Raw genomic sequence first — 138395 nt, 5'->3', positions numbered from 1 at the left:
ACGGGGTTGGCGAAGACTTGTATTCCGGCAGACTTAAACTTCATAACTAAAAATCGACAAGAAGTCTTAGACATAACTCTTGTCTCAGATAGTATACACCATATGATCTTGGACTGGAAAGTATCCAAAGAACACTCGTTCTCTGATCATAGATTATATATCCAGTTCAATATAAATGTGGATGATAACCCGAGTCCATTGACTTTTTGAAAGTATCGGAAAACTGACTGGGCTTCATACAAGAACTCATTACAGAGTTTACTAGAACCTGGACTATCTAGCCCTTCCTCTAACGCTAATGAACTTGACAACAAAGTCAATGACCTTACCTCAGCTATGAACAGATCGCTAGAAATTGCTTGTCCACTTATACACATAAGAGGAAAGAGGAAACTACAATGGTGGGCCTCAGAGCTTGATTCGCTCAGGACTAGCCTCTTATTGGGACTCCTACAAAGAATCCCTAAGAATCTACAAGAAGGGAAATCCAAGCGATCTTCTTAGCGATCCTTCTGTGGCATGATAGAAGAAACTTCTGAAGCCTCTAGGTTACGGAAAATTCTTTCAACTAATCCAGCTATGCCAAGCTGCTTGAAAAATACAGATGGCTCCTGGACAAATTCAAGTAATGAATCGCTGAACTTACTATTGGACACTCACTTTCCTGGTAGTTCTCTTACCGGAACTTGCAACAGTTTTATACGTTCAAGTTCAAATACAACATATCCACAAGGTCTGATCACAAAGAATAAGCTAAAATGGGCTCTCAACAGCTTCAAACCATTTAAAGCTGCAGGACCAGATGGAATAATACCAGCCGAATTACAAAAGACTTCTGATATAATTGCACCAATCCTTGATGCAATTTTTACCAGCTGTCTTTACCTTCTTAAGACCCTGGAAAGATTGATTGATATCCATTTAAGGGCACGTATCGATACAAGACTTCTGTCTTAGTCTCAACATGCCTATTGTAAAGGTAAATCGGTGGAAACAGCGTTACACACTTTAGTACGCACCATCGAATATTCCCTCCATCATAAAGATCGAAGGTGCCTTTAGCAACGTGGAGACATCTGCAATCACATCTGCACTGACATCTCTAAATGTAGAGAGTTCGCTTCGGGAGTTAATTCATTTAATGCTTACTAGCAGAATAATTAACTTAAAACTGGGCAACTCTTCTAGCAGACGATTCGTTAGTAGAGGGACACCGCAAGGTGGTGTTCTATCCCCTCTCCTCTGGAACCTAGTGGTGAATGAAATCCTAACTAGTCTGGATGCGGAGTGTTTCAGAGTGATAGCCTATGCGGACGAACGTTACTATAGCAGTTTCAAGAAAGCATCTAAATATCCTAAAAGAACTCTTATAAAATGCCTTAGACAGACTAATACTTTGGGCTGATCGGTGTGGACTGGGTGTTAACCCACACAAAACCGATCTGGTCTTATTTTCGAGGAGATACAAAATTCCATTTGTCAACCCTCCTTATATTTAAGGAAGCCAATTGAAATTCTCAGACGAGGCTAAATACCTGAGTCTTGTATTAGACAAAAAACTAGATTGGAAACGCAACGTACAGGAAAGAGTCAAAAAAGCTACTGTAGCTCTCTTTTCTTGCAAAAAAACTATTGGTAATAAAAGGAGTTTACAACCCAGAATCACGCCTTGGCTGTACACATCGGTAATCAGACCGATTTTAACGTACGGTGTGGCAGTATGGTGAACTGCTTTAGAGAAAGGTATAAACAGGGATAAGTTAAATAAAGTCCAACGTTCAGCCTGCCTATGTATAAGCGCTGGACACCTTGCTCTACCTTGCACCTCTTGACATATTTAGCAAACAAATAGATGCAAGCTCTGCTATTCGCCTCAATGCTTCGTCTCGTAGCAGTGGACTAACAACAACATTCGCCACTCCGTTATTCTAAGGTACTTTGAATCAATTCCAAAGCACACAGACTACATCAGTCTCTCACGTTTCGTAAGGGACTCAAGCTGGTTCCATTGAGCTTAGGAGGAAGCCTCAAGATTCATGTGGTATCACAATGGGCCATTAAACTGGCCTAAGTGTGTCCGTTTCCATCTTGGACAGCCACAAAACCTAACCTAACCTAACCATAGCCTTAGCTTCTTGTAAGATTTTGCTTAAGCATGATACCATAAAGAAAGCGATCCACAAATGACATCTGTGAACTAAACTACTTTGGCCAATGCTTAATGCTAAACACTCAAAACATATAATTTTTGTTGGTAGATTGCACATAAGCTTCTATATAGGTTTCTTTATTGGACACCGCCTAATGGATAGATATGGTTTTCGAGTTGGGGCTCCTGCAAACGTTTTTTGCAGAAACTGCATGGATAAAGAAAACGGAGAGACTTTTATTTTCTACCCTATCACAATGATACGAGTTCATTTGAAAAATTCAGACATTTATTGCATAAAACGCGTCATAGATACCACCAATTGGTTTTAACGAAAAAGGCATATTTTTAGATCCATGTTGTATCACAACAGACAACAATAGTAACAAATACATTCATAACGGGTTATTCATTTGGGGATTTTAAAGTACAGGGCTGGAATTCGATATCTGTCAAACTAAGTTGTTAAATCATTTTTTTTCTTTTGATAGTCTGACATTTACGAAAATGGATCACTTAACTATCGTACAACGCATACAAATTGTTCAAACCTACCACAAAAATGGTGGTTCTGATGCAGCCACATATCGTGCTTTGAGAGGAGACTGGATTGGTTACAAATATCGTTCCGCTGGTACCACTGAAAGAATCGCTGCAGTAAGTAAATGTGTTGCGGAAGACCTGAATGCATCGATTCCTCGTCAGAAACTAGGGCTGTCTACAACACATTATGGGTGTTTTGCATTTGGAGCTACACCTACATCCATATAAAGTCCAGCTCACACAACAACTGAAACCAGCTGACCTTTCACAACATCGTAGATACCTACATACGTCGAATGAGTGCTTGAACAACAGGAGGTGGACGGCGATATTTCGAACAGAATTTTCTTAGCGAAGGAGCACAATTCTCATTCGGCAGGTATCTTAATAAACAAAATTTGGGGTTATGCGAATCTTCAAGTAATTGAACAGAGGCCATTCACAAAAAGTCACTGTTTATTGCGCTTTTTGGTCCGCAGGTTTGATTGGACCTTACTTCTTCGAAAACGATGATGGAACGATTGTCACCGTGAATATCGGAGCGTTATGGTCATATGATAACCAATTTTGTATTGCCTGCTTGAAGAATATGACTTGAAGAATATGTGGTTTTAACAAAACGGTGCCACATGCCACACACCTCGAGCGAATATAGCTTTATTGAAGAAGACATTTCCTGGCAGCGTAATTTCTCGTCGTGTCGATATCAACTGGCCCCCATGATCATGCGATTTGACAACGCTGTTTTTTTTGTGAAACTATGCGAAAGACCGTGTTTCTTACAGATAAACCTTTGACTCTTGAGCACTTAAAAAACCAACATTCGACAATTACCTCAAAAGAATCGGTGCTTTCATCAATTCGGTGCTTTTATCAACAATGACTGTTAAAGACAGTGTTTTAGAGCATTCCACATTCGCGTAGTACGGCTAAGGTACAAATATCTTTACTTGACTCCGAAGGAGCGAGTATCTTGGTTGAATTGCTTGAGGGCAGCTATCAAAGACCCAAATTAAAAAAGAAGCTGGGATGCGACCCACACTGTTAACTTCCAATCCTGTCAGTCGATTTGTCTTGCTTAAAAGTTTGTCTATATGTAGGTAGGTCTAGGTAGGTAGAAATGGCGATCTCAAGGCAACCTAGCCTGAGATGCAATTAGCGCTGTAATGCTCCGTTTTTAATACCAAAAACTGTTTGACCTTTGATTGAAAGGGATAGATTGATAGAGAAGCTTCATAGCGATTATGTTAGAGCCATTTTGTCGCATTGAAAAAAAAGATTAGGTCTCTAATCTAATAGCTCATCAAGTTCTTGAAAGAATTCTTTTCCAAAGTATTTCATTCTAGTGTTTCCCAAAGCAGGACATTTGCAGAGGAAATGAACTATCGTTTCACTTTCTCTTTGGTCACTACAGCTACGGCAAAAGGTGTTGTAAGAGATACCCAACTTCTCTGCGTGAACTCCTATAGGCCAATGTCCGGTACAAACCGCAACAATCCTGGCTAAGTCTTGCCTGGGCCTGCATAGAAGATCGTTTGTACGGGTTTTGTTATAGGTGGGCCATAGCTTCCTAGATATAATGCAGTTGGGTAAATTGCTCCACCTTCGGTTTGATTCAGTTTGGTAGATAGAAAAGATTTTACCCTTCAAAGCGCTAAGAGGAATGTTAACCATTGTCTATAATGTACTCGTATCAATTTTCACCAAATAGAATGTAGATTTTTTTTTATGAAAAAACGGACTGTTGTATTTTTATTACTGAATATCGAAAACAATATTTTCTGTGAAATAAAATAAGTTTGAAGCCAATATTTTGAATTTTTGAAAAGCTATTTAAGTCGAAAGTAAATTTTTACCAAGTTTTAGTATTGTTTTTTTTTAGAGTTTTATTTTTTGTAAAAAAAAACTGTCGATTCTATTTTTTTTCAAAATTTAATCGAATGTTGAAAACAATATTTCATGTAAGATAAAATTAGTTTGAAGCCTAAATTGCAAGTTTTTGAAAAGATATTTGAATCGATATTCAATTTTTACCAAACGTTGAGTAGTTTTTTTTTCAGATTCTTATTTTTTATAAAAAAAAACTGTCAATTCGATTTTTCTCAAAATTTGATCAGATGTCAAAAACATTATTCTTCGTTGCGCAAAATTGTTTTGGAGATGAAATCATATTTTAGTTGTAAAATTTTGGAGGTGACAATTTTTGTTTTCAGTTTTTTTTTTTTTGATTTATAAACCGTTAAATGGATTTTTTCAAAAAATATACTTCTTTGATATCACGTTACAATATATTATATAAAATTTAATTCCAGTCTCTAGCGTTTTTGGTTCGTAAGATATTTAGGGTTAACCAAAATGTTCACCTTTTTTTCAAACTGCTGTGGTAAAAAAAACCACGAACGCAATTTTCTTGAGAGCCCTTTCTGCCTTATTATCTGTACAACAAAATTTATTTGAAGTTGATATTTCTTCTGGTTCTTGAGCTATGGACGACGAAAAAAACGTCGCGAACGTACGTACACACGCACTCACAGACATCTTCCAAAAATCTTTTATTTCGACTCTAGGGACCTTGAAACGTCGAGAAATGTCAAAATTTTTAATTTGACAAATCGGACCTATTACAATAACTTCCTATGGGAGGTTAATAAGTTTAATTATGCACGAACCCAAAATCGATAAAAATGTTAGTCTATCTATCTATTGGATCCTTAAAATTCGTGATTTGGAAAATAATCTCAAAGTTAAGATAAATGAGAACCTTTCAGACATCTATATATGTATGTATGTCCCATACCCTACTATAATTTATTTACAATTTATAAGTAATACAAATATACTTACGCTTAATAAATATCCAAAACAGTATTTTTATAAAAGAAAAGTCAAATTGTTTTGTTTGCATATTTTTTATAATTTGATTTATTTTTCTTAATAATATTTTGTTTTTTGTTCTTTTTTCATATTTTTTTTTGGGTTTTTTCTCTTTTAATATTTTCATCGTCATCGTCAATCAGTTTTTTTGTTTTTTAATATTTGAATACATACAATAGCATTTTTGTAGTTGTTTTTAAACTAATTTTTCATTTGCTTCCTCTTTTGTTATTGTTAATAGTAATAATTAATAATAATAATCATAATAATAATCAACATATTTTTTGTTTTATTTCGCAGTTTCTTTTCTCTTAATGTTCTTCCTTTTATTTTTCTTTGCAGCATAACGCAAATATATAAATTTTCCCTTCTTCCATAATTTGTTTGAATATTATAATAATAATTTTCGCAAACGACAATACATAATTCTTTTATTTTATTCTATTCATTTTCGTCAATTTCTTCTTCTCAAGTTTCGATCAAGTTTTTATATGTTTTTGTTTTGTTAAATATTTAAGTTTTTTGTTTTTGTTTAATGATGAAAAATTTCCAAGCAACATTTTTTTTTAGTTTTTCTTTGTTAATCAAGCAGCAATTTTTTAAAATTTGTTTTTGTTTAATAATAATATAATTAGAAAAAGAAAACACATTTCATTTTATTTTGGAATTTCATCCATATAAATAAATGTTTTAAAAAATGTATGTTTGGTGTGTATACAGAGTAATTTTGTTTTTATTATTTCTTGAAGTGTCATCATAATAATAGTGTATAATATATTTAATTTTTTTTTTAAATTTTTGTTGTGTGTGTTAAAAATTTGAATAATAAGATTATTTGTTATTTATTATGATGAACTGGTTGTGTTTATATTTTTTTTTTATTAATTCTGTAACATATTGTATAATTATTTTGATAAAATTTACAGTGATGGGGTAGAAAAATGCCCTTTTACGACATATTTAATATTTTTCTTCTACTATTTTGTTTTGGGGTTCGGTTTGGAGTGTATTTCTGGTGTTTTGTAGGGTATTGATTTGGTATAATTTAATTGTTAAATAGAATTAGGAGAGTTTTTCTTCTTATTTTTATTTAAAGTACAAGGTTTTTTGTTTTTGAAATTTGCTAACATGAATCTATAACTTAAATTATAATAAAATTTCGATCAATTTTAAAATATATGTTATTCTTCAAAAGGTTTCTTTTTTCAATATATGTATGACATGCATATTTTAAAATTAAGCAAAATTTTATTTTTAAAATAAATCATCATAAGAATATAAAAACATTACAAAATACAAGTAAAATATTTTACAAAATGTTGGGATCAATTGTAAAATATTGTAGATGTGTTTTATCTTTCATTTTAGTTTGGGCAATTAATAAAAATAAACTTTTGAGGGAGGCAATTTTGTTTTGATTTATTTTAATATAGTAAATTTTCAAGTGCATTATGACTATTATTTTCTTGTATCTTTAAATAAAATCGAATTGTTAATCGATAATTAGTAATTTGGTTCAATTAATTTCATACAAGTGAAATGCACACCGCCCAGGCTACATTAAAGACTTGCAATTAGTTTTGATTGGATAATTTTTAACCAAAAAATTATATTTTTTATTAGATACTTAATCTTCTATCTTTTACTAACTTCATTCTTTATAAAGGCAATAAAGAAACACACCAAAATGAAGATAAAGAACTTTAAAGGTGAATTTCTAAGTTAAAGATTAAGGCATTTGGAAAAATTAACTGTTTGATTGCACATAAAGTTATTTATGATTCCTGAACCTAAACGGAGATGATTAAAAACATTGCTTATTGTTGCACCTTCTCTAATAACGTGCCAATGACATGTTCACCACATACATATGTTTGCAGATCATTGAGACTAATATGCCTCGATTTTATCAATTTGAGCTGGGTGGTGTATTATTGCAATGATTGACGATATTTCTTTTAAGTTACAAACAAAATACATTTTCGGAATTATTTTAAAACAAACAGCCGATATATTTGTTTTATTACAATATTTTGTTTAAACTTTGTATATTTTGTTTCCACTTTAATCTTCATAGAGCTTAAAATATTTCTGTATTTTATCATTTTACTAAAGTTCATTACAGTAAAATGCTTTAAGCTCTGTAAAGATTTGGAAATATTAATCATATTTTTAGAGACTTATCTATTTTCAAAACTAATAAAAAGAAAAACTGAAAGAGGAATTTTATCTACATATATACGTTTTCCATTGGGAAATCATTTTAATTTACGATCAACAAATATTTTGACAGTAACAATCGAAATTCAGCCCTATTGAAATATCCGTTCCGTTTTTGAGAAACATAATGTGCATCTTCATATACAAGACAATGGGCAGCTCGAGACGACATAAGGGACTTGACATAAGGTATCACGTGAAGTCTACTTATGTAAAAATGTTATTTGACCATGTTTTTGCATTGAACTGTTTTATTTAACGTTTTGTTTAAAAGTATTCCTTGTCATATTGTAAGAGAAATAAGGACTTTAACGTTTCAATACAAAACACAACTTTTTATGGACTTCTAGATTTTGTAAAGGTTTTTTGTGCATAATGTTTGTTGGTACGTTCTGCACGATCAACTGAAGGTAAGAGATAGTGAATTAAAGGCTCAAACTTGGGATTGATGACAGCTGAAAAAATAACTAGCTTACTTGGTCTAATTTTGCTTATAAAGAATGCAGTTGATTGCAAATGATGTCCCAAAATGTCAATTAAAACCGACAATTCAACCAAAAGACTACAAATGAAATTCTCCCAAACGCATACCTCCATAAGGCTGATGAAATGATAATAGACCATCTCAGCGACCTGATACTAAAAGAAGGACCAGGTATTTTCGACAATAATTAACATTCTAGTAAGAAATCTGTTATAGTTATCATTGGTTTTCATCATTGAACTTTTTGTTTCGAGGTTTAAAAGCGAGTAAAAACGTCAAACTTGTCATTATTGGTGTCGGATTGAAACTGATTAGTTTTAGATTTGTTCTACTAAAAAGAATTTTCCTCCAGAACTTTTCTTTTAGTTTATTTTCAATGATGAAATTGTTTTAAATAGAAAGCTCATTACTGACTTTACATCTCGAAACATAATCGTTCCACTGAAAGCGTTCTATTTTCTTTGTATTTTCACCTGGCAGTTTTACTAGCAACTCTAACTTCAAATGCTTGATTCTAATCAGAAAATTCTTGATTTCAATCACAAAATTTGCTTCCACCGAGAGAAATTTTCAAAGAATCTACAACCAATCTGTCAAAAAAAATTCAATAATGGCTTTCAATTATTAAAACCAACTCATTTCTTATAATCAAAAGAATTTATTAAGTAATTTCAATGCCTAATAATACAGGTACCTATTTGTATAAAACAAAAAATACTTTATACCATATGTACATGATTTACTCAACCAACCAAAGCTATTTTCTTTTTTAATAAATAAATTGTTTATCAATAATAGTAGTCTGAGCGAAAAAAATATAAACAAGCATTTAAACACAAGACATACAAAATATATAAATAAAAAACTAGATAACATAACATAATAATTTTTGTTTTTTCATTATTTGTTTGTTTGACTTTTTTCGACGAAAAAGACAAAAATAATATATTTTTATTATAATTTTTACAACATTATTTTTGTTTTGATTTAATTTTGTTTAAGTTTCTTCTTCTATAGTTTTTAAAAACTCTCCTTCTTCTATTTTTGTTTGCTATTTCCTTGTGATTTGGGTGATTTGTTTATTTAAAAAAAAAAGAAAAATGAATGTATATTCAAATATTTAACATTTCTCTCTTTCTATTATTTTCATTTTCTTGTATTTTCTATTTTCAAATCAAATTTATTTATATTGTTTTTAATATATTTATATTTTTTATTATTTTATTTATTTAAATTTGAATTTTTAATTAATACATTCAGTTGTTTGCTGTTGTGTATTTAAATTATTTGAAAGCAAACCTGGAGGCATTGAAATAGTGAATTTATCATTGTAACCGTTCAATGGATTATTACTATTGCTATTAGTTACAAATCCATTTGCTAAACTATTCATGAATAGATTTTGCTCGTTACTAAGCCAATTAGCAATTTGTGGATAATTTACCTAAAAAAATTTTAATGATTGAAAAATATTTTTTTTGGTAGGTGGTTTTTAAAAAAAACTAAAATTAATTCAATTTAAAAAATTATAAATAAATGCAACAAATGGGTAGACACATAAATAAAAACTAAATTTGGGAAACAGAAAGAAACGTACATATTTTGTTTTAAATTTACAATAAAGCAACAAACACCGATTTATTTTTTTTTTGTTTTTGTATAAAATATTTTTAAGATGAAAATGTATTGTTGTTTTTATAACTATATAAATTGTTGGTCACAGAAAGCACATAATTTACCCATAACAATAAAATTTTGTATACTTAAAAGCAGAGAGAGAAGTGTTAGAGAAGAAAAGGAACTCAAAAGCAAAACATAGTATACATAAATTGTTTTTACTTTTTTTTTCAAAAACAAAATATCTTGTCACATGCCAGGCAATATTTCAATGATTTTCAACTGTTTAATTGATTTTTCTTTTCTTTTTAAAAAAACGTTAATAGGAAAAAATACAAAAACAAAAAATAAAATAAACAAATGAAATTCCCATAAACAAAATAAAATGTAAACAAAAGAAAACCACAAAAACTTGTTTGTCCTCTCTTGAAAAATTACTGTTTTCTATGAATGCCGATGCGTTCGTTTTTTAAAACCATACGAGGATGGCCCATTTTCGAATACAAGAGACAAACTTAAGATCTCAAGTATGAATGAATGGATAGGAAATGGTTGGTAGGTGGAGGTTTGGTGGATGAGGGATGTGTGTTTATTTAAAGGTAGGGTATTAATTTGAATTAATATATATAAAAAAAAAACAGAAAATATTTAAACAATAACAATTCACATACAAATATCTACACAAACTGCCTATTTTTAAGATATTCTAACATTCCTTGAACGTTGGCATTTACCTGTGCTTGAGAATTCTGTTGAGGATTGAGAAGATTATTTGGTAAATTGACACCAAGGTGTTGGGGTGGTTGTGGTCCAAAACCTGAAAACAGAAAACAAAATATGTAATATATTAAACAAAATACAAACTCTACAAAAAACAGTAAAAGAATAATTTTTGTTTTATTTTCTTTTTAAACAAAATTTTAAAATAAATAAATAGAATTGAGTAAAATAAAGGAAACATGGAAATCAATCAAGTGGCAACAAGATTGACAACATTGCGATCGACGAATGACAGTATACATTTCGAGGGGCCAACATTGACTCGGACAACTACCTCGTTGTAGCCAAGGTGCAACTACGAATATCCCGATCTAGCTCAAAAAAAGGAAGTACTGAGAAAAGATTCAACGTTGGACGGCTACAGGTTGACAAATCCTTTTCCGATCGAGTTTCTAAAAATCACTTACGAAGTTCATTGTCTTATCTGCAGTCATAATAGATACAGCTTTGAAGTGCTACGTTTCGCACGGTTACCACAGCAAAACACCCTCGTTTGACAAAGAGTACCAGCAAGTGCAATCAGCTAAACAACAGGCATACAAAACGGCGCCTTACAGAACGAACAAAACTGCTCGAGAGAGGAACAACTGATTCTCTGAAGTAAAAAAGAGAGCATCGCGGCGATTAAGCAGAAAGAGATGTCACAGCAGAAATAAGGTTCGTAAATTTTACAAAAAAGGAAAACAAATGGATACTAGCCGCGAAACGAGACTTATAACAACCATTAGTAGGACATCTTAATAGAAGCGCAGTCTATGTTTAGAGTCTGGAAAAATAACTTTTACAAAATGATGACGAATCAAGATCCGCTGCCAGGATGAACTTTTCAACTTAAGCGATGTAGAACAATAATCTGAAGTCCAATAAAACTGCTGGAGCTGACGATAGTCGATTACTTGGTAAGGAATATGCACCAATTCATCTTGTTGAAAGAAAGCATGCCGGCATTGTTTGCCTAATCCTCAAGAAAGAAGACCGTCTGAACTGCGCTAACTACGAGGCACCAGTCTCATGAACATCGCCTGTCAGATCTTTTCTGACGTATTATGGGAAAGCCTGAAGCTGTTGGTCAATATATCCATGTGGCATCAGAGCAGGAAAGTCTACTATTTGCCAAATATTCCCATGACTGCAGATCTTCAAATCTATAAACTGCTATCTATATATCGATTTTAAGGCCGCTTATGAGATTGCTTATGGAGAAGAACTTTACAGAACAATGTCTAGTTTTGGCATCCCTGCCAAATTTGTCAGTTTGTGCAGAATGGACGATTGAGAATGCACGGTGCCCTATCAAAATAGGATAAGACCTAACCGATGCTTGTGATGACATAAAAGGTTTTAGACAATGCGATGTATTGTCAACATCGTTCTAAATCGAATTGTACAAAACTCAATCGTAAACACCAGAGGCGATCCCTCTACCTTCCCAAAATCATCATCCATTGCCACATGAACAAGGCATACCAGCCTACGTTTATGTCACCAACCTCCCACGTTGTAATGGCGAAAAAGCTAGGAGCGCTCCTATCTCCTATGCTCCTTCTCACTCTTGGTAACCTAACTGAATTACTGTTACCGAATCCCAATCTTCTCCTTACACATCAGAATGATGAATTAACATCAACTGACTCCTCACCCTTTCTCTTCCTCCCCAACCACCTCTCAAATTTATTGGGCTGGATCTAAGGTGTTAACCGACCCGTACCGATGATCAGCCTGGCTGGGGCCCAATTCAAAAATAGCCCAGTCTCTAACGGAGCACCTCCGGATTAACTAGCCTTATCTGTACATACGGATTTCTGTGCAAATGGGCCTTTTTTCTTCGCATCTCGTGGGACCAAAATTAATAAAACTAACAACAAAAACAAAAATAAAAACACAATGGAGACCGGTATCTCTTCAGGACCGGGCGGCAACTTGGCGTCAAAGCCTGCTGACGTATCTCTTGCGGCCAACACAGAGAAGGGAGTAGTGGCTAACCATGGACCCTCCACTGCTGTTGGTAGCAACGAGAATACAAAGGTAGCGATACCTAATTTCAGTAGTGAAAAATGGCCTATTAATGAGAATACTTCCAGAAATGGAAAACTCTCAAAAGGCCTTTATAGACAAAGGCGGCAAGCGGCGAAAATCTTAAAGGCCTCTGGTGCATCATCGGGGGCTGAAAGGACACCGCAGCAAACCGCTAGCGTCGAATGGGCTAAAAGCATACTTGCTACAACAAGGTCCAATAAGGACTCTACGTCCAAAAGAGAAAGGTCTCTTGAGGGGGCCGCATCGACACCAAAACGGCCTCGGGTGCACGTGGCTGTCCATGATGGAAACGGACACACTTAAGCCAGTTTAATGGCCCATTGTGCCACCACATGAATCTTGAGGCTTCCTCCTAAGCTCAATGGAACCAGTTTGAGTCCCTTACGAAACGGGAGATTATGCTGATATGATTTAGGTCGTTTTTGAGCTAGAGCAGGGCATGTACAGAGAAGGTGAAGAACTGTTTCCTTCTCTTCCTCGTCCATACAGTTTCTGCAAAAGTCATTTGACAATACGCCGAGCCGCGTGGTGTGCTTTCCTATAAGACAGTGTCCGGTTATGACACCTAATATCGAGCTTATGCGATCTAGAGATAGCAAGCACCTTGAACGCTTTAAATCTATTGTTAGCCAGATGGTTTTTGTGACCTGACAAGTGTTGATTTTGTTCCATCTGGTGTTTGCCTTCTTCACAGCGTCTTGCATTAGCAACAGTATACAAGTAGCGATTAGTTTGCCAGTATGTGCCAAAAGTGGTAGGATGGGCTGCACTGTACCGTTTCTGCCGAGTGCATCTGCCTTACCGTTCCTGGAATGTCTAAACTGTTGTGCCATCTCCATTAGAGATTCGACAATTATGGACTGTTATAGAGTCTGTAGAGACAGAGTTCAGAGATTTTATAGCGGCCTGACTATCTGAGAAAATACGGATATCAGATGTTGATATCACGTTTTCTTTAAGCCAGGACTAGACTTCTTTTACCGCCAAAAGATCACCTGGAACACGCTAAAATGATTGGGAAGGCGGAATGAGAGACTTAATTTCAGTCGTTAAGTACACACCTCCACCAACCCGATCTTTGTTTTTGAACCATCTGCATCTCGTGTGCATAGATGAAGAGAAATATAGACCAACCAACTCTCCGGGATGTACAGCGGCAATGTTTTTGGCTGTAGTTCTTATTTACCATTCTAATCTGGCTCCTCTCGAGGGCAGTTCACACTCGGTATTAACCTCGAACCTCGAAAATAGGAAGATTTGATGATTCTGAGGAAGTGGAAGCAGAAGCGGCGCTGCAAGAAGTGTGTGCCAGCCAAGAAGTGTGCCAACCAAGGAGTGTACTTTGAAGGGAATACTAGTCGAATTTGAACAGATATTTCAGTTTCTTCAATGTAATTTGAAACACAACCCTTAAAACTAAACATCACACTTAAGCTACTACAAGAAAACACTTCATAAATTTTTTTAACTTAATTCCTTTGCTAACTCACCTTGATTATTTTGTTGTGTCAAATGCTGCATGAACATATCTGGCCCAGTATGTTGCTGCTGCTGTTGCTGGGGATGATGTTGAAGGGGTTGTTGCTGCTGTGGTTGTTGTTGTTGTTGCTGTTGTGGAAATGAAGAGAATTGACGGAATGATAGTATTGCTGGATCCATAGCTGTCCAATCTGACATATTGCTGTAACCTATTTTAATACATAAACTCAATATTTAAATTTGCTACTAGATTTATGTTCGTTAAAGTACACTCACCCTTATTGAGATTGCCACCATTCTGGTTTTGTTGGCTCATATGCATTTGTGGATCTAGGGGAAGCTGTTGTTGCTGAAAAGGTCCCAAATGTGCATTCCAGTTGTTTGGTTGTTGCTGATTGGACATTGATGGTTGCTGCTGCTGTGGCGGCTGTTGTTGTTGTTGTCCACCACCATTCATATTCATGAAAGGTAAAATTTTACTACTTTGTGCACGAGGTACACCGAATCCAAATGCATTCATGTGATTAAAACCAGGTGGTGGCATTCGTGCTCGGTGCACACTTTCCAACAGGTGCTTTTGGTGGCCAGCAGTTTGTTGCTGAACCATTTCATTCTCCATTAATTCAGCTAAAGCTTTCTGTGTCTCAATGAATGGGTCAAAGCCTATTTTTATATATATTTTTGTTTGTTTAAATTTATGAATATTTCAAATGATTTTAGTTTGTTTTCTTTTTTACCTAAATCATCATCCACAGATGAATTAAGCGTGCTGAATTGATTAAGGAGACGAGATGGCGTCTGTTGGGGCTGCTGTTGCGTTAACGACGGGGCTGGTTGTGTAGCATTCGCGGCCTGTTGTGTGGGTACTTGCGATTGACTTACACTATTTGCCAAGCCTGTGCCAAGTAGATTGTGTGCAGCCATTGGATCGTATTTCCCAGCTAACCTCTGTTTCTGAACGGGCTGTTGTCCTATAAGGCCTTTCGAGAGAAAATGCAAACTTGTATTAAAATAATTTTTTCAAAACATAACAAACATTACCATTTGTGTGATCTAAGAACTGCGAGTTAATTCGGTTATTTTCCAACAACGAAGCCATTCTGGCATGGTCATTTATTTGGCTATTATTTCCATGACCATTTACCACAAACTAAAGAAGAATAAAATTGAAACAAATTTTACTTAAAATATTAATTGGATGTTTTTTACCTGATGAAGTTGTTGTTGTTGCTGTTGATTCTTATGGAAATCAAAGAATCTCGACATATTTGTACCGAATAAATTGTTGCTTAACAAATGATCGGTCTGTTGACGTTCTTGTTGTAGCTGTTGTTGCAACAATTGCTGTGTTTGATGTTGAATAAGGGCGCTTTGGGAAAGTCGACTTAGATCAGTTGCGCTATGTAAGTTATTACTTATGCTGGGGAAATCTGCAAATAAGAAAAAAATTAAAACAGATTAACAAATTGTTGAAAATGACACGGTGATATCTCAGTCTTGTTTAGTAAAATAATAAAATGTTTTATTAGATTTATGTTTATTTTAAATATTTCATTCCAGATTAAGGGACTGATTTTTAAATGTTGAGTTAAGTATTAGGAAAGCGTTTGTATGCATATATTATAATAATAAGGATGCAGATTTGGATGAAAAAACCGGGGAGTGGAATTTCAATCTTAAACGAAACGACAAATTAAGTGTTGGCATCTATTTTCTGATATTAACAGTGTGTACAACTTTCTTCCCGCTGTTTTTCCGAAAGGTGGCTTAAACGGTAAGTAACGGTCGAAGTAAAAAGAACGAAGATGCGAAGCAGTTATTTTTGACCTCCGGTAACATAGCCCATTCAAACATTCTCCGATTTGTGTGTACATCGTTAAATTTTATTTGCTTTAAAATGTCAGTTTACGAGCCGAATTCTCGCCATTTGCGGAAGGTTTTCAAACTTAGCTTGTTCTCAAATACGAATGAATAGGACGCTATTAGTGCGAAAAAGTGTTGTGAGTGATTTCAATGGCATAATGGCGGTGAAAGTTTTCTATGATGCAGAATTAGAGACATTACATGTTTTTTGGGAGTGATAGAGAAAGGGATTCCAACACTTCTCAAAGCCATGGGTATGATTCAGAAGGAAAAAACTTGTGTTCCGTATGAGTTGAAACCAAGAGATTTTGAAGGTAGTTTAGGTGTTTGTGAACAGTTGCTTCAGGCATAAAACGAAGAGATTTCTGCATTGATTTTTATTGGAGACAAAAATTGGGTTCACTAAGATAACTCTATATGCCAATTAATGCAACAAACGCCCGCTTTACAGCGAGAGGCACGATAAAGTGATTTTGCAACATGGCAACGCTTGACCCCATGTGGCAAAATGTGTACAAACATACTAAGTAACGTTAAGACATTGCTCCCTCTAGTTATCACTTCTTTCGATTAATGTCACATGACCTGGCTAACTAACTCTTCCGATCTTATGAAAAAGTCAAAAAATAGATTGATTCGTGGAACGCCTTCAAAGATGAAGAATTTTTTCTACGCGGAATTCGTACGATATTAGTGACCAGCGATGGACAATATTTTGCATAATACCAGTGTAAACATGTTTTCGTCATATTATGGGGAAAAACAGCGGAAGCAAAGTTGTATGTATTAAGCTATTTAATTTATTAAGGGGTTGAATAAGCTGGAAGTGCCAAATTTGGTTCCTACTTATTCCCGTAAATGGAAGACGATAAAACCTGAATTAATTATGCCAAATAAAACAATTTCTCTCATCATAAATAAATAAATATCAAATAAAACCAGACTATTAGGTATATATTTATAATTGAAATATATATTTTGACTGTATGCCATCGCTAGTTAACATTAAGGAGCACGATAAAAACTAATAATTTCAAATTATTCAATTTAAATTTATAAAATTAAAGTGTTTATAGGGTTTGTACCCTACGAAGGGACTGATCGTTCTTAATTTTGTACTAAGAACTAAGTGTTACACACTATATTGCACTGCGCTAACTCGCCAAGCGACCTTACAGTTCAGATACGAAAAGCGAACTCAACTCAATGCGTCTGCCTCACTGCTGCTTTGTGCAGTCCTACTCTAAACTGTTATACCTTTGAGCAAGAGGGATTTAACTGCTCAATAAGTTATACTGATCCTAAGGATGATTTGCACTATGGGTTACATAAGTAAGAACCATGTATCGTTAGGGCTCGGAATGACCTAGCACAAGCCACACAGCATACCTTAAAGTTGGTTTATTGAAGAGTGTGTTTGATGACCGTGTTATGTTCAGAAATGGGCAAGCCGACGGGCCGCCTCCTTGTGCTATTTAATGCATATTTCTTTGGGGCTATGTTACTCGTTTATGCCAACAAGAGCATAGAACCGAAATAGCAAATAGCGGCGGTGGCTACATCATCGAATTTGAGTGGCCATATCATCGAATTTGAGTGCCATACATAAATTGTTTGATTGTTCTTCAAATCGATATTAATATTCTTTAAATATCTCAAATGGTTTGCGTTATATTTTAATAAAAAGTTGTCATTTATTTATTGGAAAGCCCTTTACCTACAAAACCCTAGGCCTGTCAAATTTGTACTGGTTCTTGTGTATGGTCTATCTAGGCTAAATATTAGTAAATTTTGGAACTTTTATGAAGGTATATGTATACACAAAAATGTAAAGATATTATTTTTACTTTCTCTTTTGCCCGATAGATGGAATTATTTAGCTGTGCGAGCATTTATCTTAATTCAATGATTCAACCCAATTTTATTTCAATCTATAGATCAAGGATTGATAGAGTTGAAATAATTTACTATCTTTGAAGTTTTTGTTATAAAAAGACGGATTGACTTTAAGTCGACTATCTGATCATTTTTATGTCTAACCCTACGCTTGCTGTCCAAATGTGAACTGGTACTCTTATCAAGGAATTGAAACTTTATTTCAAAAATATAATTTTCGGGTATAATTAAATTAAATTAAAGATATTGAAGGAAAAATTTTAACGTCCAAAGGTTATTTTTCTAAATATTATTAAATCTAAGATATCGTTCGTTAAACGATAAACGTCAAAACAGTGATCAATGACGAAACCCCTGTGATTTGTTTACGTAGCAGTGTATTGAAGATAGTCCTAAATTTTGTTGTTATTTTATACAATAGGAATTGATAAATTTATCCTTTGAGTGCATCTCGAGAATGCTTTTTTAAGGGTTTAACAAAACTTAATAGTCACCGCTTTGACTTTCTTGCATTTGTATCTTCGATTAAGGAATAAAGAAAATAACAGTTGGTACTCGTACTCTGTCATTCAACTGCAAACTTAAGACCTAAACCAAGGCGATACCCATTAGCCATTGTCAAAACATTATGGTTATATGCTTCAATTTTAAGAAATATAATAATCTTTGTAAGCCTCTTCATTGAAAGTTTTTTTTTTGAAGACTGCCGTTGATATGGCATAAGTTAGAAATGTTGGAGGGATGTGAAGGACGAGCGGAAGAGCGATGAGCGCTGATCTTTATAAGGGGTAAGTTAGGGGAGAGATATGGTATGGCCCGCCGGAATCAACATCCACCAGATAAGCTATAGGGTACATCAAGAGATAACGAAGTCGGCATAAAGTTAGTTTTTGTGGTGAGGTGTGGTCTGGTGGAGTAGCAATATCCCTTCTATTCCGCTGCTCCCCACACGATTCTTGCTTTTCCTATTTCCAATCCTACTTTAGGTTTACCTCTAATTTCCGCCTTGTCAGTCTACATCCCTTTCATGATACCTTTACCATTCCTTTCTATTCTTTACTCCTTGTTTCCCTCCTATTTATCTTATTACAAATAGCACCAAACAGAATTTCAATCAACTTGGTTTGCGAAAATGATTGGTTGAGGCCTACACCTTGATGTTTTGTAAACCAAATCATCTAACTAACTCTTTTTCGAACAATTAAAGTCTTACAATATTAAAAAACAAATTTACTCACAAAAATAATAATTAAACTGTCCGGAAAAATGTGTATTGAGTGTACTAAGTGTTCGATTTTGAATTTCCTGCTGTTACACTTGCTATTAAGCGAGTATTTTTGTTGCATTTGTTTAAATGTTTGGTGCTTTTTGGGGACAAAAGGAAAACGTTGTTTTCGCTAGGATTGAAAATGAGCTATGAAAGTCAAAATATCCCTGGCGTGATGGTTAGTATTGGGTTCAATTCTTGACTGTGCCACTAACACTAAGTCCTCTAAGAGTAATTCTTGTCATTAAAAGTGGTTTCTAAAATTAGGAGTTCGAATTCGATACAAAAACTGTAATGCCCCTCCTATTTCTTACATTACTCGCACACACAAATGGTTGAGAGTTGTAAGTCAGTACCCCTGGTATTTAAAATAAACAAAAAAAAACTTATATAAATTAACTCTTACCTACTATTCCACATAACTAGGTCTTGACATTTTAGAATAAGTCATGTGGTTTTTAAAACTGAATAAATATGTAAATTAATAAATTAAACCAAAAATCAGTCAAATAACTCGATTACATCATCACATTAGGCATTTTGTTTTAAATATTCACTTAAATGCTAATTTTATTTTCTACTTTCACAATAAAAGTTATAATAATATAAGAAAATATGCAAATAGTATTATTTTGGGTTTTTAAAGCATAACACGATATATTATTGCAGCAAAAATTCCTTGAAGCTGGTTCCTACATTCTCTAAGCTTATATAAAACGCAATTCACGAAAAACGTAACCAAAAATAAAATAAATAATTTAAATAATTCAAACACAAAGTAAAAAAAAAGTAATACAAAAACAACAAACAAAACCAAACTTAAAAACAAACTAAAAACAAAAAACATACCGTGTGGTCCGTTCATTTGTGACAATCCAATATTATTGAGTAAATTGCGTTTTTGCATTTCTTGAATTCGAAGGAACTCTTCCTGCTGTTGTTGTTGTAGTGGAAAAGGTAGCTGCGTCTGCGATTGCTGCTGCGATTGTTGTTGTGATTGTGGTTGCTGTACTTGTTGCTGTTGCTGATTAAGTGGCAATTGTTGATCGTCTAATGGTTTCATATTTCTCATCATAACATATTTGAATGCGTCCTCCCAATCTTCTGCGATTTTATTCAATTGATGAGAATAGGTAATAGTGTTGGTGGTAGGTGGTACCGAAGAGGAAAAGTTGGAAGAGGAGGATAATAAATGTTTTTCGGGATTTTCAAAAATATTAATACCATTTGTTGTTGCAGTGCCATTGATTGTGCTGTTTTGATATCCATCGATGCCTGAGTTTTTGCAATTGTTTTATATTTGGTATCAAGAATGTATAAATTTTGACACAAAGCAATTTTGGTCATTTCGTATTTATAAATATTTTTTTAGTTTTCGGAGAATGCAGGAGGAGTTGCCGGAAACAAGAAGAGAATAGTTTTTGTTTTGATCGAATTAGTTTTTTTTGTAATGCTTCTGAGTTTTTGCGTCAGTTTTTGATATTTTTAAATTTTGATAAAATTTGAATTTCCATTTTCTTTTTTTATTATTTTTAGCAAACAAACGAACACACACATATTGATAGAAATTACACATATATAATATAAATAATCTACTTTGAAAATGATCTATAGTTACGTTTTGAATATTGTAAGAACTGAAATTATGTAATGTTGATCTCTAAATAGTTTGATACGAGTATAATTTTTGTTTGTTTCAATAAAATTGCGTCTGTTAGTTTAAAGAAATAAAACTAAGAAAAAGCAGTAAGATAGTAAAAAAAAAACTAGCAAAGATTTAAAAAAAAAGGATAAACAAATACATATTTATATTATAGCTAAATCCACAATGATGAGAAACACATAATATTTATAAATGAAAAATCCAACTGTTTTTTGTTTAAATTTTTTTTTTTTAAGAGAGAGACGCTTGTTATTTACAGACACAGCTTTAGGGTAAAATTGATTAAGGATTCATCCGATTTGAGCTCCCAATCGGGCAGAATTTGAAATTTCTATTTGTAAAATTCTTTTTGCCACAAGATAAATTTATTAAGTGCAAATAATAAGTTAAGCTACTTCGTCTTTATTAAGAGATATAATAATTATAAAAAAAACAACCATACACAAGTCTAACATCTGACAAAAGTAACAAGCTTTAAAAAAGGAGGAAGGCAAACCTTCACCATTAATAAAAATGTGTTTCTCTTTTTCAACTTTTAACTTTTAGTATCCTTTTCATGAAGAAGTTCTGAACAGTTCTCTTTCTTAACCCTTAACCCCTCAAACTTCTGCAAAAGTAGTTTGAGAATACGCCTAGGTAATTTATCTATCTATCATTCACTTTTGTAAAAAAAATGAATAGTTTTATTTTTAATATTTAAATGAAACTTCTTTATTACAATAGAAGCTTTGGACATTTTTCATTTTCGAAAAGTGAAATCTTTGTTATAGCCCTAAAAGGTATATGTACCTTTCAAATTTGAAAACATTTTCGTAAAATACTCATTGCATGTTTATTGACTTAATTTTATATTATATATGAACACCAGCTTCAAAGACTTAGACGTATTTAACAGCTTTCAAAGTGACGAAAGAAGAAACTATCTTGTTTTGAACTAACGAAGATAATGTCAAATAACTGCTATAAAAGTGGTATGAGAAAACTTAAATTGGAAAATTTACCAACAGTCAATCGACAAGAACAAAACTTGTCGCATTTGTTGTTGCAAATTAATTTTATCCGAAGCAACAATAAATGGTCTGATTGCTCAATTTCGAAAACATGGTTTTGCAAGCTTTTAGTTTGGTCTTATCGCCCAAAACCATTACACATAATTCTTAAATGTCATAAATCCTAAAATTGGTCACAGAGCACAAAAAGTTATAAAAAAACCCAAAGCGGATGTCGTAATACCCAAAAATATATTAAGTAAAAGCACGCCCAAATTGTTAGTTTTCATTTTGTCCAAAAAAAATTTGAATTTTTGTTTTATGACATAGGAGAAGGGCTTTGTCACATTTATTTTGTGCATTACCACGATTATGATTTCTATCGTTTCCTATGTCTTATCAACCAACGACATCCCACCCAAGAAAAGAAACGTCGTAAAAAATATCACTTAGAAAACGTCACAAAGTCCTAACAAAATGTCATATCACTCAAGCCAATTTTCAATGTCCCAATGCCCAAGTTTAGAAATGTCATAGTTCCCAAAATATTTCTTGTTTCGTATAAATAGTGAAATATATTTGCAACCACCCTGATGGGACTACTTGGGGTATGTGCGAAATTGGGTGTTGACAAAGTTTGGATTTAAAAGCGCACCTACCCTAAATCCTATAGTGAGTGCAAGCAGAGGGTTGCAGGAGGACAGCTTATATCTGGGTGCTATCGCTGTAAGCAGGCAAAATTTGTCTTTAGTAATATGTGTTAAGCTTTCTCGACGTTCCGAAATTTTTGACGATCTGACATTGTTTTCGTTTAATGTTTACATTTTTCAGAATGACTATTTTAATATCTTGGCGTTATTTTACTGGGTAATAAAACCGAACGCTTCTTTTATTTGGAATTTTATGGAACCCAAATAAGTTTTAACGCTTAAAGGTTCGGTGATATTGCTCAAATCGGCCAACAACAAAATGATAACTAAATTGTTTTAGGTGCTAACGCCGATTCTTCATCGAATCTTTTTAAGACAAAAAGAAGAGTGAGAAAACAAAAATTTAATAAGTTCTCCAGATTTTAAGTTAAACTCTAGGCAGGATGTTTAAAGATCTTTTCCTGTGCGTTTTTCTATACCTTAATAAAGGCTTAACCAACTGGATGTTCCAAGAATCACATCTGACTCAAAACTATATTTGTTTTGTGGTGATTTATATATTTTTTCCAAGAAAAGTCAACCTGTTAATGCAGCAAAACCGAATTTTTCTCAACCACATGCGAACTTTTTAAAGGTCTAAAGGCCTTTTAAAATTAAATAATTATCCCTAAAATATACCACAATTAACTCATGAGATTGCATTTGAATGCAATCTAGCTCATGTATAAATTTGGACCTGTTCTAACGATTGTAACATTAAAATTCCTAACCTAAAGTTACTTTTATGAAATGCGAACAAGTAGAAAGTAGACTGTTTTTATTTTTTTTGGAACAAGTAGAATGAAAAAATTTTAATTTGGTGATGTTATTCAAAACACAAATTAATTGGAATTAACTACTAAAAAAAGATTCAGTTTCCTTTGTACCTTTCAAGAAAAAAAAAAAAAAACTATCTACAGAGATGTAATTTCCCAATTAAAACATTTAATTTCGGTTCAAAATTTATAAAAACAAAAATAGAACAACAAATTCTTAACATTGCTTACGAACACACAATACGATAGCCACAATGGCAAATAAGAAATGATATGGAAGTGTATTTTTTATATGACTTGATGATAAGAGGCAAATGATTTTTCATATTCAAGATGCATAGCCAACCGTTTATAACTATATTTTTTGACAACAAATGTTTAAGTAAATCTACTCAAAAGCAAACCACAAGCTTTTTATTCTATCTGATTTTTTTATACATCAAAAGTAAATAGGTAGTAATAATTAATTGACCCACAAACAGAACAAACACTTACCATTGAGTAGATCCGGTAGATGTGATGTGATGGCACTGCTCAAATGATGATTATTTTGAATGTTGCGCATATCTGTATCCAATTTGCCTTTGAGAAACGGTTGAAACGATGACGACGAAGAAAAGAAGCTATTGTTATCATCGAATAGATTCAATTTCGAGAGACAAGCTACGAAAAAATAAACAATCACAAATTACAAAATATCCTTTCAACACACATTGATGATATGAAGATGGATCATATGGATCCAATTTATGTAATAACAAACCTGTTGTATCAATTATATTACTACTATTATCAATATTTGTTAGTTTCTGTGCTGTCATGGCGGCGGCGACGGCAGCGGCCGGTGACGACATAGCCACTGATGTTGGCGTTGGTGAAACAATACCATCTGCCACACTTGTTGTTGTTGATGTTGTTGTTTGATTCAATTCGGCGGCCGGACTGGCTGGTGTCGACGCTGATGACGATGACGATGAAAGCTTGCTGTTTGTGTCTTGATTGCTGCCACTGCTGGTACTGCTACTGCTGCTGCTACTACTACTGCTAATATTGTTGCTAATAATATGCGGTTCTAAATGTTGATCTGTATTCGGTATGGTTGTGTGATGATCTGGGAAGCTGCCTGGGGAGCTATTACCACTAGATGTTAAACTTTCACTTAAGAATGGTGATACACGTTGATCGCTACTATTGCTGCTTGATGAACTACACACATTTTCAAAGCAAAAACAAAAAAAAAAAAAAAACATTTAAAAAACAATCTAATAAAACAAATTCTATAATAATTAATTTCTTACCTCATTGATCTAGCATAGGCATCCTCTCCATTGACATCCTCCTCAACATCTTCATCACCATTATCCTTTTCGAAGTCTTCGATTAATTTCATCTCATCTTCTACACTTAGATGATTCGATTTGGTGTCGTTTTGTAATAATTTCCCTCCTGCCATTTGTTGGTTATTTTGCTGTTGTTGTTGCTGCATCGAAGATTTCTCTGATGATTTTTTATTATTATCACTGATCAAAGATTTCGTTGTCTCTGCAAGCAGCAGACCACCAGAATCTTTCGTTCCATTGATTTGTTGTTGGTTTTGTTGTTGTTGTTGTGTCGTATTACTATTACTACTATTATTATTTGTTTGCTGTTCTTTATTGCTGCTAGAATTATTATTTTTCTTTGCTTTTTCTCCTTTTGATTTTTTGCCACGACCCTTTTCTTTTTTACCACCACTACTACCACCACCACCACCACTGCCAGAGCCATTTGTTAGCTCTTTAGTATTGGTTGGCGATACAGACAGACTAGGCCAGGCGTCTTTAACAGGAACACCTCCAGTACCAATAGCTTTACATACGACATAATTTAATTAATATTTTTGGGGTTTTGTTTATAAAATTTTTTATTATATACCATTTGTTGTCGCTCCTGTTCCTGGATTTCCACCTGTTGACGATCCTCCTTCGCCTGGCACACCATTTGGCCCAGAAGAGGCTATCAGTTGGTCGTGAAGCCTCTTCTCGTACTCCTGGTGCTTTCCTTGGTGCATTTCCTATAAAGCAAATTCAATTTTGTTTTAATAATCATTTTACATTATAAAAATTTTGTGTGAAAAAAAGTTGGCCTAGTACACCAGATGGTCTGTGTGCCACCGATTTTAGGCAATTCGAATATAATTTTTGTGATACTGTTTTGAAAGGATTGAAAGCTACTACAAAATAAGATTATACATCAATTTCACGGAAAAGAAAAGAGTATCATTTTAAGCAGTGATCTTCAACCGGGAGTAGGTAAAAACTCAACCAATTGATATCAATTATTTTAATGAAGGTCCTAAGAAAAAATATAAGTATTGGGACCCTTAACAGGGTTTCTGAACAATTTGTCAGTTGAAGCATACTATTCCATCGAGTTTCTACATCCAGGAATTTGACCATTGCTATTTGGTTGCAGTTGTATTTTACCATGATCCAATACTTGCTTGTTTAAGTTCACTACAAAGTTTCAGCCTCGTTTCGTGCAAGAGAAAATACCTTTGCCGACTTGTTGATCTCTTGATGGAAGCACGATTACAGAGACTCACAATCAAGGTAGGTCACATAGTTTTGAACTTTGAAAATTTTTCTTTTAATGATTGTGAATATTGATATAACAAAAATGGGGCTACGTAAATTGTGATTTGTTTGATATTTTCTTCGTGCTTTGTGTCACAATCAAACATCTTCAATTTGGTCTATAATTTAAGCATGAATCGTTTTTAAAACGAACAACGCTTGCAAAATTATTAAATTTTATTATCAAATTGAGTGCTTTGCTAAGAAAGTTCATCGCGCAACTATATCGGCTATTGTGACTTATTTTCACCTCAAATTTACATTGTTGAATATTAAACCACCAACACGATTACGTAGAGACCGACCTGAGGAAAATATCGCAGCTTTATCAGCCAGTGAAAGTGATGACCATGATGGTGAAGCGTTTAAAAATACACCTGTTGCAAGAATTGAAGCAAGATTCAATAAACGAAGATCGAAAAATTGTGTTCAGTGACAAATCTTATTTTTGGTTGTATGGATACGTGAAACAGCAAAACTTTCGTATTTGAAGTGAAGAGCTTCCATACATCTAGAAAAAGTCACTGTTTAATGTGGATTAGAGACTGGCGGAATCATTGGGACTTATTAATTCAGAGATGATACGAATTGCAGCATTACTATGAATGGAGATCGATACCATGCGATGATAACAAACCATTTTTTTTTTTTGGAGAAAGTGGAAGAGCTTTACTTGCATGGTATGTGGCTTCAAGAAGATGGTGTCACATGCAACACAGCACGAGTAACAATGGAAAAATTAAGAGTTAGGTAAACAGTTAATTTAACGTTTGTGGCCGGTCCACTGGCGGCCTAGATCGTGCGTTCATTTCTAGAATATTTTTGTGTGTGGGGCTATGTGAGGGTCCATGTCTAAAACGACAAGTCACTTCAATTGACGCACTGAAAGCTAAAATTGTAGCATGTAGCTGAGATTCCAGCTGAAAAATTAGAAAGATTATGCAAAACTTGGACTAAGCTAAGTGACCACTCGAAATAATCTTCGAACATAAAATAATAAGAATTAAAATAAAAATTCAATGCATTTTTTTAGTTTTTCATTATTTGTGTCCACTCGTTATAACAAAAGGACGGGTAGCTTTTTTGTTCACCTTAAGGCAAGAATAGATGTCAGGATATCTGTCAATGAGAACAGTTAACCTCATGACGATACATACAAGAAGAATAACCATCATAAGGTAATAAGGTTGTTTATTGTTATAACTTATATTATAGTGCAAATAAAATCATAAAACTTACCTCCTTGGTAAAGCTAGCCTCTGGATCGCCCAATTCATGCAAATACATACAATCACCCTTGGGGCATTGTTGATTTTTCATAAAATGACTACAATACTTGGTTGTACCTAAGCTAGTCTTAATCAGTCGTCCATCTATTGATATATTATTAACACTTTGTATTGCTCTTAGAGCGTCACAGTTATGTACATACGTGACGTACGCTGACGCCGAAGGTCCCTTAAAATAATAAAATAAACATTTTTTTAAAAATATTTGTCCAAAAGAATAAACAATTATTTGTTTAACTTACTTGCACACCTGCATATGTCGTACTTGGATTTATCACAACTTTATGAATTTTACCATATTTCCCAAAATACTCATGTCTCTTGAGAATCTGTACACATAAATGTTTTGAAAAATAAAATTGTTAAAAAATAGATAAAATAAAAATACCAACAAAAGATTTACATATATAAAAACATTTGTTTTTAAATAATAAATATATGTATGTCAAGATATTTAACTAATTATTATTTTTGTTTTCTCACTTTTGCACTTACATCGGCATCTGCCAGTCTGGGTGGTAGACCAACAACAAATACCAAATTCTTTTGCACTACACGCACATTGGCTAAGTGCTTACGATTTTCGGTAATTTTTTGCTTTCGTTGCTGGTCCCGTTGTCGTTTTTTCGACTTAAGGGCAACCATCTGTAAGGAATTACAAAAAAATGTATGTAATGTATGCACATTTTAACATAACCAGCTTTATAAAAATTCGAGACTGTTCGTACTACATGCAAAAATTATCTTAAGTTTCGAATTCGGTGACAATTTTTTAAGGTCCTTGTTTACCTTTTTTAGTACGAACCTTTCTCGAATGGGCCTGTGATAAGACTTAATTAAATTGTATACTTACTTCCTCTTGAGTCAAAGGAGTAAAGTCCGCTGGATTCTCCGGATATGCCTTCCGACATGCTGGACACAATTCATTTTCATCCGTGCGAATTCTGTGCCAGCAGAATCTACAAATCTATTTTAAAAAAAAAATAGGTTAGAGTAACTTCTTATGTTTGAAGTATGTTGAAAATATTTACCTGATATCCACAAGTGCACGGATAAAAATTCAAATCATCAACTTCCAGTGGTTCCATACATAATGGACATTCAGCCACATCATCGTTGCTATTGTTCATACCGTTCATGGTTATTGTTGTTCTTGTTATTATTATTTTTTCAAGTACTTGATCTCGAAGTATAAGACTACTTTTATAAATTTGTCAATTAATTTCCCAACTAAACTAATTGAGGTTCTTTTATGTTATAGTTTTATACAAGACACACGTACGTATTTTTGAACAGTATTGCAATCGATTGATTATTTTGTTGTTGTTTTTTAGTTACTTCAATATACACACATGTACACACAACGTCTTTGAAGACTTTGGAATTGAAAGCACTTTGCTGCTCGTGCTTCTTCCCTCCGTAAACAATATGACGAAATGAGTAATATTCAAAGAAGAAGTAGTTGTTTAAAAACGACAAGCACGTCCCGAACAAAAAACAAAATCAAAGATTTGTTGTGTTTTATTTTTTTGTTAGGCGTAGATCAAGATAAGGCGGCAAGGAGATATCCAATGCACGTAATAAACACACAAGCTTCTAGGCTCTGCTGCTGATGGCTTGCAATGCAAATCACTTTTGTATTTATATCTTTCTAGAAAGAAATTTTCTTTATTGTACAAATGGCTGAAATGAAAAAAACAAAAATATAAATCTTTTTTAATACATATTTACATATGGAATAAATTCATTATTTAAATATAGTTTAACTAATTAATTGAGCAACCATGTTTTTAAATAAATATTTCTGCAAAATTGTATTTCCGATTTAAAATAAAATTTACTTGAAAATGTTTGTTATTGAAATAAAAGGAAGGACTTGGATTGTATAATCAACTTTCCAACTGAGTTAAATTCTTCAACAATGTTACTGCAAAAGATTGTATAGAGAAGGTCATAGCCGGACGCTTTGACGTATTCGGCTCAACAACCAAGATCGGGTCCTGATTTTCTTCAACAAGTCTCTACACTTATTCCGATTGAGATCTGACGTCATAAAGTTGGGCACTATTAGGCTTCAGTCGTCTTCATTCACCCATCATTTCAGTGCTATAATGTTATGACCTGAAGTCTTTTATCGGTTGTTTCTATATTATTTAAACTATGTGTTTATAGACTATTGAAGAGTCGATTAGATTTGAGCAGCCGTCTGATCCTTACAATTTTCTATGTTGTTATCGGAAACAAGGTTTTTAAAGGGCTTCACTACTTCAAATTCATGCTTTGCTAATGTGCATTTTGTTCTCTCTTAAAGTCGACGCTACAATTAATTTCGTATCTCTTTCTTATTTGTAGCAGCCTGCTTAATCTGGATGAAGTAATCGTATATAGCTGGACTTATTGACAATGGTTCTTTTCGTTGGCGTGTTGGCAGAGTCAATGATCGCTCTCAAATTCATGCAGCGAGGTTTATGTAAAGCAGGCCTGGCCATCCTCTTATTGGAGTTCGATAAGATTTCGATTAGGGTGTATAGCTAACTGGATTTTTTAACATAGTTTGTTATGTTAGTCATGTTCAATATGTCTTTGAGATGCTTATTTCTCTCATGGCTTTGAAAAGTTACACTTTGATAATGCTTTAGTGGTATCTTTATATTTTTCATCGCCCATCTAAGAGTACATATCGAGCGTTTTTCTTTTTTAGTTCAGAGCAGAGCTCGAACTGTCAAAAAAATAATTGTGTTTCTTTTTGAGCTCTGATCGCTCAGAGCTTCAAATTCGTGTTTCTTTGAACATGTTCAGAGCGCGCTCTGTGAGCTCAGAATAAAATAACAGAGTAAACGGAGTAAAATGCTGAACACAAATAATTTGATATTTGAAAGCAGCGATATCGAAGAAAAACATTGTCAAAACAATAAAAATGACGGAAGAGGCTAGTCGCTTTAGTGCAGAAGGAAAGATAATTTAGAAAAAACTAATTGCATATAGCATTTTTATGAATCAATTTTTATTTTAGGAGTCAAATGGACTAATTTCATTAAAGAAAATTTTTTACGCCTTCAAACAGACGACATTTGAGATCATGACAGTTTAGAGCTCAAGTTGTTTCATTATTAAATCAGAGAGCTCTGAACATACTCTGCTCAGAACTCTACTCTACTCTGCTCGCTCAGACTCTGCTCAGAGCTCAGCTCTGAACTAAAAAAGAAAAACGCCAATCATTGTAAACAAAAAAGGAAGACTCAATTAAGTTATTTTGGAACTAAAAAAGGAAAAAAGTGACACTTATTTTCGCTTTCGATCTTTATTTACTATAGATTTTTGAGAAATGCTTTTGTTGTAGATAGATAAATAGGTACTTAAATTTCCCCCAAATAATATTTTGGTCAAAAATACAGACATCACAAAATTTGGCATCTGCAGGATATGAGGAGAAATTACTAAATTATTTTCTGATTTACAATTTTGATGATTTCCAATATAAAATCTATTAATTTTTGATGATTAAAACATAAAAGGTTAAAATTTTAGATGATTCGAAACATTTTGAATATTATTTAAAATTGAAAGTTAACTAGGTATATCTATTATTTATAAAGCATAATGATTTATCAAAAATGTTAAAATATTTAGTTAAATATTCCAAAGGGAAGCGAGGACTCTTACAATTTTAATGATTTGCAACATAAGATCTTGTAATTCTAAAGGCTATCAATTTCAAATCATGCAATAATACTTGAAAACTCAGACGTTTTATGATAGGTCATAGCATGATTGCAAAAACTGAACACAATAAACCAACATCCAAAGTAATTTTATATATCGTAGAGATTGTTTAATGTTAGAAAACTTTCGTGGCACTACCTTCGCATTTCTTGAAAAATAGGACAATCTGCCATAAAATGGAAAATATTTTCAGGTTCTCTTCTGTTGCATGCATTACAGGTTTTCTTAAGATCTGCTTTGTAAGGTATAACATTCAGATTAAATAACTCGACCCTTGCTTTAAAAATGGTGCTTATCACCTCAAATGAGTGGTTACTATTAAAATAACTTTCTCTAGTAGGAAATTCATAGTTGAGGATTTTGTTAAAAAGTTTAGAGGTTGCTGATGATGCTTTATTTAAATACTGGTTTTACATTTCGCGTCCACTCTAGCTATGATTATTGAAAATATGTAATGTCAATAGCGAACGTTATTCTCAGATTGCGATATGTCATTATCCATTCCTTGAACGGAGTAAAATTGGATCTCATTGATCTTAAAGTGATTGATTTATGAAAATTATTTTCATTTCTTTTCATCACTTTTATTAATTATTGTGAATGTGCTTTCAGGTTTTGCAGATAAATGGGAGGTAAGCCAGTTTCTCCATGCATGGCATATGTTGGAGTAAGTTTTGACATAAGCGTCAAAGACTTGATATTTAGAGGCAAGATCAATTTTATGATTTGCGAAAAATTTTGACCACCAATTTTGCTTGAATGATTTTTTACTTTGCCATAGTTCAAGTTTGTTGTAAACAATATATCAAGTTATTTGAATTCGGTCCTCACATCTATTCGCACATTATTGAGTTGCCAAGTTTCTTCCCGTAGTCTTCCTCTCTGTCGATTCTGGAAGATCATGATTTTCGTTTTTAATATGTTAATATGAAGATCCTATGTCTTGCAGTACGTTTTTAATCGATTTATTTGAATTGAAATTGATTATCTGATATCAGTATCAAGTCATCTGCATAAGGATCTCCCACAAAGTTTACGCCTCCAGTATATTATCAGCTACATCATCAATATACAAGGCGAACAAGATTTTTGGTGTATTTGTTCCTTTGAATTATTACCTGAATAATGCAATGAACTCCACTTATGCGAGTTTATATATTTTAACTGTTTTATAAATTCCTTCCAAAAAAGGAGTTTCTTGGCACGAAAACTATGATCATAAAAAGACTGGAATTCGAAGCAAAAAAAAACCTGAATCCTTAGCGATCATCACGTCCGCGTCACCGAACCTACAATAAGAACCAACTGCAATTTATCGAATTTTCATCCATATAATAAATTTGTCGGTTGAAAAAAAACTGAATCATTTCACTGGAATTTTGTAATCTGTTTTAGCCGAAAAAGTATTTCTTATCAAACAAAATTGATAAGTTAACAAATTGTGCCGGAAATACAAATAATTGCATCACATACCCACGCATACTTTTTGTGTCATCACAGTAATTAATTCACTGCACCCTCAACATTCAAAAGAAAAACCTTGTGGGTGAAGAAATTCAACGTAGGTCGATATAAATCAATCAAATGTCTAAAAACTGTTTAAGTAGTATCATTCGATTTTAATTTAATATCATTTTTCAAATCATTGATATCTAACTTCGATTTGGACAAAATGGCCATGGAATAGTTTAGTTTGGAGTGAACAAGGCATAAATATTTTCCTCACCATTACGTATTTTGAAACAAATGTTTGAAAAAAAGTTACAGAAAATACACCTACCTACTTTTTAATCTTGTGTAATTGTTTGAACTATTATAATAATAATAACTAAATTTTTTTTAACGACCTTGATGCATTTGAGAAGATTTGTTAAGATTAGTTTGTCTTTAGTTCTTTTTAATCAGAATTTATACAATTAAATAACAGCTTTGAATGTACATACCCACTATCTCCTCTATATATAGAAAATAGAGGAATTAGAAGTTCGTTATCAAATTGGGAAGGGGGAAAATAAACCTAGACACAGAAAATACGTGAACTCTTTATTTTGTTATTTTGTTTGCAATTTTTTTTTCACTCTACTCGCAATGTTACAAGTGAAAAATAAACTCAAAAGATACACAAACAAGTCTTCAAGTCGTTGACCTAATTGTTGTTTAGTTGTTATAGTTTGTATACTTTTTTCTGCTGCTGCTGCCTGATTTTTAAGTTAGTGTGACCAACATCTATGAATGAAAGCATAAGTGGTGTTGCGCGTAATTGAGGTTGTTGTTCAAATTAGAAAACATCCATAGGGATGCAATAATGAAGATGCAAAAAACTTCTTTTTAAGATTCAGTAAATGTCAATGAGTGTAAAACACAATGTGTTGTTTATGTGAGAATGAAAAATAAAGAGTTTATCGTTAGGGCAATATTCTTAGACATTATCATCCTAGGGTGAAATCGGCTAACGTGGATAAATGATTGTCACACTTCAAGAAGAAGGACAAGAGCTATGCACGAGCCCTATGAGCATAAATGGGGAGAGGAACACATACTTCTAAGAAGGAAAAAGAGAAAGCATGAGAAGCCAACAAAAACTAAGAAGAATCCTGCTTCCAGACTTAGAATAAGTAAAGATCGCCATATCTAAGCTGGAGTCTAACAAAGCCGCTGGAGCAGATGGCTTGAATGCAGAAAAGCAGCTTAGTAAGGAGCATGCACTACCTTATCTGTAAAATATAGTCGGAAGAAATCATGCCCCATCAATGGAACCTCAATGTTGTTTGTCCGATACTGAAAAGTAGATACTCTCTAAACTGCACCAACTATAAAGGAATCAGTCTCTTTAACATTGGTCAATAATACTTCCCTGTCGTAATATGTGAACGTATTAAGATCATCGTCAACAACGTGATAGGTTCTTTTTAGTGTGGTTTAAGATTAAGAAAGTCTATAGTAGATCGAATATTTACTTTGCGGCAGATCCTTAAAAAAAACCAAGAACATCAAATCGACACGCACCATCTTTTCATCGATTTCAAGGACATACATTGACGAACTGTTTAAAGCCATATCTAGTTTAAGTATGCCTGTCAAACTCGTCCGTTTGTACAGAATGACTATGAAGAATTTGCGCTGCTCCATAAAAATTGTAAACAGCTTAACCGAACCTTTTGATGTCAATAAAGTCTTTAGAGCTCCCACGTCATAACTATCTTTCAGAAGTCTGTTCAATTACTTGCATATGCTGATGATATCGACATTTTCGGAAGAACTCAGTGTGATATCAATGGGATTTTTGTGAGTATTGAGACACCGAGGCGGCAAAAAATGGCTTTCATGGTTAATGAGGGCAAAACAAAGTACGTGCTGTCATCAAGAAATGACACCGACGACGTTTCGGCTAAAACGTTACCTTCGAGAAGGTAGTTAAGGGCTTGTCTAACTAGGCTCCTCTTTAAAACAGAACGGAGAAAGGCAGAATAGCATTAATTGAAAGAATCACTGTTTCGTGTTAAATGTCACCCACAAGCAACCTCCTTTCAAGACTCCGGAAATTTAAACCCTGAACTTGTTTTTGACAACTTTGGCTCCCTAAAATACAAACAACTAACTCTTTGTCATTAAGAGATATCTAAAAAATTGCAAAAAGGTCACATTGAACCTGTTGTAGGTAAGTTTTAGTTTGCAGCTTACTTTGTGCAAATTCATAAGACGGAATCTTGGTTGCTTCTTGGAAATATTGTTCTCGTTTTCCTTTGTTTTCTTTTTCTTTTAATTTTGTGTTTAGTTGAGTTTAGTTTATATCTAGTCTCTAAATTTTTCCTCATTCTTCTTTGATGTTTGTATCTATTTCGTATTGCATTCCGAGAGAAGGCTGAAAATGTTTTTAATTCCATGTTATGATTTTGTTTTGTTTATTATCTTTTGGATGAAAATACTATGCATATCTTCTTTAAACACTTTGCCCCTACCTATAGAGTATATAGATATAGACTTATAGAATAAAAGTTGCACTTCTTTTGTGCACTTTTTGTGTGTTTAAAATCTCTGGTCTACATCATAGATGCCACACTATTTTTTGTGTTATGTTTTATATTACGTTAACTTTCGAAAAAAAATTTGCATTCCCTGATGAAATAAAAAGATGAAGAAAAAGGTAAAATAAAAGAAGCCAATGTCATCTTTGTTGCATTTGTAGCACTTTTTGTTGTTCTTGTTGTTAGGTATGTTCAATTATTTGAAACAACAACAGCAACAACAAAAAAACAGGAATAGTACATAATAACATTCAAGTTGTTCTGTTTAAAGTCTCATATTATGTTGTTTCTTTTTTTTTCCTCCGAAGGACGTCCAGTGCCAGAGGGAGGTAAAAATGGGTGTAGAAAGATGAGGTAAGGATTTCTTTTAGATTTTTATTTTTAGATAGAAATCTACAAAGTTGAAAGATTAAAACATTTAACTTCTCTATCTACGTCCCCTAGATGGCCGATGGCAATGTCTTGAACTAAGAAATGTTGGTCGAGAATAATTACTATTTTCTAAGGCTTGTTGATGGAAGAGTAGACAATACTGAGGTGATTGATTGACTAGAAATATGTTTTGCTTTAAGCTGCAAATTGTTTGTTGCATAAAATTGTGGGGCATTCAAAATTTAAATTTTTTTTGGGGACGAGTTTTCAAATTTTGTAGAAAAACGTATCGAAGCCTAAAATTGTACCAAACTTGCGTAGTGACCTCTTAGGATTAAACTTAACCCTCATATCAAATACTGCAAGCCAAAAAATGCTTTTCGAATGTTCAGTGTTAGACATCTGCATTCAAGAGGACACAAGCGTCCGCAGATTTTTCCCAAAACCCAGCTCTCTCTATCAACTCCTACTCTCCCCTCCCCGTGGTGAACATTAGGTGCCTAGTACCTCAACTGCACATTGGGTTCCAACCCCAGTAAAAAGTTGTTGGTGGTAAGAAACGAGAAATTGGGGGAGAGGTGTTTCCATTAAGGCACCTCTACTTTTATCCAGACGGCAACGAAGGAATTCTCAAGATGGAATAAACGGTTGCGTTTATAGTTTCAGTTAGGTTGAACTACTTAGTGAACACCTTAAAGGGCTACTACGACATATTCGAAGCCCAGGCCTATAAGGAGCGGTTATGCCTGCTCTCGCCTTTGGAGTTAAATTAAGGACCCTGTTCTTCAGGTTGAAATCATGCGTCAGAGTGACAACCTGACCACATAAAGAAAACCCAGTTGAGAAGCACCAACAGGCCTCGAATATGGACGAATTTACTGTTGACAACCTGCGCAAACGAATTAGGGACAAAGAACTTCGGATATGTACATGGATAGTTAGGTCCCTTAACAGACCACTTGCAGCCGAAGAATTATCAGAGGTCCAAGACTGAATGCCGAGCTCTTCAAAGCAGCTGGAGATAATTTGGATAGGAGCATGCACCAACTTATCTGTAAGATATGGTCGGAAGAAATCATGCCCGATGAATGGAACCTCAGTATTGTTTGTCCGATTCTGAAAAAAGGAGACCCTTTTAACTGCAGTAACTATAGAGGCATCAGTCTTCTTTACATCGTTTACAATATCTTCTCTGCCGTAATATGTGAACATCTCCAGCCCATCGTCAACGACCTGATAGGTCCTCAGTGTGGTTTTAGACCAGGAAAGTCCACAGTCGAACAAATATTCATATTACGGCAGATCCTGGAAAAAACCCAAGAACATCAAAACGACACCCACCATCTTTTCATCAATTTCAAGGCGGCATATGACAGCATCTACAGGGACGACCTGTATAGAGCCATGCCACTCGTCCGTTTGTGCAGGGTGACCATGGAGAATTCACGGTGCCCCAAGAATGTTGGAAACAACTTTACAGAACCTTTTGATGTCAAAAAAGGTTTTAGACAAAGTAATGCGCTGTCATGCGATTTTTTTAAGATCGTCCTTGAAAGAATAGTGAGTTTCCTGACCGTGGTACAGGTTTCCAGGCATTTCCATCTTTTATTGGTTTCTTATTGTTTCCAATGATGTGATTTAATTCACAGAATAGGGTATCTATAGGTGAGCCTACACTTGATTGGCTTAGTTTTGTACTTATCTTCTCAGCTATTAGCATCATAAATGTAGTATTTGACTAAGAGATCTAAACTTTTGTGACATGATTCTGTCCATTGACAATGGGGATTTCTTAGTGATCCCATTGGTGAACGCTCTTTGGGTAGAATTTTCCTTAGTCTCGCTAACAAATTAGTACATTCTATTTCGTCAAAGAATTTGATGCAAGAGTTTCTTTCGGCTCGTTGAGATTCTGCTGCAATGAATGTTGCGTTTAGAAACATTAAAAAGTCTTCTTGTTTTTTTCCGAATGCAGTCAAGCATCACGGTTTTGTGACTGACCTAAACAGTGCTTTAAGAGGAATTACTTTGTTCAAAATCTACCTAACAAATTAATTCGAGTGAAACCCTGTTCTATTTTTCCGTAATCTATTCTAACGAACTTAATTAACAAGAAACTCTTGTATTAAGGCACTATTCGCCTTTCAATTTAGGTACTCAAATTTGCAACGACGACCAGCCGTGGGAATATCATTTGATCCAGAGATAAGATAATTTGTAATTTGAAGTAGAATTTTTACACAAAAATTGAATTGTTCTTCACAAAAAATAAGAAATAATAACATCAAACAAAAAGGAAAAACGATTATACAACAGTTCAGAACTTATATTTCTAAATAAAAAATTAAAGAAAGTCATAAGGGCAACGTTAAGCATTTAAAAGTGCAATACTTCTCCCCATAATAGAACATTTTTAAAAGAGGATGCAGTTTTTTAAAAATAAATACAAGATGAGATGACGTTGACGTTGAAAACTTGAAACAATGAAATTCTTAAATTTTTGAATAAATTCCCTTATTTTTTAATTTCTATCTAATCATTGAACAAACAAAATAAAAAATACTACACAAGTCAGAAATATGAAGGCTCAAATGTCTAAATTATTATCAGCTGTGACCTTGATATGAATTTCACTAACAACGTACAGTGCTGCCCAAAATGTTTGCCACACAACGATTTTGTAAACTTAAATTCTTTCTTTTTACCCTTTAAAAACATGTTTTCAATGGTGGTGGCATTTAATAATTCACAAATAATTAATTTTTTTTGGAAATCACAAGCCTTTTCACGAGTTTTTGAACTTCTTAACAAAAATTTTCGATTGAATTTAGTTCCGCAAATTGTGGTGGGTGTGGAAGCTTGTGTGGAATGTTATTCTTATCATATACAAACGTACTCCTTAACTGTATTTTTGGGGTTGTTCTTGTACCAACATTTGGACGATCGTGAAAGACTTAGCTTTTTGAAATTTTGATGTCAATGAATTCATTGACGTACTCGTATTGCTTGTTTGGGCTGGTATCTTGTAACTAGATTGTTGTTACCGCCAGAAATATCCTTACCAACATGGGATGACCTTTTTCTTTTCTTGGTCTACTTCAGCTGCAAATTGCTTTGTATACTTGGAACTTTTAAAGCTAGAAACATCCTTAAAACGATGGACGATGCTCCGAATGGTGTATCGGCATATATCCATTATTTTATCAACCGTTGCATACGCACTCTTATTTTTAAACAATTTAGATGACAAAAAAGGGATGATTCAATTGACAAGCAAGACAAACTGTTAGATTTAAGGACGTTTTTTTTATTTTAATCTTGATGCGCTTTTAGTTTTCTGCGAGAAAATAAGTATTTAGTAAAGGTGGCGATGCAGTCTTGTGTGAACTAGGGTCAACAAGCTTCTGCATCCACCTTGGTCCCTAGTTAGATGTCTCCATATTGGGTGAGGCCACTTGTTGTTTTCTGTGTTCATAGCAGAGCCAACATCATGCTGAGTTTTGTCGATTATGTCAATGTCATCAGTATAGACCTTTTACTTTTTTGACATCAAAAAGTTCGTTTATGGAATAGCACGAATTCTCCATGGTCATCCTGCACAAACAAATAAGTTTGGCAGAGATACCAAAAGTAGGATATGGCTTTATATGTATATTTCCTCCTTGTAAATGCTGTCTTTTACGGCCCTGAAGTCGATGAAAAGATGGTTGGTGTGTATTTGATGTTCTTGGGGTTTTCCATGATCTGTCTGTGAATATTTCATGGACTGTTGACTTTCCTGGTCTAAAGCCACACTGATAAAAACCTTTAATTGACGATTGACGTTCACATATAATGGCAGAGAAGGTTTTGTAAGCGAAGTTAAGGAAACTGATTCCTCTATAGTTTGTGCAGTTTATGGTTTTTTTTTCTTAGCGAGAAAATAATTAGTTTTGTGTTAATTAATTAATTTAAGTGAATATACTCAAAACGTTGTATCAGAATCAATAAATAGAACCACCAAAGGATAAATAATTTAAAACTTAAAATTGGGTTAAAAGTCCAGATATATAGTGGTGTGCCAATAATTAAATGCTGCACTGTATAAATATGTATACTACGACCTGCTCGTTTTAAGTCATACATTTAACCAAAAAATATAAACAATAACAACGTAATAAAAATAAAACTCCAACAAACTGTATGTATACAAACGTTTTGATGTTTATAAATAAGCTCCATGAAGTTCTATTCTTTTATTATAATTGTTTCCTCTGTTTTTATTTAGTGTGTAATCTTATCAAACATTATACGAGTCTGTTAACACATCTCCACAGCATCACATTCATAAATGTTTACATTTTCAAACAACTTTTAAAAAACTACTTCAAGCATGCATAAACTACAAAATGTTAGATAATTAACTTGTACAGATGAATGCATTATTAATTAATTTGAATTTCGCATTAAGCTGCTGCAAACAGAGTTTTGGATTGCTTATAATCTGTCGAGTTCCGTTCCTTCATCCTATTGCTGCAGCTGTAGCGTCGCCGAGAAGGTTCGTATTGCGCAATATATTTGATCACCTTGTCAATTGAAAGTAATTAAAAATATACACAAATGAAATGTTAAAGAATTTAAATTCAATACGAATTTAAGAAACGTAGTACTAAGGAGTCTATAACAATAACTTGCAATCTATGAAATGCGAAAATGAGAAAAGAAAAAAGAAATTAAGCGATTACTTGGATTTGCTTTTGACGAATTCCACTAATGACATCATCAAAACGTGGAAGTTATAAACTAATGTTGAAATCTCTGCCACTCTTTCCCTTACACTCTAGTCCAGGGGCTTGGCCCAGATGTGGGTATGTACATAGGTGCTTGTATCAGAAAAAAAAGGTCACTTACACTATTTACCGGTCAAGAAAATCTTTTGTCTATGTCCGAAAACAAATATATACACTTGAAGACAAACAAAACATCCAAAGTGATAAGAAAAAGCTATTATTTCAAAATGATAACGTTGTTATGCTTACTTTTGCTATAAGAGTTCAGTGGCGGTGGCAGTGATATAGTTGTTGTAGTACTCTTGAGACAATTAATAGGCTTGTGTAGACAGCTAGACAACAACTTACTCAGCCAGCCAATTCATTTTATGCGCATTAATTTTGAAATGATTGCTTTCCGTTTATATATTATTTTGTGAGATAAAAAATAATTACAAACTTATAATTTGTGGAACGTATTGATTTTAAAATTGGAACAAACACATTCTCTATACTGCAGGTAATCGGAAACGGAAAGATGACTCATTTCTGTTTTGTTGACATTAAATGATAAGTTAAATCATAAGTTGTTATGTGATATTTTATAGACCAGGTGCATAAAGGGGGGCCAAGGCAATATTTATTTTGTCAAAAATTGACATCGTTTACATTTTTTTAAAAGTAAAAAAGTCAGAAATTACATTCCCTTCAACCCCGAAAAGATCGATTACATTCACATAAGTTCACTTTTTGCACGATTTCTTATCAAAATAATCATTTGGTAGGCCTATAAGGTAAAAAGCCACGTCTTCACAGTAGCTAGTCATCGATAGATACACAATTTAAATTTAAAGCAAATCAGTTCGTAACAAAATAAAGAAGACATACAAAAATCTATCAAGAGTGTTGAAAAAGAAAATGAATATTTAAAATCTCGTTTAGAGAGAAATTTTTCTTTACTCACAAATCTACTTCTTAAAATTTCTTTTGTTTTAACTTTGTAAACAAATTGCTTGTGTCATTGAGCACCGTGAATTAAAAATATTTGTAATCTTTGTTGTTTGCACAAAGTGTGTGTGCTCAGTTTGTTGATAAAATTTGATTGTGCTGAAATTGTTTGCAAATGTGGCGCGTTTAGTTTAGATATTTTGGATCTTTGATAATTAGAAATCTGAATGGGGGTTGCAATAGTAACAAACAATTTACTATTTACTACAAACTGTTACCGATGCGGCATTATTGCAAATTTCAAATAAATCAGCTGTGGTATGCTACACATTTATTTGATACATCTGATTAACAAACAAAAAACTACTATACTGATAAATTGGAGGAACAAAACATGATGTAGAATAATCCTTGCGAACTGGAGAAACGAGTTGTAAAGGTTTCATTTAAGCATCGCTGTGATAATATAATTGTGTTTCTTGTTTGTATCCATGGTACAGAAGCATGGACTTATTGCTTTAGTATGTTTCAATTGGAATTTATAGAATGAGTTGTTCCCGTCTCCATAGAAAGAGACCAGTTGAAAAGAGCCCAACAACAATAAAAGGCAGGTTAACTTAATGCTTAAGAAGGCTTTTTCAATTTAGAAGAATGCCTTTTGGCCTTCACAATTCACATGGCAGCGTTTCATCGACACAGTTTTGGGTGCCGAGTTTATCATAACTTTTGTATACCATCATTGGAATTGGATATGTAGTAGATAGCTCCCGTAAAGGTAGATAGCACCGAAAAATGTAGATGACGTAAGAAGTTTAATAGAAAGTGTCGTGGTACCGTCGTCGATTCGTACCCATTTGTGCAGAATTACTTATACCATTATCAGATATTAACACAAGAATGTTAAACCAGCTTTGGGAAGAGTCTTTGGTGACAGCACCAATACTTACTTTTCCAGACTTCAAACTACCTTTTGTCGTTCTAACAGACGCTTCAGATTAAGGAATCGGTTCAGTTTTATCGCAAAATTTTGATGAGCGTGAAAAGGTTGTCTGTTACTTTAATAGATCTTTGAATAGGAGTGAACGAAAAAGAATGTCAAGCTATACTATAAGCCCTTAAAAAGTTAAGACCATATCTCGAAGGTATTCGGTTCACGGTCGTTAAGTACGGCTGAATAATCTTGAAGATTAGCGTGTTGGGCAGTAAGGCTCGAATAATTTAATTACGAAATTATCCATCGGAAAGGCAAAGAGCAAGTTGTAACAGACCATGTATTTTCTCTAGGGGCCCGGATGAAACCGAGTTTTCAGTACAGGATCCAAGGATCTGAAATCCTTGGATAGTTAAGATGAAGACAGCAGTTATTTCAAACGCATAAGCTTATCCCGCCTGGCAAATTATATTGCAGTTAATGATAATAATTAAGAATGGAAACGTTTTATTGGTCGAAAATGAGAACCAATATAACAGGGTATGATAGGAATAATAAACTTTGCCAACAAAGTTAAATTTGTCTGGAAAAGTAGGTATTATGATCTGTATAGATCTTCCACTTCCAATTTCGACTTACATTCTTGCTGTCGTAGTTGATTATTTCACTAAATGTCCGCAACTTTTTGCATTGAGGTCGGCTACTGCAATAGGGGAAATTTGTGGGGTCTGCTTATTAGCCTTGGCTTCTGCATATTGCAGAAATCCCATGCCTAAACAATTGTTCAAGATTAATTGAAATTCAACCACGTATGTAAGTGTTTTTAGGTTAGGTAAATGGGCAATTGATGACGTCATCGCCACACTTAGATTCATTGTGGTACCTCGAATTATTTAGCTTCCCTAATAAATAAATATGAAAACCTATACCTATGTATATTATCTTGTTACCACTGCCCTATATAAAGTTTACAGTCTATATGTGAGGCTATATGGGATTGGACCAGAATGGTACCTGTCCTCGCCAGCTCTTCAGCTCTATCGTTTCCAGGCACATCACTGTAACCTGGTACCCAGCAGAGTCTACTATTATGTTATGAGCTAAGAACCGTTAGTTCATTGAGACCTGTTTTGTAGCGTTTGTCACTGGCTGTCAATATCGCGGCTTGGAAGACACTGCATTGATCTGAGGGATTCGAAAAGAATTGGCAAGATTGAGTGTTTCAATAAAGAAGCCTCCATTTACTCTTGATTGCCAGTTTCCAGTTTCTACTGAAATGAGCAGAATGTGATCTGAATTTTTTTGGATCTCTCAAATGTATTTGGACCTCAGTTTCGTTTTTTTATCTAGAATTACTCCTAGGTATTCACCTTGTTTTAATAATTTAAGTGGGGATCCTCCTATACTACAGTTTTGTGTCTATTTCTAATTCCGTAGAGTCATTTCTACACTTTTGCGTGTAGGAGATAAAACTTCAGGAACCAGGTTACAGCGGATATGGATACCTAGAAGTCTCTTTAACGTTTCAAGAATATTTTAAGGTTTCATTGATGGATATACTATTTTATTTCGCATAGCAACATCTCTCTTCCTAGCTTGTTCATTACTTCTAAAACTTATAAAATATAAATTTTTAGTTTGGGCCCACAAACTCACCCTGTCAATGCTGGACAACTCTATTGAATACTGTGTTTAAAGCTTCACCAATGCAGGGACTACGGATAACTTTTTACCATATTATCATAAAGAATTGATCAAAACAAATAACTTTGGTTCTCGTGCTCTACATAATTAATTATCATATACTAAACAATCATTAATCTTGTAATAAAAAAAAAACATATAACTCAAAATTAACACATATTTGTGTTTAATAACTTTCTAATGGAGCAAGTCTTCATAATTTCTCATAATAATAAGCTATCAAATGAGTAGTACTATTCAATTTGTTAAAACTAAAAATAATTGTTTAAGCCTATCATAGCTGTTTTACTGATATAATGTACAATCAACAAAAAATAATTCATAACAAAATATTGTAATCGATGGCTTTATAATTGAACTACATACATTTTTATAATGAGACTACATACACGAAACTTTTGTTAAAAATGAGTTCCTTGTGTTGATTCGCATGATTTCAAAGAATTTGAAAGTAATTTTATTAACTAACAATTCAACCTCGACAACGATTTATTTCAAGTATGCGCCTTCTAAAATCAAAAAAAAACAAGTGCGAAATAAGTTTTACAATCATATTGCAAAAGAAAAACAACAAAATATAAAGAATGATGACATAGCTACATAGGACACATCCATCCTCAAGTAGCATCACGTATTTCTCATAAAATCATATTGTATATGCAAGTTTGTATACATTGAGAAATAATAATAATGAATGTTCATTTATTTTGAGTTAAACTGTCGGTTTCTGCCAATTTTATTATTTATGTTTACTTTAAGAACGGTGATGAAGAGCTTTGGACAAACTGAGACATTCTTTTTTTTCTAAATAATGTTTTAACTACATGTTTGCTAGGAATATAAATACTGGCTTACAGTATATTAGATTGACTCCAAAACCGAATCATAATGGCAGCACACTTTTCAACCAAACACAGGTAGGGAACAAATTTTAACTTTAAACCATCATCAAGAAAATCAATATTTCTTGTATGTTATTCATTTGAACTTACTAAGGACATGTGAATGGGTTGTAATATGGTTTTGGTATATAGATTAGTAAAAGTACCTCACGTGTAAGAGCTGTGTGTAGGATTCTTGCATTTATAGTAAATGAAGATAATAATTAAATCGATTAATGATGGAGAGAGGAAGAGACAGGCACCAACATCAATGATTTAGATGTATCGGTGGTTAAACCTTTAGCATTGAACACTTTGCTGCAAGATATGTTCTTCTATAATCTAAGAAGATGATCACGTTTCCCAACACACATATTCTTAATGGTTTACCTAAAATGATGGGTAGGTTCATAATCTAATTCATCGATATATAAGTTTTTTTCTTAACAAACTATGATTGGATTTTGCAAGCATCACAGTCGTGTATTTACTTAAACATTAATATATTATATATATATATATATATATTATAAAAACATTATGCAAGCAAATAACGATCACAATTATTTGGAATTATCTATGAAATGAGTTCAATTAGAACTTATGCAGATGTTTAACTGTGTTTGATAACGAAAAAATATCAAACACAAAAATAGCAGTACCTATGCATTTTTCACTAATTTCTACATAACTCTTAAGTAAGCCTGCTTTGTACATTTAATAGTAACTTAAATATAATATTGAAATGGTTTCCACAAGAGGAAATAGCCATTTTCAAGTGAGCTCCTCAATCTCCTGACCTTAATTACGTCGGAAACTTTTGTCTTATATGGCAAACAAGCAAGTCAGAGATGTCGTATTTACTAGAGAGTTTACTATAGTTGATTTTCTTGTCATCGAAGGCCAATCACATCTGGACTAACATCTCTGAACGTAGAGAGTTTAAATAAAGTCCTAACAGGTCTGGATGTGGAGGCTTTCAAAGTGATTGCCTATGCGAATGACGTTGCTATAGCGGTTTCAGCAAAGCATCTTAACACCCAAAAATAACTCTTATAAAATGCCTTAGACAAAACCAATACTTTGAGCTTATCGATGTTGACTGGGTTTTAAGCCAAAAAAAACGAAATTAGTCCTAATTTCGAGGAAATACAAAATTTCATTTGTTAACTCTCTACTTTAAAGGAATCCAATTAGAGTTCCCCATCCAGGTACAGGCTAAGTACCCGTGTCTTATTTTAGACAAAAAACTTAATTGGAAACGCAATACACATGAAAGAGGGGAAAAGGCTACGGTGTGGGAGTATGGTGGATTCCTCGAGAAAAAACTATAAACCGCCACAAACTAATTAAAGTCCAATATTCAGCTTGCATATCGGATCGCTTCGCACTACTATACCTCATGATATATTTAGCAAACAAATAGCTGCAAGCTGTGCTATTCGTCTCAAAGCTTCGTCGCAGTGGCAACTCCGTTATTCTTAAGTATTTAGATTATATTCCAAAGCACACAGACAACACCATCCCCCTACAGAAATTCGACAGAAACTTTCAGATTTCTTCAAGATCTTTCTGGAAAGATATGGCATTCCTGGAAGACTAGTCAGTCCACTTTTACACAGATGGATCGAAAACAAATGAAATTGGTGGAGGTGTGCACTCTGAAAGACTGAAATTAAGTCTCTCATATGGCCTTCCCAATCATTGTGGCGTGTTTCAAGCGAAACTTTTAGCGATAAAAGTTCTAGTCCTGACTTAAAGATAATGTGATATCAACGTCTAATATTCGTATTTTCTCAGATAGTCAGGCCGCTATCAAATCTCTGAACTATGTCACTACATACTTTATAACACAGTCCATACTATCAATCGCCTCTAATGGAGAAGACACAATAGGAGGCGCGGAATAACATCACCACGTGTCAAGTCACAAAACACATCTGGCCTACACTAGACTCAAAGCGATCAAGGTGCTTGCTATCCCTAAGCAGATCGCATATAAGCTCAATAACAGGTGTCATTCCCGGGTATTGTATAATAGAAAAGCACGCTACGCTGCTAAACATATTCTCTAATTACTTTTGCAGAAGCTGCATGGATTAGGAAGAGAAGTAAACAGTTCTTCACCGCCTCTGTACATGCCCTGCTCTAGCTTATTGAGCTTGGAAGAAAGCCTCAAGATTAATTTCGTATCATAATGGTCCATTAAACTGGGCTAAGTGTGCCCTACTCTATCACGTACAGCCTTTAACCTAACTTAACCATTAAAAATAATGATTATGGCACAAACTTTTAATAAATTAATGAAATTGGCCACCGATTTATTTATAAAAAACTGTTTATTACCATGGAAAATGCAAAATATGTTTACTATCTTTAATAAAAGTGCAACCCTTCGAAATATAAGCCGAATTGTCCGTGAACATGTTGGACGTCTTCAAAACGCAGAACTATTAAACATGAAGACTCTAATATAACAGCTCTTTAGCGTTATGGAATCACGAGTGCCTATAGATTAGTGGCGGAATCATGGCACCAATGGTACACACATTTCGTAGAACGTAGTGCTTCACTGAGAGGAGAAAATACTGATCATAAGAGTCTTTAACTGAAAACCTAAGCATCGTTTTAGAAAATTGAGATCTTTTATTGATTTCACTCTTCGTTTTGGCTAACTGAGGATTTTTGTTATGGATTACCGATTTTAAAAAATACGTTGCAGAGAGGTGTCTAGCTCTGGTGGATGCAATAAAGCGACAATGTTAACCTCATGGGTACAGAGACCAATGATCTTATGGCATCTTAAATATCTAAGTCGTTAGTGGATATCACGTTTTCTTTGAGTCAAAAGAGGGGTTTTCTGATGACTAGACACTCGGCCTGGAGCACGATACAGTGTCTGGGAAGACGAAATGAGAGACCTAAATTCAGTCTGTTGATATACACTCCTCTACCGACCCGTCATCTGCTTGATATGCATCTATATAGAAGAGAATCGCTTCGTCTTCCAAAAATGACTGACTCTTACAGATGGACCTGGAAGGGATGGACACTTTTTGTTGAATTGTGGACCTGGGTTTACGTATTCGACGTTACTATTTAGAGAACTGAATAAGTTCAGAATAGTGAAGTGGCCAGTATCGTTATTGTATAACTGCGAGGAGACTTAAAGCCGAATAGCTGTTAGCAGCCGATGTTTGCTGAAATTATCTTCTAGCAGTATAAGATGGAACAGAACATCAATTGCATCAGAAGGTGTAAAGCAGCACTTATTCGCATTATGTTCGTTGAACTTTGCTGAGTTTGTCACGGTTCGTTGCTGTGTCCAGTATAGTTCCACCATACTACTATTCCATATGTAAGGATCGGCCTAATGACCGAGATGTAATTTCCAGCTGTACACCGTGTATATTAGGAGGATCTTTGTGTGGGATTTTTCAATTCCCACTAAAGAAAACAAGTTAAGTTTTGTGAGTGTTGACACCAAGTCCACATAGATCTGCATTGGTATTAAGCTTGTTTAAAGAAGTTTGTAGAACTCCTTTCATCGTGGTAACATGTGGCCCAGATACCATAATGGAAACATCGTTTGTATAGGCAATCGCTCTGAACCTCTCGATTTCTACTAACACTGAATTGCGTTATTCGAGTAGAAAAATCACCCAGTTTTGTGTTGATAATCCTAATGTATGAGCCAAATAGTTATGGTGAATGGCAACAGACTATTTGCTTCCAACAGTACGGTGCCTTCCTCAGCGTTTAAATGGTTACTGGAAAAATTTTATTTCATTTTCTCTCTCTCAAATTAATCTTTTATATTCAGAAATATTTTGTCTTTTATTTTCAACGGTTATACCTAATCTTGTACTTAAAAATTAAATATCTAGAAAATACCGGATAATATTTAAGTAGGTAGGTAGTTAGTACATAAATGCGAATTATCAGCGCTAAGAGAAATTAAAAAAAGAAGGTCTACAATTTAATTAATAGATGAGCCTTGGTTAAATTAACCCCATTGAATTCAAGCCTTAACTTGACTCCATGCGTGCAAACATTTTAAAATCTTCTAAAATGAAGATGAAAACACGAAAAGCCTACCTCAATGTTTTGAAGTTCCCTATGTATTTAGATACCTATGACCTATGGAATTTACTATCATACCTACTACCTACCTACAATTTGAGAGTAAAACAAATAAACACAAATAAATGAACTAATATTATCAAAAGAAAACAACTTTCACCACAAAAACAACTCATAAACCATTCGAGTAAAAAATAAAATTTAAAAAATAAAACGAGAAGGTGTTTTGTATGTTTAGTTATTTAGGTAGGAATTTGTGTATTCTTTTTTTGTTTTATAGGCACCTGTATTATTCAATGATGTAATATTATTTAAATGAAAGTCAACCACTTTGTCTCAAAAGAAAAAAAAACAAGAGGAACAACAATTGCAGAAGAAACAAATGGAAAATATTCTTTATCACACAACAATAACAAACACAAATTTAACACATTTTGTTGTTTACAACAACAAAAACTTGAGATAGCAACTAGACTATAATCCACATTAAATAATAATTATAAATCAATTAATTTCAAAAACCCCCATGTTAAGATCCTAAACATTGAGGATGAACTTTTCGAGAAGTTAAAACGAAACAAAAATAAAATACAACTAGAAATAAGATAGCGGAGCAGCCATGATTGGTAGGTACCTACTCTAGCTGAGTGGCAGATAATTCAGCTGGTTTCTCTAGCCCGAGCTCACACGTATTTTTCATCAATATAATAGCTACTAACTACTAGCTATAGGTATCTATCTATCAACTACCTACTCGTCAATATGCTGTCTTCAGTTTTTCTTTGTTTAACCAAGAACAAGAAAAAGCATTTATTTCTATTTTTTTCGGGGGTTTTTATCACAATGAAAATGACTTTTTGTGCTTTTCTTACACAAATTACAAATTAAATCAGGACTTATCAAACAAAAAGAAAAATAAGAAGAAAAACTGAAAAAAAGACGAAACAAGTGTTTTTTTTCACTAATTCAAGATTTTAAACATAACAACACACACCACTTTCGCGAATCGCGAGTTATGAAAGGTCTCTGTCTCCTTCTTAATCCGACAAATACGACACACAAATAAATTTAAATGAATTTTTTAAAAATAGAATGCGTGAGAAAAATCATATGAAAAAACGGTATTTTTGTCTTTTAGAAACACACAAAATATATGATTTTTCTTCATGTCTTGGATCTGGTTCTGGCTCGGACTCCTCGTTTTCGTTGGGTTGTTTATATTATTTTGCAGTTCACACAGGTAACCCCCAAAAGTTGAACAAATATTTTTATAATCACAAATCAAGTAAAATCAGATGTGAAGAAAGAAAAATAAAAATTCAATAGGAAATTTCCCAGACAACGACAAGGTGCATTGGCCACCTCAGCAAGGTCCAGAAAAAAAATAATTTTTATCAAATCAAATTCACATTAGCAAAATAAGTAGAAAATTTTAGCCTTTTTCAAATAAGCATTTGGTATAAAAATTCGTGGGAAATTTGTCTGTTTCCAAGTGAAATATGCTTCAGATTCAATTGAAAAAAGAAAAGGAATATAAAATATTTTTTGTATTTCCAAGAAAATTTTATACATAACCCATTCACAGAGTTCACTTCACATTCACACAGTGTGATGGCAGTGGCACTGGCACTAGCAAGCCCCCTTCTTCTCCTCTATCATTTCTTTTCATCCGTATGGTTGCTGATTAATCTTTAAAAAATTTTATTTCGCACTTTTTATTTTGTCGAAATCGAAATCGACATCGAAATCCTCAAAATGAAACATCAAAAACTACAATTCTCACTCAAATATTTCACTTAAATTCATGCAAACCACAAATAATGTAATTCGAATATATTTAATTTACCTATTTATTTACTGTTATATAGGTTTGATTGTGGGGGAGAAAAGAAATTATTATTTAAAAGTTTATTGAAATGAAGATTTCTGCTGCGATTGCTCTTCGACGAAAAAAACTACTGCTTAGATTTTGATTAGAAAAATATCCCTTTCTTCTTTGCTTGACAAGAATTGAAAAACGAAAGAAAATCCAAAAATACCTCTATATTTGTCGCATTTTATTTTATTTTTTGTCTCTCTTTTTCATTGATTATGCTTTTGTGTCCAAAAAGGAATTTTTAAATATCCAATACACTCGTTCTGCTTTAACACTTAACAAATTGTCAAGCGAGTATATTGCTGATCTGCTTGCGCCATATAAACACTGCAATGTAAACGTCACTTAAGAGGGATATTTTTTTTTCTTTTGATTTATTTTTGCGTGGCCCATTTAAAATGCTATAAACCAACTGTAAATTAAGGGATATTTTATGACTTACGGTTTGATTTTAGTTCGAACTTCGAAATTGATAGGTTTCGGTTTTATTTTCGAATTCAAATTTCCACAATTCGATCTGAAATTTAACGAAAGGAAAAAAACAGGAAATCGAACAACTTTTGTTAAAACGAGAAGTGAGTGGAGTGGAGAGAAGACAATAAAATCAAAACATTGTTTTCTCCCTTTTGTCGGAAAATTTTGAAAACACTGTGTGAGCAAACAGGTTATATATGTACTCCATTTGCTTGCAAAATATCCCTTTCGTTTTGCGGGTGAAAGAGAACAATCTCTATTGGTCACTTTTTTTTACATCACGAAACAAAGAAACACCACACAGTATAAGAAAATTAAAATAACATTAGCTATCCCTTTCATTACAATTCACTTGTCCTTGTTGCACTTGCACTTATAAAATTATTACAGAAACAGAACAGAATCAAAAAGAAATGAAAAAGTTATCATGAATAAGAAAAAAGGAAAATTCGTATGAAATCAATAAATTTGTTGGTTTTCCATCTTTTTCTTTTCTTTTTCATTCATTATTTTCATTTCGCACTTTTTTGATAAATTTTAGTGGGGGACAACATTTCTATAAATTATTTGTTCGTATCGGAGTGGTTAAAATTTTGCAAATTAATATGATTTTGTATTATCAAAGTAGTTTACCTCTTTTTGTAAACAGGCAAATTATAATATTAATTGAATTCTAATTTTTATTTTTGATATATGTAAAATTGAAAGTTACAATTACAGAATTTTTTACAGAGCGAGAGATGTTGCAAGAAGTATACAAGACACTCTTTTGACTGATTGGTGTTGGGTTGTTGGGGTATCGGTATAGTTAAGGCAGTGTTGTTGAAGATGTAGGTTTCCGGTTAAAATCGGGTTCAAAATTGGGGAAATTATTTTATTGTGGGATCAATTTTGACGTTAAGGGGAATTTTGTTTGATTTTGCAGGGATGGTGGATTTATTTTGAGGTTGCATTAGAAGAATTTTTTGATCTATTCTATTATATATTATAAATTAGATGGAGAAACAAATCTTTGGGAACCTGGGCCAAGTCACTAACAAAAATTACTCTTGTAGAATTCTTCAAAGCCTCGCAAGAGGGAGTCCCCGTGAAAAGAATTTTAGAGACCTCTGGCTTAACAGTTCTATGCAATAACCATCACGTCACTGGTATTGTTAAATAATATCACTTTTAAAATCGAGTAACATACAAATTTGTAGTACCTGTGGCTTGATGGTTAGTGCGATGGTGTAGTGTCATGCTAGAGTTCTTGGGTTCAAACCCTGCCTGTGCCATCTAAAGTCTTTTTCAAGGGCACTGCCTCTTGCGAGAGATTCCTCCAAGAATAATTCTTGTCATCAAAAGTGCTTTCTCATATTAGCCGATCGGAATCGGGTTAAAAATGTAGGTAACTTCGATTCCTGACAACAATACTCGCACACACACATGTATGGTTAAGAGTTGTAAGTCACTAGGCCCTAGTTCTGAAAGGACTGTTGCGCTACCTAATTTATTTTTTATTTTTAACATGCAAATTTGTCTTTCTTAATAAAGTTGGGTTACTTTTGAGTTATATCAATTATCAAAGATAGTAATATTAAAAAAGGGATGATAATATTAATGCATTCCAATTATTAAATTTTGGAAAAATCTTGGATTTCGGAAATGCCTTCAACTATTTGTATCTGCTTCAAATTGGAAATACAGTTAAATTTTTCGCAAATCAACTCAGAAATGTTATAAATTATGTCAGGCAGTAATTGAAAAGCCAGAAAGCAAAATGGAAACAATGGCATACACTTGACATATCTTGACATATGAATAGGAACAAGCTTTTTTCGTTTTCATTTGACGATGTTTTTCTAAAACTCTTAGTTTTTTTTGAAAAAAACCCATATGTGGAATGAATGAGGTGGTTTAAAGTTTATATTGCGAAAATAATTGGATTAAATTGATAAATACAAGTTTTATTACTGTTTTTCCGAACAAGATCATAAAAAGTATCTATTGTTTTTTTTGGGTCATATTTATAGGAACAAGATTTATATTAACCTATTAGCACATTTTAAATCAGAAAAAGGAAACTCTGATTGCTTGGCAGCTTAGTACGAGTAATAATTTGATAGAATCAAGAAGTATGGGAAGAGGTAAGGGTCTCGGGACCTTGAGATAGTTTTGCCGAGATATCGCTAAGCTCGAATTGACCTTTTTTCTTCTTTGTTAGACCTCTGCCTCTTCCCATACTTCTTGATTCTATCAAATTAATACTCGTACTAGGCTCCTAAGCAATCAAAGAAGTATGAAAAAATCACAAAGGAAGGTTTAAGAAAGCCACATCATTTCAGAAAAAACGGGCGATAGTGAGAGCTCCTTCAAATTCAATGCTTTCCATTAGTAAATACAGAAGGCAGACCATATACGAAACCAAAAAATGAAGAAAAAACACCATACAATGACGCACGCAAGAGCCAACCTCAATTTTGCTAGAATCAAGCTTGGTAATGGTATGGGGACAATCACGTATTACGGGAACAGGGAGCTGGATTTTTAAAGCTCTAAAATGACGATAACCACTTAAAAATAAATTCTAGAACGAGCTTTTCCGCAATTTGTCCTTTTCATGTGACACAAAAACAGGTATTTTTTGCGACCATCTTCGAAGAAACCACCAGAACACTTTTAACTGTCAACTTAATCCAAAATTTTTGTTTGTCATATAAATTTAATACATACCTCATTGATTCCACATTTGTGTGTTTTTTTTAAAAATATATAAGGGTTTGAAAAATATCCCAATTCATGTGAAGTGTATACGGCTCAAAATTACCAAAGTGCAGAATTGGCTTTGCTAGCAATTTAATACCTTAAATCTTGACTTAATTGAAAAAAAAATTTAAAAACTAACCTGTTTTGTGTGTCCATTAAACAATGTAATTTATTAATAAGGTGAACTTTTAATGAAATCAAAATACAAGCATAGAAAATCATTTCGGGAACGCGTCCTAATTTACAATCTTCAACATCAAGTCCAAAATATAATTGAAAAATGTAAGGTATTTAACCTCGGTCAATACTCAATACACCGTATTTTTTATACAAAATGTAGTCTAGAGAGGATTCAAAAAGATTATTTATTTTTAACTATAAAAATGCAAAAATAGTTTGTCCAATACCGCACAAGTCAATTCAGTGAACATATCGATAATCGATCAAAAATAATTGTAGGTAAATCCAGCCATTCGGTGTCAAACGTCAGTCGAGGAAGAGAACAATAACAAAGCCGGCTATCAGAGTATTTTTCGTCTAATAAATTATATCTAAACGTTAAGTTTTAAGTTAAGTCAAGGAGTTTTTCGGGTTCCGAAATAAAAACAAAATTGGCCAGTTTTTTGAAGAGTTGCAAGGTAAATCTTAAATTGTGTTTATTAAGATCAAAAATGCATTCAAAAAAGACATTGACAGACTAAAATAATTAATAGTTAGCAGTTTTGGAGGTTGTACAAAATAAAAAGCTATGCTAAGCGTTCATAAATGAAACACCGTAATAATGAGCTTCATTCCCAAACCTATGTAGAGTATACAAAAGTTGTTGTATCTTACATCCAATTTTAGACAGCACTGAATTTTAGATACTCTCTTTTGTCGAAAAATCATTTCCAACAGCGAAGTTAATTCTAAGTTTGTTTGACAATATTGACTAACTTCTTCGTATTCAAAACGATTTATTTTTTTATAAAACGCTTTTCAAAAGAAACGTTTTGTTTGCTATAAAATGTCAAATTCCATTTAAAAATCTGACAGTTTTGAAATTGAGAAGAACCAACGTTAATCCTAAAAATCAAAATTCATGTTCTTTGGTAAATTCAACCAAAAAAAGTGGACAGTGACATTCTTGTTAACCGAAATGTATTTTGCAAAGGGGAAAACTTCCTTTTTGCGTGCAGAGAGGCGTAATTTGAAAAGTCAAAGTGCAAAGTTTGCAAAGTGAAAAGTTCCTAGATAGTAAAATATGGCCCTGATTGAGGAAATTCTCTGAATTTACAGAAATATGTAGATGTAATCTTGCAGTTGCGGTACGGTGGCTGTGGTGAGGGGGCTATTTGCAGGCACGCCCCACTCTTCTCCTACTAACGCGATTCTCGAAAGCAGGGATTTTGAAATATTTGAGCTTACATTTTAAAACTTTAATGGACAATAACAAACATGCTTTCAAAAACTATATTAAAACTAATTTCATTTATTTCTCTTTAAAGTCTGGTTCTTCGTGCAATGTTTTGCCAAAGAAGCCTCATAAAGTTTAAATAGATATTTCATCTCTAATAAAATATTACACTGGCTAGCAAAATAACGTTTTGTTTTCGGTCACATAAACATAAAGTTATTTTTTTTAATTATCATGATTCCCGATTTCGAATCTTATCTCTAAATTTAAATCACATTAGGTTTTCGAAATACGTCCCCTTTTAAAACGCTAAACACAACCGAAAATTGTTTTTTAAGACTAGTTAAAATTCATCAGGTCCCTTAACAATAAATTGTATGATGAGTTTTTACAAATCTTTGCTTCAATACACAGTTTAAATAGTTTCAGCATCTTCTCATTAGTTATGATTCTTTATTTGATCCTATATGGATTTGATGCATTCATAGTTTCAAAAACTATGCTTTGGAGTTAATTTTTGCTCAACTTTTAAAATTTAACTTTTTAAAAATTTAATATTGGTTACAAGAAAAAATGGGTTAAAAACCCAAAATTGTATTGTGTTTTCTATAAATTTTCAAGATTCCTGATTTTTGTTTGTCCATTCCCTTTAGTTGAAATAACAAGTGAGCATCGCAATAGAAAACAATGTACTTTCAGGATTTGGAATTGTCGGGATTAAGGAATTTCGGAATTTTTTCTGTTAAGGATTTTGTATTTTCGGGGTTGTTTCCGTCCATTCTATCCGTTTTGAATTTGTCTGTTGAAAATGTTTTAGCACAAATGATTGAGCGTTAATTTAAAATCAATTACAGACAAATGAAATCTTAAAAATCATGCAAATTTTATGAAATACTACACATAAATATTTCAACTCAATATCAAATAAAAAGATTATAGATTTGGACCACCACGAATTTTATTGACAAAAAACTACTTGATGAATGAATTTTTCAGTTTTTAAAAAAGTAATATCCCAAAAACCTTACGTGATAGTCATTTTGAAGTTTGAAGTGTTTTCGCCTAGTCTCAGCGAAAAAAAAACCTTTATAAATAATCATATATATTAAACTAAAATAAAAAAATAATCTAATAAACCTAATTTTTAAAAAGCTGAATTTTATTATACATTTTTTACACAATTTAAAGATATTCAAAACTCATATAGGTTAAACGCATTTTAGGAACAAAATAAAACTAAAAAATAATAACTCAACTTAAACAATTGTACACAGACATTTCCGTTATTTTTTTGGTTTAATAAATTAGTAAAATATTTGTATTGTTACAAAACAAAACGAGAACAAAAAAAAGTACATATAAATGATGAAATAAAACATTAAATAAAATGGCGATTGGACCCAGCCGCTGACTTGATGATATACAAAAATTCTTGTGAAGAAGTTAAAAATATATGTACACATATGCATTAATATTTAATCACAACATCATGAAAATCCAAAGTTTTTGAGACTCTTTCCATTTTTTCACTAATCTCAGCATCTAGATCCATGAAACGCTTGAGACGTGTTCCATTGTAGGGTTGTTCACTGCCTGGTGGATATTTTCTCATCTGTGAATACAAATAAAGAACTGGCTTCCTTCAAAAAATAATAATAAACAAACAATTATTCGAAAATAAACAATAGATTTTTTTTAAAGAATATTATTTTTAATTGTGTGCAGTTTTCAATTAATTTTTAGTGAAAGTGAATACACTATACCTTTTTCTTGCATATTTCCCCGCTTTAATTTTTGTTTAAATATTAAAAGCTGGATTTTAGTTTTTGTTAAAGTTGTGCAATCTGATTTATTGGTACAAATCTGACATCTGAAAGAGCTATCTGATTTTGTACACGGAAGAAGTGTGTGTAAGGAAGATTATGGTTTTTCATAAGATAAGAACCTCTGTTAAAATTCCTTTTATTTTGGTAGATATAATCCTCTTGCCAGTGGTTAGAGTCCGAGCTTTATATTTTTTGTTGGTTTTAAGGAGCTTTTTGAATTTAGTTAAGAACCAAATGGTTTTTTAAAATGACAGGTTAAATGGAAGTAAGAAGAAGAGTGAAGGAATAGAGAGACACATAATTTGAAACATAAAACAGATAAATATGACAGCTCGCCTCTTAGAAGTGGGCGAATTTTTGACAGAAATGAAGTCAGGACAACAAAATAAAATTAAAACATATTTATTAACAATAAAACAAAAATAATTAAAATCCACCTAAAATTGTTTCTTTGAAAACATACCACCCATTTTTTTTATTTAAATTAAATAAAAGTTGTTTTAATAGTTTTAATTAAGAAACAAAAAAATTAAAATTAGTTAGTGCTTAGTGTAAGTGTAAAAGAAAATTAAAAAGACATAAAGTGTATTAAGTATTTTGAGTTAGAAAAAGTTCTTATGTTTTTTTTAAAATTATTTCTGTTTCATTTGCTCGTAATGTTGGATTCATCTTTGGAAATTCGTTTCTGTAAAAAATAAAACCAGCAACCAGAGTTAAGTTCAATTTTAAATTAAAACTCTTTTGTTAAATAAAAAAATGTTCTATTTTATTAAAATGTATTTCGTTAAATTATTTAATTAGTGTGCATTGTTTTAAATTTGTTTGTTCAATTTCATAATAAATAACATACATAATATATATCTTTTTAACTTAGGCTACATTTAGACGACCATATTTTTCTCGTATACCGTATACGGGATTTTATCGATTAAGCAGTGGTTGTTATATTTGTACGTTTACACGAAGCTCATGCGGGAAAATCCCGTATTCGTGAAATAATTTTTTCGAATCGAATAGTCACCGTCTGAACGTAGCCTTAGGGTTTGCTCTAAGACTGGATGTCACTTTCAATTGGATTTTGGAATTGTCCTTTCATAACTAAATGAGATCTTTCCATGTATGATGCAAATGGAACATTCCCAAAGTTGTTCTTGACATTTACATGAGCGAATTATTTATAGAGGATTTTGTATAAACATAAATAGTACTAAACAAACGAAATTTATTACATTTTTCACAACACTTAATGACACATTCAAGATCGCTCCCTCGTTCAATAAAAACTACGGTGATGTTATGAATGATGTAGATTAATGTAGATCAATTTCTTACATAAATTCGTAATGCAACATTTGTTAAAATGTCCGCCAAATCATATTTTTTAATTTTAATTTTTTCCCGTCTTCTATTGAGCTTCTTTGATTTGAATGTAGGACCTTGAGAGCGCTCTTAGCGACTTTCAGCAACATTTAGAGCTGTTGATCTATCGCTTATATTTAGTTTATGCTTGAATACTCGAGTCCATTGTTTGAAAGCATTGTAGTTTAAATTTTGTTTCCAAACTTTGTTCCCGCTTTTCTCAAAACAGTATTTTTTGACACTGCGTACACGATAACTCGGTGAATTTTTGACAGATCGCAAAAATACCAATTACCTTGGCTGTGTACATATAATGTTATGAACAATTTTTTCTTAAAACTGGTTTGAATAAATTAACAATGCTAATGCTATTAATTTTTTAAGGGGAAACAGACAAATTTTGTGTATTTAAAAGGCGACGTTTTCGGACCAGTTGTACATTTGTTGGAGTCTCGCAGCGTTTATTTTAATATGTCATTTAAATTTAATCTAATAAGCCTGAAAAAATGCTTGTCTACTGTCAAATTTCGTCAGCAAATGTTTTATAGTCTTCTATTTAAAAATTTATGAAAGTCGGAACATTTTTTATGTATTAAACGGTACTTTCCCCTTGAAGTAAGAGTAATATTCTAATTAGTGTGGAAATTCATTGTTTATAATTTTTAAATTATTAGTACTGCCTATAAAGGAATTTTGTTTCACAGTTTACATACAACATTCAAAGACAAGAGTTTTCTATTGGCAAATTTGAATTTTTTTCTTTGCAGTTATAGCACGGTTAAAATTCGTCTACCGATAAAACTAGTGGACGCAATGATTTCGTTTAAATTGTGTATACAGAAGGAAAGCTTGATTATCAATTAATTCACAAGTATCTTTTTCAGTATTTTATAAAGAATTATGACTAAAATATTTTTATCAATCGTAAAATCATTATCATTTAAGTTTTACTTTTTTTATAATTCAAAAAATCCACATTTCATTAGGAAGGATTGTTCACAGTTACGTGTGGATTAAAAAACTAACTTAAGTATGGTACGTGATGAACTGCTGCCTGCGCAATAAAATCTCAAAATTTTATTCGTGAGTGAGCTGATTAATTACTGCTTTTAGAAAACTTTTCCGTGTATGTGTTAAAGAGTGTAGTAAAACAATTTTTTAGCAACATATTTTTTTTAATTGTATTAGTATCAGTGCAAAGAGGGGTAAATCTGCCAAAAATCCAGATCTGGAAAGCAAAAACAGGAACAATTTGTGTGTTTGAAAGATCGAAGTCAAAATAAAATGATCAAAAATAAATTGATTTATTTTACCCATAGAAAACCACATAAGTGTTAAACCCTGGGCAAAACTGACTTAATTTGTAGTTGCGTCAATTCATAACGATTATGAAAACAAAGCCTACTAAGACTAATTTTCAGCAGCTTGAAATATTGCACTACGAGAAAGTAAAATAAGGTTAAATTATTTTGAGAAAAACGACCAACTTACTTTAACGGTCAGTATGAGCACTGAGTGTGAGGTATGTAAGGGCCCCATTGTCCGAACACAAATTAGGACTTGGAGACGATGCGAGGTTTAGTGTATGCAAAGTTTTTTTTTGTGTTTTTTTGTGTTTATTCTGCATCTATCCAAATCACACTGTTGAAAGTGAAATAAAACCAATTTGGTCTTATTTCACCTTGTTTAAGTGTAATTAGATCAGTTTGTTGAAAACTAGCTGAAAGTTAGAATTATTTCACGGCACCCCAGAAATCCGTTTCAGATCAAGTTACCCTCATTTTTCAGATATAGAAGACTTCTTTATAACAATATAATTTAGATGTTATAAATAAGATAACACGTCGAAAAAACTTTACTAAAATTTAAATTCCTAATATCATGATATTGGTTAAGGGGATACAAACCTATTTATTTAATAAGATATGACTCAACAGAAATGTTTTCTAAAAAAATGAGGAATTTAAAAATGTTCATTAAGCATGATTCTTTAAAAAACATTACGCGAACAGTGTAAAGCTGCATAAATACTTAAAGCCTAAAATCATACACTTCTGAAGCTATTATTTGCATTTCTAATTTTAGCAAAAAGTGCTTTTTGTAGTTATGTAAGTCCTAAGACTTTAAATTGTACCTTTGATCGCAAAACTACAAAGGGTAAAGCTTATAAGCCCCAACATTTAATTTTCAATATATAAGCTTGAAATTGAGCGATTTTTAAAGCAATATTGGAATGCATATTATTTCTTAAGTTTTATGAGGTTTCAAAATATGGAAATTACGTTCGATTATTTGTTCATCCAATCTAAAGTTTAGAAAACCTCCATCTTTTAACTCACCATTATCCTATACTTTTCCTTGCATGCATAATCAGATTCATCTAGATCCTGATAACAATCTGATTTATAATCCTCTGGCAGTGGTTGACCTTCGTATTCACAAAGCTTATGAAGTGGACGTGATCTTTAAGAATAATAAAAACAAACAACATAGAAATCAACTGTTTTTCGTTACCGAGTGACGCCAAAATAGACAATACTCACCTCACAATAAGCTTATTCATTGTTGATGGTTTTTGCATTGGACAATAAAACACATCGGGTGTTTTTTTGTCGAAAACAATCGATTTCCTCATCATGTCCTTCTCTTTCACTGTGATCTTATCACCAAATTTAGCTGATACACTCCAACAACAGCATGCTAGCACAACAAAGGCTACAATGATAAGTTCACGATTTGCCATTTTCAATCACAGGTTAATGTATCTTTAAGTTGGATGGTATCTAAAAAAGTATAAAAACAAAAATATGTAATGTTGTTTTTAGTTTCGATTGCAGGAAAGTCCTTGGAATAGAAAACTGTTATTGCTACCTGCTAAGCCAGTTTTAATACCTGTATACTGTCTAACAGACCAAATCAACCTAAAGACTACTTTCACAGTTTAACAAGATCAAACCACAAGATTTTTTCAATTGGCTTTAAAGTTACACCTTTTGGTTGTTTGTACATTCAGTTTAAGTTGTTGTTGGGTAACTTAACTTAACTGAACTGAACTGAATGTTTTGTAAATAACATGCTCTTTAAGTGGCAAAGAGTGTATAAGTTGATGAATACTTTTCCGCAAGTCTGCATTTGAAGCCTGAGCTTTATGTGGCTTAAGTAAGGTTTATAAATCTTTATAAAAAGGTCAAAAATACTTTACCCATTGTAAATAGAAATCAATAAGGGTGCAGCTTGTATAAACTAGATAAGGTACATATTCTCTTTCAATGTCTTGGAATATGACCAGGGAATTACCAACACTAACCGCAACCTACAAATATTCATGCAAACCTAGTAGTTGAGCTTATGTAAGCTTTTGATCTCGAAAAACTTGACTATTGTTCGACATTTATTCAGTCTACGTACTTCAATTCTTTTATTGTTTTAAATTCACGGAAAAAGTGCATAACAGAAGTTTAAATCGATTGAACGCGATACTTTATGTGCTGTATATTGATCTAATTAAAGTGTAGAACTTTTAACATTAAAGGAGTGGTATCAACATAACATATATTAATGTGCATACTGTTTCTATTGAATTTCTTAGAATTCCAAGGAATAAGAAGAGAACAACTTTATATTATTCTAAGATACTAATATTTCACTTTGAGATAATTTTAATGTATTTATGTTAAACATTATTCTAGGTACAATAAATTACAAACAAATCTTATTTCAATTTCTCGTTTCATAAAGGGTTACGATTATCAGATTTTTAAAACATTAATTTAAAAAGAATTGCGGGGATGTAATCTACACTGATAACTTCACATTCGTGATCGTCATTTGATATTTTTAAACGTTGTACAAAATGTTATTTTCAGCATTTTGTGTAAGATTAAAACAAAGTTTGAAGTCAATATCTATCTTTGTTCTCAAGATACTTTAGCTGAATGCCTTTTCTTAACAGTTTCTAGTTGTTTTTGTAGGTTTTAGTTTTTGTAAGAAAGATTGTCAATTGAATTTTTTAAGAATTTAACTTAAAGTTAACAACAATATTTTGCTGTTTTGTTCCTATGATTACCAATTTTAGTAGCATTTTTTTTAATTTTTACATTTCGTACTAAAAACTTCTTTTCTCCAAAACCAAATTAAGAATGTCATTCCACCAAAAACAATTTTATTAACATTTTGTTGTTTTACAATTTGAGCAATATTAGCGAATCCTTGGGCGTAAAAACTTTTGTTCTGTCTTATGACATTTAAAATAAAAAGAAGCGTTCAGTCTGATCACCCAAAAACTTTTTCAGAAGAAAATATCACAAAGTCCAAAATCAATGTCATATTGCCCAAATCAAAATATCATAACCTCCATTACTAACTGACATATCACCAAATAGATGCCATGTGTTTCAAAATTTGACAAAATGTTTGGTTATTTTGAGCACTTTTTGTACATGCCTGCTCTAGCTCAAAAACACAAGAATTACCTAGGAGAATTCTTCTTTAACGATCTGGACGATCTAAATCATATACCTAAGCATAATCAACCTCTCACGCTTCGTAAGGGACTCAAACTGGTTCCATTGAGCTTAGGTGGCTCAAGATTCATGTGGTGTCACAATGTGTCCGATTCCATCTTGGACTGCCACTTTAACCTAACCTAACCTTGGCCACTTCGGCATTTTGAGTTTTTAATTTTATCGTCCAAACACAAACATCAAAGGAAATAATGGCAGATCGCCCAAACGCTCGGAACGTCAAGAAAGCGTACAAAATTTGTTTGGCATTATTTCAGTTTTAAATAGCGAAGTAAGGACAATTTTCAAAGTGAAATAAAACTAAATAGTTTACTTGCTCGCAATGCATATAAACAGTGAAATATGTATGGAGGGCGTGGTGAGCCCTGAAACACCCCGGCTTGGGATCACTATAGGATTTGGGGTGGATTCTAGGATGTGTCCATACCTCAGAGCCAGCAACCACTCCAACTTTTTTACGACTTTAAAAGTTGGTTTGGGTGGTATGAAATTTTATTTTCGCTATGTGATGTTTCGTCGTAAGATTTTCTAAGACGTTTCTCTTTTTGAATTAAGTTCTATGTCATAAGCCATAATATAAGAAACGTTAGAAATCATAATCTTGGTAGTAAATAAATACAAATAAATTCGTTGGCGCAACAGTTGAGAACCCCTGTGTGCGAGTACTGTTTTTAGGGATGGAGGGGGCCTACAGTTTTAATCCGAATCCGAACGGCTAATTTGAGAAAGCACTTTTCATGTCAAGAATGCCCAAAATAAATGTCACAAAGACCAACCCCTTTGCCATAAAAACCAAACCGCAAATTAAAAATTCTTTTGGCCAAAATGACAACTAACAATTTGGTTCGTCTTTTATGTAAATTTTACTTGGACATAAAGCAAAAACAGTAACGATTGAATTGTTTTAAGAAATATATCTTATGTTAACAACAATATTTTGTATAAAATGGAATAGTCAAAAAAAGTCAATACCTTCATTTTATCTCAAGATATTCGAGTCGATTACCAGATTTTAGAAATTAATTTGTCTGCAGTTGTTATTTTTAGTAGAAAAACTTTTATAAAAATCCAACACTCAGTTTTTTTATAAAAAATTAAAATCTTCAAAAAAATAGTTCGCAAATGCTAATAAAATTGATAAAAATTGGTTTTTGACTAAAAATCTCGTTAACTAAAATAGGTTTTACAATCAAACTATTTCATCATATGCAAAATGTTGTTGGTAATTTTTAATTTTTTTTTTAGAATAATTCAACTGTCAACTTTTTTAACAAAACACGAAAACCTACAAACGTTTTAAGCAAGACAAATCGATAGACGGGATGGGAAGTTATCAGTGTAGGTTGCATCCCAGCCTCATTTTTTAATTTGTATAATTTAAAATTGTATTGAAGTAACTAGCGTTATTGGTTACAGAAATATTTGGGTTTGTTGAAAGACCTTTTTATATCTTTTCATGTTACTACCTGTAAAACGAAATAAATTTGAACCCAATATATCTGTTGGTTCTTGAGATATGGGCGACGAATAAAGATGTCTTGAATTTACACATGCACACACCGATATCTCTCTAAAAACATTTGATTTAGATTCTACGAAACTTGAAACTTTGAGAAATGTTTTAAAATTTTCAATTCGACAAATCGGACCGATTACAATACTTTTATACGGAAAGCTATAAGTGTCTGTTAAAATAGAGATTAGGAAATTGTCGACCATTAAAATGACGTATTGATCATATTGCCGATTCTTAAATACCCGACTATCAAAAAGTTGACATTTTGCTTGAATGCGTCATTTTATGCATTTGAATATCATTTACTTAGCTTTGGTCTTACCAAAACTGTTGAAGTAGACCCTAAAGTAGTATTCACATGAGCGCGACCAACGAACGACGAATCAATTACAAAATGTGAGTTTATATACGTTTGAAGACATATTTCCACACAAATTCTTAACAAAACGATGGCAATATAGTTTCTATTTGATTTACAATACATACTTTTACTTTTCAACATAATATATTATTTAATTTAAGAAAACAAATTTATTCGTCGCGAAAAAAATTATAGTTGATAAAATCTGTCAAACTTTATTCGCGTTTTACATTATCCACTCTCGCAACGAATAAAATGATCGCGCGTACTTAACCCAAAAAATAATTATTTTTTTGGTTTCGGTGGTGAATGGTGTTCGGCTGTGGCTTCATTCGCGACGAATTAAAAACTCGCATGTGAAAGAAACGTCAAAATCGACGAATATTCGTTCATTCGTTGGTCGTTGGTCGTGCTCATGTGAATAGTACTTAAGAGACTATGTAAAAACTCGCAATACAGTTCTGTTTTAATTATTTTTGTTACAATTTTGAAAATTCAGCTTAAATACAAAATGCTTTGACAAAATCCTTATAAGTCGTTAGGCTTTTTCTGCCTACATTAAGCTTAAAAACACTATTGAAGACTCTCAACTAAATTGAGAATTTAAAGAAACTAAATGGAATGTTGAAAAGTTTGACTTGTGAAGACATTACAGCTATAAAAAACCTGAATTGATGGATAAATTGAGATGAGATTGGAATTCCGACAACAAAATCCTTTGCTATAGGGTTTTCAATTTTTGTTAAAATTTTTTTGGCAAAATATGTAATCAATGAATTTGAACAAAAAAATGCATTTATAAAACGAGTTCTAATGTAAACTTTAAGGGCTTAAATTTAAAGATCTTTAACAACATTCACTATTTGAGAATAAATGTATCCCATGACTTCTACATGCATACATTTGTTTATTTTAACAATTGACATGTTTGCCGACAGCTGTATGATTTGGAAATTATTTTTTCGGAATTAGTCTAACTAAGGCGTACAAAATTTGTTACCAACATAACAGTTCAGTTAGCGCGACGCAACGAAGTAATCAACTTCTTGAACAAACATTTTGGAGTGCATTATCTCGTGGGCCTCCAAGATCGAGCTTTATTTCACACAAATTGTAACCTATTCATTAAATCGTATTAGTAGTAGTAAGGCCAAGAGTCTTAACAGTTGCAATTATTTTTTAAGGGAAATTTAAAAGTGTCTTAGGTCCAGAAATACAGTGTTTCATATGTTGTTAAGGCGTAATCGTTTTAAAAACTATTCCTTGGATTTTGATATAAAAAAGTTGTCAACCTTAAAATATAATTCTTTTTAAATAAATAGTTATTGCATTTATTATTTATCTTTATATAGTTTTGCACATAATATCTATATTCAATTTAATATCGAGTTGACAACACACACCCATGTAAATTGGGACAGTTAAATTGTGCACTGAATGGCTAGCCTTAGTGGAAATCAAAAAAATACTAGTACTATAATATTTTAACACAGTAGACTTATGAGATTTGTCGGTTTGAGCTTTATGCACCTGTCATTCAGGACCAAACTCAGCTACACTCTTGGGCAACGAAAAGTCCTGAAATGGCCATTCCGTCTATCTCATCTTGATGAAAATTGATTTCTTCTCGATTTTTGGTTATTTTAAATTTGAAAAGTATTCGAAATACAATTTTTTTCTTTTATTCAGTTTAACAATTACTAAAACATAATAAACTTCTTTCACAAACTTTCAATGTAACTACGGTTACAAAAGCATTACTACTGACCTTTAGACCTTGTTATAGTATTTAAAACAAAAACAAAAATTGTTAAATGTAGGTTCTCCTTTCTTTGTTTACATATTAAGATATATTTTAATTCATATTAACTAAGTAAGATAATTATCAGATTTGAACGAGAAATAATTTAGTGATCGTCTGATTGATTATTGAAAAATCTTCCTTATCGCGATATTTACAACACCATAATTTGTTTTCATTGTCATTTTGTCATGAACATTAATCATTTATATATATATATATACTTGCTGATGGGAGATGTGGTTTTACTTTCGATTTATTCGATCTTGACCTTGAAATATCTAAAATTTGAATGTTTAAATCTTGGCCTGCAGACTGCAGATGTTGTTCTAAATTTGGTCATGTATTGGCTACACAAAAATAAACTAACTAAATGGTAAATTTTGTATCAATTCTCTTAAAAATTTAACAAATATAAAAAGTGCGTATACTCCCAGGTGTATACTATTAATATTTAAATATCGTTTTAAGAGGGAGATGTAAGTCTTAATGTTTAATTAACAATAAAATTTGCATGACAGAGTGCGGGTATCCTTTACGAACATCTTTTGAATATAATTATAAATTAAATCCTATTTGTTTTTATAAATAATTGAATTACTTCTATTAAGAAGCTTTTGGTAACTTTGGGGAAAGGGAAACCATCTACCTACAACTTTAAGCCGAATCCGAACCGCTAATTTTGAGAAAGCACTTTTTATGACAGGAATTGCTCTTGGAAGATTTGTCAATTATTCGCAAGAGGCAGTATCCGTGAAAAAAAAAACTTTTTTATTTGGGTGGAACAGGCAGGATTAGACCCAAGACCACTGGCATGGCAGCCCTTGGTACTAACCATCATGCCACGGGTACTACAAAAACCATCTCCGAGCCGAATTTGGTGGAATGCATGTTTCGGCAGTTCCCTGAATGGTTATGAAGGTGTCGAAAGCAATTGCTTTCTAACGATTATATAAAACTTCCTGAAAACTCAGCTGACATTTTAAGAACAAAACGAGATTTTATTGGAGCCAATGAAGATTTTCATATCAAAAAATGTTTTCGAAATAAAAAAAGTTATTTCACAACAAATGTACAAGCAATAAGAAATGCCAAAGTGATATTTACAAATGTGGAGGCTAGATGGCCAGGTTCAACTAATAACGCAACTATTTGTAATAACTGCAAGACATGAAATACTTTGGAGACATATAATTTTTTCTCTTAGGTAGGTCTCAATTAAATTTGGTTCTGTGGATATGTATAAACATTTTTTTCATTTTATGTTCTGAAATAGCAGGTGATCCAGCTTATCCTCAGAATTCTTATTTGACGACACCACTTCTTAGTCCAAGAACTACAGTCTCAAAATCATTGCCGAGGTGTATTCGAAAAGCTTTTGGGATTTTATAACGAAGATTTCCCGTTTTGGCGCATGGTGAAAATTGTTCACAAACTACAAATGGAAGTTTTAATTTACAATGGTTAAAACGTTATTGGAAATATAAAAAATAAATAAATTAGGTGGCGCAACATTCATTTTGGAACTAGGGCCTAGTGCCTTACAACTCTCAAAAATTCCTGTGTTTGAGTAATGTTGTCAGGGATGGAGGGAGCCTACAGTTTAAAGCCGAATCCAAACGACTTATTTCAGAAAGCCTTTTTAAGATTTGTCAATGCCTCGCAAGAAATAATATTGACCTCTGGCATGGCAGTCGAACCCACTAACCATGGGTACTACATTCATATATGGACAACTACTATAAGAAATATTTTCAAAAATCAACTAAGAAACATATTTCATTTTCAGTCAGGGATTTGAAAAACGGTTTCAAACCTTTTAAAACATTTTGGACATCATTTGCCGCGCAGTCTTCCTTTTTATTTTTTTTTAAATTTATCTTTTGATTGCAATATCTATTTCAAATTGTTTCTGCTTAATTTCGAATGATTTTTAATATACATTTTCATTCCGTCTGTGTAAAATGATTCAACTTAATTCAATTCGATTGAACAATTTGAGAGTCAAATTGTCAAAATTCATTGTTGCCATGGTGAAATTTAAAATTGATTTCTATTAAATATTTAAATTGGCTGTGTTTGAATAATATTCTTACTTTTCTTGATTTTTTTTTTTGAATATCGTAAGCTTTGTCGGTCACAGGAACGTGTTTTTTTGAACGAAAATAGCTAACTAAGAAAACGTTCCAGTCGTTTGTGTAAGCGTCTGGTAGCTCTATTCGGAAACATATTTGTTTGAAAACGACTATTACATTTTTGTTGTGACAGCTTTTTAGGTATCAATTTGACTATTACCTTACAAAGATTCGTTTGTTTTGATTGTCAATTATAAACAATAGCCTTAGCCGAGTCCACTCCTGGATTGAAATTTTTTGAATAGTTCTTCCTTAAGCGTATAATATTTCAGTTTTGGTAATTCGGTTTTAATTTTAGAAATTTTTTGTTATGAAGAAGCAGCTAGTCGTCTTCTTGAAAACCATGAAGTATCGTTCACTTGGTTGGAGTTTGAAAATTGCTTCTTAAAACCTTTTGCCAGTATACGATTTTGGGGTGAGCTGGAGTTTAAAATTTTGAATGAACTTTATTTTTTAGCATGGGTGGCTTTTAATGGGTTTAATCGTTTGATTTGTCTCTCTAGCCTCTTTGTACTACAAACATAAGTTGGAAGAAACAAATTATTATTTTAATAATGTACAAACATACATATGTATTTATAATAGGTCAAAATAACTTTTTCTTTTTCCGTAAGAGTCCATAAACAGTTTTGAGGTTCATGATTGTTGCGGCCAGAACAAAGTTAGGGTCTGAAGGTGTGTAGTGTTTGGCTTTCTTCATCCTGATAGCAGCCTTCTTCTCTTTCTACATTATATTCAATAATTTCAATAACTTTTTATTTATTGAATGGACAATATAGAAGAAGTGTTTTTTTTTCATTTTAAGAAGAAATAGGATTTCTTTTTTTAATCGAATTTTTTACCATCTTTTTGATAAATAAAACCGTGAAACGCATCAAAACTCACAGTAAATTGATGTTTGTACCCATTGACTTGAACTTAGTTCAACTTCAAAAACTCGTTCCTCACTATGATGAACATACTTTATTTTGTGCAGTTAAAATACATTTAAGTATCACATAGAATTTATGTGAAACATTGGTATGCATAATATATATGTTCCGAATCAGCTAATGGGACTTAAGGCAGATGAAAGCCTTTTGAATTAAGTTCTCTCCTCTGATCAGTCAAACACAAGTTTTATAAGACTGTTGTTCCAATCAATTTTTAGATAATTTTTTTGAGACACAGTTTCGTCATATATTTTCACATTTATGAAACTTCCATCAACATGTTTATCTGAGAAGTATTTTAATAATGATAAAAAACTGTACAAAACTTCATAATCCGTAGGTAGTTATCTGCTACAAGTCAACTTATATTCCCATCCCATCAATGCCCACACCTTGTTCCATACTCGTACAAAACCACATCGCCCTCTTAAAAAAGTGTTTGATAAAAAATTAAAGAAATTTGCAAGATGATGACCAATAAGACATTAACAACAAACGCAACAACCGCTTATAACGCCTAAGTGACAACTTGCCGATTGGTATCACAACATCAAGGTGTCTCTTACCAGTGGGCGGACAACACCAATTAAGGATGTCTACTGTACCATCTTTTGTCTATGCTTTTAAATATCTTCAATCTGGTATTTCAGCTAGATGGTTCTTTTATTACCCGTGGCATGATCGTTAGTGCGTTGGGCTGTCAAGCTAGCGGTCTTGGGTTCGATGACTGACTATGCCATCTAAAGTATTTTTCACGGGTACTGCCTCTTGCGAGTTATTGACAACTTATTCAATAGTAATTCTTGGCTTTCTCAAATTAGCCGTTCGGATTCCGCTTAAAACTGTAGGATCCCTCCATCCCTGACAACAGTACTCGCACTCAGGAATTTAAATTATTTTATTAAGATGGTTCTCTTAACTAAAATGAATCAACAGATAAAATTAACAAAAGAAAAGCTCTAAAATAAAATTATTTAGACCAAAACCAAGAGATTATAATTAGGTGCGGTAAAATTTTAGGTCAACGCGAGTTGTGGCTGACCTGAAATTATGCCTGCTGGTGGATTTTGGCACTGAAATTCGCTACAAACTTAAAAAACACCTAAGTTGTATATTTTCCCTTGAGCGATTTGTCCAAAATAGGTAATTAAGTCTTTCTTGTTTTGAACTTTTTGTTAGAATTTTTTTCTTGAAGACGATTAAGGTTGTTAAAATTGAGTACAAAAAAACTATACAAAAAGACTTATGATGAGTCATAGATATGTTTATAGATACCATAGAAGGCTTTTTCTTTAGAGGTAACTTTTAAATCTCTAACTATAATGGTTAATCATATAATCACTCACTTTGGATATTAACAAGGTTAGATATAAGTATGAGTATGTTTCTTTTTAATAAAAGATGCGCGTGATGCATGAAAAATTACTAACGCTGATGGCTAGCAATTTGTTTTTATTATTTTTTTTTCCAAATAGATGAGATAATTTTTGATCTATTTTTAAATTTTTGACAGCGAAAAAGAGATTGTTCAAAAATTTTGATTTATTGTTTTGTGTAGAGAATTAAGTCCATATTAGCCTTAAAAGATGAAAGGTTTTAAAATAAATAAGGTCTAAAAAAGGTATAAGTTAAGAAAAAAAGATGTTTGTACTACTTTTCGAAGGAAAAACTTGAAACTTTTAACTATGAGTTATGTATGTATAATTTTTAAGCCATTTATGTAAATTTTTGATATCACTCGATTGGAGAATTTTTTATTTTAAAATTATTATTAACCTATTGCTATTAATAATGCACTATTTTTGTTGATTGATGTCCCAATATCTTTATGTGAACTTTAATCAAGTCTTGATAAGATAAAAAATAATAAATCGGCTGGCACAGATGGAAGTGATGATGATGAATTGTCGATACGGCCGGCGCGGCGGCGCCGTTTAAAGCTATTGGAACTCTTTTACTCTACATGGAACATTTTACGGAAGGATTTAGGTGAGAGACCTTTCAAAATAAAGAAGAAGAATTAAAGCCGAACGACGTACCATAACGAACATTTTTTGGTAAATGATTTCTTAAAAAGTTGGACGATGAACTACTTTTTTATCGAAAAGTTGTGTTCAGCGACGAAGCTTATTTTTTTATATAATAAGCGTACACTTAAGGGGATATTATTACCCTTATTATGAAAAGACACAGTCTGAGCTATAGGAAAGAGAGAGAGGGGTTGAAAGGAGGAGTCGGTGCACATTGGTTTTGAATTCCAGAATATTGCAATGGCTGGGAAAGAAAGAGTGTGGTAAGAAATTCCACATTCGCGTAGTACGGCTAAAGAACGAATCTCTGTACTTGACGCTACGACCGAAGTTGGGCGTGAGGATATACTGATGGGCATTCCTAGAAGCGCGAGTATTACGGTTAAACTGTTTAAGGGGAGGAATGCAGCTGGCTTTTTCTCTAGAGCATAAACGGTTAAAATAACGGTAAAAGAAGGTGAGACAGGAAACTTTACGACGATGTTCGAACAACGTAAATGATTCTATGGTATTATCACCAATCAATCTAAATGCTCTACGTTCAATAGTTTCCAAGAGGCTTAAGTAAGTTGCAGGAGCACCAGCCCAGATATGGGAGTTATACTCAAGCTTTGGACTGATATAAGTCTTGTAAATAACAGCCAGATCAGAAATGGAAAGAAACTTCTTGTATTGCCTTAGAAAACCCAAACATCTTTCGGAATTTTTGGCGACATCGCGTATGTGGTGATTGTTCCACAAGAGGTGGTTGTTGGTACACATACCGAGAATATCGAAATTTTCAGTCTCCTCCATGCAAATGCCATCCAGGGATAATGGCAAGGGGGTATATCTCGCTTTAACGATACAAAACAGGATTGGGGTTTCGAAGCATTAAATTCCACGCGATTTTTTATTCCCCATTGTACAATGCTGTTTAGTTCAGAATTTAATGAACTTATCATATTTGTTCGTTGCAGTTAAACATTCGAAGGTGAGGGACGTGATTCTGAAAATGAAAAGCTAAGAGTACTATCGTCAGCAAAAAAATATATTGCATTAGAAGCTGCAGAGTGTTGGAGATAAACCGGATCCCTTGCATTTATTTTGTGGTTTTTAGACATGTATCCATCCAATACAACTTGTTTTGTACAATTCGAAAGTAATTACTAATCCAATGAAGCAGGTATTAGTGAAAACCGAAAGCACTTTCGATAAGAGAGCCTGATGCCAAACCCTATCAAGTACTTTTGAAATGTCAAATGCAATAATCTTACTTACTCTAAAACGATGTAAAGATTTGCTCCACTGCTCGGTGAGATGAACTATGAGATCACCAGTGGACCTATTGCTACGAAAGCAGTATTGTCGGTCATTAAGAAGCTTTCCATCTTCGGGATATTCCTTGAGCTGATAATTAATCAGCGTTTCCATGACCTTGGAAAGAAGGGAAGTAAGTGCAATCGGTCGGTAATTAGACGGTGAAGAAGATTCGCCTTTTTTGGGAATAGGCTGGACAAATGCGGGTTTCATTCCGCTCGGAACGAGACCTGAAGAGTAGGACAGATAAAAAAGCTTACGCAGTGGTGACAAAACACTTCTTCGAATGGAGTCAGACAAAGCATCAAATTCAATATTTGAAGTAAGAACCAACTTTAAGAGCTACCAGTGCAACTAGAAACTTAGTCACTGTCGGTGCGGATTATAGACTCGCGGGATCATTGGGCCGTATTTCTTCAAAGATGATGCGAAAAGCAACGTTATTGTGACTGTTTAGCAGTACCGTGCGATGCTAACAAACTTTTTTGGTATAAAATGGTAAAGTTTGACCTGCATAACATGTGGTTACAACAAGACATAGCACCCATAACAATAGACCAATTTAAATTTGGGGCCGGCCACCTTGATCGTTCGATTTAACTCCTCTAGACTATTTTGGTGGGTAAATTGTAATACTCATATCCTTAGCAATAAGCCCGCTTCAATTGATGCATATTGATGTGAATATATGTAGAAGTTGTGCAAGAGCTCATAACCTTCAGTTCAGTACATTAAAATCTAAAAGCCAACTTTTAAATTTCTTGACGTTTCAATGTCATTATAAAAAGAACTTTAAAAATAACTACAAATCATCAAAAAAATTGATGTTCGACTCGAATATCTTGGAAAAAATAAAATTCTTAACAAAAATTATTAAAGAGAACTTAAAATTTTGTTTCAAATCAAATATCTTGTAAATAAAAGAAAATATTGACTTCAAAGTTGTGTCACTCATCTTCACAAAAACAAAAAAAAAACAGCTTAAATTTAAATTCAATAATATGGTCTCATAGTTCTACAATTGTAGGTATGACATAACTAAGTTAATTGGTTTAAAAATTTCCGTCTAGTTTTTTGCCTAAGTGATTTGTATTGATGCATACAAAATATATTTCGACACTCTTTAGGTTTTAAATAGCTCTAGGTTTAATTTTAATAAAACTTAATTTAAACTAAAAGCTTGTGATCGTTAACAATGCATACCATAAAATGTTATAAATTAAATATATTTCTTTTTAGCACAAGACTTTTTAACGATCAATGAAAACAAGTTCAGCATTAATAACTTTAAACAAATACGCTGAAGACCAAATGATGGAAACTCAAACATCTACTGTATATCTAACAAAGAAAATGGAACAATGAAATTACTTCTTTTAAAGTAAAACTCTTTTGTACAATTTAATTACCATCACAATCAGAAGTACAATCTGCATCACAAAACAATATGTCTACTCCAAGCAACGTAAGAACTGACGGAACACAAAAGCAAAATTGTTTTGATCCACTTAAGCAAAAGTTCATTGAACATTGAACAAAACAAAAAGTCCATTAAATCCAAAAAGTACTTTCTCTCTCTACACTCAATATGATTAGGAGTATTATAAGGATTTCAAGTAAAATGAAAGCGAAAGTAAACTAACTGAGTTTCATTTTAAGCCAACAGATGGCCATATGTCTTTGGTGAATGATTTGATACAAACTTGAAAAATAGATATGCAGATTTTAGTGTTACTTACTCATGTGCTTCAAAGTTTCAATGTAATTATTTAAAATAATTATTATCTAAATCAAACTTGGAAGAAGGTACCTTATTGCAAAATTCAAACATTTCAAACGAAACTAGGCGAATGATCGGTATTTTCCTTGAACTAAACTCAACACAGTACTATATTTGTGTACAGTGATATTAATTGATGGTGCCGCACAGTTGGACAATTTTGAATTATAATGAGAAAAAATTAAAGAATCAAATTATAAAAGCCAATCACATAGAAATGGTATAGTTTTCGTTATGTTTCAGCTAATGTCAAAATCACGAAAATAATACTCAGCTGTTAAAATGTTCTTTGAAAGTCAGCCATTTTGTAACAAATTGTTTCATTTTTGTTGAACTTGTTATGTTGTTGAAAAATACACGCCTAAGGAGAATAGTATCAAGAAAGACCGAAAAGTGCCTTTATAATCTGAATTATAGCACTACCCTTTAAGATTGTGAAATGTTCGAAAAGAAACTGAATGTCTGTTCGTGTAACCGCTAATAAATTATAAGGTGGGGCAACAGTCCGTTGAGAACTAGGGGCTAGCGACTTACAAATCTCAACCATGGAGGGGACCTATAGTTTTAAGCCGAATCCGAACGGCACTTTTTATAACAAGAATTACTCTTGGAGAATTTGTCAACTACTCGCAAGAGGCAGTACCAGTGAAAAAAACTGTAGATGGCCGCTAATATGGTTTTAAAAATGTTGGTAGAAAAGGGCTATTTCCGACTCAAAGGATATTTCGACAATCAAATTTGGCATTTTTGTAGAATCGAATGCGGCTCCTATACCGTAAATGGTTTTAGGTATGTAACGAACGATATTACGCTACTTTATGTAGCCGGTGCTTGACAGCAACGATCTATGTACATATGCCACTAATTTGCAATTGTCACTACTTTGGATGTGCTAGGAAGCAACAAAATTTGAACGTGCCTTAATGTTTGCAAATGGAGTAACCCAGACATTAAATCACTTTCGTATTCAAATTGTACATGGATAGAGAAGTAAAAGTTGGTTGAATTTAAAGGGCCGATGTTGAATGTCAAACGCGCCTAAACGTATTCCATTTGACATTTCTTAACTTCAGATTAACACAATTTGAACCATAGAAAGATGGTAATCTAAGAACGATTGTCAAAAAAGCAATGCACCCACAAAAAGTGAATGTTTGGCGCGGTTTATGGGTTGGCGGCATCATCGGGCCGTATTTTTTTCCGAAATGAGTGAAAGATTTGTGGTTTCATGGTACCATTTTCCACACAGCCCTGCGTAATATTCAATAGCCGTCTCATCTCACGTGGGGGTGATATCAATTTGAAACCGTTGGACTTCTTTTTGTACGTGTACGTCGATAAGCCAGAGCTTTTGGATCTGTTTAACAATTTTGACATGCATCGTTTCTTTTTGACAGATGAAAATTTATTTGATGTAGTTTAAAATATTTTGGCTTACGAATGTTATTAAAAGAACAGGACACTGTTTTTTATGATATGAGATTAATGATTAGGCACGGGTGGTAATGAAAGAAAAATTATAATTAGAAACAAATGCTCGAAAGGGTTTTCGAAAGCCCTACATAGTATGGTGTTATTTAATAGGTACTGGACAACTTTGGAAGCATTCACTAAGCTAGTGAGTACGTAGTCAAGTCATTCACACTAAATACAACTGCCAAGTTATATGACATTTCCTGTCCGGCAACACGTAGTGTAACAACGACTACAAAGTTAGTGAAAACATGAATTTTGACGTTTCACAATCAGCTGCTAACAAATTAAGTGCGAAAATTTGAGTATGCATAATGTGTGTGATGTTGCCATGTCAGTGAGACAATGGTTTGGTTGAAATGTCGTAAATATCACACCCTTTTAACCTTTCGTAGAAAACGAGCCCAATAAGTCTCAAGTATGTATGTTTGAGCAAGTTGTCAAGTCGTTGTTGGAAAACCCTTCATTCATTTTTATAATGTTCAATGCTTAGAAGAGAATGGATGCCAAAATATGAAAACATTTAGATTCCTTCATTTTTAGTAATTCATGTCTCGTTCTTAAAGTTTTTTGGTCTACTGTGTGTGTGACGACATAACACTGTCGGTTCATCATAATAAACTTCAAACAGTAGCTAAAACATTTACCAACTTAACAGACTTCGTAATACTAAACAATTTATGAGTACGAATATCGTCAACAGACGACAACGCAAAGTGCACTATGAGTTGAAGGTTTGCTTTAACTCATATCTACTTCATTACTACTACGTTCAGAGTTGCCATATCTTGAAAACAAAGAGCAATATTAATTTTACAATTTTGAAAACTTTAATCACAATTAAATTTTATTTAAAAACATAAACGTCTTTAGCTGTTGAAAGTTAACAGCTGTAAGCTTAATACGCCAGATCCAAAGATTTTGTACGATTTTACTCCTGCCTTTTTTGTTTATTTATATGAAATATTTATACGAACGAAAAAAGCGCTCAGATTATATTTAAGGCATTAATAGCCTAATTATAATTACCCTGTCGTTCTGAAATTGTTGTCAGGAATTTTGGAAAAAGATAACCCAATTTTCCATTAATAGCTCAATATGGCAAGCCTGACTACATTTCATATGTGTACCTACCTTAAAACGTTACAACGTGTTGGCATGCGCAGTGCACTTGGCTTGAGTGCTGATGGCTTTGGACTGTGGTTGTTGGCTGATGATGGGTCTGTTGAGTTTTTAGTCCATTGTCAGAGAAGTCACTTTGTCGTTTAGTTCAGTCACAGCTACAACCCACCGAACACATCCAAGGCAAACATCGACAGGTAAACGATGAAAGGAAGATGGTATCTTTACCTTTCCAAGCTGGTACTGGCAGTTAAGACAGTTATGAATGAAAAATAACTGCATGTATGAGCAGAATTGTAAAAAGGGAACAATAAATGACATATTAAAAAAAGAAACGAGTAAATAGACTTTAGCATCACAGTTGTGGGGAATTCCAAACAATTATCTAACTTTCAAGATGATTTCTTTTTTCTTTACAATAGACATAGAGAAATAGCTGTTTGATAACTTTCTGATAAATACAAACTTATGTATGTACATACATATAAAGGTGAGCTCTTGCCAGAAACATAGTTTTTTTTTGTCTGGAATATTATAATTTATTACAAGTCAATTAAACAAGTCTTAAACATGTCCTTTAAACTGAAACCGTTTAAAAGCCTGGACTCTCAATTAATAACACATTTTCAAATAATTATAGTTTTCATTAACACTGACTTTGGATTTTATAATGAACATTGAATCGAAAACCTAGAAAATGTATCGTGCTTAACATAGACAGCATTAACCGCAGAATGTGGGTAAACTTTTTAAATAAAATCAAATTCAAAATTATAATAATTTGCACTTTCAGTTGCGTTTCCAAAAACCACAATATGTAATAATAAGTTTGTTCGTTCGATGAATTGCTCCTTTTTAATTTGATTTTTGTAGTAATTTTGAGAACTTATATGCATTCAAAATAATCCCACTCCAAATAAAACGATTTGAGGTGATATCTTACAAGAAATATAAAAGAGTATAAGAGAGGACGAAGGGCATGCTTATTTAAAAACAAAAAATTTGAACTTGATGCACACGAGGAAGAAATCATGTCCGATGTTTGGAATCTCGGCATAGTTTGCCCAATACTCGAGAGAGGAGACGCTTTGAGCTGCGCCACCTGTAGAGGCTTCAGACTCGCCTATAAGATTCTTTTTTCCGTATTATGTAAACTTGTGAAGCCGATTGTCAACAACCTGATAGGTCCATATCAGTGTGGCTTTATATCAGGAAAGTTCACCATTGACCAAATAATCACATTAGGGAGATCTTTTAACAAATCCAGGAACTTTAAATCGATACCCCATCTCTTTATCGATTTTAAAGCCACATATTACAGCTCTGTAGGGCGAAGAGCTTTTAGCATCCCTGTCGAACTTATTTTATTTGTGCAGAATCACGATGGAGGATGCACGATCGGAAATAATTTCACCGATGCATTTGGTGTCATAAAAGGTATCAGACAAGGCAATGCATTGTCATGAGACTTCTTCAACATCGTTCTGGAAAGTAATGTACAAAACTCAATCGTCAAGAGATACAAACTTCCAAAGGTCTGTCCAATTACTCGGATACGCTAATGATATTCACATAATTTTAAAAACAAAGCGTGATGTCAGTTTTTGAGCATTGCAACAGAAGCAGAGAAGATGTGTTTTGTAGTAAGTGATGGAAAGACCAAGTTGTTGCTGTCATCAAGAAAGTAAAATGAGAATTAGGCAGTAGATGAGGACTTTTTCTTACTAGGCACAGCTATGAATTCGGACAACGACACCAGTCTTGAAATCAAAAAGAGAATAACTTTTGAAAATAGCTGCTTCTTTGGATTAGAAAATTCGGCACTCGAGCATCTAAAATAACCCTTCTTAAGACACTCATCATCCCGGTTCTCATTTATGGCACTAAAGCTTAGATCTTATCAAAGTAAGATGAAAACGTGTCAGGATGCTTCGAGATATTTTTCGAGATAGTGTTGACAAAAACAAACAAGTTTGTCGATTGCTCTTAGATTTTGAAATTAGTAACTCCAGAAACGAGATTTAGTCTCAACAGTCAACACAAGAATTCAAGCTGGTCAAGCTCCATCAGCAACTTCGAATATTCACTGATTGAATCCTTGAATTGGGTGAAAATAATATGGATTTTCTTCGAAAAATCATCGTAAGCAATGAGGCCTTAATAAACAGAAATAACGCCTTTGCCACGGAATGGCCGTTTAAAATTTCATAAAAAAAACATGGTGCTGAAACCATAGTTTTCCACATTCACTGATCTAACATCTACAATGTTCTTAAAAGAAGTATTTCCCTAAAAAAATAAATGTTTAAATATCAAAATGAAACCTCTTGTTGAAAAATTATGTATTTAATTCTGCTGCTCTGTCAAGCGTACTGGGAGAACTATTAAATATATTTAAAATATATGGTTTTCACATTGACTTATTATCAGCTTTAAATTAAAAGGGGTCGGGATAAAATATTGAAACATTAAAATAAGCAGAGTTGGTAAATATTGTTTACTTTTTGTAATTATTTTCAACATTAATTAATTAATTAGTAGTACCCGTGGCATGATGGTTATTGCGTTGGACTGTCATGCAAGGGGTCTTGGGTTCAATCCCTGCCTGTGCCACCTTAATTAAAAAAAAAAAAAATAATTTGCGCGGGTACTGCCTCTTGCGAGGAATTGACATCCTTCAAGAGTAAATCTTGTCATGAAAAAGTGCTTTCTCAAATTAGCCGTTCGGATTCGGCCTAAAATTGTAGGTCCCTTCCATTCCTGACAACAGTACTCCCACACAGGAATGGTTGAAAGTTGTAAGTCACTAGGCCCTGGTTCACAACGGACTATTGCGCCACCCAATTTATTTATTTTATTAATTAATCAATTAAATAATTGTAATTGAAAAAAAATATGCATTTAACTTATTTTTAATTGTTATTGAAAAATCATACATTTTAATTACTTGTAATTGTAATTAAAAAATACACTCACAAATAACATTTTGTTGAAAAATGTACTGGGTCTGTTCCAGTTCTTGAGGGAAAGCATTTTTAAATTGCGCTCAAGGTAATTGAGTTTTTATTTGTTTATTAATTAAAAGTAGCAAAACTTTTCAGTAATATCGCCAACAGTTTAATTGATTGACATTTCTGCGTAATGATTACTTCAAAAAGGCAGTAACTATTATTTTCGTTTTCAATAATATTTATGTAAATAAATTACAAGTAATTGACGCTTGTCAATTACAAGTAATTGACGCTTGTCAATTACATGAAATTGGTAATTAAAATTATTCAATTACATTTTAGAGTAAATGAAAAAATATGTGAAGATTTCAATTACAATTAATTACAATTGAATAACTTTGAAATCATTTTTTTCCATCCCTGAATGAAAACTATAATTCTTTTGATGTTATTATTTTTTGTTAATTAAATGGATTAAGTTATTTATTTTGTCATTCATTATTAGAAAAGTAAGAATCTCACACTTTATCTATCTCTAATTATTTACATTCAAACACCGCAAAAACTATATACAATTCAAATAATCGGAAATGTAAGATACATGTGTAATCATAAACCAAGACAACAGTGTGTCAAATTTGACGTTTTATTGTGTTTTTGATCTGTCGGCATCAACTTGCTATAGAACTATACTTAGTATCTGTTTATATGGTTAAGTTAAAATTAGAAATAGACACATATCAAATGACCAATAAGAAAAATAATACCGCTCTATATGAATTTCTGACCTGGTTAACTTGAATGACAGACACTACACTTTTAGCACAGAAAATGTGATCCCCCAACAGATCAAATTTTGTTTAATATGCAAAGTTCAGTTTTCAAGTAAAAAAATAAGTGTAAACCTTTTTCCTGCCCACTTGGACACTATTATTTGTTACCACTTTTTATGTTAAACAACGCAATGTTGCCTTATATGGTATTGACAAGATTCATATAAGTCTATATGCAGATTTGTATTTGGTTTGCTTTGATGTAGGTACACCTCTACCAAGTATTTGTATGTTTTCACTTATCCAAAGCCAAAAGTAATATGATGTCATAAAAATATTGTCACTTCGAAATAAAAACAAAAGAGTTGAAGTAAGAACTTAAGTACATATTATTAGTTTGCTGTGAAGGTTATGCTTGAAGAATCAATTTATTTTTATTTCTATCTATACTTTGTTGCATTTTTATGATGTTTTGGTTTTTCGATTTCATTGAGTCTTAGGATATCTTTTTTTTTATTTATCAAGCATTTTAACGACTTAAATATTGCATCATTTTATATTGATTATCTTTATTTTACTGACATATTATGTTCTTTAAAAACTGAAATTCTATCTATGTGGGATTATTTGTGCCCAGAACAAATCAATCATCGGTCATGTATGGTAATTTGAAGTCTTCTACTTTGTATGTATTTTATAGCTGCACTAACTTGATATGAGATGACGTTAAGATGGGGTTTTAAAAAGTTAAAGTTAGTAATATTTTGTTGAATTACGAAAGCGAGTGTTTATGGAATATAAATCACTGTTTCGATTAAAATGGAAGTTAGAGACGATGATGATTAAACAACTAAGTTTGAAGTTAAAGCTTTGGTACTTAATTGAAAAACCTTTATGACTTTAAAGTTAATATAGAAATTATAATTTAAAAATTATTTTTTTTGCTTGAATAATTATTTAATTTGTATACTTATTTTAATATAAGTAGATACAAGTTAGAAATGTTGCAATCAAATATTGCCTTGTTCAATAAAGAAATATTGCCTTTCATTTAGTTCAAGGAGAAAAATACAGAAACAACCTGAATTTTCAACAACAAAACTTCCATTGGAAGGAACTCAATCAGCCAGCTGCGGTGAGGTGATGCGTAGTACATCGACTCCGTATACTACTTGGTCAAGGTTAGAATTCTAGTGACGGAAGAAAAATGTTTCAATTAATATGAACAAACCAAAGACTCAGTACCACAAATAATAATGAATTTGAGAATCGGTTGGTACCCGTTAAATACATGTAATTCTAGCCGTGTGGTAGCACAATCAACTTGTTGTTGTAGGATTCAAACCCGGTGATCATATGTTAACTCAAAAATAAGAAATACCGGATAAAAAGGTTTATCTTTTAAAAGAACATGTAAGTAAATGAAAAGAGTCTGATTTATAAAGGGTCCGCTTTCTAACTTTTTTTTCAACTAGCCCTTATTTTGTGAATGGTAACAAATAGAATGTGTCTGATTTGACAGATATTAAGTTGTATCCTTCTGCTAAACAAATATGGTTGTGTATAAGCTTGAACAACGCTTAGAGAAGATGACGATTTTCCTAAAAAAAATCGTCTTTTCATATGAAGCTCATTTTTTTCTTCATTTGGGGGCACACGAAAAACCGTACGCATACGTTGAAAAGCCGATGCACCCAAAACGGGTCACGGTTGGTGCTGATTTTGGTGATTTTGGTCCAGAGGCATAATTGGGCCATTGGTTCAATGGCGATCGTTATCACGACATGTTGTACGAAGTTTTGTTCACAAAAGGAGGACGAGGATATTGGCAACATTTGGTTTCAACAGGATTGCGCTACGTGCCAACAGCTGAAGCTACACTCGATGTTTTTATAGCATTTTCAAAAGAAAGAAAAGAAAGAAAGTTATTTGGCGGATCCTATAGAATATTTATGTTTCAAGAGATTTTCAAAGCTTATATAAGTATAGCCTTTAACTACAAAATCAGTGGGAAACTATCAGAACATTTAACAAACAACCTCTACATAGGCTATAAACTCTACGATTGCTTGTGAACATCAATATACACAAAACACTACACAAAGTTTGTACACATTGAAATAGGGCTCTAATATCATGGAAACAATACAAAATTTTGAATGAATACCACAAAAATTAGTCAAATTTGGTTTTCGACTAAAAACTTGGGAACAATATATTGAAATCAAACTTATTCTGTTATAATTATTGGTTAAACTTTTTGAAATATTGACAGTCTGGCATGAATGGGAAGTTATCAGGGTGTGTTGCAACATGTTCTGGTGGATTTGAAAAACAAGAATGTCTTAACATTTTAAAAGGAAATTGAATGATCCTTAAATTGTCCATATATTAATTTTCAACATTTTGATAGTCATACTTGTGAAATATCAATAACACTATTTGTCAATTGAAATGTACCCTTTTCTTTTAAATAATAAAGATATTGTTTAAAAACCTTCCCATTTCTTTATTTCGAAGATGTGCATTTATTATATATTTTCACTGATGGGCTTTAATTTCAGTTCTTATAAGTCTAAAACACAGTTTGGTAAAAACTTAATGTTATGTCTAGAATATTATTTTTTTATTTTCGTCATCTCACAACTTTTACATTAGATTTTTTGTAATATTATCAACGCAAATGGCTTTGGTCAAGCTTTTGATTGATTTTTGGTAACCAAAAATCCAGTCTCAATGAAATATGGAACCTGTAAATAAATCGTATCCGCCAAAGAAGCGGTACTCTCTTCTGTGCGTGAATGATGGAACACGCTTTAATTAATATTTATTTTATGTTTATGTAACATCTCAACAGCTTCATCGTTTCACTTAATCAACTATATTATTAAATTGTATCATTTGTTTGTTTCTAATTCTCCACCTGATCTCTTTTTTTAGAAAGTCAAACTTGCTTTAAACCAGAATAAAAAAATATACCCTTTTTGTTTAACTGTAAAACAAAGAAAACAACACTGAACAGATATACCTCCACTAATTTATTTAATTGCTTATTTTAAAAATGCAGATAAAGTCTTATACTAGGTGTTGTTGTTCCATCAACTCGTTCCGTATATAGATAATAACTGCTGTCGGGTTTCTTTTGTTTTTTTTTTTTGATGCATACTAATTTTAAGTTCAAAATTAATTGTTAATTCATATATTTATTAGTTTTTTTTTAATATTTAATAGCAAGCTATTAATTGATAACAGTTTAAAATATAAATTTTCACTTAAGACCGTAAAAAACTAGTTTAGCCCAAATGTTTATTCAAAAATTAAATATTCCATAAACCATAGAAAACCAAGCGCAAAATGTCACGTATTCAAATTTGTTTCTTTTTTAAAATATTCTAAATCAAATTGTAAACAATGCCCCATTTGATTTGAATTCGTAATGTTCCACTACGACTTCAACAAAGCTCAGTCAAACATTATAATGTGCACAATTTTATTACGTGAATCAGCTTAAAGGGCATTCAAGCATAATGTACATCAACAAACTTTAAAAAATGCGCCACGAAATTTACTGTATGTTTTTAAAACTTACACAATTTTATTATAAATTATTTAAAGTAAGTGAAATATGAACTCATAAAAAAACCAAAGGAAAAACTAAGTAACCATATGTTTTTAAGAAAGAGCCACGAGGAAAACAAGTTCAAAAACTCGGTCAAATAATATTGTAGTCAGTTATGATTCAGATGTCAGTTCCTTTGCCATGTTATTATGTCTGACACCAATTATGCTGCTTCTTTATTGTCTCACCAACATTTATTTCTTGCTGCTCCCGCAATGGCGGTATTTTATTCATGTTCTCCTAGAAAAAAGAACGAGGTTGTCGGTCTACTAACGTGCTTACCACAGTTTACACTTAACACAATTTCTATACACACTTAACAGTCGAAGTTAAGAAGAAAAAGACGTAAAGTGTGTGAGAGAATTCTTAAGGTTAAACCAGCAGAATGAGTTACTTAAGTCAAACAAAAATGGTGACAACAGCTTTTTTATTATGCGTCTTAGGAATTAAGGCCAATTCAGTTATTCACATGAAGAGACAGAGATTTATTGAATTAACACAAAGGGCTAACCATCACCACTGCCATCATCGGGCCCTGGTCAATAATTGACACACTTTTGTGTGCATATTTTTGTTCATTCACTTTAACTCACAACTTGCAACATTCTTGTGTAAATTCTTATAAGATATTTTTAATGTGGATATCCTTTATATTGATTCATGAAATTCACCTCTTTTTATCTCTTTATGAAACGCGAAATTTTTTCCAATCGCCACCACACCGTCGTCGTCGGTCGTCGTTGTTGCGTTAATTGCAAAAGGACAACTTAAGCGTTACTCGTTTCTCGTAATACTAACTTAGTCGATTCGAGATTGTGATTCACAAAGGTGATGTCAGTCTCAATCAGTAGGTAGAAAGGTAATTCATAAGAGTATTTGGATTTCTTAAGAGAAATCCAAAGATACAGCTCTCTTTAGATAAGATATTGTCTTATTGTGGAAACCAATTTTTGAATTGAAAAAAGTACAAACAAATATAAATATAAACATACAAATATGAACGTTTTGTTTGTCTTTACAATTTACCAGTAATGTTTGCATCAAGTGCATCGCTTGGTTTTTAGCTTCTTTGAAGACATCAATATCATATAGAGAGACAGAGGAGAGTGATGAAGCCGCGACATTTGAACGATTTTGTACGCTCGCAAAGTGATGCGCTATTAGGTTGGTTGGTAATTGAGAACTATGGTATTTCCGGTATGAATTACAATTGTAATTTATAAGAAAATAATGTAGTTACAAATTTTATGAAAATCATGCGAATCAGCAGCTGAGTGGAGAGTTTAGAAAATAGTAGTACTTATGTAATAAATTGTGTAAAGGAAACAAAGTCAATTAAATTCGAGTTCTTGCATCAGCTCTTTTGTTTGTTTTTCGATTTTTGCTTTCGTTGGTCGTAGGGAAAGTCTATTAATTTTTAAGGATTTTGAGTAAACCCAGTAGTGGTATAAGAACGTTATAATTGTTTTTTTTTTTGTCAGTATAAAACAAAACATTTGTTATTTTAAAATTAGATAAAACAAAACAGGCTGATTATTTTTCCTCCACGTGGTGAACATCGGGTGCCTAGTACCTCAACTGGAGATTGGGTTCCAACCCCAGTGGAAAGTTGTTGGGGGCAGCAAACGAGAGAGGTGGGGAGAGGTGTTTAAACTAAGGCACCTCTCCTTATCCAGACGGCAGCGGAGGAATTCCCGAGATGGAATCAACGGTGGCGTCTACAGTTCCAGTAAGGTTGAACTACTTAGTGAACACCTTATAGGGCTTCTTCGACTTATTCGGAGCCCAGGCCTGTAAGGAGCGGTTTTATCCGGCTCCCCATCCTTGGAGTTATACTTAGGATCTGGCCCTCCAGGTTGGAGGTTGTGCGTCGGGGTGACTTCCTGGCCACGTAAAAGCTTTCAAAGTTGCGAAGCACCAACAATCTGATACGGACGGATTTACTGTTGACAACCAACGCAAACGAATAAAGGACAACGAACTTCGGATATGCACGTGGAATGTTAGGTCCCTTAACAGACCATGTGCGGCCGAAGAATTAGCGGAGGCCCTAGAACGATATAAAGCAGATATCACCGCCATCCAGGAAATACGATGGGATGGGCCGGGCAAAAAGAGGATGAAAAACTGCGATATTTACTATGGTGACTGCTACCACGAAAACCAACAGCGCTTATTTGGATGCGGATTCGTCATTGGAGCCAGACTTAGGCAAGAAGTCTTGAGCTATAGGTGCATCAATGAGCGCTTCATGACCATACGCATCAAGGCTAAATTCGGCAACATTAGCCTGATATGCGCGCACGCCCCCACAGAAGAGAAAGACGACAACACCAAAGATATGTTCTTCGAGCTCTTAGATAAAACATATGAGCAGTGCCCTAGCTACGATATTAAAATAGTCCTGGGCGATTTTAATGCCAAGCTAGGAAGGGAAGACATCTTTGGTGGAATAATCGGGAAAAACAGCCTGCACGACAACACTTCCGATAATGGATTCAGGCTCATAGATTTTGCTGCGGGGCGAAACGTCATGGTAGCCAGTACGCGTTTTCCACACCTCAACATCCACAAGGGAACTTGGACTTCTCCAGATCAATCTACCGTCAACCAGATTGACCATATTGCGATCGACGCCAGACACGCTTCCAGCATTATGGATGTACGAACTTTCCGAGGAGCTAACATCGACTCGGACCACTACCTCGTTGTAGCCAGGGTAGCACTTCGGATTTCCAGACCCAAGGCAAAACAGGGAGGTGCTGGGAGAAGATACAACGTCGAACGGCTACAATCGCCAGAGATCGCCAAATCCTTTTCCGACCGAGTGACAAGTAACCTCTCTCGAAGTTCTCTGCCGCGAACACAATGTATCGAAAACCAGTGGCAACATTGCCAAGATGCAATCAGAGAAGCCGCCTCTGATGTGCTGGGTTTCAAACAGCCACCAACAAGGAACCCCTGGTTTGATGAGGAATGTCGGCAGGCAAATGCAGCCAAACAACAGGCACGCAAAGCGGCGCTGCATAAAAGGACGAGAGCTGCTCGTGAGCTCTATGAGCAGAAGAGGCGAGAGGAACGCCGACTTTTCAGAAGGAAAAAGAGAGGGCATGAGAAGCGTGCGGTCGAAGATGTTGAGAGGTATAAAAGCACGGAATGAGGTTCGAAAGTTTTATGAACAGGTGAAACGAAATTCACAGGTACATAAACCTAGAACCGAAGGCTGCAAAGACGAAAGTGGAAACATCATAGTGGAACCGCAGTCAATGCTGAGGATATGGAAGGACCACTTCTGCAGACTGTATAACGGCGACGAAGAAGTGAATCCCGCTGTCAGGCAGGATGACCCATTCGATATAGACGACGAAAGCCAACAATCCCGTCCTCCCGACTTAGACGAAGTAAAGATTGCCATATCTAAGTTGAAGTCTAATAAAGCCGCTGGAGCAGATGGCTTGAATGCCGAGCTCTTTAAAGCAGCTGGAGATAAGTTGGTTAGGAGCATGCACCAACTTATCTGTAAGATATGGTCGGAAGAAAACATGCCCGATGAATGGAACCTCAGTATTGTTTGCCCGATCCTGAAAAAAGAAGACCCTCTAAACTGCACCAACTATAGAGGAATAAGTCTACTTAACATCGCCTATAAAATCTTCTCTGCCATAATATGTGAACGTCTAAAGCCCATCGTCAACAACCTGATAGGTCCTTATCAGTGTGGTTTTAGACCAGGAAAGTCCACAGTTGATCAAATATTCACATTACGGCAGATCCTGGAAAAAACTCAAGAGCACCAAATCGACACCCACCACCTTTTCATCGATTTCAAGGCCGCATATGACAGCATCTACAGGGACGAGCTGTATAGAGCCATGTCTAGTTTTGGCATCCCTGCCAAACTCGTCCGTTTGTGCAGGATGACCATGGAGAATTCACGCTGCTCCATAAAGGTTGGAAACAACTTAACAGAACCTTTTGATGTCAAAAAAGTTTTAGACAAGGTGATGCGCTGTCATGCGATTTTTTTAACATCGTGCTTGAAAGAATAGTGCAGAGCTCACACGTCAACACTAGAGGCACTATCTTTCAAAAGTCTGTCCAATTACTGGCATATGCTGATGACATTGACATAATCGGAAGAACTCAGCGTGATGTCAATGGGGCTTTTGTGAGTATTGAGGCAGAGGCGGCAAAAATGGGTTTAACGGTTAATGAGGGCAAAACAAAGTACATGCTGTCTGTCGTCTAGAAAGGACATACAACACCGACGTTTTGGTCAAAACGTCACAATCGACAGACGTAACTTTGAGGTAGTCAAGGACTTCGTCTACCTAGGCTCCGCTGTAAACGCAGAAAACAACACCAGCGCTGAGATCAAACGCAGAATAACTCTTGCTAACCGCTGTTTCTTTGGACTAAGAAAGCAATTGAGTAGTAATGTCCTCTCTCGAGGGACCAAAGTGTTGCTATATAAGACCCTTATCATCCCCGTCCTGCTATACGGTGCAGAAGCATGGACCATGACAAAAGCGGATGAAAGCACCTTGGGTCGCTTCGAGAGAAAAGTTCTTCGTGTGATCTACGGTCCCGTATGCATCGAAGGGGAGTGGAGGAGAAGATGGAACGACGAACTGTACGGGCTGTACAGCGACGTAGACTTAGCAAGAAGAGTAAAAATCCAACGACTAAGATGGCTGGGTCACGTAGAGCGCATGGAAACCAATGCTCCGGCCCGGAAAGTCTTCGAATCCGTACCCACAGGACAGCGCAGTAGAGGAAGTGACTTGAAGAAGGCGGAGACTTCCATTGACTTTACCAATGGCACTATTAAGGTGGTCATCCCAAGTGAGAGTGCGATAGAATACTACTCTTAGGTTTCTAGCAGTGCTAAGATATTCAATGGTTTCGTCTTCAATTTTCAACAGGTTTAAACCCGATAGATTAAAGTTTTGAAAAAGTTGGGGAGGGATTTTGATTTGACAGGGTCAAAGCGGAGATCGTTCTTTTTTGTGGTAACAATGTAACATGATCACTGTCTGTAGAGACTCCCGTATGCGGCCGTTCACGTTGCTGGCTAACTTTCAAGTGTCCCTCTTTTCCTTTGTTTCTTTGGTTTCTTCCTTCTTTTTATTCTTTAATATTCCTTTTCTTTATTAGGTCGGTATTGCCAGGGTCACCAATTTAGACTTAAAGTGCTGCCAGATACTACATTTACTTTCTATTTTTTTATATATTTTTTTTTATTTATTTTATTTTAAAATAATTTATAAACATTTTTTTTTAATTAAGTTTGCTGAAAACCATAACTACTATCTAATAACATTTGTTGTAAATATAAATAATGTTACTGGGTATAATCCTGGAGTTTGGCTCGTGCTCTTCTCTTGCGAGGCGGTAAGTCATCCGAGTTTGCTCTCTTGCTGGTTGTTGGTCCCTGGTAGCTTAAGTCCATTTGATCTGTGCTTTGTTTCAGTCCTTCATCATTTTCCTCTTCATTTTGTACTGGCACACGTATGACGTGCGAAACATTTCGTCGATAACGTACTCCTGTTTCAAGATTTTCCACGACAATCTCTGAACCACTGCGTTCAATTACTTTGAAATCAGTTGGTTCGAACGTTACTGACAGCTTGTTTGTATTGACCAAATTCTTTAACCACACTAAATCTCCGACTGCTATCATATTATCTTTAGCACCACGTTTTTCATCCGCATAAAGTTTCTCATGGTCTTTCTTTGTTTTGTCACGATCATGTAATTCTTCGTCATATACAAAAGGCTGATTTATTTGTGGTAATTTGTCTCTAATTGTTCTGCCAAACATTAACTCCGACGGTGATTTTAATGTGGTAGAGTGTGGCGTAGAACGATACATTAACAAATAGTCCTGCAACTCTTTTTGCCAATCGTGATGTAAATTCTGACTTATTTTAAGGCGCTTTAAAATAGATCGATTTTGGCGCTCCACTTCCCCGTTCTGCTGTGGCCAAAATGGTGTAGAGTGAATTACTTGTATATTATTTTCATTGCAATATTCTTTGAACTCAGTGCTGATGAATTGCGTTCCATTGTCAGCTGTTATGAAATTAGGTCGACCAAAACGTGCGAAAATAACTCTAAGTCTTTTGATTGTTTCGAGTGTTGTAATCTTTGTCATAATTTCCACCTCAATAAACCGACTAAAATAGTCGACAACAACAAGGAGGTAATGACTTGAAGGTAGCGGGCCCATGAAATCAATGGCTAGGTGAGACCATGGTTCAGAAGGAAGCTCTTTGCGCTTCAATGGCTCGGGTGGTGGTGGTGCCGAAACCATTGTGCAACCATGACACTTTTTTACAAAGCTTTCCGCTTCAATAAAGTTTGGCCACCACACTTTCGATCTTAATCGACGTTTCATTACCGTGATTCCCGGGTGTCCCTCGTGTGCTAATTCGATTGTACGAATTCGCAGACTTTCTGGCATAACAATGCGGTTGCTTCGAAGTAAAATACTTCCAGCAAAACAAAGCTCGGTTTCAAATATTTTAAATGGTCTAGCTCTGTCAGACCAAATGCTTCCTGTGAGTCCATTTTTAACATCGTTTATAGTTATGTCTTTTTCAGAAGCCTCTTTGATTTCATCCAGTTTCAAAGCGACTGGTACGGCATTTGCTATCACATAATTGATGTATTCTTCAGTGTCCAAATCATCATGCCACGGCTCTGCTTTGCTCGTAACAACTAATCGAGATAATGGATCTGCAATATTATTCTTTCCAGGTTTATACACAACCTTAAATTTATAGGATTGTAAACGAAGAACCCAGCGTTCTATCCTTGCACAAGGTCGACTGGTTGGAGAAAATATTGTTTCCAATGCTTTGTGGTCGGTGATGAGTTCAAATGTTCGGCCGAATAAATAAAAATTAAACCTCTCAACTGACCATACTAAAGCCAAAGCTTCCTTTTCTGTTTGGCAATAGCGTTTTTCGGTATCGCTCAAACTTTTACTGGCGTATGTGATCACTCTCGGGCCCTTTTCATTGATTTGAATCAAAACAGCACCTAGAGCAATTGGGCTGGCATCAGCATACACTTGAGTGCGATTCTTTACATCGTAATAACCCACTACTAAATCGTTTGTTAGACTTTTTTTAAGACTTTCAAACGCAACGCCTTGTTCGGTTTTCCACTCAAATGTTGCATTCTTCTTTGTTAAAACTCGAAGTGGTTCGGTCAGATCGGCTAAGTTTGGAATAAATTTTCCAACGAAATTAACAAGGCCAAGAAAACTACGCACTTCCGCTACACATGACGGGCGACGAAAATTTTGTACGGCCTCAACTTTACTTTGTGTAGGAGTGATGCCGGATGCCGATAACTTGTGGCCCAAAAACTCCAGCTCTCGTACACCAAAAATACACTTCGCCTGATTTAACATGACGTTAAAACTCCACTCTAAACCACAATTTTCTTCATATAGAGTGTAGTCGAACGGCGGTAGTTCTAAATATTTTGATGCAAAGTTATCTAGAGAAAAAAACGACAACAAATAAAACAAAAAAAAATAAGTATTTTTTCCTATTCGGAGAAATATTGTTTGTGCTAATAGTGGTGTCTCTTCATGACAAATGCAACTATATGCACTAAAACACAATATTAAAGCACTATTATGAAGGAAATATATATTTCCCCTCCCCCCAGACTTGCACACCAGTTGTATATTGCCCGTCTAAGTTTTCCTAACCACAATATTCAATGGCGGATAGATTAGATCATTGAAGTCTCACCACAAGATATTTGCCCATCATTTAAGTAGCATTCTCTTTCTTGCAATCATTGAAGTCGCACTATTCTTCTCTTTTTTTTTCGGCTGTTGGCAATCATTTAAGTTGCTCACTGGCAAACATTTAAGTTGCTCTCTCTTTTACCTTTGCCGATTTGCAAACATTTAAGTTGCACCCAAAGCATTGAAAGAAGCGAGACAAAATAAAACATGACAGGAAAAAGAACTGGCAGTGGTAATCCGAATATTCTTACTCCGAATTGCTACAACTGTAAATTTACTTTTTTTTTCCCTTGTCGCCTTATGCTCAAGCCTGATAAAAACGAATCAACCTACTTTATTTTCCTTTTTCACTTATGTACAGACTTCTTGATTCAACCAGTTTAACAAAATAATTGCCCATTAGTGTACCATCCCTATTTCAAATAGACAACAATATTAAAATGAAGTATTTCTACTTACCAGACATTGCGCGTTAGTTTATTATATATTTTTTTTATATTTTTTTTTGATCCTCGTCGCCAATGTAGAGACTCCCGTATGCGGCCGTTCACGTTGCTGGCTAACTTTCAAGTGTCCCTCTTTTCCTTTGTTTCTTTGGTTTCTTCCTTCTTTTTATTCTTTAATATTCCTTTTCTTTATTAGGTCGGTATTGCCAGGGTCACCAATTTAGACTTAAAGTGCTGCCAGATACTACACTGTCCATTGCCATTCTTATTTCATCAGTGACAAAAAGTAAGGCGGATTTGCAGCTGCGCTTAGGTCCAAAACCAGACTGACAGGTACTTAACAGGTTATCGATTGTAAGATATTTTTTTAGATCTGCCGCAGAATAGTTTTTTCAGAGACCTTTGAAAGAAACGTAAGAATGGCAATCGGCCAAAATTCTGTAGCAGTACCTGTTTGCTTTTTGGATATGGGAATAATCTTAGCCTTTTTCCGTTCTAAAGGAAACTCGAAAGTAGTTTATATGCTATTAAATATGTAGGTAAGTCTTTTCACGGGTACTGCCTCTTGCGAGGAATTGACAAATTCTCCAAGAGTAACTCTTGTCATTAAAAAGTGATTTCACAAATTATCCGTTCGGATTCGGCATATAAACTGTAGGTCCCCACATTCCTAACAACATTACTCGCACACAGGAATGGTTGAGAGTTGTAAGACTCTAGGCCCTAGTTCTTAACGGACTGTTGCGCCACCCAATTTATTTTTATTTATATAGCGCAGTACATATGGACGCAGTAGTCTCAAGAATTAAGTGTCCATTTGGTCCAGGCCAGTAGCATTAGATTTAATCAATATTATTGCCTCTACAATGTCTTCCTCTTATTTTCTTATAAAACTTAGAGAGCTGTTGATAGCAGTTGGTTTCTCCTCAATGATCGGTTGAAGCAACGTTTAAGGGCATGGACGTAAACTTTTTGTTGAGAGCATCACAATCGACGTAACCAACAGGCTATTTAGAATGTTTGCCAATACGGATTTCCGGCAGGTTTTCCCATAATTTTTTGCCAGAAAAAAATAAGTTTATGTTCATAATAAAGTCTTTTTGCCGTTCTGACCATTACGACAACTTGATTACGCAGTCTGCAATACAATTTGTGGAAATGCTTCAGTTTGTAACGTCTCCATTGACTGTAGGCGTTATTTTTTTCAAAATGTTTTTAATCTGCGATTCATACAGTGGTTGCCAAATTTGAGAGACATAGAGACGTTAAAGTTGTACGATATACCGTCAAATATCGGTTCAGACGATCATTTAAGAAAGCTATAGTTACAAAATTTTAACTACAAAAACTTACAAATTGGTATAACAATGGCGAAGAACTTAACTTGACAAATTTCTAGTCTCTAAACGGTTTAATGATAAATTAGAACTCGATTGACTTCTAAGTCGTTCCTTCACCAATTCTTAGAATTCTTGTTTATATCTCAGTCTGAAATATAACTTCGATTATTAGACCCTTAAATGTGGGGCAGTACCCGTGGCATGATGGTTAGTGGGTTGGACTGTCATGCAAGGGGTCTTGGGTTCAATCCCTGCCTGTGCCACCTTAATTTAAAAAAAAAAATGATTTTCGCGGATAATGCCTCTTGCGAGGAATTGACAAATCCTTCAAGAGTAATTCTTGTCATGAAAAAAAAATGCTTTCTCAAATTAGCCGTTCGGATTCGGCCTAAAATTCCAGCTCCCTTCCATTCCTGACAATAGTACTCGCACACAGGAATGATTGAGAGTTGTAAGTCACTAGGCCCTGGTTCCCAGCGGACTGTTGCGCCACCCAATTTATTTATTTTTAAATGTGGGGCATATTTGAACTCGGTTAAGCAATGTTTTTACTTCTTCCAAAAGCCTTAGTATTAGATTCATTTCGGTTTTGGGTTCAATTTAAGACCACATGGACAACATTTAATGTAGAATTTTAAAAATATGTTAATATGGACGGTTTGCCAAAAAGTCAAACATGGAAGCTGATTATATTTCAAAAATGGTGTGGACGCTGACAGTTTCGTGCGCTTCATTTAAGTTCTACATATTTTTCACATCAAAGGGTGAGAGGACGTTATATATATAGGAGGTATTTAAAAATGCTGAAAAATAAGAACCAATATTCAATGTTCCTATGGACAACAGGAACTGATAAAAGTGTACATAAATCTCTTTATAAAAAAACAAGGTATCCGTTTTGACATTATTCGGTAACTGAAAAATACAAACATTTTGTCAATGTTGTGGCCTTTTTAATCTCGAACAGGAATTCTAGAAATGTTCAATAAAATAGTGTCTATTATTTAAATTGCATGTATCATATGATGTTCCAGAGGACTTTAATGATGTAGCAGTACTGTAATATCTGAATGAATTGTTCGACTTTTCAAGAATTAGTGGCCAAAATAAAATCGGAACCAATTTCTTTTCATTTTTATTCAAAAAACAATGTTCAGTGTAACAAGAATATGTAACAAAAACATGAGTACATTATTAAAAAAGTATAGTTTAAAATAACCCCAATCTTAAAAGATATTGAATAAAACAAGAAAATACAATTTTCATTTCCAAAAAAGTGAGAATAGCAAAACCAAATCATAAAAGAAATAACTACTCTAACGAAAACTGACAGATTTTTTTCATTTTATTCATAAAATGTCAGAATTCAGAGTCAAAACAAGCTATGGAGTGCTCATTTCTATTCAACTAAAATCAAAAATATATAGGATTCAAAAATGATTTTAAAACGAATTCTACAGATATAATGATATTCTCGAGTTCTATATATTTTTAAAATGAAGATCAAAAGAATAACTAGATCAAGTTTCAAATTTATTTTAGAACTTCGTCAATAAGTTAGCTGTTAAAGTATTAATAAACTTCTTGAGAAAATTCAAAATAAGAATAAAAATTGTTTGAGTAGTTTCAATTGTTTGAGTAGTTAAAAAAAATAATAGTACATAAAAAAAAGATTATTGAATGAAGAAATAGCAAAAGATTTTTAAATAAGCATACATTTCATTTAAGAATTGCCCTTACCGCCTAAACGGGGGGGAGATAGACCCCCCTCCCATAGTAAAAAAAATGGTTGTTTTTAACTGTTCTACACAAATCCGTTATAATATCTTGTCGCCTAAGTTATCGTACTCACCCCCAGTGTAACTAAAGTGCGTAGAAATATGTGAAAAGCTATTTTGTATACCAATAGTCCAAGAAATGTAAATAATCAAAAATCTCTTGGAAAAGTTGGAAAAAAAACAACGAAACAACGGGGAAAAATAAAATAGTTTTCTCTATTTGCATTCGGAAATTACATAACATAACTAATTCATTCTAAAACAAATGAAAATCTGATAATATTTATTTTGATATACAGAATATTCTTATTTCAATTGATAATTTGATTTCATATGTATCATACATATGTATCAACAATGATGGACAGAACACTCAAAATCGCAACATGGAATGCAAACGGTCTCTTACAGCATGTATCAGAACTAAACATCTTTTTAGACATAGAGCATATAGACATTTGTTTGGTGTCCGAAACCCACCTCGCTATTGAACAAAATCTTGATAATAAATTACCAAACTATACATGTTATCACGCTCCGCACCCAGCTGACAAAGCTAGGGGAGGATCAGCAATACTTATAAAAAAGTGCTTAACACACTTTGAAGAACCAAAGTTTACTAAAGAAAACATGCAAGTAACAACAATTAGTATTGGTATAAAAAAGAAAGAATTCAAAATAGCAGCTTTATACTGCCCTCCGAGGCGCTCTCCAACTGAAGAAGACTATGCAGAACTCCTACATTTGTTAGGACATAACTTCCTTGTTGGTGGCGACTTCAATGCTAAACACACCCAATGGGGATCTAGGCTCATAACAACAAAAGGTAAACGGCTATACCAAGCAGGCCGAAAATACAACTGCGAATTTTATTCTTCTGGTTCGCCAACATATTGGCCATCTGATACTAACAAAATACCAGACCTTATAGACTTTTTCGTAGTTAAAGGTATTAAACGAAATCATATAAGTGTCGAAGGTAATTATGATTTATCATCAGATCATACTCCAGTAATTTTATCACTGAGCGAAACAGAAATAATAGAAAAAAGTAATCCCAAGCTCGTGAATAACAGAACAAACTGGAACGAATTCAGAGACAAACTTGAAAATTTTATAAACCTAAGATCCCCTATGCAAACAATTGAACAAATTGATCATGAAGTAGAACAATTTATTGCTGATGTGCAGCAGGCTGCAGAAGAAAGTACTCCAACTATTTCGAATGCGAGAGAAAAAGAAATAAAATATCCTATCGAAATAAAGGAGTTGATATTGGAAAAAAGAAGAGCTAGAAGAAAATGGCAATCCACGAGATTCCCAGATGATAAGGTAGTTTTTAACCGTCTTAACAACGAATTAAAAAAAAGAATCTGTGAGTTTAAAAATGATTCACTAAGTAGATTCCTGAAAAGTCTGACGACGGATGCTTCTACAGAATACTCCTTATGGAAAGCAACTAAGCGTCTAAAAAGACCTCAGACACAAAACCCGCCGATAAAATCTCAAGATGGTAAATGGATCGGAAACCCGAAACAAAAGGCTGATCTCTTTGCTGAACATCTCGCGAATGTTTTCAAGCCATTCCCAGCAAGCACAGCTACAGATCCCTTACAGTTTGTTGACAGAAACGACGAATGTGAAATACCTTTTGTCACGCTCAAAGAAGTAAGAAGCATGTGTCAACATAAGCTGTCAAACAAAAAATCACCAGGGTACGATCTTATAACTGCTCAGGTTCTGAAAGAAATGCCTCTTATAGCCTTCAAGAAACTCCAATTTATAATAAACGCATGCCTTAAACTAAGATATGTGCCACATCATTGGAAAATTGCGGAAGTCATTGTTATACCTAAACAAGGTAAGCCACCAACAGAAGTTACATCTTACAGACCAATATCGCTTATACCAATCATGGCAAAAGTTTTTGAAAAACTGCTACTTAAAAGGCTTAACAAAATAATTGAAGAAAGAAGACTAATTCCGAGCCATCAGTTTGGATTTAGAAATAAACATTCCACGATAGACCAAGTGCATCGAATTACGGATGTTGTGGAAAAGGCACTTGAAGAAAAACAAGTATGCTCGTCTGTATTCTTAGATGTTGCTCAAGCTTTTGACAAGGTTTGGCACTTGGGACTTGAGTACAAACTGCATAGGGACTTCCCCAGGCAGTACTACGAAATACTGAAATCCTATATTACGAACCGACTCTTTAGAGTACGGTACGACCAAAATTACTCGGAACTTAAGAAAATTGAAGCCGGTGTACCACAAGGAAGTGTCCTAGGACCAACCCTGTATCTGTTATATACAAGGGATATTCCAGTGGACATCAACGCTATCATGGCCACCTTTGCTGATGATACTGCAATATTGGTGCCAGATAAATCCGTTACGAAGGCTACACAAAAATTGCAAAATGCAGTCGATAAAGTTAGTGATTGGACGCACAAATGGCGTATCAAATTAAACGAAACAAAATCGACGCATATAAACTTTACAAACAAAAACATAAACAATGTTCCAATTTTTATAAACAGTACAGAAGTACCTTACTCCAATACCGCCAAATACCTTGGAATGAATTTGGATGCAAAGCTTAAATGGAAAGAACACATCAAAAAGAAAAGAGAAGAACTAAACTTGAAGTACAGAAAAATGTACTGGTTAATAGGAAAGAACTCTGACCTATCTATCCAGAACAAACTAATGTTATATAAGCAAGTATTGAAACCCGTTTGGACATATGGCATCCAACTATGGGGCTGTACAAAGAAAACAAATGCTGAACCCATCCAAAAATTCCAAAGCAAGGTCCTTCGTGGAATAATAAATGCCCCTTGGTATATAAGAAATAGCGATCTACATCGTGACCTTCAAATTGAAATGGTTACAGAAGTGGTTAAGAAACACGCTGTATCACACAATAAGCGGCTGCAAAGTCATACTAACTCTGAAATGGAGACCGTATTAAATGTACGAGACAATGTTCGGAGATTAAGAAGAACCAAGCCTCATGAGCTGATGGGCTAAAAGCTACGGGAAAGTGTTATAACCTTAAACTTCCCCCAATGCGATTTTAAAAATTAAGAAATAAAAATCATTTGTCGATCTTTCATAGATTGGTCCTGATTCACCGGTGGTTTTAGTGCGGTAAGAGTCCCACACTACTCGGTACCGATTCTTACCGAGTGTCTTTTGAAGATTTCCATCGGATATAAAAAAAAAAAAAAAAAAAAAAAAAAAAAAAAAAAATTCGGAAATTACATAACATAACTAATTCATTCTAAAACAAATGAAAATCTGATAATATTTATTTTGATATACAGAATATTCTTATTTCAATTGATAATTTGATTTCATATGTATCATACAGAGTGAACATTGAATATAATTACTGATGTTTATGAATATTTATACACAAAAATATTTCTTCCATTAACCACTCGTGGACATAACAGATTTAATACTAACACAGCTTTTTAAACTACATCGTACTGCTATCAAATAACCTCCACTTGCTCTAAGAAAAATACTACTGCGGTTGGCAGGAATAAATTTAATAAAAAATCGTTGAACAATTTAGCGAATTGTGTTTCATGACCATCTTCGAGAAAAGTCTCTAATATCAAAATTTAATATAAAATTTAAAAAATCTGGAATTGTTAATTTGTTTTTAAGGCCAGATACATTATAACTTAAAATTTTTAAATTTAAAATGACTTGGCAGACGGCAACACTATCCTACAATTGATGATGTTGACTCCGCTGAACACTGCATCCAGGCTGTTGACGTTGACTGTATGATGGCGCTGCTATCGCATAGGATTCTTTATTATCATTGTAGCTGTCAAATATCGTAGACTACTATCTGCAAAAGTGTTTTTGACAAACGAATATTCCTCGGCATTGTTTACAATCAATCCTCGTGCAAAGTTGAAAGAAAACGCGAAGTTATTGATGTGAAGTTTTACTCCTCTTATTAAAATTTTGGAGAAGACTCATGCAAGTTTGTTTTGCGTAATCAACTTTATTGGTCTTCCCTTCTGCCGGAAAATGCACCACAACAGTATTTTCGTTGTTTTTACGTGTGAGGATATCCAGTTGTCGTTCCAACAGATGATAGTAGGTCTCCATTGCAGTTACTCGTTGCACAAGATGTTGTGTACTTTAAGTGACTGCAGTTGGGATACAATTGCTTGAACATCATCTTTTTTTGCCACTTCTTCAAATTTGGGGTTAACACATTTGTTAATGCAATCGAACATTACTTTTAATTGATCGATGGACATATTTCCAACTGCCATATTATTATTATTTTTTTTTATGGAAACTTTTTTTGAATTAGTTGAATTTTCAGGGGAGTTTTCTTCTCTACCTCGCTTTAGTGGCATATGCAATTTTTTAACGGTGCACTGCTGAGTATGCCGCAGAGAAAAATTAAGAATTTGGTGTCTTAAATGTGCAATTAGACAAAATAAAGACGTGTATTCTCCGCAAATTAAGTTCAATTAACGATTTCAAAAGTTTTTAGAGTAAATTAGTCTGTTTTAAAAGTATAAACTAATTAAACAAGAGGACCGCATAGAACTCTGACTTTCTCAGTTAATGACAGATGTCAAATAAAAATGTGTTTATAATCATTACATTTTTTAAATTTTGACAAAATACAATAAAAGAAATAAATCAAGTGCCAACAGTTTCATCATATTTCCGCTGAACCTAAAGAAACATTTTTGCGTGTGTTTTATAAACTTTAAAAACATAAATAAAGTTTTTTCTCACTTTGAAATTTTGTCCAGTCAATTTGTAATTTGAACAAAAGGCGACCTTCCGTTAAATCCGGTAATTCTGATTTTTTTACTTGTTTATGAAGATGACCTTATTTATAATCCAACCTCGAGCGAAGGTCACAAGATGTCCAAAAATCAGGAAAACAACGAAAATCTTGCGCATTTTTCGCTTATTTCTATCTTTTACTCTGAAGACGGGATTCGGCTCAAAATTAAGAAAATTCAGTTAGCTTCAATTACTTATGGTGAAAAAACTATCCCATCAGTGTTAAAATCGGAAATACCAGAAAAAAACTAAAGATTTTTGAGGTTTTGTAGATTTTTTCCCATGTTGCGTTCAGACCTCGAGGTCGAAACCAACGTTATAGAAAACCTATTCAAAAATTGGATCTATCGGATTTACAGAAACGACTGTTTCTGCCCAGAGAAAAAACTAATTGGCTAAAAACTAGTGAAGTAGATGTAGTATTTTCAATTTTCGCAAACACTTAAATAGGTTTTTAGAATTCGCTTTTTTGACATTGATTACTGAATAAAAAAATAGTATTCAATGACGTATAAAATTCAAAATACATTTTTTTATATATAATTTTCACTGGTTTTTAACTTTGTGGTTTTGAATTATTTTTGTCTGATACTGTAGACTAAAGCAACATTTTAAGAAAATAACTGCAATAACGGATTTCTGGCTTTGAGAAAATGTATGTCACAATAATGTAGGTGTTGCGTTGTTTTCCAGTCTTTGATTTTGTCGAAGTTACTTTTCTAAAATATTACCCTTCTCGCATAACATGGACGATTTTTTATCAACTGGACACAAATTGTAGTTAAATTGGGTGGTTTAAATTGTAGAAAATGATTGTATTAAAAAATATCTCCTTTAAGGAAAAAAATATAAATAGCGAAATTTTCTGACATTTGGACATCTTCCGTTCTTTGGTCGTGGTCTGAAACTTGGATTATTAATGAGGCCAACATCATAAACTAGTAACTTAAAACTCATAACTACCGAATTCAACGCATGTTCTTATGTAAATAGTCACTGGACTATTATTGCGTTATTTATTACTTTTATTCATAAATCTAACCGGATTTTTTGTACAAATTTAGTTCAGCTTTTAGCTGAAATGTTGAGAAAAAACGTGAACTAAGTTTTACCTCGAGCTGCGGACTACCCTTAACAACTGAATTTATTTAGTGCATCTACTCACTAACATCCCTGCCCATCAAAACTAATGTTTAAATCGAATATCCAAACCAAATTGTATTTAATTTCGAAACCTACTATCCAGTCACACCAACTACTAGAAATAAAATGTCATGTCTCTTACTCGCCAGCAAAATATCCCATTTATGCACACCACAGTCCTACCAACATCCATCGCATCCGATGACAAAAATAAGTAGCAGACGTGAAGGAAGAAAAATAATAAAATTTCATGTTTGGTGTTTGTTCTCGCTCAGACGTCGCCATTTAAAATATAATCCCAGTCAAAATAGTTGAAAAATGTCAAATATTCCATTAAAAACAACTTGAAAAACAATGAATAACTAACTAAAACATCAGTGATTAAGTGTTTTTTCCAAAATAATCCACCAAAAGCCCATTAATTTTAATTAAAATTAAAATTCGCACTGCAGTGAAAACGTAAAAATAAAAACCAAAACCCTCAAAAAAAGAAAATTACTTTTCAACTTGAGTTCTCTATTTTTCCCTCACCATATACACACATACACCACCTAGCCAAACCGCTAATGTCAAAAAGAGATAGTGCTTAACTGACTCGAATGGATTGCGCAAGAGTGAAAGAGTGCAATATATAGAAAACTGAAAAATTTCTCATTGGGATTTTTCTTTATCCCTTCGTATTCGTACAATAAAATAAATAGGAAATTTATTGGTTAACTTTTTCTTACTTCGAAATTGCTTTTGTCAAAAAGAATAAATACATTTATATATTTTTTCATCTCGATCTCGAGTAAAGGGAAACCCTTGGTTTGTTTGGGGTTTTCAAAAACACAACAAAATATGCAACTTAGTGTCCCACCAAATTGGGACAATTTGCAGAAGACGAACGGAAGGAAATGTTTTGAGTGTTGATTTTGTGTGTGAAATAATGAACAATTGTGCTGGAAGAAATTATTATTATAATTATCGTGGCGAACAAAGTCATTATCATCAGCAGAAGCAGAAGCAGCAGCAGCAACCCATCTCAAACATCAGCAACCCCACCACCAGCACCACCGCCAGCAGCACTAGTGGCAGCAGCAGCACTAGCACCATTTTCACAATTGTGTTGCTGTCGCTTTTTGGTTTTTGGATTTTTCTTTGGACCTTGATGCTGGCGCTGCGAAGTGTTTGTAGGAAAATTTTAAAAAAGAATTCACCAGTTCGAGTTCCATAGAATTCTTATGAAAAACAACACAAAACCAATTCCAGGTAAGTGTCCAGAAAGCTAGAAATCTCCACATCCTAAAAAAGCAACTTTAGAATTTGCAACATTAATTTGTGATATCGAGTCCGAGAGTGTAGCCTTCCTTTTCCTTCCTCCATTGCTTTGGTTGGTGCTTAGTGCTTTTGGTTTTGGTGTAGCGTAGCGCTGAGTCCAATCCGAGTTCCGATTCCGAGTGCCAAAAATGTGCGTGCGTGTGTGTTTTTTTACGGGAGGGAAATTTATTCAATTTTTGTTTTTAATTTTGTATTTATTTATTAATGGAGGAGGCGGTTGCAGCACAACGAGCGGAAATACACAGTTTTTGTGGGATTTTTTAAAAACATTTTCTCGGTTTATTGAAAAATATTTTGTTGTTTTGTTTTTATTTATTGGATTTGTAAAAAAACCTTGAGAAAATAGTTTCGGGAGTTTTTATTTTCTTTAATTCAAAATACCCTGCAATTCTTGAGTAGAGAGAAACTATTTCTCTTTCTTTTTAACTGCAACACAAAATAGAGTGTGCATATGTAAAGTGGCGGCAAAAATTGACATTTTGCTTTTTCTGATTTTTGAATCGTGGTGCGATAATCTTTTCTTTTTGCTCGTTGCTTGACAAAAGGGTTAAATTTTCTTTTGTTTTTGTTTTGGAAAAAGAAAATATATGTAAGTTGATTATGTGGAAAAGGATAGTTTTTGAATAAATTTGTGGTTGATATGGGATGTGTGAAATTCTATTGAAATGTGTCACTATCCTCGACGTTTACTCGGTAGGTAGGTATCCCAATCCAAAGTGTGTGTATTTTTTTTTCTTTTCAATTTGCGAAAACCTGCGTAGACAAATTGATATTTCCAAATGACGACAAAATCAAAGAATTGAAAGCCATTGTTTCTGCTTAACGCATAATTCTACTTTTTCAGAAGTGTGTAATTTGAAATGAAATTGTACCCATACCTAATGTTTTCATTGTTTGATTTTGAAACAAAAAGAAAAACAAATGGCTTTGTACCTATATGCCTGGATCTAGGTGGGTACAAATGCTTTGCAGTTTCTTGAGTTGAATCTTGTTGGAAATTTGATAAGATAGAGTTTTTGGGTTATCCCACACCTGCTTGGTCAATTATTCATAGGTATAGTTATAGTGATTTTAGAAAAAGCGAAATAGCATTTTGAACAGGTTGAATTTAAGATCTCATCCAGTTAAATAAATAAATTATGTGGCCCAACAGTCCTTTGAGAACTAAGGCCTAGTGACTTACAACACTTTGCCATTCCTATGTGCGAGTAACGTTGTCGGGGATGGAGAGGACCTACACTTTTAAGCTATTTTCAGAAAGCACTTTAAATGACAAGAATTACTCTTGGAAGATATGTCAATTCCTTGCAAGAGGCAGTAACCGCGAACAATCTTTCGATGGCAAAATCAGATTTTGAACTCAAAAAATGCAATGACAGTCCAACGGACTAACCATCACGCCACAGATCTCATCCAGTTGAAATTTGAGATGTACACGTATGTCTGCAGCTTATCTTCCGCTACGCTGTCGTGTTCTAAAGAATTTACTACGAAAGGACTTTTTAAATCTATCGAAGTCTTCCAACAAACGTAATTTTTGTCAAAATATTTGGATCGAAGAAGATTGCCTACAGCTTAAATGAAGCGTCTTCTCCTCAATATTTTTTCTCACAATGGTGTCCAAAAATTTGCCTTAATGCTTTTTGAACTAAGCTATTGGGTTGGAGTTCTTTTAACAAGACTTTGGAATAAGTATAAGTCCAATAAGGACAATTTGTATCTTGAGTGTCACAATGCTTTGCAGTGAATGAAGGTAGGTGATAGTGTCGATGAACCAAATAACAATTTATGACTTAATTCTTTGTCGTTAGGTAATAAGGTCTTAAGTCAAAAAGTGCATTTTAAGTTTTCGATTTGGTGTAACCACCTTTGTTGTCTCTTTCGTTTAAAAACAATAACTTGATTGTAGAGTTTCTGCTTAATATCGTATTAATTTAATCTTTAGACAATAAGACCGACATATGGATATATGATTTGATATTAACGTCTAAGGTTAATTGAGTCTGGGTACTCCAATTTTTGACTTAATTCCGTTTTTGCCTAACATCAAAAGAATTAGTAAAAGCGAACATTTCCATTTAATCATTGTTGTATTCAAGCTTCTTCAATAAATTGATCAATTGGAATTTGTAAACGATTAATTTTAGGTCTTTGTGTTGAATTTTCCTCAAGCTAGTAGGTGAAATGTTAGCTGTTGAATATTTAGGAGTTCATGTTTGTGAGTTCATGTTTGTTAGTTGAGTCTTAATCTCGGCTATTCTCAGCACAGTCAAGAGGTGACTCTTCATTTCGCCCAAAACATTAAAATAAAAAACTCACTGTTTTGGCACAGCACTCACTTTGATTGTCTAACTTTGTTTAAACGTAGAGCTTCTCATTTGGTTCGTCGGTATGACACTGACTTTCTGTAAAAATTTCAACCGTGAGAAATAACTTAGAGTCAGACCCATCATTTTGTATTTATGGTTTCTGGCAAGACCATGAACCTGCAGACCAGCTTAGAACATTAGTTTTAGATTTCTGAATTTCAAGTGCTTCATTGGAAGCAGCCTTTGGTATATATGTTATTCTATGTTGTTATCAAATATTTCTATTCACCTTTGATAATTGAAAAATTGCTTTTGGCTATTTATAAAATAATAGGCAACTCTATTTATGAAATGGGAAGCAACTCTTCAAGACTACCCTTCAGAATGAGAATACTAATCAAGTTCCCATAAACATTCTTGTTCCCCAAAATATTTGCTTTTGAAGTAACAAGACAAAATTCAATACGAAGGGTCACGGCTTATAAAATTTTACCCAGGTCAATTTTGTTTCTGAAACAAATTGTAATAATTCAGTAAACTAAAAAGTCCAAATCTGCTTGAAAGGAATTGAAGTAAGTCAAGTGTTTATTTTTTAGAATCTTTTGAATCATAACTCAAAGGTAACATGAATAATTAATGTAATAATATCACAATAAAGGGACTCATTTCTCTTTCTTTCTGTATGATCTATTCTGTAAATCTGAACAAACAAATATAATTGCCTAATTGTAAAGTTTTAATTAAATAAATAAAAGTTTTCTGTGTGCTAAGGCGTATAATGCAATTTTTATTAAGAAGAGTTCATAAAACAGAAACGTGCGCTTATTTTATTCTAGGTAACATATATTTTTTAAATTATCAATTATTAAAGTTTTAAACACTAACTACAAACCTAAAGGAATATACAGGAAACATCATAGGTACATATTTCCATAGGTTCTAGAAATCTATCGACTTCATTTATAAACGATTAAATTAAAAGATGCTTAAAACCTGTAAACTTTAATATTGAATTTAATTTAACATCCCTTTGTAGCTTATGTGAAACATGGAATCAAGCTTTGTATATTTTTTTTATATATTTATCTTAAATGGTAAAAAATATTGAACTTTTTATTCATACTCATTCACACATATGTACATTTTAATTCGTACAAATATGATTGATTGTTTATCATGTTGATTTAATATAAAGAATGTTTTATCTTAATTGCTTATTCCAAAAATTTGGTAAAACTATGCAACAAAAAAAAATTGAGACTCATAAAGAGGACAATAATTACCACACGCAATCAGTTGTAAGCACGAATCCCTTCAACTTTCCACTGAATAAACGAACTATAATCATGACGGATAATATTCTTGACGAATTTATGACCTAACAAAGATTAATTCTCCTTGGTTTCATATAAGTAGGCTGGTTTTTAATGCCACACCTTGGGGATGATGGACAATAGTCTCCTAACGTACTAACCTACCCTAAGGAAAACTACATTTTGCATTGATTGCTTTTTGGTTTTGAACAATAATAATTTGTTTTTTGTTGTATTCTGAAGAACCTTGTACAATTGATCAAACAACAAACCAAATCAACAAAAAATATGTGTGTTTAAGCATGGAACAGTTTACTTTAAAAAATAAATTAAATAGGTGGCGCAAAGGTCCGTTGAGTTTTTAAGCCGAATCCAAACGGCTACTTTGAGAAAGCACTTTTCGTGGCAAGAATCGCTCTTGGATGATTTGTCAATTCCTCGCTAGTTTACTTTAGTAAATGGAATACAAATATCCGTGGTGTGACGGGCTATCATGCCAGAGGTCTTGGGTTCAATCCCTGTCTATGTCACTTAAAGTTTTTTTTCACGGGTGTTACCTCTTGCGAGGAATGACAAAATTCTCCAAGAGTAATTCTTTCTTACATTAGTTGTTCGGATTGAGCATAAAAACTGTTTTTTATTATTTTTATAAATTGTCATTTATCTGAAACTTCGAACCCACTTAATGTTTCGCTGATGACAGTAACCTAGTCTTTCATATTCGTTTCAAGATTCCCATCCTTATCCTTTGTATTTACTACCAACGGCAACGTAGAATTTAATGCTTCGAAAACTCAATGCTCTTTACTGTCGCAAAGGCGTAAACCTCCGCTAATGCTATTATCCATAGGCGGTACTTGCATCAAGGAGACATAACTACATGTAGTTCAAGGTATGGGCATCACAAACCACTTGCTGAGGAGTATTCACATATTTTCTTCGACGATGGAAGAATTTATTTACCCATCCTGATCTGGCTATAATTTACAAAGCTTATATTTGTCAAAAACTTGAGTGTAGTACTCATATTTGGGCTGTTGCTCCCAAAACCTAATTGAGTCTTTTGGACACAATTGAAAAAAGAGATTTAAAAACGATAAGTGGTCGTTCTTTTACCGACACATTTACTTCTCTTGAACACCGCCGAAGGGTTTCACGCCTATCAATGATCAAGAGAAATAGAAAGCCGGTGAAGAGATCTTGTTGCTTCTTCCTCATATTTTGCCTGTACCTAATGTCTGTTTTTTTTTTTATTGGATCGTAAAATAAGGTTCCATTCTATCAGAAATCCTCTTTTCTTTCGCACCATTTGGATGGCTACAATTAAGGGAAGCATTGTTCAGGTAATTCGTAACACAAGGAACATTTACGTATTGTCAACCTGTGGTTCGAAAGCTTTTATAGCAGCGACGACAAACCAGTCTCGATCATATGCTACAGTTTCAAAGACACTATATTTATTACTGAACCTCACAAATTTGTTGTCGAAGCAATTTTCCAAGGTGTCTTCAAATTAGTTAGTTTGTCTTAAATGTGTATCAATTTTCATATTTTGAGTGAATATTACCCCAAGATACATATTTGTATTTTTTACAACCTTGACAACATTCAATTCTTAAAAGCATTTCTCGTTTGTTGTAGTTTTGTCTCCTCCGTTGCGTATTACCAAATTTTAAATTTTTCCGGATAAACCATGAGATTCCATACCTTATAGAATGCCAGGAGCTTATTTAACGTTAACTGTAGAGTTTCAAGTGAGTTTGCCATCATCTGCAAAAAGAAGAGCTTTAATTTGTAGTGCAAATAGATCGGGGTTTAGTGGGCTGCGCTGGTTGCCAATTGGAAATCATTTAGCTTTTATTAAATTATTTAGCTTTTAACAAAAATTATTTAGCTTTTAACAAAAATTATTCTATTATGCTTTTAGGTACCACCGCTTCACACTTAATTAAATTAAAACTAAAAATATATAATTTCTTCTATTTCAAATGTACAACCCGAATAGACTACCCGTTTTCTAAACATAAGCTTTCTCTGCTTCTTTGTTCTGGCGTCCAAGAATAAATCATTCATCATTCACTCCATTCCATCGATGTGTTTTGGTTTCTGAACCACTGAGAGTTTTCAATATTTTCTCCAATTTTCTTTGTACCACATTAAGAAATAAAGTACCCGTGGCGTGATGGCTATTGCGTAGGACTGTCATGCTAGAGGTCTTGGCCACCCAATGGATTGAAAAATCCTGCAAAAGTAATTCTTATCATGAAAAGTGCTTTCCCAAATAAGCTGTTCAGAATGGGCATACAAATGTAGCACGCCTTTATCCCTGACATGGCTCGCACACAGAAATGGCTGAAAGTCACTTAATCACTTCTAGGCTCATTCATTCTTAGTAAAGTTTTACACCGTTACAATGGACTCAAAGCGATGAATCGATCTGCTGCAGGTTTGCCTTAAATAACATTTCTATATTAGTAATTCATTCCATAAACGTGAATTTTACCTCTTTACATTCTTGTTTTGATCAAACAAATTATCATCAGACAAAAATCTATTTTAAATATAAAAGTATATAAATATTTTTTATAAATAAGTTGATGGTAGGAAAAAAGTTATTAACTTTCGTTGTTTCTTCATGTGTCTTCCATCTACTTTATAAATCAACATACATCATATTGTTGTTTGTTTGCAAAAATGTGTCAATTAAAAGAAATAATTTCAATTTTTACTTCCAGAAATACATAACAATTTCCACAAAACGATATGAGCAATATTTAATTGAAAACAAATATTTTTATTCAATTAAAAAACAAAAGAAGAAAACAAGAAACAATTTTTAACAAAGCAAATAAAAGAAATCAGTGTTATGTATAAAAATCCTCCCTAAAACCATAATGAGCGATCGCGACATACCGAGTGTACCGGTAACAACTTTAGCCGGCCTAACAAGTCTATCGGACTGTAAGTAGTGTTTTATAGCTTTAAATGTATTTTACATTTGTTTGTTTATTCTTTTTCTTATTATGTTTTTAGTATTAAGTGAGCTTCCTGTATCGGACTCTTTGTCGAGTGTGACATCTTTAAATAAATCACTACTATTCCATACATTAGTTGCTGATGAATCAAATAATCTTTTATCGGTTCGTGATGATAATTTAGTAAGACAATTAGTACACGCAATTGAACAAACAAATTCCGATAATATGTAAGAAGTATTTTTAAGCTAATAAACGTATAAATGACAAAAATATAATTTTTTTTTTTTCTTTTTATTTTAGTGAGGTTAAAAGTCAATATGCCATAAATCAACATGGAACAAACATAAGTACTTATCCGGAATTACTTCAAGGAATCTATACATTTAGGCCAACTGTCTTTAATACGCCACAAAATCATCGAATACGTTAGTCAAAACATTACATACCTTTATTCAGATTTAATATAAAACGTTTTTTGAAATTGCAGAAAACCATCAATCACCCCAACAGCAGCCACAACATCTCCTACAACAGCAGCAAGGACAACAATATGCTCCTCAGACATCAGCATCAGCATCAATAGCACACAGTTCATCGCAGCTTCAACAACAACAACGAATGGGTGTGAATGTTATACAAAATCTACCAGATCAAGGCAATATTTTGGCACAACAACAACAACCAGTAAGATTCCAAGTTTGTTTGTTGTGAGGATATTTTTGTTTACATCTTTATCCATTCTTTAGATAAAACCGCCCGTTATAAACAACATAACTGTGCAGCAATTTATGGCAGTACCTTCACCTGATGGAAAACTTCAGCAACAACCACAAATCCTTCAACAAGTTATCATAAATCCAACACAAACAGCCACTCAACAACAGTCACCAGTGCAAAACAATTTTGTGTAAGAATCTAGGCTTAGTTAGATTATTTTTTTTAAATCTTAAAAGTATTTTATGAATAGAAAACAAATTTAAATAAAAAACTCCCTTTTTAGTGCAAATGCCACAGCTTTTCAACAACAGTCTCCGCAAACAACTGTTGAAACTCCGGTAAGACGCACACGACGCAGTGCGGCGGCTGCTGTTATAGAACAACAGCAAAGTACTTCGCCACAACAGGTGTTGTCACCGAAACAACAAACTTCTACAAGTCCCCAACAAAATATTGTTGCTTACCAGAAAAAACAAGCAGCTGTTCAATTACAGCAACAGCAGCAACAACAACAGCAGCTTCAGCAGCAACAGCAGCTTCAGCAGCAACAACAACTACAACAGCAACAGCAGCAACAGCAACCTGTTTCACAACAAACGTCGGTAATTCAACCTCATACCCCAGTTATTCAGCAACAGCAGCAACAACAACACCAGCCTGTGATCCAACAAAACCATCAACAAAAAACTGTTATACTGCCAACACCTCCACAACCAACAGTTATAATTCAACAGCATCCAGCTACAGCAACACCTCCTGCTATTCAGCAAATTTCACATCAACAAAATCAACACACAACATCTCCCCAATCACATGTAACACAACACCAACAATCATTAACTCCTAAACAGCAAATAAATACACAACAACAGCAGCAAGTTCCAATTCCACAACAAGTTCAGCAAGCAATGCAAACAAAACAACATCCCCAAACCCAAAAACCCCAAATTCCACAACAACCGCATAAACAACAACAAAAACCGAGTCCTCAAAATCAATCACAACCCTTGATGCCGCAACAACAGCCCCAAGTGGCTCAACAGCAACAACAACAGCAGGCGCAATTGCCTCACCAACAAATGCAAGCTCAACAACAAAAACAACAACAGCTACTGCATTTACAAAAACAACAGCAAATTAAACAACAACAGTCTCCACAATCACCAGCTTCACAGCAACAAGTTCTGTCCCAACAACAACCACAGCAACCAACCCAACCGGTGCCACATGTTATTCAAGGACAATTTCAAAACGTTCTAAATCTCCAACGGCAGCATTTTGCTCTGCAAAAACAACAATCAACTCAGCCTCAAAAGACAACTCCACGTAATAGTGAGTACCTACAGCAACAAAGTAAGAACTTTGAATTGCGCGGTCCTTCGCCAGCACAGGCAAGTACAGCGCCTGATTCTAATCTAATTGGCCAACAACAACAACAAAAAGAAACAACAACAAGTATATCGAATAACAACAATGGCTCAATGAAAACCAACGCCACTGCAGTCTCCAATACGATGTCATCAACTACAACAAATCCCGGAATGAATCCTATTAATGCAACTATAACATCCGAGACAGGAGTTGCTATATCAACTAACACCAATACCAACACCATGCCAGCAAGATCGAATTCAGTCAACTCGAGCGCTTCAAATGCATCCAGATCGACGACAAACAGTAAAAGCCGCCTTCGGGTATGTATTAATCGCCTTAAAGCCGAGGACGAGCGCTTGATGCAGGAGAGTATTAAAGAATTTGTTAAAAAGTCACCAGAATTGGCCATTAAAATCGGATTGGCAGATGATAAAAAACCTCCTCCGGATCATGCAGCTTCATCCACTCTCTCTGCCCCGCCACCTGCAAATTCTATAAAAGAAGAAAAACCATCTACGAAAGAAATGGCAACAGTACAACCAAATGCCAATAGCAGTGGTAGCACCAGTCTCGGTGGTGGTGCCGGCGGTGCCATCGCCGTTGGCGGCGGCGGAGCAGTAGGCGATACATTTTCAATGATGAAAGCTGCTGATGATAAGAGAATTGCAACTAAAAGAAAGTTAGCAATAAAACCCCATGATGAAATACCACCGGAACAAATCTGTAAGTTTATCTTTAAAGTAAATGAACAAAACAAAACAAAGAAAACAACTAATTTTAGTTTTGTAGTTTTAGCTCTTAAATTTATTATTTGATGATTTTAAATTTACACCCATATTTATATTTAAATTTACATTTATTTGGTTTGGTTTTATGTTTTTTTTTTTTTTTTTATTATCATTTTAACATTGTCTTCTTTTTGTTGTTTGCTTTTGGTCATTGTTTGTTTATGTTTGTGGTATCTGTGGCTTTTTTTTTACTGCTTTCTATTTAGTAAAATCTGTTTTTGTTTGTTTTGTGTGAGTTCTCACCATATTGACACCTAATTGTGTTATAATCTAATGTTCACTTTAAACATTTCAACAAGTTTACTGAACTCTGTTTCCAAGCTAATATCCAAAGATTCTAACTAAAAGAGTCCCATTGGATACATTAGAGATTAAATGTAATCGCTATTATCTGATCTTATAATTATAGAGTTAACAAGTCGGTAGCTAGGCTCTTATGAGCTGTATGAAATGTCGCATCACTAAATGTATATTTTTTTTAAACTACCCTACTCTGGATACGTAGTAATTCTAGCATTTATTAATATTTCATTAGTTATTTAAAATAAAGTAAATAGCAGGTATTTGCCTTCTTTAGTATGATTTTGTATACACTGGCCCCCACGACTAATCGGTCACTTAACCTTCAAGCAGGCGCGCGTAGTCGAATCGACCGCGGTTACTACATTTTCGTCAATATTATTATTTTTACTAATCATATGTAATTGTCATTTCTAGTAGCATATTTCATAATTTTAAGTATTTTTTTGACAAATTAGACTTTAAAGACAATGATAATTTATCTGAGTACAAATCAATAAATAATTATGGAATATTTAGTGCTTTATTTCTCTTATTCATCCGATAGGTCTTTTCGGTTACTCGCGCCCGCTCACGTTACAAATGACCGCGCGCCCGCTTGAGGTTTAAATATAAATCTACGCAATCCATTTTCTACAGCAAATTAATATTAAAAACAAAAAGAACACTATAATTTAAAACCTCGGACACTTCATGTTTTGTATTAAGTTGCGTACATATGCGGCACTGGATAACCTACTCCATCTGAATCTGAAACCCTTAGCTATACTCGACACACAAATAGCTGCAAGCTCTGCTATTAGCCTCAGAGCTTTATCACAGTGGACTATTAACAGCATTGGCCACTCTGTAATTCTTCATTATTTAGATTCAATTCCAAGCAATACAGCATCCTTCAACTTGAGTTCGATAAGAAATTCCAGATTTCTATACCTTCCAAATCTTTCTGGAAGACGAATAACTCTACTATTATACTAATTAGAGGATTTGTTGAGGCGTGTACTCTGAACGACTAAAATAAAGTCTCTCATTCCGCCTACCACTTCCACAATCACTGTTGCGTTTTCCAGGCATACATTTTTGCGATAAAAGAAGTCTTATACTGGCTTCAAGAAAAAGTGATATCAACATCTTATATTTAGATTTTGATATCACAACCACTTCAACCTAAACTAATCTATCCTTTTGATTTAATGGATTTCTCAATCACTAACTATTTCTTGCCATTCTTCTTGATGGCCCGTCTTGAAAACCTCAAAATGCTTAAAATTCTTTTTAAGCAACTCTTTATTTAGATTTTATGCACGGAAAAATGTAGATCGTAACTAAACTTAAAGTAAATAAACTAAATTATCTACCTTTTTCCACACCAACAAAAGGTTCCTCAGGAGGCCTTACCTCTTTTAACGTAAAAATGATTTCAATTGATTTGCTTTTCTCATATTTTTACCTCTTTTTTTGGTAGGAAGTTATGGCCTTTGATTTTACTTTCCTTCTTAACAACTTCCGTCTTATTTCTCACAAAATCGTAAAATCTGTTAGTTGTGACAATGATTGCCTGCTTCTTTTGTACACTTATATCCTTTGAAATTCTTAAAGCCATAAATTATATCCAATTTTTATTCAAGAAATTCTCTTTTTTATATTTCAATTTCCAAGAACACAAAAACTATTTGGCACTTTAAAATTGAAGTTGGTATTAGGCTAGGTTAGGTTAAAGTGTCTGTCCATGATGGAAAACGGACACACTTAGGCTAGTTTTATGGCCCATTGTGATACCAAATAAATCTTGAGGCTTCCTCCTAAGCTCAATGCACCCAGTTTAAGTTTCTTACGAAACGTGAGAGGCTGATTATGCTGATATGATTTAGATCGTTAAAAAAGAATTCTCCTAGGTAATTCTTGCGTTTTTGAGCTAGAGCAGGACATGTACAGAGAAGATGAAGAACTGTTTTCTCCTCTTCCTCGTCCATATAGCTTCTGCAAAAGTCATTTGAGAATACTCCTAGTCGCGTGGCGTGCTTTCCTATTGGACAGTGTCCGGCTATTGCACCTTTATTATCGAGCTTATATGCGATCTGCTTAAAGATAGCAAGCACTGTGATCGCTTTAAATCTAGTGTTGGCCAGATGTTTTTCGTGACCTGACGCGTAGTGATGTTGTTCCACCTGGTGTGGAGCGTCTTGTATTAGCAATTATTTCCAAGTAGCGATTGGTATGCCAGTGTGTGCCAAACACGTACGTGAGCTTATGAAATATTACAAAAACAATTTCAATATAACTCAGGAGTTTTTATTTCAGTGGCAATTTTTTAAGTTCAGTGCCATGCAAATTTTAGCAGGCATTAGTGTGTTTGAAAAAGCTCTGCCGTAAGGCCTGTACAAAATATTGAATTGAAAAAATTCAAACTGCGGGATGCCAAAAGTTGATATGAGCCTGGCAGTTTGTCTCACTTTTTTGAAGCTTGCTAATAATTTCTGTTTATTTAATATTATTATATATATTAATATCAACTTTCAACTAAGAAATGTAAACAATATGATTGTTGTTTAGGCTAAGATAAAAGTTTATAAAATATGCAGATTCAACGAAAATCAACTCAGCCTAATGGATGGTTTTCTTGAATATGTAGACTAAATCCAATTTCGATCACAGTCCCCAAAAAATACTTACATTTGCTCTTATGTATGTTTACATTATTTAAAAGAGCAATTTTAGCAGTACTGTTTAAGTTTTACAATTACGAACTCATTCAAGGTCTATAGGGAAACATGCAGTAAGCTTGTACAATAACCACTGCCGTACTTAAAGGACCAATAACAATAGAAAATAGTGAATCATAATTCCTTTTTGAGTGTCCTCCTTTGGCCATGGTAATAATAACTGAACAATAAATCGTCCTTCGAAGATAAAATTTTCAGCTATAATTATTTTACTAAACAAAATTAATGCTAACCAAATTGTTCTCTTAATCGCTTTCCCTTAATAGCACATACAAACATTCATACATGTATATTAATTATGATTACTGAATTCGAAATATTGAAAACGAAGCTTCTTGGAAGTGGATAGAAAAGGAAATTTCAAATTTCGTAATCGACACGACTGAAATTTTTTTCAGTGGAATTGTGCAAATTATGTGTTATTTGTTTTTTGAAAAAAAAAAACAAAAATAACTTCAAGATCACAAAAGTATTACTTCATTTCATTTTAAACGGACATGCAAATCGCCTTTTTAAACTGAGCTTTCATGTTCATTAACCTTAGATCCTATTTCATATAAACTTATAACAAATAAGAATCTTCATAAATGTTTATTGTCCATGTCCATTGTATATATAACACAAATAATTTTTGTTTTATAATAATAACAAAACCAAATTGTCAAAAAATTTAATAAATATTTTTACCAGCAACAAAAAAGTAAAAAAAGAAAACAAAAAATTGCGACGAGGCACCGAATGAAGTGGGTATTACACACAAAAACTGATTTTCTATTTTTACATTGTAATAAAATAAATTAATATTGCTTATTTCCCTTTAATATATTTTTTAAGTAGTTACTTTTATTTTATTTTTGAATACCTTTTTAATTTCTCTTCCTTAGCTTCTTTACACGTTTATATAGAAAATCAGATACAAAATAAATAAAAAGATCTCATTTTTTTTCTTTAATAAAATAAGAAATAAATTTATTAATATTTTTTTCTTTTCTTGTTTTTGTTTTTATTTTCATAAATAAAAACAACTATTATAGTCTCCCAGCCTAAAGTTCGACGTGTTGAACGTAATGTCGCACCATCAACACCTAAATGTTCGAAAGAAGAAGTTATGCGTTCACAAACTTATCAACAATTTATGAAAAATATGGAACAAATAATTGAATTATTAGATGATACTGAACAACCTAATTTTGATTCTGGTAAGGAATTGAGTTTATAATAATAAGTCAACAATTTTTCAATATTTTACACTCTCTTTTAATTTTAGATGAAGTTGATCAAAACATCGAATGTATAACATCGAAAATGCTTAATGTTATGAGCAATGATGTTGCAAAATTAAAGGCAAAAATGGTACTCGATTCAATTCCGAAAAATAAACTAACACTTTTGATCAATTATGCCATGAGAAATGTGTATTTGGCTAAAAATTATTCCGCTGGACCGGTAAGATTTTCTTTATTTTTATAACTTTACATAGGTTCTCAATAAAAAGACAAACAAAATTATTAATTGTTGCCACTATTTTTTGTTCGTAGTCAGGTAGGATTTATATACAAGCTAAACTTACCGACTTTGCGTTTTAAAATTGTGTTAAAGAGGTTGGCTTGATAAGAACGATAGACATTAGCTGTTTGCGTATCAAACACAAAGATGGTGAATCCTCTTCCCTGTCTAACAACGATCCAAATACACTCACATCCTTTCTTTCAAGGTTATGAAAACGCAGATTATTTATTAGTCTAATAAATATTTTCAGGATCGATAGCTTTTTAATTATTGGCAATATGGCTTTCGTAACAATAAGCCTACCGGTTATTTGATGGTTTAACTAACCGAACAGTGGAACAAGTCTTTACATCAATTTCGAGAAAGTACAATTATTGCATTTAAAATTTCAAAAGCATTTGATAACATTTTGCAACAAGTTTTTCCATCGAAATTGCGTGATTTTAGTATTGATGAATCTTTTCTTCGTTCGATTAGAAATTACTTTGTAACCATTCAATATAAACTCTATTCTTATCAATTAAACTGTTTCGCTTATAACAGCACCCTCAGATTTTCATATCCGTTTCTAGATTCACATCCTTGTGCTTGAATGTGGAACTTCAACGCCTGCGTGTGATAAGCTGATTAAATTCCGATCTCGACAGCATTGTCCAATGAGAAATTATTAATTGTATAGAATTTAATGCTTCAAAACCTCAATGCTGTCTTCTGTCATTAAAACCTTCAAAATATGACCATGTGGGTTTACAATGACAAATATAACAGTTCGAGTTATTGCAATACAGACAAATTAACATAATTAACTCCGACGACAAGGAGATGGTCTGCCCTGCCGTTGGCAGGTTGTTAGAATCAATAGGTTTATAGTCGCAATCACGTTCGAGAAAAGTTTCTTTTTGACCAATTGTGAGGTATGACAATATTGGAGAAACTACAATTGAGAATCATTAAATTAACTACAAAATGTACCTCGAAGCAGATGTTGTGACAAAAATTAAGATAGGTAGACTCCGATGAGAAGGTTACCTAGCACGCATGAGCATTGAGGAACCAATTTGAAAGGGTCTTTGCGTATTTCATTTAAGACGACGATTTGGTAGAACATGCTTAAGTTGCAGAGATGGCGTTGGGGGCGAAATTCTTTTTTTACGGCAGACAGGGCCGTTAATTATATGATAAGAAACAGCTGAAAGTTTTTTGTGGGTATAGAAGGAAATGTTAGCATTAATATTTTTGGTCGATTTGAATGAACATCCAGTTAGTGAGAATCGTTGCCTTTGACTATGTTTCTAAAATTAAAAAAAAAATTGTTACTTATTCTGCTTTCGTCTTTTGTAATTATTAGCTTCTTGGGTAAATCACGGCCATAAGGTCTAACTTTGAATAGTTGAAAATAAAATTTGGCAACGTATTTTATTCAACATATGTCGATGGATTTGTTTAAGTCAGCTCTCGAGCACGACCATATATATATGTTGTCCAGTTGCAAGTACTGCAGCGCTCTAACTCCTCCTGTAGCATAGGGCAGCAACAAGATCCTTCCACCTATCCCTATTCACCGCAACTGACCTCAGATGTGGCCACGATTGAAAACCTTGAGACCGAGCCTCCTTCAAAACTGATGACTTCCAATTTGTCTTTGATCTTCCAGCGGGTCTATTACCCTGGGGATTCCATTGCTACATTGTCGTCGTTTTCCAGTGTATGGCCTATCCATCGCCACTTTCGTTGCATGTTGTCTACTTGGTGCGTAGCGCTATTTTGCTAGAGTTCCACACAGGAGAAAGGATTCCAAATGCACTACTAGCTTTGTTTATTCTAATGTTAACATCCTGGTCCGTTCCGCCATCGAGAGCTATAAAACTTCCCAGATAATTGAAATGCTCGACCTCCTCTATGATCCCCGGCCTTAGAATGCCCGTGCTCATTACTTTGGTGTGATTTGTGTTAATCCTCAAGCCAGGCACCTCTCCATTCAATTGCAGCGAATGACACATCTGATTTAAGCCTGCCGTGTTGTTTTCCATGAGACATATATCGTCAGCATAATCTATGTAACTAAGCTTGTCAAACAGACTCCATTGGATACCTTGTCTTTCATTTGTGCCAACCGTGGCAGTCATCACAATCAATTCATTCAATTCTACATTTTTGACATCATTTAGCAGCGCGCAAAAGTGCTCCTTCTATCTTTGTAGCTGATCTTCTATCGTCACGAAAAGGTTTCCCTTCAAATCTTACACGGAATAGTTAGTTTCAGTGCTACTACGCTTTTCGAGAATGTCTTTAGTGATTTTATATAGCTCCCTTGCGTCCGCTCTTCCTGCAGCATTTTCCGGAAGTTTGTCTACCCTTGTCCTCTTGTCACGTCTCACACACCGCTGGACTGTCTTATGACATGCTCTATACTCGTTTCGTAGAATCAATTTCCGCTGAACATCACTTTCTGAATTGATTCTAATTTTAAGTGTTCTTGGATATGTGATTTTGTCCCAGGTGTCTTGGGATATCCAGAGCACTACCATACTTACGCAAATACCTAGAAAACGAAAGATTGAAATTATAGAATGCCCTTTCACAAATAATTTTCCTCTGTGCATTCAAAATATCTTAGACTGCTGTTAATTGCTAGCTTCAAAATTATTCTTAAGGTATACACAGCCATTAAGGTAAGCCGTCAAGCCGTTGAAAAGGTTACCAATCATTAAATTATAAAAATAACTCACAGAATTGCATGTATAGGTACTGCAAGTGACATGGGGACAATACTAAAAGCAGCCCTAGATACACTTCTCTCACTACCCTCTCTTTATATATTCGGGAAAGAACTGGAGGCCAAAAGAGCATTACGTCTAAAACAAAGTGGGTACGGTCTGGTACCTTATCATTTATTCCTCTTCTAGAAAGATCAATAAAGATCTTTCAAGTAGAAATTCTTGCGGTGTCTGAAGCCGCTCAAGATCTTTTTTCCCACAAATTAGGAAACAAAAACATATACATACATATTTATCGACTGCCAGCAATCAAGGCCAAGGACATTTTGATATTGATAAAAATGAAAAAGCAAACTATTTGACCATAAACCGGTCAAAGCTTCATCTTAGCCATATTCTATCAATGATATACAATCCACTAGAACAAGTAAATGGGATTACCAGAGAAATTTTTATTGAAATTGCAAACAATGATGATTGGCTCTTAAATCTTGTTCGGTTTCAAGGAATATATGGCCGAATATTTGCAAAAAGAAAAACAAAATTCATTTTACAACCAAGCAGCTTTTGAAACCAAGCAGCTCTTGAAAATAGTTCTTGTTGGTGGGTTCCTATCAGGTTACAACCCATTGGATATAACTTAACTACTACTTCTTCTTTCCTCGGGAGAACAATGGATTCACAGAGATCCTGGTGAGATAGATTAAGTCTTTAATGTTTTGTTATTTACATTTTACAATATTGTGCCGTTTGTCTGAGAAAACATTTAGAATACAAAATTAAAAGCAACATGTTTGGAGATAGAAAAAAGTAGTGGCATTAAGTTAACTGTTGAACCATAAATGTTCTAGGAATTTAAAAATAATATTAAATAATATTTCCCGTGTTTTTAGGACGATGAGGATGACATCATTGATGATGAGATCATGGAAAGGATACTAAATGCCATTGAGGCATGCCTATTGGTTTGCAATATCTATTCGACAGCAAAAGATCTTAAATTCCTCCAAGAAGATAACATTTCTTTGATTATAAAATTTATACAATTTCAATTTCGTGAAACTATCTTTCCATCATACGATCCAGTGTACACTGTAAAGAGTATGAAAAAAATGGACAATAGAAAGAAAACCAAAGCACAATTGAATCACAATCGCAGCCTACAATTGCTCTATTCGAAATCTGTGGAATTAATGAAGGTGTTCGTGACACTCTTTGATAAATGCATTTTTGTAGACACAATTGTACTGCCATTATCAACGCTTGCAATTGAACCATTCTTTGTTGATAATATCGATACTTTGCAATTTGTGTGCTTGGAATTGGTTACAACAGTAAGTTTTGATAAATTGTATTTGTTTTTTTTTTCTACATACTTTTTTTTTTTATTTATTTTTCTTTAAGATATTTCGTAAAGAGAAGTACGATAAAATGCGAAGCAGCATTTTAGGTGATATTCTTGCATCCATTGATCGTCTTCCATCGTCAAAGAAGAATCTCCGACCCTTTAAGCTGAGCAACAATGGTGGAAACATTCAAATGGTCACTGCACTTGTCCTTCAACTTATTCAGTGTGCAACAATTCTCCCAGATTCAATCTATGAACCTCTTAAGAATTCTAAAAAATCCAGATCACTCATTGAAGACAATGATGAGAGTGTAAAACCAGAAAAGGACAACAAAGATGTGTTGGTGTTGAAAAAGTACGATGTTGCTGTGAGCATTGGGGGTAATTTCCTAACGACCTTTCTTAATAAGTGCAAAACGCGTTCGAATGAGACCGATTTCCGTCCGCTATTCGAAAATTTCATTCATGATCTGTTGGCAACGGTTAATAAACCCGAGTGGCCAGCATCGGAACTACTTCTCAGTTTGCTGGGCACACTGCTGGTTAAGTATGTCTCGGATAAGACAATCGAACAGAGTATTCGATTGGTGTCGTTGGATTATTTGGGAATTGTTGCAGCAAGATTAAGGAAGGATACCGTCGAGTCTAGATGTAAGGTGAATATCATTGATTCAATGATAAAGTGCATTAAGGCAGAGCAAGAGAAAGAGGGTGATCTACCAATTGTCAATGTAAGTGGAGAGGGCATTTATTTCTTCCTTTTGATACTCATAAAAACATGTCCTGACCTTTTCCCGTATAGAGCAAAATTCAACTCGACCCCGAGGAAGAGCGAACGGAGTTCCTGCAGAAAATTCTTCTGGATTTTTTAGCAGTGAACGCTCAAGAAGAGGATCTGGTTTGGGATTATGCAAGACACTTCTATTTGGCACAGTGGTATCGGGATATTATATATCAGCGAAGGCGAATAGCTGATGGAGAGAAGGGATATGCGTCGAGGAAAAAGAAAACAGCAAAGAAAAAGAGACGAAAAGGTAAACCACCAGCATAAAGTGAATATATATTTCATTTCTTATTTTGTATTGTGTTTTATTTTAAGGTGAATCATCAGACTCATCATCAGACAGTGATAGTAGCAATGCAGATGATGACTCAGAAAATGGTGCTAATGGTTCAACAGGTGGTGGTAATAATAAATCTCGAACTAATAACGACACAAAAAACCTCACCACCGATCAAGAATTAAATTTGGAAATATTCAATGTACTTGAAGATCGAAAGAAATATCTTCTAAGCAAAATCAAACCTTATACGGATATGAATTGCACATCACAACATATAAAGACTTATATAGACTATAATAATGCGCATTTAATTGCACAGTATTTGGCTAGTAAGCGGCCATTTAGTCAATCTTTTGATAAGTACTTGCAGAAAATCATATTAGTTGTAAAGTAAGTATTTCTATAAAACACACCATTTATTTAAACATTTAAAAATCAAACAGTTTTATTTTGACAAGTAGATGCATATATATGGTAAATTTTCTTTGATTATTAAATGTGGATTTTGTGAAACCACAAGGACATGTATACATTATCTTTCCTACTCTCTATGATGTCCAAATCAAAATATTCTTTTAAAGCTAAAACGAGATGTGATGGATAATTGTTTTACTACAACAGGACACGTTTCCTCATTCGTTCGTATGACTATTATTTTCCCTTTTTCTTCCCTAGTAGACATGGCCCTCTGACCAATAAATACTCTTTTTAAATTATTGAAATATTTTAGATGCAAGACATTAATGCCTGCCACTTCCTTTAAGGAGTTTGACTAAATTGAATGTGCCACTGACATGCAAAACGCACCAAACAGAATTATTTTTTGTAGATGAAGTGCTGCTATATAAAGCAAATGTGGATTTTAATCCAACCAATAACGAATCTATTGAACCAAAAATTAGCTTTGCACTTAAGAATACAAAACTTTCCGATCACCGACTCCGATTTTCAGTAGAATATTTTTATAATTCGCAGACGTTTTTAAATTCAAAGTTGACAAGTCCCTATTGGAAAACCCGATATGATTACAGTTTTCTTTCGGATTTCCTAAAATTTCGTGATAAGGTTGGATATATTTTAGATTTGTTGTAGATTACTTGCAGTAAATGATTTTAGCGTCACAAACCAGTGATCAATGTTTTTCCGCAATTACCGCTACGCTCCGTGTATTTACTTTGTTTTTCCTTTATTAATTTGCAAGTCAATATCTAAATGGAATTGAAGTTGGCTTTTTTGTTGTTGTTGGTACGCTAGAGTTCTGCATATATTTTTCCAACAACACGTTGAGAGGATCCATACAAGGCCATCACCTTGCCCGAGTATATTATAGATATTGTGGGGTTAGTAATCTGGTTAAATATTTACATAGGCTGATTTTAAGTCTAAATAGATGGAAAGTTTCGATTTTTAGTTCTACACATTTTTTCTTCACTTTCCTATGACTAAAGGTCTGATAAGTTCTTCAGTTTTTTTGCTCAATGTAAAACTCACGCATCATGTTGATTCAGATCGGTTGATATGCCAGTGTCGCTCTAGACTAAGCTGATAACGGCAGTAAAAAGATTTGCCCTAATAGTTCTTGTAGAACATGGACTGTGATTTGCACTTCGTCATGGATGAATTTGAAAAACTTCTGAGTCTGGTGCGGACCTTCTTCTAGTTTCAAGTTATTTTTCCAAGCTGCGACGCTGTTTTTTGTTCTTTTACGAAGTTTCCTTAAGTTTAATCGCTAGGTCGCATTCTTTATAAACACAGTCACTCCGTTCTCTATCACTGCTACCTAAGATTAAGCTGGCATTACAAATAAGAGGAGGCGTGTTTATTTCGTATCTACGCCTGGCATACCAGGCCCTTATTCTAACTCCATCGATCGCAATTCCTAACTTAGACAAAAGAGTTTCTGATACTCTCGTTGTTGCCTTTAATTGTTAATTTGAGTAAAAGTTATATGTTTAGACATTTAACTTTCAAGAATTAATGTAATTTAAATTTTTTCCCAAAAACTATCTTTAATCTAAAGATAAGGGTGTGTCTAAAAAGTAATTTCAGACAAGTGGTCGCCTCGGCTGGCTGAAATAAATTCCAGCCGATAGTGTAAATTTCGTGCCGAATATTCTCTTTCAAGAAGTCAATTGGGTCTGCGATTTCGCAATAGTCCATCGATGTTAAATCGCACAATGTTGGAGGTCACGCCACAGGCCAACGACGATATACAATGTGTTCAGCAAAAGTTTCCTTCAATAAACTGATAGTTTAATTGACTATATAGCATTAGGCGCCGTCTCATTGGAACCATAGAACGTCCACATCAACATTCTGCAATTCAGGTACGAAAAAATCATAAATCATGGTTCCCGGCTTCATTTTTCGCTGCCTTATAGCACACCAAACATTGATTTTTTTTAGCATGTAACGGCAACGTCTCCGTCTCAACAATGGCTTATGGCTTACGATCACTCCTCATCAACAAAATTTTTGTTGTGAACATCAAGAGTGGTGGCCATCTCGTTTGGGCCTATCACCAAATGTGCGATGTTCTGATGGTCGTTCGAACGAGCTGGAATTTGTCCGCACACCAAGGTCCATCTACAAAATCTTCCATAAAGTGAATAGGCACAACTCAAATTGTTGAGCGCGGTGGTTTATGGACTCATTCGATATTCTGCATAGAAGCAATAGTGTTGTTGATTCGCACTGTAGATTTAGTAGATTAAACGTGGTACGAACCGATAAATGGTTGCTCAACTAAATCCTGGACTAGGCGCGAGCGCTTTTGATGATTTTGGATGTTGCCTATGCACTCAATAGATAATTTTTTCAATGCACAAAGACAGTTTTTGAAGATGCTCTAAATAAAATTAATAATAACAATAAATACAAATTAAAATATAGTTCCTTACCAATGTTTGACTTAACTTGTTCTTATTTTATTTGCTTCCAGTGAACCATCCATAGCAGTAAGAACTCGTGCAATGAAATGCTTAGCCAATATCGTTGAAGTCGATCCAATGGTACTAAAACGCAAAGACATGCAAATGGGAGTAAATCAAAAATTCTTAGATGCTGCCATTTCGGTACGTGAAGCCGCTGTCGACTTAGTTGGCAAGTTTGTTTTGAGCAATGAAGAGTTAATTGATCAGTATTATGATATGTTATCAACAAGAATATTGGTAAGTTAAATCTACTTGAAGTTGTTTAGAAAATTGTTATAAATTTTAATATTTCTTTTAAAGGACACTGGTGTATCAGTGCGTAAGCGTGTGATAAAAATTCTTCGAGATATTTGCATTGAATATCCAGATTTTGAGAAAATTCCGGAAATCTGTGTTAAGATGATTCGAAGAGTTAACGATGAGGAAGGTATACAAAAACTTGTTACAGAAGTTTTTATGAAAATGTGGTTTATGCCATGCAAAGATAACGATAAGGTAAGTTTAATTTTGACCTTTAAAATGACTTAAAAATCAAAGTCAAAGGTTTTGATTTGTTTGAGTGGAAAAGATTCATAAATTTTGATTATGTTTTTATAGCATGGAATTCAACGAAAAATTAACCAAATCATCGATGTAGTAAACACCGCACATGACACTGGCACCACATGGCTTGAGGGACTTCTTGTCAGCGTAAATAATTTAGTTTTTTGTTATATTTCTCTCATAGAACAAATCATAATGAAATAACATCTTGCAGATTTTTGCACCCAAAGAGAACATGCTAAAGCCCGATGGCAGCGCTCAAGAAGCAGTCAAAAAGAATACCGAGCCCGCACCGGAAATAGTGTTGGCTTGCCAACAACTTGCCGATGGTTTAGTGGAACGTCTAATCGAATTAGAAGACACTGATAATGCTCGTATGCTGGGTTGTATAACAACATTACATTTGTTGGCAAAGGTTCGCCCGCAGCTTTTGGTTCGACATGCCATCACAATTGAACCATACTTAAATATTAAGTGCCATTCAGCGATAGCGCCAAAATTTATATGCTCTGTTGCAGATATTCTTGAGCAGGTAAGACGACTTTGATGGATGTCCTATGATTTAATTTGTTTCATTTTATAATTATTTTTCTTTTCAGGTTGTTCCTCTTATTGTGAATCCCAGTGAATCGTTTTTGGCTTCCTTAGAAGAGCATTTAATGCTGTTAGTTGTATCGCTCAATCAGGCTGTTGTTACAAGCTGTGTATCTTGCCTGGGAGCACTTGTAAATAAAATCACAAAGAACTACAAGCTAATCAGAGATTGCTTTCAGAAGTAAATTAAAAGTCCTCATTTAACCAAATTCATGTGCTAATTTTGACATTTCTGCCCACAGATTTTATAGGATAATCGAAAACAGTCGCGATCAAGTAGCTAAGAACAACTATTCAATAGATAGTATCTATACGCCAATCTTCCGCAGAAGTCTGTTTACAATTGGTATCTTAATGCGATACTTTGACTTTAAATCGCCAAAAGTTTTGGGTAAATTTTTATTAACTAGAAGATTCTCATCTGAGATAATAATCATAATAATATTTCTTTTTTTTTTGAACAGGAGAAGGTAGTGGTTTCTCACCTCAAATCTGTGATGAAGTATTCGAATGTTTAATGTTTTTCACTCAATGCGCCAACAATGATATTCGAAAACAAGCTCTCATAGCACTGGGTTCATTTTGTGTAATGAATGATGATTATTTAACCCGTAATGAGTTGAAAAAATTTTACTGTGATTTATTGCGAAGCGAAATTGTCGATGCGTGTATAAAAATTATTTGTATGCGAAATATTTGGATTTATTTAACAGAATCTGAGATTTATATGCATAATAAAGAAAAAGACTGTAAGTTTGTTTTTTTTTCTTTTCAGTTTTTGATGAATACGAGTTCTAATTTTATTCGTTTCATTTATTTTTTTTTAGGGGAAAAACAACAACAAACAGAAGATTTGAAAGAAATGAATGATGTCTCATCGGGTATGGCAAGCAGAATCATTCAATTGTATCTGCAAGACATCCTGGATTGTTTCTTAAATCGAGATGATTCAGTGCGATTGTGGGCAGTGAAGGTTGTGCAAATAGTATTGCGACAAGGTTTAGTGCATCCTGTCCGGATGGTACCATATCTTATAACTCTAAGTACAGATGCCAAACAGGAGGTAAGAATTTTTTAAGTTTTTGTTTATATTTTTATTTATTTACAAATAAAATATATATTTTAATAGGCGGCACATCGAGCAGATGCTCTGCTGAAGGAAATCGACAAAACCTACTCTGGTTTTGTTAATATGAAAGTGCAATTTGGCTTGCAGCTATGTTTCAAACTTCAAGAGCTGTTACAAGGTGATCGAGGTAGAAATGTTGTGATACGAGGTTTCTGGTAAGTAGTCTTAATAAAATTTACTTTCTCGTTTAGAATTCAATTATTTATTTTATTTATTTTTAGTAAAAAAGAGCACGATGTAGTTCCAACAGCACTCAATGATTTCCTCTATACCCTGCTGCGCACAACGAAACCTCAACGACGTGCTCTAGTCCAAACAGTAACCAAGCAATTCGATGATCAAAAGACAACACTACGTCAAATGCTCTACATTGCCGATAATTTGGCTTACTTCCCTTATGTAGTTCAAGATGAACCACTCTATCTAATTCATCAAATTGATCTTATGATATCAATGGCTGGTACAAATCTCTTGGCAACATTCAAGGAATGCCTCAAACCAGCCGAAAATGATGATATTCTCGTCGATGATGACGATGAGGAAGATCCGGATGTATTGTTTAAACGGCTACCCGATGATATAAGCGAAATTCAAAAATGCATTACATCAGCACAGGCGTGTATGTTACTCTTAATACTGAAACAGCATTTGAAAGATATGTATGGTTTGACGGATGGGAAGATTTCAAGGTACTCGCCATCGGAAACACAGAAAATCTATGAAAAAGCCTGCACGAGGAAGGTAGTGCCCGATTTTAATCCCAAGTCGACAATAGAAGAGATTAAGAAATCGGTAGTAAAGACAAGTAATGTGGAAATTAATCCGGACGATAAGAGGGACTTAGTTGTAAAATATTTAGATGTATGTTTAGAAGCAGAGTTAATTGATTTGAGGGAAAATGGTTTTAAATACATATTCTTATTTTCATTTGTTTTAGTTTAAACAACTTATGCTTAAGTTAGATCCAGATGATGCTGATTCACTTGATGAGGAGCGTGATAAATCAAGACTAAATAATACAGCAGCATCGGTCGAGACACCATCGACGCCAGCATTAAATTCAACAGGTGCTAATCAAAGTAGTGTAGATGATATAGCTGGCGAGAGTAGTAGTGGAGCGAGAACGGGTAGTGCGACAACACCACATGTAAATAGTGTGAATCATTCGACGGTTTCAACACCAGCCCAACATAAGGTAAGCTCCAATAAAATTAACTTTAATTGATTTTTACTTGGCATTAGGACTTCAGTTCGAGTGTCTTGTGCAGATAGGTTAGGCTAAATACAATACAGGTCATAAGGTTAGAAGCATTTTCGAAAAGTAAAAATGATATTTCTCCCGTTACACAATGGATTAGAAATCAAAACAACCATGGTGAATGAAGGACTATTTTGTTAACAAGAAAATATAAAATTTGAGTATAGGTGATATGTAGCTTACGGAGCTTTTATGGCTAATTGTTAATTTGTAATATGCGAAAATAAATCGGGTCTTTAGATTAGAAGCATATCAAATAAATGGAAATAAAATGCAAGTATTCGTATTTTGTTATGTTTTTTAGCTTTCATTAGGTGTCCTACCACCAGCCTTCATAATAATTTCTCGTCTATGTTAAATTCATTAACATTAAGTGGTTTTTAAAAATAATTTTTCGAGTAAGACGATGGTTTTTTAAATAATTGCTGACACAATGACCACTTCTATTTTGTTTTAGGGCTAAAAAAAAACATTTATGACCTTTAGAGCTATAAACATCTATTTTTGCCCTTTCCTCCACTGTCAAATATTTTTGTTGCCCATTTCTGTTAACACTCAATCAAGAACAATTAGTTTATAAATTGCACCGTTTTTCCGGGAAAAAAAATGTATGCACTTCACAAAACGACGTTCATTTATTCACTGCTTCAAATCTTATGACTCAATTTGTTTTCACATATTCTTGACTCAATTAACAATTTGTCATAAAAGTTCCGTAAACTAAAACATTCCTATACCCAAAATTTACATTTTGTTCTTAACAAAATAGTCTTTCATTTACCAATGTTTTTTTTCTAATCCATCATGTGACGGGAGAAATTTCAATTTTACTTTTCGAAAATGCCTGCTTCTAACCTTCTGACTGGCAGTGTACATTGTGTGGGAATTAAAAATAAAATTCTCCTGTGATCCTTTTTGAATCATCCTGAACTCTGCGCTAGTAATGGTGTTCTTTTTGTTGATTTTCAAATTAGGTTGACAGTGGTTTATTAGACGTAATACAAAAAAGTCATTCTTATATTTTGCCACCCAAAGTGACTAAATAAGAAGAATTTTTTCCCTTGAGAAACTTTTGATATTGGGAGGATTTTCAAAGAGGATCGTTTTTGCTCTTGTATTAGGTCGTGTCTCGGGTGTCTATGTCTTCTTATGTTGCCTATTTCATTTTTCCGTTGGTCATTCGTAAAGAAACATGAGACATTCTTCCCCTTCCTCAGTCCCTACGCTTATTGTAAATGACACTCCTTTAGTTAGCTCTATTAAGAAAGCTTATTTTTTTGCAAATTCCACCTTACCCGATAGTGTGATGACTCGACCACTTCTGTAGTGCGTTAGTGGTTCTATGGGACCAGTTTCATATGGTACTTGTAAGGTAGCGAGAGTCGTAAAAGATCTCAATATAGATAAATCCGCTGGTCCGGATGGTATCACCGTTATTATTCTGAAGAGGTGTTCGCTAGCAACCCCTGCGTAAGCTTATACATTTATCATTTTGGGCTCGTTCCGAGTAGTTGGAAAAACCATTTGTTCATCAAATCCCAAGAAAGGGTGAATCTTCTCTTCCCTAAAATTATCGACCGATAGCACTAACGTGCCTTCTTTTTAAGGTCATGGAAACGCAGATAACTTAAGAAATTTCTTGAGGAACGCAAGCTTTTAAATGGCAGCTAGTCAGGCTTTCATAGTAATGGGTTCATCGTCGATCTTATAGTTCATCTCACCTAACAGTGAAACCAGTTTCTATTTGAAGAAAGTAAGATTATTGCACTTTATATTTCAAAGGCAATTGCCCTCTTATCGAAAATGCGGCATTTTGGTATCGAAGAATCTCTTCTTCATTGGATTGGAAATTTTGTTCTTCTCTTCCCTTCTTCTCTTCTCTGACCTGGCTACAATTTACAAAACCTTTATACCCCCAACAAAAAACTGTATTAAAACCCCTAAAAATTAAATTCTCGATTTAGTATTTTCTTCTGACGCTATTATCTGTAAATAAAACTGTTGATGTCTGTAACGCTTTTGCGACCAATTTCCGAAAGTCTTTTCTTACTAGGACTTGAAATAAATGTTCATAATTTACATTTCTTTCCTAGCAACTGGAAAATTTATCGGCAGGTGGAAGTAATTCATGAAAGGTGACAAAGCGGCCATAACAAACTACAAGCCCATCGCAAAACTTTCTTGCATTTCTAAACTTTCTGTTTGGGTATGTATTTTTAAGTAACAATCTAGTTTGGGAACAGAAACACTAGGTCCTCAGAAAAAGATCAACTGCTACAAATCTCACACTCTCAAACAAATTATCAAACGCATTAGAACTGAATTATACACTTAACTGTGCATACACTATCTTTTCTAAAGCTTTTGACCGACTTTTTTGTTGATGGCATTAAGATTTTCAAAATAATTAAGTCCACCCATGATCGTATTCTTTCACAGGCTGATATTAACAGTTTTACATGAGTCATTGTTAGAAAAATAGACTTTCCCTAAAAACGATAAGTTTTCATTTCTTTTCCAACTTAGAATTTACACATCACATCAATTTTATTGTCAATGAATCAAGTTCTATGCTTGGTTTTTAAAAACGCAAGCCAAATGAGTTGAATTATCCCATGATTACCATGCTTTAGACTTCAATCTAAGACCCACAAATTAGTTTATGATGAATATGAAGATTGTTCCTTAGGTAGGAAGAACTGATACGGAAGTCAAAAGTGATATGCGCGTTGTTATAAATGGTTAACAATTTTTAGAACAAATAGTGATTTTATGGTCATGCTAAAAGCTGGTATAGAAGTGGTTTGCAAATTTATAAGTTTTAAGCGATATTCATACCTTAAAAAAAGATTCCAGATTATCTCCCCAAAGAAGATCTTACTTACTTAAGGTAGCGCTAGAGTCCTGTGAACTAGGGCCTCACCCAACAAACTTCTCCATCTAGCTCGGTCCCTAGCTAGATGTCGCCAGTTTCGAGCTCCAAGTTGGGTGAGGTCACATTTCACTTGTGCGCGCCACCTGATTCGCGGTCTTCCTCTACTGCGCTATCCTGTGGGTGCGGATCCGAAGACTTTCCGGGCCGGAGCATTGGTTTCAATGCGCTCTACGTCACCCAGCCATTTTAGTCGTTGGACTTTTACCCTTCTGGCTGAGTCTGCGTCGCTGTACAGCTAGCAAGAGTTATTCTGCGTTTGATTTCAGCGCTGGTGTTGTTTTCTGCGTTTACAGCGGAGCCTAGGTAGACGAAGTCCTTGACTACCTCAAAGTTACGTCTGTCGATAGTGACGTTTTAAAAAAGACGTCGGTGTTGTATGTCCTGTCTTGACGACAGCATGTACTTTGTTTTGCCCTCATTAACCGTTAAACCCATTTTTGCCGCCTCTGCCTCAATACTCACAAAAGCCCCATTGACATCACGCTGAGTTCTTCCGATTATGTCAATGTCATCAGCATATGCCAGTAATTGGACAGACTTTTGAAAGATAGTGCCTCTAGTGTTGACGTGTGAGCTCTGCACTATTCTTTCAAGCACGATGTTAAAACCTTTTTCGACATCGAAAGGTTCTGATAAGTTGTTTCCAACCTTTATGGAGCAGCGTGAATTCTCCATGGTCATCCTGCACAAACGGACGAGTTTGGCAGGGATGCCAAAACTAGACATGGATCTATACAGCTCGTCCCTGTATGTGCTGTCATATGCGGCCTTGAAATTTATGAAAAGATGGTGGGTGTCGATTTGGTGTTCTTGGGTTTTTTCCAGGATCTGCCGTAATGTGAATATTTGATCAACTGTGGACTTTCCTGGTCTAAAACCACCCTGATAAGGACCTATCAGGTTGTTGACGATGGGCTTTAGACGTTCACATATTACGGCAGAGAAGATTTTATAGGCGATGTTAAGTAGACTGATTCCTCTATAGTTGGTGCAGTGCAGTGCAGGGCAAACAATACTGAGGTTCCATTCATCGGGCATGCTTTCTTCCGACCATATCTTATAGATAAGTTGGTGCATGCTCCTAACCAACTTATCTCCAGCTGCTTTAAAGAGCTAGGCATTCAAGCCATCCGCTCCAGCGGATATGGCAATCTTTACTTCGTCTAAGTCGGGATTACGGGATTGTTGGCTTTCGTCGTCTATGTTGAATGGATCATCCTGCCCCAAAGAAGATCGCGGGGTCCAAATTGAAGAAATTTACGTTGTACAGATTCAATTCTTTGGGAATGAGAGTACTGATGGGGAAACCAGACTTCACTATCGTATTAAAAGAGAGGTCTGACGAAGGTGTTGAATAGAGATTTAGTGACGTAGCGGCTCGAAAATTCTTTAGACCTACGTTTGATAAAACCAAGGGATGAGTTTGACTTTGAATGATATTTAAAAATGGGCTTAAAAATTTAACTTGACTGAATGTCGCAAATAACTCCTAGGCCGCAAATAGAACAGGCAGAACGAATGGTAACTTTGTGCAGACTGTAAGTTTAGGAGGGAAGATGTGATCGCTTACAAGTGAATGTTAGGAATTGTTATTTAACTACATTGAGCAATCAGATGAAGAAGAAATAACCTTTATTCTTTTCTTACATCAGCGTAAGTAAAAATTTATCGATGACATTAATACGTCATTGATAATTAAGACGAATAACCAGCTGGGGTTATATTTTGAAAACCTGAAAACAAATCTATATATTGGCAGTTCTTTACGTATGATGTGAGCCATAGAATACAAGTTAGTGGAAAATCAAAGGCTTTAAGTTTAAGATAAATAAATTGCTGACTGATTTTGTTGACTTTGATTTTATCAAAGGCTTTACTAAATTCGTTGGGGATGACGTCCACTTTATTTCCTTTCTCTAATTAATTTAGAGTTTTAGAAGCAATTTCAGTAAGATTGCTTTTAAGAAACCATGTTGTTGTGAAGAAATAATATTCAAAACTTTCGAAAAGCTTGAGAATTGAAGAAAGCTTGGCTATGTGTCTGTAATTCAAAATATGGGAATAATTAATGGATGTTTCCAAAGCTTTGGGAAGATGGTTTGAAAAATAGAACCAGTGCTAAAAGCGGTTTACTTAAAGAGGTAGCACACTTTTTTAATAATAGTAAATTAATGTAAAATATAAAGTTATGACAAGAAATAACCCAAACATTTATTTACGCTTTGTGATCTTTCCCACTCAATTGCTCATTTTAGCTGCTATAGCCTTATCTGTCATTTAAATAGGCTGTTCCAATTATTCAAACAAATTTCTATTGTTTACCTCTTACTCAAAAAAAAATTGCACTAACAACCTAATTCCAATCTTCATTTGCTTAGTCATCCCTAGGGGTAAATGCAAAGGATTTAACAACCCAGTAGTGTACATTCGCTCTTATGTAGGTTCTTTTGTACATACTGTACATTTCGCGGAAGAAAATGTAAATTCGATTTTCTTTTTGTACTGAGACCAAAAATCATCCAAAGAAGGTTCTTTGCACTCATTTTGTTGCTTAATCCTTCGTTTAAAAGAAAAATTCTTTCCTATCATTTTCATAACTTATAAACGAACATCTCATTTTTTTTTACAAATCAGGATATCCCAGCAACACCAACAACCCGAAGTTCGAGAACGACAAAATCAACTTCACGTAAACAACCAACACGCAGCAAACGGAAAAAACGAAAGATTGTTTCATCAGATGACGATGAAGATGACTATAGTGATGCCGATTACGCGTAATAAATTATTATATCATTCGAACGGAATATAATCATCAACCCCATAAACCACACACACATCCAAGCACTCAACAAATATATATAAAAAAAATTAAATGTAAAAAAAAAACATTCTAAATATTTCTAAAATAAAAATTAAAAAAACATTTTTGTTTGAGTAAACATAGAAAAAAAAACAAACAAGTCAAGTGAATTTAGTTTTCTGTATGTTTTTATATAAATACAAATATATGTTAATTTAAGACAAAATATACATATAAAATAAAAATTATATACTACAGATAAGTGAGTGAGTGTGCATAAGTTATTTAAACAAAAACAAAAAACAAACTCTACTATTACAATATAATATTATGTTAAAAAAATATTTTCATTTTGTATAAAATAAAAATAAAAAAGAAGACTTTTTACTTAACAAATAGAAAGAAATTATGTTTAGAGCAATTTTATTGAATCAAACACTTTTAAGTTTATTATTTTTAAGCGAAGAACAAAACAAAACACACACAAAATACACAAACAAAAACCCACACGCAAAACAAAGATGTAAATTATATATATTTAACAAAATAAGAAAAAATTAAAACAAAAAAATGGTGTTTATATCTAAAGTTGTATATTTATAGCCCACACAAATTAATTAAAACAAATTAAAATGAAAAAATACTGTTACCATATAACATAAATATATATATATTAAAACAAATTAAACGGAAAATGCTTATCATTAAGAAGAGAAAGAGGAAATTATCGGTGTTTTTTATACAAAAAAAATATTAAATTAGGAACACATAGTTGTACATTAAGATAAAAATATAAACAAAAACAAAATTATAAACTTTCGAGTACTAATATTCTAGATTCATAAGCTGTAAATTAAAACAAAGAAACAAACAAGAAATAAGAAAAAAATACAAAATCGCTAAGCTTCTTTTTTCTTCTCCGCCCTTATCGAAACAAAATAAAATAAATTTATGTTCATTAAATCACATAATACTATAATTATAGAATTTTCTTTTTCGTTTAATATTTTTAATTTGTTCTAAATATTATATTTTTATATGTATGTATTTAAAAAAATATAAAATGAAAATAGTGTATAAGTTAAACAAAATGAAAACAAGTGTTATTAAGTTGAATCAATAGTCTTTTTTGTTTTATTTTTTGCTTAATAATTTATAATTAAAGTTATAAAAAATATATCCATTCAAATATACCTATATATAATATGTATATATTTTTTCATTTTACTTTTAGAAACTCGGAAATAAAAAGATGACGAAGAATTTATTCCAAGTGAATTTACAAAAAAAAAAACAACTTTTGTTTTATTTTTCTAATATAAGTTCTGTATGAATTTCTTGGTTTGTTACAGTTTTTAGTAAAACAAACTTGGAATAAATTTCCTTTATTATAAATAATTTTTCCAAGGTAAATGTTATAATTAATATTTTTGATGTTAATATTTCGTTGGATATCATTTCATTCTTCTAACTGATTTTACACAGATCTAACAAGTTTTTCGGTGTATTCAGCGATAATGATTCTTTCGCGTAAGGAGGCATCCTTCAATTGCGAATATCATGGGTTCTAATTTTGCTTTCAAGTGCATCCCATGCGTACCCAATGGGTTTGAAGTCTTGAGCCTGATTATGGGGTTCGCGGCGGATCGTTTTCAATTCGACGTTTCAAATTCAACTCGCTTCGTATTTCCTTATTAACGAACTCGCGGCGAAGCGAAAGTAGTTCTTCCTATATTCCAGTGATTTGACGCTTTGGTTTGACTTTTTCTCTCTATATTCCAGTGATTTGACACTTTTGGTTTGACAGCTTTCCACAAATTTGGTTTTGTTTCGATTGAATTTGTGAAATTTGCGGTGATTTATTTAATAAACAATATTAAAATTAAAAAATGGAATCAATTATGGTGTATATTTATGCTGAAAGTGAGGAATTTGAGGAATCCCAGGTATCCTCAAGATTACGGGTGTCCAGGAGACTACTAAGGAGCAAATCTTCTCCTCTGGATCTCCCTTCAACTGAGTAAGTATTGTTTCCTTTTAGTTGAAATCAAATTAATCAATTAATTAACACTTTTTCTTAATAGATTTATCAAACTATTTCGACTTTCGAAAGAAGCTTTTGTCTTTAATTTGCAAGAGATCAGTGAGGAATTCAAGGATCAGAACAGCAACGGCATTCCTTCAATTTTAAAGCTTGCCGCTACAATGAGATTTCCTGCTGATGGATCGTACTGAAAAGGAGTTGCACAAGACGTACTGCTTGGAATGGCACAACAGTCTCAAACGTTTTGTCTGAAACTCTTAAAATTCTTGAGAGAAAGTTGTTCCCAAAAATGATATATTTTAAAATGAATGAACAGGAAAAGCTAGAAGCAAAAACAGCATTCTATGAAGATAGTGGTTTTCCTGGGGTTATAATGTGCGTTGATGGAACGCATGTAAGCATTATACGTCCTACAACAAATGAACACCATTTTTACAACAGAAAAGGATATCATAGCCTAAATGTAATTTTGTGGTCAATGAGTAAAGAGAGAGCTTTTATCTAAGAACAATTTAGACATAGGGATTGTAAGCAGATGTAAGCATTATACGTCCTACAACAAATGAACACCATTTTTACAACAGAAAAGGATATCATAGCCTAAATGTAATTTTGTGGTCAATGAGTAAAGAGAGAGCTTTTATCTAAGAACAATTTAGACATAGGGATAGCTCCAAGATTCTCGGTAACAAATGAACTGAAACTCACTCCAAGTGTCGAAACGTAATTGAACGATGTTTTGGCGTGCTGATGGGAAGGTTTAGATGCCTTTTGCAATGTAGACAGTTGCATAATCGTCCGGAGAAGGCTGCACGCATTGTAAATGTATGTGCTATGTTGCACAATGTTTGTATAAAGTTTAATACCCCGTTGGATGAAGAATTTCAATCACAAGTCATGGATGATGTCTAGACTTAGTTTCCACATCTGAAGCAAATAATTATTCCAATATTTCAAAACAAATAAGAAATCGAATAAAAGATAGCTTGTAAATAAAGTAAAAGTATTTGTTTATTAATAAAAAAATCACATTCGATGTTTTAAAGTATGTAGGCATCCTAATTAAAAATAAAATAAAAATAAAAACGCAATTCAATTGCTAAAAAAAAAAAACAAAAACGAAACAAAAAAATGTTATGAAAATAATGTAAATAAATATGTACATATGTATGAAGATATTCACGCTTTCAAATAAAGAAATAATCCACGAAATCGAACACTGAATAATAATAAACACATGGAAACATGGTGTTGAGTAGCACCAGATTCCCTTGCCCAGATATCCACAAAGGTACTTCGCGGTCCCACGTAGATCGAACATGCAACCAAATCGATCATGTTGCTATTGATGGAAGACACTCCTTGGCGTTCGGAAATACAGATCAGCCAACATAGATTCCGACCACTACCTAGTTGGTGCTAAATTACGCGCAGGAATATCCATGACGAGATGTGTCAAGAGACCAACTGGCAGCTTAGCAATCAATCCATCAGGAATGCTGCAGAGGAAGTGCTAGGTTTCTCACAGCAGCCACCAAGGAACTCCTGGTTTGATTCCGAATGTGCTCAGGCAAACAAAGCCAAAACAAAAGCATACAGATTGTGACAGCAAAGGAGGACACGAAAGAAAAAAGCTAATTTGCAGCGTGAAGTCAAAGAGGTCCAGGGATGTTTTAACAGGAAACAGGTGCGGAGCTATTACAGTCAAAAAGAAAACAACATGATTCACTTGCCGCTCTG

General features: G+C 33.7%; 3 protein-coding genes across 11 annotated transcripts; 1 reads left to right on the top strand and 2 right to left on the bottom strand.

Annotated features, from left to right (window-relative positions):
• Positions 1-7173: 7173 nt before the first annotated feature.
• Positions 7174-51771, bottom strand: LOC129943468 (putative uncharacterized protein DDB_G0271606). Of its 5 annotated transcripts, none has more exons than XM_056052948.1 (19): positions 51629-51771; positions 28262-28913; positions 28084-28197; positions 27714-27875; positions 27473-27559; positions 27181-27399; positions 25241-25379; positions 24625-25174; positions 24090-24532; positions 23822-23989; positions 20434-20484; positions 20059-20313; positions 15393-15613; positions 15225-15333; positions 14921-15163; positions 14460-14846; positions 14195-14392; positions 10622-10704; positions 7174-9714 (listed from the first exon to the last, which is right to left on the bottom strand). In XM_056052948.1, exons 2-19 carry the CDS (start codon positions 28367-28369, stop codon positions 9514-9516), a joined length of 3738 nt encoding a protein of 1245 aa, XP_055908923.1. In that variant the 5' UTR covers positions 28370-28913; positions 51629-51771; the 3' UTR covers positions 7174-9513. The 5 variants fall into 5 exon arrangements, with proteins under 5 accessions (XP_055908923.1, XP_055908924.1, XP_055908922.1 ...); XM_056052949.1 differs by lacking the exon at positions 51629-51771 and adding an exon at positions 50964-51107; XM_056052947.1 differs by lacking the exon at positions 51629-51771 and adding an exon at positions 50492-50640.
• Positions 51772-56274: 4503 nt separating this feature from the next.
• Positions 56275-85458, bottom strand: LOC129939558 (uncharacterized). 4 transcript variants are annotated; one of them, XM_056047600.1, is made up of 4 exons: positions 85308-85458; positions 60865-61104; positions 60661-60784; positions 56275-56748 (listed from the first exon to the last, which is right to left on the bottom strand). In XM_056047600.1, exons 2-4 carry the CDS (start codon positions 61062-61064, stop codon positions 56605-56607), a joined length of 468 nt encoding a protein of 155 aa, XP_055903575.1. In that variant the 5' UTR covers positions 61065-61104; positions 85308-85458; the 3' UTR covers positions 56275-56604. The 4 variants fall into 4 exon arrangements, with proteins under 4 accessions (XP_055903575.1, XP_055903576.1, XP_055903577.1 ...); XM_056047601.1 differs by lacking the exon at positions 85308-85458 and adding an exon at positions 61214-61361; XM_056047602.1 differs by lacking the exon at positions 85308-85458 and adding an exon at positions 61193-61329.
• Positions 85459-102093: 16635 nt separating this feature from the next.
• Positions 102094-135821, top strand: LOC129953429 (nipped-B protein). 2 transcript variants are annotated; one of them, XM_056066678.1, is made up of 26 exons: positions 102094-103207; positions 109634-109859; positions 109932-110103; positions 110177-110301; positions 110364-110560; positions 110623-110783; positions 110877-112287; positions 112360-112690; positions 116813-116977; positions 117046-117224; positions 120898-121338; positions 121409-122083; positions 122155-122386; positions 122452-122806; positions 125358-125586; positions 125650-125844; positions 125947-126039; positions 126107-126424; positions 126492-126667; positions 126729-126877; positions 126951-127235; positions 127314-127549; positions 127616-127770; positions 127837-128476; positions 128553-128810; positions 134443-135821. In XM_056066678.1, exons 2-26 carry the CDS (start codon positions 109793-109795, stop codon positions 134587-134589), a joined length of 7392 nt encoding a protein of 2463 aa, XP_055922653.1. In that variant the 5' UTR covers positions 102094-103207; positions 109634-109792; the 3' UTR covers positions 134590-135821. The 2 variants fall into 2 exon arrangements, with proteins under 2 accessions (XP_055922653.1, XP_055922643.1); XM_056066668.1 differs by having other exon boundaries at positions 110877-112690.
• The last annotated feature ends 2574 nt before the right edge of the window (positions 135822-138395 follow it).

Source organism: Eupeodes corollae, chromosome 1 (assembly GCF_945859685.1).
Source record: "Eupeodes corollae chromosome 1, idEupCoro1.1, whole genome shotgun sequence".
Taxonomy (NCBI): domain Eukaryota; kingdom Metazoa; phylum Arthropoda; class Insecta; order Diptera; family Syrphidae; genus Eupeodes; species Eupeodes corollae.
The sequence above is the reverse complement of the archived record's forward strand: the minus strand, read 5'-3'. Positions and strand labels throughout refer to the sequence as shown.

Bases quoted from the DNA above. Each gene is read 5' to 3' on its own strand.
- LOC129939558 (XM_056047600.1), bottom strand. From the start codon at position 61,064: ATGGCAAATCGTGAACTTATCATTGTAGCCTTTGTTGTGCTAGCATGC. The intron at 60,785-60,864 runs GTGAGTATTGTC...TTATTCTTAAAG, and splicing joins ATGAATAAGCTTATTGTGAG to ATCACGTCCACTTCATAAGC. The intron at 56,749-60,660 runs GTGAGTTAAAAG...TTGTATTCACAG, and splicing joins AGGAAAAGTATAGGATAATG to ATGAGAAAATATCCACCAGG.
- LOC129953429 (XM_056066668.1), top strand. From the start codon at position 109,793: ATGAGCGATCGCGACATACCGAGTGTACCGGTAACAACTTTAGCCGGC. The intron at 110,784-110,876 runs GTAAGAATCTAG...CTCCCTTTTTAG, and splicing joins CCAGTGCAAAACAATTTTGT to TGCAAATGCCACAGCTTTTC. The intron at 116,978-117,045 runs GTAAGGAATTGA...TTTTAATTTTAG, and splicing joins ACAACCTAATTTTGATTCTG to ATGAAGTTGATCAAAACATC.
- LOC129943468 (XM_056052948.1), bottom strand. From the start codon at position 28,369: ATGAACGGTATGAACAATAGCAACGATGATGTGGCTGAATGTCCATTA. The intron at 27,400-27,472 runs GTAAGTTAAACA...TATTATTTTAAG, and splicing joins CGACATATGCAGGTGTGCAA to GGACCTTCGGCGTCAGCGTA. The intron at 25,175-25,240 runs GTATATAATAAA...TCGTATGTAAAG, and splicing joins AACAGGAGCGACAACAAATG to CTATTGGTACTGGAGGTGTT.